Source organism: Schistocerca nitens, chromosome 11 (genome assembly GCF_023898315.1).
Source record: "Schistocerca nitens isolate TAMUIC-IGC-003100 chromosome 11, iqSchNite1.1, whole genome shotgun sequence".
Classification (NCBI taxonomy): domain Eukaryota; kingdom Metazoa; phylum Arthropoda; class Insecta; order Orthoptera; family Acrididae; genus Schistocerca; species Schistocerca nitens.
The window spans coordinates 61,315,228-61,459,406 of NC_064624.1; the positions used below are offsets into that span (position 1 = coordinate 61,315,228).

Here is a 144,179-nt window from a genome sequence, read left to right on the forward strand (position 1 = left end):
TAAATTAGGTTGAAGGCCCAAACAATCTCACGCCTTAAGGGCAAAACAACTTTAATTTAAAGTCGGCTAGAAGCCATACATAAACAAACAACAACGACAAATAAGAAAAAATAGCACATCAAACGGCGCTCAGAAGTTTCCAGGGGTCGGCCTGGAACTCAACCACTAATGCTAACTTACGTGAGACAGGCAGTCGGCCCAACAATTCTCAATCCGACGGCAATCCAAGTGCAGGCAGTCAATGGACCAAGCGAAAGGATAACTTCCGCTCCACCCGACCAACACACAATGGGGAGTTCAATGGAACACGCAGAAGGTATCGGCGCCCGCAACGAATTACAACTTCAACTGTCAAACTACACGCCATGCTGGACAGCCACAACATGACGAGGAAAATACACTGTCTGAGTTTACATCAACGGCCAGGGCAGGTAACAGGGGCGTTATCGGCCACAAGGTAGAAGATTCCGCTGGTGCACTTCAATTCGAAAATAATCGATTTAAGTTAAACTACACAGGAGGGAGGCTAGAATTTCGCCAACTTGAAAACACACGTTGTTGCTTGCGGGAATGTCCCAACAGCCCAATACGACATCAAAGACACAATGTGAACAGGTGAGGCTGGCTGGTAGATTAAATGAAGACTCAACTTTCGTGCCTGGGATCGGTGAACCACGGACCCTATATCAATGGGAACTGCCCATCACATTCCGACTGCATGTGGACTGCACCAGCAGGCCCAGCCGGACACGCGCCACAGAGATTTCCTCGCTGCTCCACGCAAACCAACCAATGGCCCGCATGGCACAGCCTTAAACTATAAGCGTGAGGCCAAAGATACTACAAGGATGTAAATATCGATACACGCTGCTGCTGCCACTTGCAGAGAGAGAGGATAGCAGCATGATCGTGATAACTCCAGGACACTGAGCACAGAATAGCAACCAACCTTATGCAGGGCAACCCTATGCAACCTTATGCAAGGCATAAGACGAACCAGCAACGGCGCAATTACACTACTGGCCATTAAAATTGCTACACCAAGAAGAAATGCAGATGATAAACGGGTATTCATTGGACAAATATAATATACTAGAACTGACATGTGATTAGATTTTCACGCAATTTGGGTGCATAGATCCTGAGAAATCAGTACCCAGAACAACCACCTCTGGCCGTAATAACGGCCTTGATACGCCTGGGCATTGAGTCAAACAGAGCTTGCATGGCTGCCAATTAAGTTATCTGATTTGGTGAAGACTGCCAGTCTCGCTAGCTGGATGAAAGCAGAGCTCACCATCTGCAGCATCGTCGACAGGACTGACTGCGGACCTTTGGTACAGAGCCGAGTGGAGGGTCTGAATCAGAGGCTGAGACGGTTCTGCGACCATGTGGGCTGCAGATTCCTCGACTTGCGCCATAGGGTGGTGGGGTTTCGGGTTCCGCTGGATAGGTCAGGAGTCCACTACACGCAACAAGCGGCTACACGGGTAGCAGGGGTTGTGTGGCGTGGGCTGGGCGGTTTTTTAGGTTAGATGGCCTTGGCCAAGTACAGAAAGGGCAACAGCCTCAACGGGTGCGGGGCAAAGTCAGGACATGCGGGGACCAAGCAGCAATCGGTATTGTAATTGTCAACTGTCGAAGCTGCGTTGGTAAAGTACCGGAACTTCAAGCGCTGATAGAAAGCACCGAAGCTGAAATCGTTATAGGTACAGAAAGCTGGCTTAAGCCAGAGATAAATTCTGCCGAAATTTTTACAAAGGTACAGACGGTGTTTAGGAAGGATAGACTGCATGCAACCGGTGGTGGAGTGTTCGTCGCTGTTAGTAGTAGTTTATCCTGTAGTGAAGTAGAAGTGGGTAGTTCCTGTGAATTACACTCCTGGAAATTGAAATACGAACATCGTGAATTCATTGTCCCAGGAAGGGGAAACTTTATTGACACATTCCTGGGGTCAGATACATCACATGATCACACTGACAGAACCACAGGCACATAGACACAGGCAACAGAGCATGCACAATGTCGGCACTAGTACAGCGTATATCCACCTTTCGCAGCAATGCAGGCTGCTATTCTCCCATGGAGACGATCGTAGAGATGTTGGATGTAGTCCTGTGGAACGGCTTGCCATGCCATTTCCACCTGGCGCCTCAGTTGGACCAGCGTTCGAGCTGGACGTGCAGACCGCGTGAGACGACGCTTCATCCAGTCCCAAACATACTCAATGGGGGACAGATCCGGAGATCTTGCTGGCCAGGGTAGTTGACTTACACCTTCTAGAGCACGTTGGGTGGCACGGGATACATGCGGACGTGCATTGTCCTGTTGGAACAGCAAGTTCCCTTGCCGGTCTAGGAATGGTAGAACGATGGGTTCGATGACGGTTTGGATGTACCGTGCACTATTCAGTGTCCCCTCGACGATCACCAGTGGTGTACGGCCAGTGTAGGAGATCGCTCCCCACACCATGATGCCAGGTGTTGGCCCTGTGTGCCTCGGTCGTATGCAGTCCTGATTGTGGCGCTCACCTGCACGGCGCCAAACACGCATACGACCATCATTGGCACCAAGGCAGAAGCGACTCTCATCGCTGAAGACGACACGTCTCCATTCGTCCCTCCATTCACGTCTGTCGCGACACCACTGGAGGCGGGCTGCACGATGTTGGGGCGTGAGCGGAAGACGGCCTAACGGTGTGCGGGACCGTAGCCCAGCTTCATGGAGACGGTTGCGAATGGTCGTCGCCGATACCCCAGGAGCAACAGTGTCCCTAATTTGCTGGGAAGTGGCGGTGCGGTCCCCTACGGCACTGCGTAGGATCCTACGGTCTTGGCGTGCATCCGTGCGTCGCTGCGGTCCGATCCCAGGTCGACGGGCACGTGCACCTTCCGCCGACCACTGGCGACAACATCGATGTACTGTGGAGACCTCACGCCCCACGTGTTGAGCAATTCGGCGGTACGACCACCCGGCCTCCCGCATGCCCACTATACGCCCTCGCTCAAAGTCCGTCAACTGCACATACGGTTCACGTCCACGCTGTCGCGGCATGCTACCAGTGTTAAAGACTGCGATGGAGCTCCGTATGCCACGGCAAACTGGCTGACACTGACGGCGGCGGTGCACAAATGCTGCGCAGCTAGCGCCATTCGACGGCCAACACCGCGGTTCCTGGTGTGTCCGCTGTGCCGTGCGTGTGATCATTGCTTGTACAGCCCTCTCGCAGTGTCCGGAGCAAGTATGGTGGGTCTGACACACCGGTGTCAATGTGTTCTTTTTTCCATTTCCAGGAGTGTATTATGGGTGGAGGTTACACTCAACAACCGAGCTGGGTTAATAATTGGCTCCTTTTACCGACCTCCCGACTCAGCAGCGTTAGTGGCAGAACAACTGAGAGAAAATTTGGAATACATTTCACATAAATTTTCTCAGCATGTTATAGTCTTAGGTGGAGATTTCAATTTACCAGATATAGACTGGGACACTCAGATGTTTAGGACGGGTGGTAGGGACAGAGCATCGAGTGACATTATACTGAGTGCACTATCCGAAAATTACCTCGAGCAATTAAACAGAGAACCGACTCGTGGGGATAACATCTTGGACCTACTGATAACAAACAGACCCGAACTTTTCGACTCTGTAAGTGCAGAACAGGGAATCAGTGATCATAAGGCCGTTGCAGCATCCTTGAATATGGAAGTTAATAGGAATATAAAAAAAGGGAGGAAGGTTTATCTGTTTAGCAAGAGTAATAGAAGGCAGGTTTCAGACTACCTAACAGATCAAAACGAAAATTTCTGTTCCGACACTGACAATGTTGAGTGTTTATGGAAAAAGTTCAAGGCAATCGTAAAATGCGTTTTAGACAGGTACGTGCCGAGTAAAACTGTGAGGGACGGGAAAAACCCACCGTGGTACAACAACAAAGTTAGGAAACTACTGCGAAAGCAAAGAGAGCTTCACTCCAAGTTTAAACGCAGCCAAAACCTCTCAGACAAACAGAAGCTAAGTGATGTCAAAGTTAGCGTAAGGAGGGCTATGCGAGAAGCGTTCAGTGAATTCGAAAGTAAAATCCTATGTACCGACCTGACAGAAAATCCTAGGAAGTTCTGGTCTTACGTTAAATCAGTAAGTGGCTCGAAACAGCATATCCAGACACTCCGGGATGATGGCATTGAAACAGAGGATGACACGCGTAAAGCTGAAATACTAAACACCTTTTTCCAAAGCTGTTTCACAGAGGAAGACCGCACTGCAGTTCCTTCTCTAAATCGTCGCACAAACGAAAAAATGGCTGACATCGAAATAAGTGTCCAAGGAATAGAAAAGCAACAGGAATCACTCCACAGAGGAAAGTCCACTGGACCTGACGGGATACCAATTCGATTCTACACAGAGTACGCGAAAGAACTTGCCCCCCTTCTAACAGCCGTGTACCGCAAGTCTCTAGAGCAACGGTAGGTTCCAAATGATTGGAAAAGAGCATAGGTAGTCCCAGTCTTCAAGAAGGGTCGTCAAGCAGATGCGCAAAACTATAGACCTATATCTCTGACGTCGATCTGTTGTAGAATTTTAGAACATGTTTTTTGCTCGAGTATCATGTCGTTTTTGGAAACCCAGAATCTACTATGTAGGAATCAACATGGATTCCGGAAACAGCGATCGTGTGAGACCCAATTCGTGTTATTTGTTCATGAGACCCAGAAAATATTAGATACAGGCTCCCAGGTATATGCTATTTTTCTTGACTTCCGGAAGGCGTTCGATACAGTTCCGCACTGTCGCCTGATAAACAAAGTAAGAGCCTACGGAATATCAGACCAGCTGTGTGGCTGGATTGAAGAGTTTTTAGCAAACAGAACACAACATGTTGTTATCAATGGAGAGACTTCTACAGACGTTAAAGTAACTTCTGGCGTGCCACAGGGGAGTGTTATGGGACCATTGCTTTTCACAATATATATAAATGACCTAGTAGATAGTGTCGGAAGTTCCATGCGGCTTTTCGCGGATGATGCTGTAGTATACAGAGAAGTTGCAGCATTAGAAAATTGTAGCGAAATGCAGGAAGATCTGCAGCGGATAGGCACTTGGTGCGGGGAGTGGCAACTGTCCCTTAACATAGACAAATGTAATGTATTGCGAATACATAGAAAGAAGGATCCTTTATTGTATGATTATATGATAGCGGAACAAACACTGGTAGCAGTTACTTCTGTAAAATATCTGGGAGTATGCGTGCGGAACGATTTGAAGTGGAATGATCATATAAAATTAATTGTTGGTAAGGCGGGTACCAGGTTGAGATTCATTGGGAGAGTGCTTAGAAAATGTAGTCCATCAACAAAGGAGGTGGCTTACAAAACACTCGTTCGACCTATACTTGAGGATTGCTCATCAGTGTGGGATCCGTACCAGATCGGGTTGACGGAGGAGATAGAGAAGATCCAAAGAAGAGCCGCGCGTTTCGTCACAGGGTTATTTGGTAACCGTGATAGCGTTACGGAGTTGTTTAATAAACTCAAGTGGCAGACTCTGCAAGAGAGGCGCTCTGCATCGTGGTGTAGCTTGCTCGCAAGGTTTCGAGAGGGTGCGTTTCTGGATGAGGTATCGAGTATATTGCTTCCCCCTAGTTATACCTCCCGAGGAGATCACGAATGTAAAATTAGAGAGATTAGAGCGCGCACGGAGGCTTTCAGACAGTCGTTCTTCCCGCGAACAATACGCGACTGGAACAGGAAAGGGAGGTAATGACAGTGGCACGTAAAGTGCCCTCCGCCACACACCGTTGTGTGGCTTGCGGAGTATGAATGTAGATGTAGATGTAGAACACGATACCACAGTTCATCAAGAGTAGTGACTGGCGTATTGTGACGAGCCAGCTGCTCGGCCATCACTGAACAGAAGTTTTCAGTTGGTGAGAGATCTGGAGAATGTGCTGGCCGAGGCAGCAGTCGAACATTTTCTGTATCCAGAAAGGCCCGTACAGGACCTAAAACATTCGGTCGTGCATTATCCTGCTGAAATGCAGGGTTTCACAGGGATCGAATGAAGGGTAGACCCACGGGTCGTAACACATCTGAAATGTAACATCCACTGTTCAAAGTGCCGTCAATGCGAACAAGAGGAGACCGAGACGTGTAACCAATGGCTCCCCATATCATCACGCCAGGTGATACGTGAGTATGCCGGCCGCGGTGGTCTCGCGGTTCTAGGCGCGCAGTCGGGAACCACACGACTGCTACGGTCGCAGGTTCGAATCCTGCCTCAGGCATGGATGTGTGTGACGTCCTTAGGTTAGTTAGGTTTAAGTAGTTCTAAGTTCTAGGGGACTGATGACCTAAGATGTTAAGTCACATAGTGCTCAGAGCCATTTGACCATTTTTTTTATATATACGTGAGTATGGCGATGACGAATACACACTTCCAATGTGCGTTCATCACGATGTCGCCAAACACAGATGCGACCATCATGATGCTGTGAACAGAACCTGGATTCATCCGAAAAAAATGACGTTTTGGCAAACGTGTACCCAGGTTCAACCTTGAGTACACCATCGCAGGCACTCCTGTCTGTGATGCAGCGTCAAGGGTAACGGCAGCTATAGTCTCTGAGCTGATAGTCCATGCTGCTGCAAACGTCGTCGAACTGTTCGTGCAGATGGTAGTTGTCATGCAAACGTCCCCATCTGCTGACTCAGGGATCGAGATGTGGCTGCACGATCCGTTACAGTCAAGTGGATAAGATGCCTGGCATCTTGACTGCTAGTGATACGAGGCTGTTGGGATCCAGCACGGCGTTCGGTATTACCCTCCTGAACCCACCGATTCCATATTCTGCTAACAGTCATTGCATCTCTACCAACGCGAGCACCAATGTCGCGATACGATAAACTGCAATCGCGGCAGGCTACAATACGACCTTTATCACAGACGGAAACGTGATGGTACGCATTTCTCCTCCTTACACGAGGCAATACAACAACGTTTCAGCAGACAGCGCCGGTCAACTGCTGTTTGTGTATGAGAAATCGGTTGGAAACTTTCCTCATGTCTGCACGTTGCAGGTTTCGCTACCAGCGCCAACCTTGTGTGAACGCTCTGAAAAGCTAATCATTTGCATATCACAGCATCTTCTTCCTGTCGGTTAAATTTCGCGTCTGTAGCACGTAATCTTCATGGTGTAGAAATTTTAATGGCCAGTAGTGTACATTGAGTCTAAATGCATTTGCCAGTAAGAGGGGCCAATTCTAAAGTAGTATTGCACACCTGATAATCAGCAGCATGACAGAGTTGAAAATATATGATTTACGCACTGTTTCTTGTCACTCTTACAGCGAGTATTGTGGATTGGGAGGAATGGGACGTGCACTGAAAGTTTTATGTTGATACATACTTTGCGATATTTTTAAGCTTTCATACAAATTTATGTTGCCATAAGAGATTTATGACGATGATGACACTGATGACAATAATGAAAGTTTTTAAAATCTTAACGAATTATTTACTTTTGAATACATTATGGGAGAGGCAGTGATCAATGTCTTACAAATATTCACTATTAAAAACAGTCTTGATCACGATTAATTTATCAAGGTGACCGGTTTCGACCACTACTGTTGTCATCTTCGGACCGACAAGTTGTATACAAATCTTTAATTAGAGGGCTACATACATTAAAAAAATACATAAAGTTATAAAGCTATAAAACCATGAGTTACCATTGAGAACGGAACTCTTTCTGTTGGAGAATCACTACTGGGGAAACCAGTGCACGTCTTACTATATATAATGGAGGTTCTGCCCCCTTCTGACAGCATGATGTCATTACTAACCAATGAGTTATAAGTCAAAATACAATTTAAAATTTATTAATCAAAAGAATATTGTGAAGAATTAAAAATAAATACACACTAAACTTAGCTTATTAAACAGCTATTGTCAATTAAGAAGCGTTAAAAATATTTAAACATGTAGGATAAATGAACTTCGGTTTGGCAGTACATGAGTTGCCCTCTCAAGGCCTGTTAGTGAACCATTTGGAACCACTGGTTGCCATGGTGAAGTTGGACGCCGTTCCAAAGATGAGATAGCAGGCTTCTTTCCACTGAAGTTGTAAAATCGATAGGCGAGCTTGTGGTTGCCATGGTGAGGACAAATGCCAGTGCAAAGATGTGGCAGCAGGCTTCTTTCCAATGAAGCTGTTGCGAAAGTGGAATGGCGAAGACTGTCACGTCAAACGATGTATTATTCAGCAGCAAAATGTCTTTGTTGAAACGATTTTCAATGAGTAGGCTGCAATAATCTTTAGCTGACATGTATACTACATGCTGCACAAATATGATACGAAGTATCATATATATGAAACATTGTCAACGAAGTTGGTATGTAAATTACATGTGACAATTTTTAAAAGGCATTGCTATTCATTAAGTTATATGCACAGTCTTATAAACAAATAAAAATAATGAAAATGGAAGGAATTTAAAATTATAATATTATGAGCCACAGTGTCAAAAATAAAAGGATGTGAATTAGCAATATACAGTCTAAAAGCATATAAGCAAAAATTCTAAAACAGATCGTCAGTCATAAAATATTGTTTGGTGAAATAAAATTACAATGTAAAGATAAAATATTTCCTAAAAGTCTTAATAACCTTAAAAAACGAAGGACAGAAGAGTAAACAGACTAAAGGCAGATCACTGAAAAGCTCAAAGAAATGTTTGTCTTTGAACTGAAGTTGTTCCTTTAAAACATATAATGGATTACTTTTGTGAAGTGAAAAGATTTCAATTTCTTCTAAAGTATTTAGCAGTGGTCCTTTTGGCACACTATGTAATATTTTCAAATTGTTAGAAATACAACCCTCAGAATGATTGTATCCATCAAGATGTTGACCAAATATTGATTTGGTACGTGCAGTACCAGTAGTATGTTCTTTGAAACGTGTTGGAAAGTTATGGCCAGTTTGGCCAATATACTGTTTCTCACAGTCATTACATATTATTTTGTAAACGCCTGACGACTGGTATATATTTGAGTCCCCAACTGTGTGTTTCAGTTTCATCTGCAGGGAGTTATTAGTTTTAAATGCTATTGTCACGCTTTGGTTCTTAAATAATTTATTTATTTTATCTGAACAGGTCCCATGTATGTCATTTTTGTAAATCTCTTCTTCGAATTTATAACAGCATCATTTGTTTCTTGTAATTTTAGATATACCAGATCAACCTGATGTGAATTATAATTGTTAGCAACTGCTATCTGTTTTAATGTATCAATTTCCTCCTGGACTGCATCAGGTTGAAGAGGTAATTTCAGTATCCTATGTATCATAGTTTTAAAAAATGCCATTTTGTATCTTAATGGATGGCATGATGTAGCATTTATTGTTATTTCGGTTGATGTGGGTTTTCTATAAATAGAAATATTATGTTTTCCATTCTTGTTTGTAATTGTGAAGTCCAGTAAATTAATACTATTGTTACTTTCGTGTTCTACTGTAAATACAAGTTTTGGGTGTAAAGTATTTAAGTTGTTAGCGGAAGCATCAATTTCTTCCTTAGAATGGTTATATAATAGCAATGTATCATCAACGCATCTTTTATAGTATATAATTTAATTTGTTATTTCTGGATTATTTTTGAAAAATTGAATTTCAACATAATTGACGAAAATATCTGCTATAGTGCTAGCCAGTGAATTCCCCATTGCAAGTCCATCTTCCTGTGTGTATATTGTATATTTTATTATTATATGAAAAATAATTAAAATCTAGAGTAATTCTTAACAGTTCAATGAATTCTACTATTTCTTTGGAGCTCATGATTTTGTGATACGTTAAGTTAATATAGTATCTTGAATAGGTGTATTCGTGTACGGATTTGTGATGTCCAACGATGCAAACCTTGCGTTTTTTGGAATATCCACATCATAAATTAATTTTGTTAATTCAAAACTGTTTAATACTATAATTTTCTTCAGAAATGTAGAAGAATTTTAAGATCTGATTAAGCTTTTTGTTCAGGTTATAAGAGGGACTGTTGGTATTATTAACAATTGGATGAATTGGTAAATTTGGTTTGTGTAATTGGATTTGTGATCTCAACTTAGGTAAGGTGGGGTTCATAACTTTAAGTGTTATTTTATCTTTAGGTGAAAGTAAAGAGTCACTATCATCAATCAGCTTTTTAATATTTGTTTGAAATCTTGAAGTCAGGTCTATATTAACCTCAGTTATTCCATTAGAGCCAAAAAACTGTAAAGTCTTAAAAACATAATCATCTTCACTAACAATGACAAGAGTATTCCCTTTATCTGCCCTGATTGCAATAGCTTTATTAGTTATTAACTTCTGGTTGATTTTTTTTATAAGTTTTAATTCATTATTATGTTTATTTTTATCTTTTTCATTAGTAACGACATTTTTAGTTCTACGTGCAATGTCACATATTTCAGACCTACTAAATTGTGCATGTTTTGCAGCAACCTTTACGTCAGCAATCACAAGTTTAATATTTGAATTGCTCAATTCTGGAGCTAAATTATATTTTAGGCCTTTGTTTAAATGTGTTGTCTCTGCAGGAGTAAAAGTAATTTTGGTTAGATTGCTTACTCTTGGATAAAAGTTATGTACATTTGGTGAAACATCTTATGAACACACATTTTGGTGACTAACAAGGGCTGCAATTTTCGTGTCTGGAACCGCGCGGCCGCTACGGTCGCAGGTTCGAATCCTGCCTCGGGCATGGATGTGTGTGGTGTCCTTAGGTTAGTTAGGTTTAAGTAGTTCTAAGTTCTAGGGGACTGATGACCTTAGAAGTCAAGTCCCATAGTGCTCAGAGCCATTTGAACCATTTTTTTGCAATTTTCGTATTATGCTTATTAAAAATAATTTCTCGTACTGCATTAATTTTGTCATCTGTAAAGTTAAGTAACTGTGAAAATATTAATGGTGACAACTGACTGCTAATTATTAAATGTAAATTGTACATTTCAACATTTAACGCATTTTTTTCTTTATATGCATGTTTAATTTCAGATCTAATCCATAAAATGCTACTCTTCTGTCATAAAACTTTTTTATGTTTGATCTGGTATTAAAACTAATTGTTACATAATTAGGAATCACATGATTCATTAGGCATTGTTTGTTAAAAGAAATTTTGGAATTAAGTTTCATAATTTTAGTGCATAACCCTTTAAACTTCTTGCAATCTCCCAATAGCTGACTTTGCAATAAATTAATTACTTTTGAATACATTATGAGAGAGGCAGTGATCAATGTCTTACAAATATCTACTATTAAAAACAGTCTTGATCACGATTTATTTATCAAGGTGACCGGTTTCGACCACTATTGTGGTCATCTTCAGACCTACAAGTTGTATACAAAGCTTTAATTAGAGGGCTACATACATTAAAGAAAATACCTAAAGTTATTAAGCTATAAAACGATGCCTCCATTATATATAGTAATACGTGCATTGGTTTCTCCAGTAGTGATTCTCCAACAGAAAGAGGTTCCTACTCAATGGTATTATAGCTTTATAACTTTCTGTATTTTCTTTAATGCATGTAGCCCTCTAATTAAAGCTTTGTATACAACTTGTAGGCCTGAAGATGACCACAGTAGTGGACGAAACCGGTCGCCTTGATAAATAAATCATAATCAAGACAGTTTTTAATAGTAAAATTGTGTTACAGATGTTAAGACGAGTATAATGAATTTTATGATCATTAGATAGAAGTATATCTTACATTGGTACCTCACACAGGCCAGTGAAGTCAAACTTCAAATGATTAATGACAATTGCTTCATAAATTTTCATCCATATTTATGTGCAATTACACACACACACACACACACACACACACACCAGAGGTGTGGTGTTATGCTGGTCTTGAAACTCCTAACTCATATTGCACTTCCACATATCTAGCTAGCTGGAATAAGCAGAAGATGTGCTTTGTTGATGCTGCACATTTTTCTATATTTAGACTGATTAGCACATGCTGCAATGTTCTTCTGTAGCACGCTGGGTAGAAGTTGGCACAGAAACAGCTAACTTAAAAACCTGTGCAGTTAGCATGTTTGTTTATATGTAAAAGTAGACTTCGGAATTTTCCTTTGTGTGAGACTGAAGTGCCGAGTTGAAATTCTAGATTCACATATTTTACTGATCACGTCAGTTAAGCATAATCTATTATTACTTGTATTAATATCCGTTTGTATTTTAGTCTATTGTGAAATTCGAACATTCGCGAATGTCACAATGAACGACTACTGTTATTGTTAATTCTAGGCTTAAACTCAATATTGCTCTTATAAGAATTTTCTGAAGAGTAGGTCTATCCTTTTGAAAACAATCTTTCTCTAATTGCATTGTATAATTACTTGAGAAATACTTTACTTGTGAGAAATTTCAGTCGCTTACAAAACTATATTTTCGCAAGTTACCTGTGCGAGTGTTTTTGGATAACTTATTTTGTAGAAAATCAATGTTTGTTATTCACAGTTACTGCCAAAGAGTAGATCACCCCAAATGTCACCGTATATCGACGCAAATAAATGCGCATTTTTGAGAATTTTCAGAAGCTACTTGTCCTGTGCATTATCTAACTTGTTGTAAATCAACGTTTGTGATTTAGATACTGTAGCAGACATATAATTTTCCATTAAAGAACGTACATATTACCTACATTTTTCATAAATTAACTCCATTTTCAAATTTACAAGTAGCTATAACCAACCTTAAAAAGTTTCCTCTAGTCTTAATAGAAATATCGCTTTCTATATTTGCTTCAGTTCTTATGGGAATTAGTAGGTTTTTAGCTCAATGGACATAAAAGACAACCAGCAGGCTTAATTTGAAGTTTTTTATTCACTTTCCTGCAATACATTGCGACAGCCAAAATTGAGCCCTGGAGTGAATGCAGTTCTCAAAAATAGGATGAGCTGGTTGACTTTTGTAGGCAGCTGGAAATCGCCTTCACTACTGTCAAAGGACTGTCAGCTGCTGCTAATCAGTGTGGTGAAGAGTTCCCGAGAGTCATGTACATGTGGTACCAGTATCAATAGTGACTAAAGTACTGTCCACTCCTGCGGACCCTGTCTCCTCTGAAGAGAGTACGGAATCTCTCATTACTCGTGCACTAGACTGTAACTGGCGTTTCAGTGGTAGATCCAGGCATCCTCCACAGTGTCAACAGGGACCATGGAGGCTTAGCGTGCTGTACTGATACCCTAAATATCAATTTCTAGGTGTTGTCATTCACTGAAATTGAAACTGAAACTAAGCCAGTGGGACCCTTCTCACCTGTTTTTGGGAAACCTGTTTTGTCCAGTGTCAGTAGAAGGTAAACGCAAAAAGGCAGAGGTGTATTAACTGTTGGCGGTTCAATTGCACAGGGAATGATGGTTCCTCTTAGGGTAATGGCAGCAAGGACAGGAAAGGGCATGAGGAGCACCCTGTGTGTATATCTGGGGGCCTCATTCAACATGTTGAAGAGGCTATTCCAACAACCATTGAGGGAATGAGGTGCAAGCAACCATGTTGGAATAAATGAAGCCTGTTATCTGGGCTCTGAGGTCATACTGGGATCATTCCAGCAACTGATAGAGAAGGCTGAGAACACCAGCCTTGTGTCCAGTTTCAGCAGACCTCACAATTTGCAGCATTGTCTCCAGAACTGATTGTGGATCATTGGTTCTGCGCTGAGTGGAAGCACTGAACCAGAGACTTCAAAAGTTCTGTGACAAGCTAGACTGCTACTTCCTGGACTTGCACCATTTTGCTGAGAACTGTAGGGTGCCTCTAGATGGGTCAGGTGTGCACTACACATCAGATGCTGCTGTACAGGTAGCTGATTGTATGTGGGAGCAAACAAAAGTTTTTTTAGACTAGGCAACCTACTATGCAATCCTGGGAACAAGAGTTGTAGTAAATCCAGAAGTAGTATCGGTGTAAGATCGAAACAAATGCCTCCCACAGGTGAGAGCATTAAAATCCTAGCGGTTAACTGCTGAAGCATTCGCAACAAAGTGCCAGAATTCAAAGCACTTGTGAAAAGCCATTAAGCCTCCATTATACTGAAAGCCATTTGAAACCTGAAATTGATAGCAATGAGGTTTTGGGGGAAAATTTAAGTGTACATCGAAAGGATAGGCTAATGGGAAATGTAAGCAATGTATTTGTCACAGTACACAAAAACTGAAATCCATTGAGATAGAAACTGAAGCTGGATGAGAGACTGATTGGGCAAGACTCTGTATCAGTGGTGGACACGAAATGGTAATTGGATCCTCTACTGCCTTCCAAACTCATCTCCAGATGTAACCAGAATCTTCAGAGACATTCTGTGGACTTGAAGTACTCAAAGTAGATGTCTATGATGCAGTTTGATGTTACAGCAACGGAAATAATGGCAGAACTGAAGTGATGAATAGAGCTGGTATAGATCCTGATGTGTTTAAAACCAAAGCTTTTTACACCATCGACGAGAGCTGGGTCAAGAAAGCTAATGGATCAATGTCTGACCTGCAAATATGGGCCTGGGAAATGTAAAGAGAGAAGAGAAATTAGGAGAATGTATCAGTATGGACGATTTAAAAACTGAGGTAAGCTTATTACATGTAGAAGAATGGGCAGACAATTTTTGAACGTCATTTTCTCTGTTTTAGGTTTCTCACGTTATTATAACCATTCAAATTTCTGGCAAAATAATATTCCTGCATATTTTATAATATTTTTCCGTTAAAACGCAGCTCCTTTTTTTACACATGCAAGATTTTAGATTTGTACATTAATAAATATGGCTGTAAAAATTTTTTAAATAAATGTTTACATTTTCCATTATATCTCCCCTAACGTACAGTAAGTATTTTAGAGCCCATGTCTCCTACGCAGTTTTTCTTGTTATGGTATGTACTACTGCCTCTCAAAATATGGAATACTGGTTTCTAAAACACTGTACACATTTGTTTCTGAATTTGTCCCCTTTACTGTATTTTCTTCTTTCATTTCATTCTCTTGTGGACTAAGAACTGGCTAATAAATTTTCAAATTTCTACCATTTTTAAACATATTCTCATTTTTGCACAGTATCAGTCTACTCATGGTAAATGTATTGGCACTTTATACTTCTAGTAAATTTTGATACACACAGTTAAAATAATTATTGCTTACCACATTTATCCTCAGTATCAACACAGCCTTGTTGTGTTATTATTACTACAGTATTTCTCAAAACTCCTTCCATTACGATTGTCCAAGTGTTTCCAATATTTTCTTTTTTTGAGCATGTTACTTCAACAGTTCTGCCAGATATGGAATATGACAACAACTACCCTGGGTCACCTAATGGTCAGCAAACCTTTTCTTATGGATAGAGTTTTTTTTATTCCGTTACTGTAATATAAACCAAACTCAGATCTGAACAAATTCTGCTGCCCTGCAATTTTATGTCCCTAACAATATCCCTTCACCTATACCCTGGCCTATTCAAAAGGGTGAAAGGTTAAGAATGTACAACTCGGTGTGGCAGTCCAAACAAGGATCCCTAGATATTAACAATTTTTGTCTTTTCTTTTTTCATTACAGTTCTACCTTCTGTGCTCAATCATAGCTCAGTGCATATGCTATTACAGTGGAGTTGATTTAGTCTGATATGCTTGTGAGTCTTTTTTCCATTAACCTGTGCTAAAGCAGACATGGTTAGTCCATCTACAACAGCCTCACTTGTGTTTTATCTCTGTCACAGAGCAGGCAACCCATCCCTGTTGCTATCGAGACTGGCAACTTCATCTTTCCTGGAGGGCCCAATATATACTAGCACTGCAATAACTGCAGACTTCTTTGACTATATTCATGACTCTTAATTGGCCCTCAAACAATCACGCAACCATCAGCTCTATCTAGCCCACAATCCACCTGGTGTTCTGCACTGCAGCAGCTCCTATATTCACAAAAATGATGCTGCCAGGATTTCATTTGTTTCTCTTTTTGTTTAAGCACAGCTCTTAGCTGCTACTATCAATCATCCTTTTAGTGTCAGCTAAATTTTCATACACTGAGTACTAATATTTTCCACCATATCCTTACTTTCCCTGTTCTTGTCAGAAGGAATATCAAACTGTGTTTCTATTAAGTAGGTTGTGCATCTTCGTGCCTGCAAAATGATGAGAGTTAATGCTATGATTGTGGCATTCCATCTAGTTAACCATAAAAAGGATGCAGTGCTGGGTTTGGTTCGTTGCTAATATCACTGTACCAAAAGCTGTCTTGTCATCTTTCCTCCACTAACATATGAATAATCTTTTCTCTGGACATTAAAAACGAATGATACAGTTTTTTCTTACTGTTACTTTTATTACATATTTATTTGTCATTTCAAAAGTACCGAAATGTCAAAAATATATATAAGTGTTGACATAATTTTACACAAAAAGAGGACAAAAAACTGGACACTTCAAGTGCATTTGGTGTATCTCTCATGAGGTCTTGCATGGTGCAGGTGGTTGGTTATGAGGAACACAGCAGATTTGTCTTGCATCTCGTGTGTGACCGCAATCTATTGAGAGACCTCCATATTGACCACTCCTCCGAATATCCAGGAGAAAGTTCTTCTTTTGGAGCGATCCATTGTCCCAAATACCGACATTTCTCCCGCCATCGCGAGATCCTTGCCACATATGGATTCTCGATGAGAGCCTCAGTAGTTGTCAAGAAGCTCTTTCTTGATTTCTGCCTCATATAGTGGATGGGCGTTCTTCGTTGTGGCCTTACTTTTCTCATATCTCGCAGCTACCTGACGTCTCATTTCAGGAGGATCTTTGCCAGCGAGGTAATGGAGTTTGTCCACAGGAATAGATCTTAAGCAACCCGCGATAATCTGGCAAGACTCATTTAGAGCCTCATCTGCGTTCCTGGCATAACTGGACTTGTACCATACTGAACATGCATATTCAGCAGTGGAACAACATAGAGCAGGTGCACTTGAGCTCACAGTGCATGGATTAGCGCACACATGACGTATGTGTCAATTGTCGCACTGTTTTATTTCTGGCTGCCACTTTCTCTTCGGTGTTTAGGCAATGCTAACTATATGTTAGCATGCGATCCAGTGTTACTACAAGATATTTGGGAGTAGGATTATGTTCGAGTACGATACCTCCCAAGGATATATTTAAGGATCTATTTGCCTGTTTATTCTTGAGGTGGAAAGCGCAGATATGAGTCTTGGCAGGATTAGGTATCAAGTAATTCCCATAATAGTAAACAGTGAATTCTTCCAAAGATTTTGATGGCGTATCTTCTACAGTCTCGAAACAGTCAGCCTGAGTAGTGATAGTGCAGTAATCAGCATAAATAAAGCTTCGAGCTCCTTCAGGGATAGGTTGATCGTTGGTATAGATGTTGAATAATAGCAGTGCAAGCACATTGCCTTGTGGCAGCCCATTTTTCTGGGTTCTCCACCTACTTTTCTTACCTTCAAATTCCAAAAAAAAAAAGTTGGAATTCTGGGGAAGGTTTCTAATATTGCACATGCATGTGAAAGCTTTAGTTATGTCATAAACTTTATTCAGAAGGAGCCGATGGATGATCGCATGACAAGCTGTGGATAGACGGATAAATACAGCACCAGTAATGTGCTATTTCTCATATCCATCTTCGATATGTTGTGTTAAGTTTAATATCTGAGATGTGCAGCTCTTCCCTTCTCTGAAAGCTGTTTGCTGTGGTATTAGAAGAGGATCTGCCTTTTTAATCATTCTCTGAAGAAAGAGCCTCTCCAGTATTTTGTGGAGGTGACAGAGTAAAGAGATTGGTCTATAATTTTTGGGATCTTTCCTACCCTTTCCATGTTTCGGTATGGCAATTACTCTTGATTTTTCGCCATACTTTAGGGATCTTGCACTGTCGAATACAGTTGCCCATAAATTGCAGTAACCAAAGCATTTTAGCGGAACCAAAATTCTTGATTTGTTCTGCTCTAATGTCATCCAGTCCTGCTGCTTTTCCCTATTTACATTTATTCAGGGCTGAATTCAATTCTTCAACAGAGAAACAAGGAGATAAGATACTATTCTCTTGGTCTGTTTGCCTGAATAATTGTTTCCTCTCTATATTTCTGGATTTAGTTGATCTGCCATTAATGGGGAGTTGTTGAGCAATTTGGTCTGGTTTAATATTATGTGTTGACCTGAGTGTTATCATTACTCAGGCGATGTAATAGCCTCCAGGCCTTTTGACTACTTTTACTCATGTCACAGTGCCATTAATTGTATCCATTCTTCTCTGTTTGCCTCAGATATTGAAGAGAGGGCATTCTGTTCATGAATTGATGTGGCTGCACTAAAAGGATCTTCTTCAAACTTTCTGTAGTACTCTTAAACAAGAGTGGTCGTTTCAGGTGTTATACCCTTGATATAGTTCATTCTGCATCCCCTTAGAATTGATGCTCAGGAGGAGGCATTAACGACGTTAACAAAATTTTTATATTGATCTATCACAGGAGCTATAGTTACAATTTTCTCATGTAATAACTTTCATAATTTCTGCCATTCAGCCGTTTTGAAGTTGTACCTTCATCTGAAAGTGATTTCTTGAGGGCTTACTTGTGGGAGAACTTGACACATAATATGTCGATGTGTATTCGGTATGGGCTTACAGACGGATTTAGTGCAGGTATGAAAAATACTTTCACTGACAAAAAGCAGATATGGATTATAGCCAGCATCCACTGAAGAAAGAATGACGTAGTTTGCTGTCATGAAGGAGTGAGAGATGGAAAGTTTCATCCCACAGGAGGACAGCCTCACCATTTTGATCCTCTTGAGTGTACCCCCAAACGTGGCTGTGAATGTTGAAATCACATACCACAATAGAAGCTTTCCCTGTAATAAAATGTTCAGTAGGGGTGAAGAAAAAATCTGTTGCTGGAGGTTTATATGCTGATGTGACTACTGTTACTCAACAATAATAATTTCAATATTGTTATCATCTGACTGATGAACACTACAGGCTTAAGGGCAGGTCTTATAAGAATGGCGCTTCCATACTGTGCATGTTGTGTTTCAGCAACCAGTTTTATTCCAGGAACTGGAGAACGTCTCTGCTGGGTGTATGTGTGTATTTCTTGAGCACACAAAATATCACAGTGCTTAGTGCGGCACGTCTTGCAAAGGTTGTTGCTTGCAGCAGGGAGGTATTCCGTCAATATTCATGGATATTATAGTCAACACTGGCCCAAAAACGACCACTGATTTAATGTCTCTAATACTTCAGATGTGGAAGTATCAGTCTACTCATAATTGTTCATAGTAATGCAAATACCTACGAAATGTCCCATAACATGCTTTATGGCAATATTTGTTGAAAATCAACTAACCTGAGTATAACTGAATAGAGTTAACTAATGCAACCACCACAGGGGGATACTGGTGTATCTCAATCTGTTCTTTATGAGACAATGTACGAATTACATATATCTCATGTGCCATGCACTGTAACCTAAGATATGAAACTATGTCGATGTGCAACTGCATAGCTACAACTTTTACGAATTTATGGGTATAAAAATGTATGAGAGAGTTACACCTGCAGTCGCATGTGGCACACTAGTTAACTTGCCCTTAGTAAATGTAGCCACATTAAACTTAAACAATAAAAAATTTTAATAGCACAAATACTTACACACACAAATCCAAATAAGTAGCATCAACCTGCAAACTATTTCCACAATTTTAGTAGCTTTTTTTAGCGTTATATGAAAGCTGTATCGTCTTCGGACAACCTCCATTCACTCAAGTAATTTCAAACAAAAAGTATTCTAATTCTTCTTATAACAATATTTAGAATCATACTTTGATTTATGATTCAGTTCGGCCTCAAGTGAACACTAATGTTGGTCTTTTTTGACAGATGTCTAACGGTATAGGTTTTGAAAAGAACCATTTTGGACAGAAGTAGAAGGTAACAATTATCGTATCTACTGATTTTCCTTAGAACTTTTTGGTTGGCCAATGCCACCCATATTAGCCTGAAGTGAATGGTAATATAATGGCGTGTGACGAGGACCTCCCATCAGGTAGACTGCTCACCTGGTGCAAGTCTTTCGATTTGACGTTACTTCAGTGACTTGCGCGTTGATGGGTATGAAATGATGATGATTAAGACAACACAACACCCAGTCCCTGAGCAGGGAAAATCTCTGACCCAGCAGGGAATCGAACTCAGGCCCTTAGGATTGACAGTCTGTTGCGCTGACCACTCAGCTACTGGGGGCAGAGCAATGGTGATAATGTGAAGATAGTCCTTGCAGCCTTTATGGCATTTACCAGATGTATTTCAGTACAAAACGTCTAAAAGTGGTCAGGAACATCATATGATGATGGCAGTAATAACCAGTTACTAAAAATGACATTTGTTTCGGTGTTATCATATAAATACCACATTATAACAATTAATGGCACTTGTCAAAATAAAGTACTATTGTCAATATCTCTCATTCCCTTTGTCATTTGAAATCCGATTTTAACATATCACTGTGGGTTACTTTACTTAATTTCTGTACAGAATGTTCAGAATCAACAAGTTTATTTTCAGTGATGAGACTATTAAAATAGGACAGTTTCGAGTCAGGATTTAAGCTTCATGAGAGTAGCAGTATTGTTTGTGAATTCAGAGTTCTGTTCTTACTTGAATAATAACAGTAATGATTTTTGTCTCAGCAAGCGTTACTGAGAGAACAAAATATAGTCTGTTATGATTAAAGTAAACCATCCACAAACAGCGCAGTACCAACAGGAACTGTAGTAGAAATATGTAACTAAGTAGCTGGGCAGAATAGAGTAACAACATTACTATAAGGAGAATGACACAATTTAAAATCCATGCAATTTCATTCCAAGTCACAACCAAAATACCTCATCAAGTGTGTGAAGAATGGGAGCCCACAAACTGCATCTAGATCAGCATTCCCTAAATATTTAAAAGCCACTGCAGTACTATAGCCCAGATAGCAGCACACTATTATGTTGCAAGAACCATCATGACAGATACATTCTCATTTCGGTAAAAAGCCACACAGCTTAAAGTGTTGCAAAACTCAAAAATGCCTATCACTTAAAAGCAACTGTCTGAAGTTATTAAAAGTATGACAAAACTTAATAAACAAACTACCTTACACCAATAAGAAATTGGTAGTAAATCGATAAAAACTGACCAAAAACAAACATTATGAAGTATAAGGCCAAGCATTAGTAAAGATTTCTGAAAACCTCACATTTACTCCGGGAAATTATGTAAAATACACACTATGAAATCATGTTTAAAGCAGATAAAAGACAAATAAAAAATCAAATTAAAAAAAGCAATTATAAAGAAAGTACATTTGGTAAATTAACTTATTACAATAAAAATTATGCATCTGGATTAAATTCATAACCTAGAAATCACACTGAGCTCTTTCAACTGTCCTTGTGTTTCTATAAACAACTGGAATTATAATCTGATGTTTGTACAGTAGTTACATGACATTTAAAAACAGAAAAATAATTAAAAGATTTCAACATAAAATTAATCTTCATTAACTCAGAATTATGTACAGAGCTTTGTAATACAAAAATTTTTCACAAGAAATACGGCACTTTAACTGGCAATAGTGTACTGACATAAAATTTAACAAATCAGAAAAATTGAATTACTACACAATTTATCAAAAGACCCTTTTTGTGAAGATACACTGTTGATCCAAATCATTATACCCACTTATGTAGGAGGAGTGTTTGCTACCCAGCGGCATTGTGGTTATGTCACGTAGTAATGAAACTATACAACCAGAAATGAGTGGTTATCATTCTAATGACAGTATGTGAAAAAATGGCATAAATAACTTTGCCAAAGAGCAGATGCTTTTGCCTGGTGCTGGGTAGTGCATCTCAGAAGCAGCGAACATGGTTGGCTGTGCAGATGCTTCTATTGTGAGCCTCTATGGAACATAGTTGAAAGATGGTGAAACCACAAGTTGACAAAGGTTGTAGGATGCCCATTCAATATCAAGAACAAGGAGATCAGAACCTAGCTGCTCTGTAAAGTGGGATAGATGGCAATCTGTGGAGGCAGGAGAAAATTCTTGAGCAGGCTCTAGAGTTTCAAGCTATTAAGCAGACACTGTTGAACATGAAAGGATATTGCGGAGACATGGCTTAGCCACAGCCTGGGGGATGTTTACAGAATGAGATTTTCACTCTGCAGCGGAGTGTGCGCTCATATGAAACTTCCTGGCAGATTAAAACTGTGTGCCCGACCGAGACTCGAACTCGGACATTCCGCTGCAGAGTGAAAATCTCATTCTGGAAACATCCCCCAAGCTGTGGCTAAGCCATGTCTCCGCAATATCCTTTCTTTCAGGAGTGCTAGTTATGCAACGTTCGCAGGAGAGCTTCTGTAAAGTTTGGAAGGTAGGAGACGAGGTACTGGCAGAAGTAAAGCTGTGAGTACCGGGCGTGAGTCGTGCTTCGGTAGCTCAGATGGTAGAGCACTTGCCCGCGAAAGGCAAAGGTCCCGAGTTCGAGTCTCGGTCGGGCACACAGTTTTAATCTGCCAGGAAGTTTCATATCAGCGCACACTCCACTGCAGAGTGAAAATCTCATTCTGGAGTAAAAGATATCTCTCAATGCACAAATTTCGGGTAGCCCGATCAGTAAAGCATGGACCATTTGCAACAAAAAAAACACAATTGTGCGCTTCGTATGTTGTATTTAGTATCTAACTTCTTCGAATGTGAAGCTGCGGAAATGGATTTGTCATTTTTTGTGACCTCTCTGTGGCACATGTCAGCAATTTTCATAAAACACGTGTGGTCTTCTAGTTACATGTGTAGGTCTACAGACCTCAACAATACTTTGAGTGGACTCTATGTAGTGTGTATTAATTTGTGTTTCCTGTGACTGCTCCGATGAGTAAAAGATTTTCCACAAATACTACATTTGTAAGGTCTCTTTCCACTGTGTATTAACTTGTGGGCCTTGAGATAACTCAATACATTAAATAATTTACCACAAGTATCACATTTGTGAGGTCTCTCTCCTGTGTGTCTTAATTTGTGGATCTCAAGACTGCCCGAGTGAGTAAATGATTTTGCACAGACATCGCATTTGTGTGGTCTCTGTCCAGTGTGTATTATTTCATGTCTCTTGAGATTGCCCGACAGAGTAAATGATTTTCCACAGACATCGCATTTGTGTGGTCTCTCTCCAGTGTGTATTAATTCATGTTTCTTGAGACTGCCCCTTTCAGTAAACGATTTTGCACACACAACGCATTTGTGTGGTCTCTTTCCTGTGTGTATTAAAATGTGGGTCTTGAGACTGCCCAACTGAGTAAATGATTTTCCACAGACATCGCAATTGTGTGGTCTCTGTCCAGTGTGTAACAATTCGTGTTTCTTGAGATTGCCCGACTGAGTAAATGATTTTCCACAGACATCGCATTTGTGTGGTCTCTGTCCAGTGTGTATTAATTTATGTTTCTTGAGACTGCCCCTTTCAATAAACGATTTTGCACACACATCGCATTTGTGTGGTCTCTTTCCTGTGTGTGTAAAAATATGGGTCTTGAGACTGCTCGAGTGAGTAAATGATTTTCCACAGACACCGCATTTGTGTGGTCTCTGTCCAGTGTGTATTAAGCGATGTTTCTTGAGATTGCCCCTTTCAGTAAACGATTTTCCACAAACATCGCATTCGTGGGGTCTCTCTCCAGTGTGTATTAAACAGTGTTTCTTAAGATTGCATAACTGAGTAAACATTTTACCACAAACATCACATTTGTAATGTCTCTTTGCACTTAGCACAGTGTGGACATGAACATGGTCACTTTTACATAAAATTCCACAGTCATTACATCTTTCAAGTTTCTCTTCAGCTCCTTTCACAGTATGTGTATTACCTTTGTCTTTAAAAGATTTTTTAAAAGTTTTCCAGGGTACCTTGCACGAAGGGTGCTCCTCAGTCTGTTCCACAATTCCTTCTTGTACACACTCGAAGGACATATTGTTTTCATGATCACTGCATTCAAGTTTCTCACTGTTGGTAGCAGACAATGCTTGGTCACGCTCCCTCATTCTCAAATGTTCTTTCAAGCAGTCATCAGTGGGAAATACCTCACCACATGACTTACACACAAATGCAGGTGCCTGCACACCGTCAATGTGGATGAAAATATGCATTATGAGTCGGTATTTTGAAGGGAAGCTCTGTAGGCAGAAACTACAGTTAAACTTATGGAATTCCTTTTCCATGATGCTACAACTTAATCTTGTACCACATAAGCCGTCTTCTTGTGAAGTCTGTATTTTGGTATAGTTGTGAGACACACTGAAATCTGTTAACTTCTCTGCATATATCTCCAGCTTATCGTTGACTACTCCTTGATGCAATGTTTCTTGATATGAAATGTCACAGCTGTCACCAGCACTTTGAATGAAACTGAGGAAGGAGGAAAGACGTGTGAAATGTTGATTTACACAATACAAAATAATATTTCACCATCCACAAAATTGGGGCTTATAAACCAAAAGATAAAAATGTATGGCCATCACAGATAACTTATTCAGTAAATGTAAGTGATTTAAAATTGTCATGATGTTCTACCAGAATGATAGAATTTTCCTAATATGGAACATTTTTATAAAGCAAATGATCACAGGAAATTGAATAATGCCCAGTCTCATTCAGTGCTGACTAGGTTCCCTTAATCTCTAGTAGATTCTATTATTAAAAGTCTTGCAGTATTTTGAAAGTACTGTTGTACAATCTTTTACACCAAATTATTACATTTATTAGAAATAATATCCTCTAGCTTTTGACAAAAATATCCACCAAAAGATAAAGGGAAACAAAAAATAAGAGTAATCTATGATATTAAAATAAAAACCAATCACTCTTTCCATGTGGATTTTTCTTTGTTTTGGAGGACAGTTTAGGCTTTGGGTAGAAATTCTTAAAACCACCAATGATCAATCAATTTCTGAAAGCAATAAAGCATGACATTTTATTTGACTCCAAATTAAACCCCAACTACCACCAACATCACACTTCTTATTGGCTAGGTGGTATGGCCATCAACCATGTGGACAACACCTGTACTTATATAAGAAATAATGTAAGGTCAATAAATGAAGGAACACATACATAAATTTACAGACTGATGAACAAATGTGAATGACACACACAAATTATTACAACATTACATATGTATTGTTAGCAGCACATCTTACATGCCGCCCTTTGTAATTGACATACTGTCTGGCAGGGAGAATGCCAATGCAGTTACAGCCTCCCATTCAAAATTATCTTTACAACTACTCAATATCTGGTCCCCTGGAGTTCCAAAACATCCTCGACTGAATCAAACAAATGTATCAATGGTGACATCAGCACGAATCATGTACATCAAATCCTACCATAGTCTTCTGAGAGCAAGTAATTGCAGTAGGTGCATGGTCCATCCATGTGATATCTGGGTCCAATCATTCTACCTGCAGGTACCCCACTCCATCACAATGAAAATGGACATCTTTGAGGTTCCCAATGAGGTCATTTGAGTGTGGATATGGCTGTGGGTGGGTAGGAGCATGCTCATACTTCTGTGCTATTATTCTATCCTGATTGCTGCTTTTGACTGTTTTGCTTTTTGATGGATATATGGTTTCAAGTAACCAATGACAGTGAGAAATTACAGTTTCCTTTCATCAAAAACTGTAACTTTGCTGCAGAAGATGTCTGTGCAAAGAAACATACTATGAAATATTTCAGTCATCAGTTCGGTCATACAGGTTAGCCTTAAAAGCTCTGAACAAAATGATCATGATCTCAATTGTGCTGCAGATTGTTGATTGCTGTTTTCTCAGATATACTGCAGATCACATAGTTGTGGTAAGGTTAGGACACGAGTTTGTTTCAATGCTACAAAACCTGTCATCTGACACATTGTAGTCATAGGTCACTTAAAATCAGCTGTGTTTGTGTGTTGCCTATAACCAAGCAATGTAGCTGGTAGTGGATGTAGCAATATTGCAGTGGCAAGTGATACACATCAGCTATCAAGTAGTTTTAATCAGACTACAGTAAAAGCTATTTTCTATGTGATTAATAAAAACCTTTGCAGTTTCACTACATTGCGTAGAACAGTTATACCCTGTGTCAATAATGCCATACACCAGAAAACGTTCTTTAAGAGAAACTCTCAGTAAAATGGGCTTCTGTCTAAAATCTCCAGACACTAAGTTAATGTAGAATATTATATCCCACTGACTACAGTACTGTATGCTGAATTTAAAAAAAAAACACCTTTTCGGTATGCCCTATGTAAGTATATTATTTACACAGTTGCTTCCACATAGGCCATATTATAAGATTAGATGCCCGGTGTGCCCATTATCAAAGTGGCTGGAAACACCTCCCACTTTCAAAGCTTACAGATGACATAGATGGCAGGCACTGCCTTTGCCCAAACACTCCTATCAACACATATACAAGGAGGACACAGCCACAATTACACGCTGTTCCAACATATTATCTGATTAGGGAAAAGCAGCGTATTCCAGCCATTCACTTTCTCAGGATGGAGCAATATCCTTCACATGTACACTGGATGTGAGTGCTCAGTTTCTTGGATTCTACAGACCAGGTATGGCACATACTGATCCAATTTTTCTTGTCATTTGGCTTACTGTTTGTGAGGGCCACCTTACAGTAATTATTGTGCAATGTATCATTTTCCCCTGGGTTCAGTAGAAGAGGCACGATTGCTTTCTCACATAAAGCTGAAATTTTCCTACTAGTTCAGCTGTTATGTAGCACTACTTGAAAATAATAAGTCATATCTAGGTTTCTTGTGGCATTACATCAACACTGTCTGAGCTACCTCCTTTTCTCCCCTCTACTGTTTAGGTTTGTTCCTGCCTGATACAGTTTTATGGGCTATTACAACAATAATAAATCCTCCTCATTGCTACTCATATTTTTGTTGACCCAGATCACAAAAGAAACGATGTAGACAGCTGTTCTGTGCTAAATATTCACTGTAGACTAGCAACATTGGAACTATCACCAATCTTTGCAGATGGTGAATACTGTGGGTTGACACTCACTTCCACAACAGGGCAAGTGCGTGAATCTACCTTACAATAATCATAGTCTGGCAAGATGTAAGCATTTTTGAATATCAGCAGATGGTAAAACAATCCTCTGTTTGCTCTATGTGGTACCCACCTCAGTGACCTCCTTTTGACATGCGTATGTGTGTAGGTTACAGTTACAATTAAGCAGGATTAGAGATTAGTTGTGAGAAAACAAATAACTGTGCTGAAGTAAATTCTAGCACTTGTATTTAGAAGACATAGCTCATCTCACAACCCACCACGAGATGCTGGCATTACACCTGCATATTACTGACATTAATATCTCCTACAAATGAAATGGCTGGCAAAATTTTAGGATAATATTAGCAATGCCTCTTGCAAAGAGGATCTTGGCAAATCAAAACAAAATCTAATGTTATCACTGAGTAACTCCCCTAAGAATTCATACAGCTAGTGTCTGATCTCAGTCCTCACTTAGCCTCACTTATGCCTCACACACAGCAAAAACACAGGTTTCCATTCAGCAATCCTTACCCACAGTGGCAACCAGTCAGATACTGTGCCCTGACAGCATGGGAGTATTGAAACATTTACAGTGTACCTCACGTGAAATACTGTGACCATCTACAAATATAAAGTTTCATTTACTTCACATGTTCCATTGCAGTACAGGAGTAATTAAATCAATGATAAGCTTTTGTGTCATTACTACAATTGATTAGGGAGATGACAATTTTAGGGTTTTCACTGTGGAACTTGGTGGTTCCAACACAAAACCATCAATGTTTGCATCTAGGAGCTGAGTCCACTTGTGATTCATGGGATAGGGTATTTGTACCTGATGCTCTCGAAGCATTAAGTGTCATTATTTTGACAGTTGTTATTTCAATTATGTTTTTTCTCCAATGAGTATGGTGGTGGATTTAGGTTTCAAGTATTTTCTATCTTGTTCTGTTGGGATAGAGTAGAACATCAAGAAACAATCCTATCAGCTGCAACAACCCCCAAGTCACCATCAAATGTGTTCTTGAAGACTTTGCTAGTGAAAGTTCCAACACTGAATATACCAAGATGTCTCATTGGAACCACCTTCCCATAACAAAAGTGAGTGACACGCAGATATCCTAGTCTATTGCTGTACAGTCATGGTTCAAGTTGGTACAACTGTTGCAACACTTATGTTGCTGATTCATATGCAGCTTTCTGGTATTTCTCATGGAGTTCTTGTCCCTTAAATGACACAGTACAACAAAGCTTGTGATATTTGGGACTTATGGCATCATCTCAAAGCTGATTACATGAGCAGTTACACATACTGTTAACCCTTATGAACTTGAGTTTAATATTATATATTTTAACTGCAGCTTACCATTTTAGTTATTCATAATTTTCCTCAAGTATGTGTTGCCTCATTTCTACCAGCCAATCCTAATTCCTGTGTAACTTACAAACAATAACTTATGATAACCAATAACTTACTAAAGTATGTAGTGATAATATATGATATTAAGTGTACAATTAAGAAGTCTATGAGCATCTCCACGGCACAATGTCATGATTTCCTAATTTTGTGACGTTTTGGTAATAGGTAAATTATTTCACATGTTTCAGTTGTGTGGCACCCACTTACCATATGAAACATTTATCTTAGCAAAGTGAAGTGACATGCATGCCTTAAAAAAACAGACAGACACATAAAGTACATAAAACTGCAATGGAAGGATATCTAGGGAGGGTCCACACACTAACATGTGGTTAATGAAGATGGATGGCAGGTCTTACTAGTAGTGAAGGTACCAGCCACCCTCATACCATATGCTAGCTTGCAGAGTATCTATGTAGATGTAAATGCAGAATGGTTTGGATGATTATACAATTTGGTTTTGTACCATTAGCCAACATGACCTTGCTATGTTAGTACTGTGAACAGCTAAAAGCAAGGGGAACTACACCTGTTATAACCACATGCTGCTCTGCTGTATAGTTTTATTATCATGACATCCAATTGGGTAAAATATTCCAGAAGCAATATAGCCTCCCAATAAGATCTCTTGGAGGGGGCTACACTCGTGGATATCATCAGGTGAAATAAACAATATCGCTACAAGTCAGAGTGTGGCATGTGAAGTCCCTTGATTGACTCGGTGAGTCAGAGAACATGAAATGAGAAATGGATAAGTTGAAGTTTGATATGGTGGGAATTCGTGTGGTGCATGGGAAGAAAAACAACATTTCTGGTCAGGTGAATAGGGAGAAAAGAAGGGTAATGCACCAGTAGAAGTTATAATAAATAAGAATATAGAAATGTAGGTAAACTATAATGAACAGTATTTTTGATTCAGTTTCATAGCCAAGACAGATAAAATGCAAAACTATCCACAACTGTACAGGCACATATAATTACTAGCTCTGTCAATTATAAAGAACTTAAAAGAATGCATCAGCCTTTACCTAGATAAAATTTTGAAGTGGTGCAAGGACTGCCCACTAGCTTCAAACATTACGACTAAAAATAGTGTATTTCACAAAAAGGAGAAATGTAGTATCCTATCACTACTCTCATATATTCTTGAGTGTAGCAATATGTGGAGATACCAAATGGAATCATCACATTGGTTCAATTGTATGTACAGCACTTGGTCCATTGCTACGATACCAGAGAATCCATTGCTAGGATACCGCAGAAATCCAATGCTTTCAAAACAACTATGTGACTCACCTCAGAACATTGCTGAAGGGTGGGTGATGCTTATCATATAGGCCTAACCAGAGATATTAATCTCTTATTTCACAGTGCTCCGCAAGCAACAGGTTTAGATCTAGACACAGCAGTCACTCTCATCTGTGAGCATTTACTAGGTGAAAACTGGTATATGTTTACCATGGATATACACAGTAAATGCAGAAAAGAATTTTTTCCTAAAAATGATTTTGCAACCTCATCAGTCCAGCCTTCCTACACAACAGGTCAAGTGGCTACTACAGTTCAAACACAAAAAGGCATAGCTACAATTTGGGATGAGAACATCTAGTGACAGGAAAAAAGAGCTTTACTGAGCACAAAGGAAGATCTGATTCTGCACTACAGACAGTATAGCAGAATATTTCACTATCACAGTCTGTTGTCTTCTGAAGTAGGTAGAGCTCTCTCTACCTTGCAGAAGATAATCAAGTCCAAGGAGTTATTCCTGTCTTGCTCTTACTTCCAGTCAGTATTGTGGTGGTTTACAGAATAAGAATACTAGGAAAATTATTAACACAAAGTTTAACTGTCCATCCACACTGTGCCCCTTATATACCTACTGATAACATTTGTCCTGTAATTTCCTTCTAATTCTGTGATGACAATAGTTTCCTCCAATGATCTGAGCACAACTGATCAATATTCATTTTACTGTCATGGTCAGATAAATCACTATCAGTTTTGCTCCCAAATCAGCCAAATTTGCAATGTGTCCACTAAGTGCTTTTGGGGAATTGTACTGCATTAGATTTCCTGTATTCAGACATAGGGGATGCTAGGTGTCCTTGGTTAGTAGCTTATCACAAAAGATGACTCACCAGTTAAGTCTTCATGGCCTTACTAAAGCTGACTACAGCTGCTTTATGAAATTTAAGAACATGATGGTGGCCTGTAAACTGTGAATACAACAAGCTTGTTTCCCAATCCACATTGCTGACACAGTAATCAAAGAGTTGTTCACCCCAACTTTCATTAATCTGAAGGGGCTGAAACTTGACTCCAGGTTTTGGATATATAACCACTCACCCTTTCCTCTTACTTGTTCTACATGGTAGGACATTAGCCTGTACCCATCACATTGAATTTGTATGACTTCCATGTCATATTCAATTAGAATAGTTAGCACTGTACAGCTGCTGACACCTCATCTGCACTTTTGTATAAAAGAAGTACACTCTTTTATTAAAGAACAGACACACAAACCAGCTGTTTTATAGAATGTGTTACTAATGCTTTGTAATATTTTTACTTATCAATAATAATGAACCATCATGTATATTTCAAACATCAGGCTTAACATGAACTCACTTAAGGTGAACACTTGGTTAACACCAGCAGAATATCAGTATTGGCAGTGATGTACATGATATTGTACAATGTTTTACTGGTTAATAAATTTCAGTCAGCATGAATTACAAACTGTGTTTTAGTCTGTAGCACCATTACATTTTTCATTAAACCAGAATTGTCAATGTTTTTCTATTTTCCTAATGTTTCTCTAGCTGACCTTTGTGCATAACATTGCTCAACAATCACCATCAACAAGGAAAACAATTGTGACACAAACAGCGTGAAAAACTAGATTCTGTCAACAAGTGCAATTCCATTGTGAGATGTGCTTTTATATTCTTTAAATAGAGCCAGTAGTAGTAACACTGAGTTTCAAGAAGTGAAAGGGTTGTCACGCTGTAGGAAGCACAAAGCATAGATAAGCAAGTGAAACTAAAAATTCTGCAGGAAGCAGAATATGGTGTATTGAAAAACAGCACAATTGGAAGAAGGTTTAGACTCAGCAAACCTACATTATCTACACTACTTAAATGAAATGTTCTTAATTCTGCTGCTCTGTGTTCCAGGTGCATGCTGAAGTGACTTCACAGTGTTATATATGAAGATGCTGAACTTATACTTTTACAATGCTTCAGCTATATGTGCACCTCCAATATACCTATAAGTGGAAATATAATTCAGTGAACAACAAATGAGACTGCAGAAAATTTAGACATTCAAAACAGACTTCAATTGTTTTGTTTGTTGGCTGTTTAAGTTCCAAAATAGAGGCCTAATTTCATGCTCAGTGATAGGCAATGAAATGAATAAAGTTGACGAAGAAGGGGCAAGCATTGGTTGCATGAATTTGACCAAGTGAGAGAAAAGTTTGCCGTGTCTTATGCCAGCAATGTGGACAAAACTAGTATTTGTTTACAACGTCTGCCAAGTCCAACACACAAAACAAAAGGTGACATGTGGCATCGTGGGGCCCGCAGTAAACAACATTCTTGGGTGATCAGCAAATCTGAGAAACTGATATGTTTTAAGAACATAAAATTAATACTTCACCCTGCATCTACTCTCATTATTGGAAAGCTTGGATTGACAATCATAAATGGCTTTTTTGTTCTGTTTGTGCAGTTATTGCAAACCACTGTTATAAATGGGACTGCTATACCTCGTAATATTTTAAAGCATCTTTTTAATCTTCTGCAATAACAGAATAGTAGATATAGTAGTGTTTCCTGTGATAACATGCATAATGTTGCTGTAGTCAGTATATACTGTATGTATATACTGCAAATGGTTGATATATAGAAAAAATACAACTCCAAAATTAGAACTTTTTAAAAATAACTTATGGCATTTTGGTCCCTGGGGGTTATTGTTTGTTTTCCTTTCACATGGAGTAACTAAAAATTTATACTGCTCAAAAAATTCTGCAGTGTATAATAAAAACGTACCTTGAACTATCAGATGCTTTTCTTATTGAGGCTGCCACCTGAAATAGTACAAAGAATTACTGGTGATTTAAAACTGATGAAACAGTAAATAAATAAAATTGTATTAACACCCACTAACATCTGAACGTTCCAAACAATACTAGGAAATAGTATTATCAAAAAGAGAGACTATATAAATGTAGCAGTTATTGAAGAAAATTATAGGTAAAAATTAACACTTCATTTCAGCACTTTGTTTTTAGCTGTGTAAGTAACTATAGAAACATTGATTTATTTGAAAACAAATTTCCTACTTGATACTTCAAAATTAAATGCCTGAAGTACCTTTCACCTCTTGGGCACATACAGTTAGGCAAACTACCAGAGAAAAATGTAAAAAATCGTCCGATTTTTACTGATGAAACTGGCAAAGGTAAGAACTGAAGAAATATCTATCTGAACTGCTATTAAATGTATTTTTTTCACAACTGCAGCATTCAATATTATGCCATTCTCTTGAGATAGCTCACTGCATGGAACATCAAAGTCATTACATGTCCCATCAGTTTCATCTACAGAGGGAATTCAGGAGTACAGCTTGACATGAAAGCTATAGGAATTATTACATGAAGTGGTTTTATTTTATAGGCATATAAATGACAAAGATTTGTGTAGTATCATAAATGGGAAATAAACAACATGGTCAACGTGAGGACAGTGTTCTCTCCAAATGAAAGAATGTGGTTTCATACATTTCACAGCAGGGGAGGGATTAATACAACTGCAGATAAATTCAGGTGGCCAGTTATAAACAGCCAGTATACAATGAATAAATATGAAGAAGCAATCAGAATGTGGACAGCTACAATAGCACTCAAACAAGTTTGTTACTGGAGCCTGGCAGAAAACCTTTGACATAAAAGATAATCCAGAAATTCAGTCAGCAAACCCGAAGATGATCACCTAATGAGAAACGTGTCAGATTCAACAAACTATAGTTCATAGTCAGTATTACTTACATTGCCACTTCAGACACTCATATCATTTCAATACTATTTGTCATATTAAAATTGTTGTTTCTTAGGTAACTATGATGTATGTGGGGAAACCCTGGTCCACTGCAAAAGAGAACCTGATGGCCCTTGTCAGAATAGGATAAATAAATAAATATGTCTTGGTGATTGGATGACCTCACCTGGATATTTAATGTATGTATCTTGTGACACTTCCTCATACCAAGTTATAATGGAGAGATTATCTGTAGGCTTCCTGTCCATTACTGAGCTTTCTCACAGATGATTTGTAGACTAGTCTTCTTTGACATTTTGTGAAGCTTCTCCAGGACAAGTTTGGATTCTATATAGTATCTTATATAGTATCTTAGAATAGTGAGTGTCTACGAAAGCCATACACCTCATGTTAATGCTCTGCTCTTTTTTAATTTCGATTTGGATTCCCTTATCTCCTTCCCCTACGTCTTCATAACTTTTTCCGAATTATTTTATATTGGAGTGGATCATGGATCTCTGGTTGCACACTGTTGTGCATTTCAAATGCTTCTGAAATTTCCCCAATCAGTTTAATGTCTAGTGTTGTACCCATTTATGTCTATTGGATAACTGCCACTGTTTTCCTGTCAATTTTGAATTCCTCTGACATACTGAATCAAGTCTTTTTCTGTCAAATCATAAGCCTTTCTGACACTTGGCATACATTGCCACAGTATTTACACATCGTAATCTTTGCAAAATTGACTTTGGTTCCAATATCTGTTCTCTACACGATTGCATTTGCAAAATCGTGCCTTATACTCTCCTATTAATAGGCCTACTTGTTCATCGAGTTGCCTTCACAGGGCTTTTTAAGGACTTTTGGACATAACTGGATGCAGTGAAATTCCCTGTAATTATTCAGACTGGTTTTATCTCATTTTATGAAGAGGTTCACATTTCCACTCTTCAATAGTTTTTTTCACTTTTACAAATGTTTAACATAATTCTGCCAGTTGTTTGTGTGAGATTACTGTTGCTCAGTATCCATATCTCCATACTACTTCTATGAGTTTCTGTCTTCTGCACATGACTTGTTATTTTGCAAAGTACTGATTTCCTTCAGTTCCTTAACACATGATTTTTAATCAGAATTGTTTTGCTTCCAAAACTAATTATTCTTTCAGAGGCACACAGTCGAGAACTGAGCGAAAGTAGTAGACAAAAATTGTTATTTTTATGTTTACACTTTTTTATAGCCTTGAACATTCGTTTGTATACTTTCAAGAATTCCTGCCATTTTCTGGGTTTGTTACCATTTAAAGTTTCCAATGCTTTTTCCCTCGTAACAACTAGACCCTGATCATAGGCAATGTTCCACTACCTGTGTTCTCTCTTCCTTTGTGGTTAGCATAATCTGGTTTTCGGTATGTCTGCAAGTTTCTTCCAATTCATGGTATATGAATGAATAATTTGTTGAGAAATTGATTAATGATGAGTGATTTATTCATGTGTGTTTCTTTCCTGACAGGTTGAAATCTAATGTTTATATGCAAGAGACGTTGAAATGACTAAAAAATTCCTCTCTTGTTCTTACACTGAGAATTTTTGTATCCTTACTGGTTGTAACAACAGGGTCTATCTGAAACTCACGTAAAGCGAAGTTCAGAAAATTCGATTTTTGTAGCTTCTTTGCAGGTTTAAATTGTGTAGTAGTGATTTTGATCTCATTTTCCCACCTTTATCTCACCGTTTTCATATATCCTCCTCTGAACTCCGGTTTTCCAAAATTTTTTTGTTGGAACATACGCATGCTTGACAATGTGACATCCCACCAGTCAGACATTGAAGCAATTAAGTGGCATGCTTCTAGATTTGCTACTATTATCTTTGATTAGCACACACATGTTATGGATATGGTTCAGATACTGAAACAGGAATCCTTGGAGGGCAGATGCCTTTTTTTTTAGTCAATGTTGAGAAAATTTAGGGAACTGGCATTTGAGGCATACTGCAGATGTGAATGTTGATCAGTGTGTATTGTAAAGGAAACATAATGAAAGTTTGTGTGTCTGATTTGTACACTAATATTTGCCTATAATATAATGCATCAAACTTCGTGTATCCTCCGTAACTGTCAGAGATAGACAGAGCTTTATTTTTCTGTTTACTGTTTTTTCATCTAGTATCTTTGGTTACTTCTGAAATCATCTGTTTGTGTATACTGAAACAGGAAACTATTAATAGGATTTAGTGATTGTAATATTCTAGAAGTCTGAGTTTATATGTGTACCAATAAATTGTGAGTTTTGACATAACAATGGGAGGAGATCAATTATGCAAGGTTGCTGTTGGGTAGTATACAGTCATGGATGGTGAACTTGTAAACATAGACAAATACTTTTTCGTAGTGCACTGTGGATTGTAAAGATAGTGGACGAAATGGAATTAAAATTTATGCGTTCCAGATTAATTTTCCCCACAATAGCACGAAGGCAGCAACATGGAAATGATGCAGAGGCACGTTCACTAATGGAAGATTTTATCAAGCACAATGCCAACAACTGAGTTAATAGTCCAAGGTGTCGATCTACCTCTTATTGTGAACTGATGTAATGTGGGAAAATATCAGAGCAGTGACAGTAAAGGAACACATTTGCTAATTTCAATACTGAACACATTCTCCAAAGTGAATACCATATGCAAAAACTATTATGCCTGTGCCCCATAGAAAATTATTATTACACCATGCATATACAACAGAATGAAGCCTAACAAACAAATGCTTAATTTGGGAAGAGAAAATGTGAAGCAGGAACCAGTTATGCCAGATTCACTCTTTTTTTATATACCATATGCACTGTCCCTAGCACGATAATTTTTTTTCCTTGACTGGAATGCTTGCACTATCACCAGATATCAATGTGCCTGAGGGTCCTTTACAGACACCACGAAGACAAGAGAAATTAGGGCTTGTATGGAGGCAACAGACAGTTGCCTTTCCATCGCTCTGCTTGTAAGCGGGAAAGGGAAGGAAATGACTAACAGTGGTGGAACATACCCACCGCCATGCACGGTACAGTGTCTTGCATAGTAAGTCTTTGGATTTAGGTTTTTCAGTACTCTACCTTATATTCCCCAATATTAGTTATGTCTTATTCCTGTGACAAGTTTATGAATCTAACTATCCACTTTCTCTTAGGCAAAGTGGACAAAATTAATACCACAACATTTTATTTTACTGGATTGAATTTTATGCTTTATACAAGCAGACCTTATCAAAGCTGTAGGTTGCGCCAAGAAGATAATTTATTTGGATCTGCTATGACAACTACGGTGAGGTAATACACGGATTTATCTGCACAGGTTCTAGAGTTTTTCTGTGACTGACAAATCTATAAGTAATTCAACACGTACGATTGAGGTAGCCATACTGTAACAATTCTAAGATCAAAGTAGCAAGGGTAATCTATCACATACAAATAGTATCACACTTCATATCTTTGGCACCTTTGAAAATTTTTGGTTCAAACTGACCAATTTCAATGATTCACTGAAAATATGAATCATGTACAATGTATTCTTCTGCAATCCATGAATCATAAGTTACTGAAAGGAAGAATATTTTTCAAATGATCTGCACTCTCGTGGTTTAAACTTATACAAAATGTTTAACATCCAGAAGGGCCACTGAAAATATGGTTAAAAACATTGTTACAACTTCTGTTCAGATTCTATTCAGAACAATAATCAAACAACAGTTGCTAACCAACATCAAGTGGAATAGCACAACAGTAGTGTAAAATTATTAATTGCATTTATCTGAAGAAAACTCATAACCTGTGCCTGTCTCACAGTAATGCATTCCTTACATTAAGCCATTACACAAATACATTTTTACCACCCTACACACAATAAATCAGAGATGCAAATGCTTACAGTATTCTCAGTTTTACACACCTCCAAATTTAGTTCAGGATCCTCCTTGATAAAATCATTTGGATGAGAGATTACCAAGTTATCTTCATGACACTGAAAGAAAGAAACAACTCTCAGTTAAAAATGCTTATACCCTTCTGTACTTATGACATAGCTCTCAATACTTCTTTTTTTATAAATATGACACAAGTTTTCAGAGATTTGTATCATGTATACACAAAAAATTTTAGAAAATATATTTTAATGAGCAGCTATTCTGCCAACATGCATCTCCATAATTTCACACTGTGCCATACTGCACTAATTTTACACAATCAGTCATTACATAGGGTACTTCCCGGTACTTACTGAGCCCTATCCTTCCTTTGGTAACCTGACAGTTTGCCCGTAGCAAGAAGAGAGAGTGTGCTTACTCTCTGTGCATTAACATAGTAGGATTGGAAAGGCGGCAAGCCCGAGAACTACAATGAAATGAATACCCCTAGCTCCATACAGGCATTGATATAAGTCAATGGGGACAGCTGAAAATATGTGCCCCGATCAGGACTTGAACCTAGGATCTCCAGCATACATGGCAGATGCTCTATCCATCTGTGCCACCAAGGACACAGATGATAGTGTGACTGCAGGGACTTATCTCTGGCATGCCTACCATGAGACCCACATTCCCAACCTAATGTCCCGCACTATATTCATAGTGCCCCTACCCACTATACTCATTACTCGGCTTTTTGCCAATCCCCGTAAGAGTTTGGGCACTGCTTGTGCATTCACATAGAAGACATGTCTGAAAGAACAGGTACCATCTTCATATACCAAAGAACTACGAGTAGAACTGTCACCTGAGACTCAAGCTAACATGTAATTGGGTGGCATTTGTTGCTTCTGTTTGTTTACGGACTTGTGAGTCAATGGTTAACTGTTGAAGGCTGTGATTATAAAGAGGTATTGAGAGTTATAGTTACTGATACTTATATAAGAAAACGAACAAAATATGTCCACGTTTTTCGATCCAGTGAACCGATGTGGCTGAAGAGAAACTAAAGGTAAATATTTTGTAGTTCTCCAAAAATTTTCAAAATGGTTGACAGCAATTCCTCAGAAAGACAATCTGACTCCGAGTTGTTTTGTGTGTGAACAACAAATGCTTATCGTCAGTAAATAAGTTGAAATTGTAAGACAAGGGCGGTCTTTTAAAACCAGAGCAGCTCAGTGGTTCCTCGTGTATTTCCCAGTTTACTGAAATATCTGCCGAAAATATTACACAAAAGAAAATCGTCCATCAAGCACTCGCTAAAGGGAAGCTGTGGAAGGAAGACAGTAAACAAGCTGCAGTTCAATGTCTGGCAGAGCTTCTTCTGCTAAAGGAAAATGTAGGGTGCAGATCAGTACTGAACGGAGTAGTAATCACATGCAAACAATGTTGATGTGCCAGGAACTGGAAATTGTCCGATTACGAGATAAATTAAGGACAGCAAATGCCAAAATCAATCTCTTCCAGTACCAAGTCTCAGATGAAAACCATAAGATGGCTCAGTCGAATGTTCTACATCATTGTACACACAGTAAAAACAGAAAATCATAATTGCCACTATGTTAAAGAAAGGCCAATTTAAAAACAGCAAGAGAATGCACTATGTGATGTGACAATGAATTTACTCTGGATAGCATGCCCTTGAAAATTAGAAGCTCAAAGGATATAGACATGGTTTGAGGCACGCATTGTGCAACAACCTTCTGAAACATCTCGAAAAGTAAATAATCTCAAATGCTCATGTGAAATTAACCAAGAGGCTGTAGAACAATTAAGAATTATTTTCGGAAACGACAAAATGAAAACAAAGACATGCTGATTTTTGATGACGCAAAGCACAAGAAAAGCTACATTTCAGTAACACTTTGCTGAAAGTTTGTTTAGTCAATTTATGGATATATACTTCAGACAATTGTAGTAATAACTTTGCCTATCAATGCTATGGTGTTCCTATCTGTTGCTCTGATGCATAATCGTATTCACCCTATTTTAGTGGGGGGGAGGGGAAGCGTGAAGGTGTTTCGTCTCTTTTCCACTTGTGTTTTCATTAATAATGGTAATAAAAGTAACATATGGACAAACATATGGACCAACAACTATAACAAAGTTCTTCCTTAATAAATTGAAAATAACTCCACTGTACAAACATGAAATCAGTGAAGTTATTTTGTCTACTCACGCAAGAGAACTAGACAAAGCTGGGGAGGTATAGTCTGTAAATTGAAAAGCAAGCAGCACTCATGCTGATGGAATTTCCACTTCCCACAAGAAGGCTACAACTTTCATACAGGACGACAGAATCAATTTGACAGCATAGAACAGTCTGGGAAGATTTTCAGAGACTCTGTGTGTGTTTCTTGTGTTAATGTCATTAGTAACTGATATCAGCTTTTCATTAAGTCTTCACGCATTTTGTGGGAAATAAATGGCCTGCAGGCATGTCTGCAGACTGTGGTACTGCGCTCTTCATAGGCATATTGTGGACAGCTGTAATAACTTTGTGAGACATCCTTTGGTGGCTTCTTGTGACGTAGTGGGGTAGATGGAATGGGGAATCACCACCTTTATCTTCAGTTTGCAGACCTGTGAAGGAAGGAAGAGCATGAACATAATCTGGCTATCTATCTGTCCTTTGCTTCTACTCCCAATACCTCACCATCATCCTGTTGTGCTCCCAGAATAGGATTTATCCTGTAATATGGCTGTACTACACTTACATGTGGTACACAAATTTGTTTTTAAACCCTCCATTTAAAGATAATTTCGTATAGTTAAAGCAATATTGTTAATAATCTTGTTTTTCTATTCCCTGAAATGCGGAAGCTATTACTCATAGATGCATGAAGAACTTTTTAGCCAATTTCATGTAGTTTGATTCTGTATGGGGAAACATTTTCAGTCGAAACTCAATTTTTCAGTTACTCAAAATAAATCGTAAAATGTGACCTTTAAACATCACTGCCCCATCCCAAGACACACACCCCACCACTCAGGATTTTTAGCGTATTGATCAGGACACTCCATCTTGGCACTGTGCAAACATTAGTGGCTACACGATTTTTTTCCCCTAATGGAACATCTTTGGGCTTCACAGACAGTGCTATGAAAAGATAGAGTTCAGTAGTCATTAGACAAATGAGCACAGCATGCCTTAGTGTATCACCATAATTTACAGAATTTCGTACTGGAGATACACCTTCACAAAATAAAAAAAATAAAAAAACCAGAATCAATGTTAAATGAAAAGATTTCGCAAGCCACAGCTATTTCTATAATTTTAAATATCTGTTCTGAAGTTATTTCCTGTATGTGTCAATTGTTTAGTAATTAAATCTTTAGCACTATGAAAAATGCATCTTTAACCAAACCATGTACAAAAACGTCTGTGAAGTGTTAACAAACATGTGTTTGTTAAGGTGTCTCTTGAATGGAATTATTTGCTTGAAAACGATGCAGGAAACAACTTATGCCGTTACTAAAACGTTAAAATCGCTTTTCTTGGATTATTTGATAAGTGTACACTGTTCATCTTTACCACTATTTCGCACATATTTTCAACATCTGACTTAAGAATTTGGAACCTAACATCAAACCTTTTTGTGACAGGATTATGCATTTCCCCTCATTGAACAGAACAAATAAAGCATGTATTAAGATGAGTTACACCTGAAGATGGACCACAGGATCCGAAATGCAGCGTGTACTGAATAAAACACGAGTGTAGGAATTTCTGATTTCTTTGTTGCTTGAGGGTTCTTATCTACTACAAATAGAACATACACTCCTGGAAATTGAAATAAGAACACCGTGAATTCATTGTCCCAGGAAGAGGAAACTTTATTGACACATTCCTGGGGTCAGATACATCGCATGATCACACTGATAGAACCACAGGCACATAGACACAGGCAACAGAGCATGCACAATGTCGGCACTAGTACAGTGTACTAGTGTACTAGTACAGTGCTTTCGCAGCAATGCAGGCTGCTATTCTCCCATGGAGACGATCGTAGAGATGCTGGATGTAGTCCTGTGGAACGGCTTGCCATGCCATTTCCACCTGGCGCCTCAGTTGGACCAGCGTTCGTGCTGGACGTGCAGACCGCGTGAGACGACGCTTCATCCAGTCCCAAACATGCTCAATGGGGGACAGATCCGGAGATCTTGCTGGCCAGGGTAGTTGACTTACACCTTCTAGAGCACGTTGGGTGGCACGGGATACATGCGGACGTGCATTGTCCTGTTGGAACAGCAAGTTCCCTTGCCGGTCTAGGAATGGTAGAACGATGGGTTCGATGACGGTTTGGATGTACCGTGCACTATTCAGTGTCCCCTCGACGATCACCAGTGGTTTACGGCCAGTGTAGGAGATCGCTCCCCACATCATGATGCCGGGTGTTGGCCCTGTGTGCCTCGGTCGTATGCAGTCCTGATTGTGGCGCTCACCTGCACGGCGCCAAACACGCATACGACCATCATTGGCACCAAGGCAGAAGCGACTCTCATCGCTGAAGACGCCATGTCTCCATTCGTCCCTCCATTCACGCCTGTCGCGACACCACTGGAGGCGGACTGCACGATGTTGGGGCGTGAGCGGAAGACGGCCTAACGGTGTGGGGGACCGTAGCCCAGCTTCATGGAGGCGGTTGCGAATGGTCGTCGCTGATACCCCAGGAGCAACAGTGTCCCTAATTTGCTGGGAAGTGGCGGTGCGGTCCCCTACGGCACTGCGTAGGATCCTACGGTCTTGGCGTGCATCCGTGCGTCGCTGCGGTCCGGTCCCAGGTCGACGGGCACGTGCACCTTCCGCCGACCACTGGCGACAACATCGATGTACTGTGGAGACCTCACGCCCCACGTGTTGAGCAATTCGGCGGTACGTCCACCCGGCCTCCCGCATGCCCACTATACGCCCTCGCTCAAAGTCCGTCAGCTGCACATACGGTTCACGTCCACGCTGTCGCGGCATGCTACCAGTGTTAAAGACTGCGATGGAGCTCCGTATGCCACAGCAAACTGGCTGACACTGACGGCGGTGGTGCACAAATGCTGCGCAGCTAGCGCCATTCGACGGCCAACACCGCGGTTCCTGGTGTGTCCGCTGTGCCGTGCGTGTGATCATTGCTTGTACAGCCCTCTCGCAGTGTCCGGAGCAAGTATGGTGGGTCTGACACACCGGTGTCAATGTGTTCTTTTTTCCATTTCCAGGAGTGTAGTTTAGATTTTGTCAATCTGTACAAGAAAAGTGCTGTGCAAGTAGTCACATCTTCATCAGATTTCGTAGTGCTAAGATCGGCAACTTGCAGTAAATTTTCAGAATATAACACTTTACACTTCACAAAAAATGTAGGATCCCACTACTACAGTATCAATGGGTCACAGCTGGAAATGGTCCACTCAAACAATTATATGGATGTAGCAACTTTTAGGAATTTGAAATTCAACAATTATACAGGCTGAGCTATAGGTAAAGCCAATGGCAGACATCAGTTCAGTGGCGGACTACATGGAAAACACTGAGCCTCAAAGGAAATCGCTTACTAACACTTACAACCCATCCTAGTACAAATCTGAAGCATGCAGCACTTGTATGGAATAGGACTAACAGGAGATATTGAACATACACTATGAAAAGCAGCTCAAATGGACACTGATTAATTTGAGCCATGTGACAGCATTATGGACATGCTAACAACTAGTCCTTGACCAATGGTGCAGCAAGCAAGTAGCTTAAGTGCTTCTACATCTAAATCTGCATCTACATGATACGTCTGCAATTCACGTAAGTGTTTGACAAAAGTTCATAGAACCACTTCCAGAATATTTTTCTACTCTTCTACTCTCAACAACGATGTGCAAGTTCTTTATTCTCTTATCATACTTTGGAATTTGGAAGAGGAAGTTGGTGATTGAAATAATAGGAAGAGATCATGCTACAAATAAAAACTGTTTTGTTTTGATTGCCACCCCAGCTAACATATAATTTCCAGCTCCCATACTTTGTGATAAAACAAAGCTTGCTGCCATTCCTTGAGCGTTCCCATAATGAGGACAATGTAAGTAGTCCTCCACAAATGTTGCTCCTCCTAAATCTCTGCCAATGAAATGTGATCTATGGTTTGCCTTCTTCCCAACACTTTGCATATTATGGTTATAATGCATATAATGCATATAGTGCACACATATTTTGTCAAGCTGTAAGTCTTTAAATTTGGGCGAATTTCGTGCAGTCATAATTTGAGTTTTTTTAGTACTCATGTAAGGGACCACACTTTTTTATTGTTTAGGTAATTTTCTATTTTTCCACCATCTACATCTACATGACTACTCTGCAATTCACATTTAAGTGCTTGGCAGAGGGTTCATCGAACCACAATCATACTATCTCTCTACCATTCCACTCCCGAACAGCGCGTGGGAAAAAGGAACACCTAAACCTTTCTGTTCGAGCTGTGATTTCTCTTATATTATTTTGATGATCATTCCTACTTATGTAGGTTGGGCTCAACAATATATTTTCGCATTCGGAAGAGAAAGTTGGCGACTGAAATTTCGTAAATAGATCTCGCCGTGACGAAAAACGTCTTTGCTTTAATGACTTCCATCCCAACTCGCGTATCATATCTGCCACACTCTCTCCCCTATTACGTGGTAATACAAAACGAGCTCCCCTTTTTTGCACCCTTTCGATGTCCTCCGTCAGTCCCACCTGGTAAGGATCCCACACCGCGCAGGAATATTCTAACAGAGGGCAAACGAGTGTAGTGTAAGCTGTCTCCTTAGTGGACTTGTTGCATCTTCTAAGTGTTCTGCAAATGAAACGCAACCTTTGGCTCGCCTTCCCCACAATATTATGTATGTGGTCTTTCCAAATGAAGTTGTTCGTAATTTTAACACCCAGGTACTTAATTGAATGGACAGCCTTGAGAATTGTACTATTTATCGAGTAATCGAATCCTAACGGATTTCTTTTGGAAATGATGTGGATCATCTCAGACTTTTCGTTATTTAGCGTCAACTGACACCTGCCACACCATACAGCAATCTCTTCTAAATCGCTTCGCAACTGATACTGGTCTTCGGATGACCTTACTAGACGGTAAATTACAGCATCATCTGCGAACAACCTAAGAGAACTGCTCAGATTGTCACCCAGGTCATTTATATAGACCAGGAACAGCAGAGGTCCCAGGACGCTTCCCTGGGGAACACCTGATATCACTGCAGTTTTACTGGATTTGCCGTCTATTACTATGAACTGCGACCTTCCTGACAGGAAATCACGAATCCAGTCGCACAACTGAGACGATACTCCATAGGCCCGCAGCTCGATTAGGAGTCGCTTCTGAGGAACGGTGTCAAAAGCTTTCCGGAAATCTAGAAATACTGAATCAACTTGAGATCCCCTGTCGATAGCGGCCATTACTTCGTGCGAAAAAAGAGCAAGCTGCGTTGCACAAGAACGATGTTTTCTGAAACCATGCTGATTACGTATCAATAGATCGTTCCCTTCGAGGTGATTCATAATGTTTGAATACAGTATGTGTTCCAAAACTCTACTGCAAACCGACGTCAATGATATAGATCTGTAGTTCGATGGATTACTCCTACTACCCATCTTAAACACTGGTGCGACCTGCGCAATTTTCCAATCTGTAGGTACAGATCTATCGGTGAGCGAGCGGTTGTATATGGTTGCTAAGTAGGGAGCTATTGTATCAGCGTAATCTGAAAGCAACCTAATCGGTATACAATCTGGACCTGAAGACTTGCCCGTATCAAGCTATTGGAGTTGTTTCGTAACCCCTAAGAAACCCATGCTAGCAGCTGTTCGTGTTTCAAATTCTGGAATATTCCATTCGTCTTCCCTGGTGAAGGAATTTCGGAAAACTGCGTTCAAGAACTCCGCTTTAGCGGCACAATCGTCGGTAACAGTAACATCGGCACTGCACAGCGAAGGTATTGACTGCGTCTTGCCGCTTGTGTACTTTACATACGACCAGAATTTCTTCGGATTTTCTACCGAATTTCGAGACTATGTTTTGTTGTGGAACCTATTAAAGGCATCTCGCATTGAAGTCTGTGCCAAATTTAGCGCGTCTGTAAATTTTAGCCAATCTTCGGGATTTTGCGTTGTTCTGAACTTCGCATGCTTTTTCCGTTTCCTCTGCAACAGCATTCGGACCTGTATTGTGTACCATTGGGAATCAGTTCCATCTCTTACCAATTTATGAGGTATGAGTCTCTGAATTGCTGTTGCTACTATATCTTTGAATTTGAGCCACATCTCGTCTACATTTGCATAGTCAGATCGGAAGGAATGGAGATTGTCTCTTAGGAAGGCTTCTAGTGACACTTTATCCGCTTTTTTAAATAAAATTATTTTGAGTTTGTTTCTGGTGGATTTGGAAGAAACGGTATTGAGCCTAGCTACAACGACCTTGTGATCACTAATCCCTGTATCAGTCATGATGCTCTCTATCAGCTCTGGATTGTTTGTGGCTAAGAGATCAAGTGTGTTTTCGCAACCATTTACAATTCACGTCGGTTCGTAGACTAACTGCCCGAAATAATTTTCGGAGAAAGCATTTAGAACAATCTCGGAAGATGTTTCCTGCCTACCACCGGTTTTGAACAAGTATTTTTGCCAACTTATCGAGGGAAGGTTGAAGTCCCCACCAACTATAATCGTATGAGTGGGGTATTTATTTGTTACGAGACTCAAATTTTCTCTGAACTGTTCAGCAACCGTATCATCAGACTGGGGGTCGGTAGAAGGAGCCAATTATTAACTTAGTTCGGCTGTTAAGTATAACCTCCACCAATACCAATTCACACGGAGTATCTACTTCGACTTCACTACAAGGTAAACCACTACTGACGGACACAAACACTCGACCACCAATTCTGTCTTATCTACGAGGGCTATTCCAAAAGTAAGGTCCGATCGGTCACGAAATGGAAACGACTATGAAAATCCGATAAAGCTTTGCACAGATGTGTTGGGTAGTGTCTCTAGTATAACCCCAGTTAGCATCACGTCGCTCTTCTCATTTCTGAGCTCGCAGTGAGTGCGTAAAGATGTCTAGAAAATAGTGTCTGCCGCCAAGTACGAGGGCCTGGTGAGAAATTTCCCCTGAAGCTATGCAGCTAACATTACATAACTGTCGTGCTGTTTCGTCTTCAAGACAATTCTCAGCCGCATTCTGCAGGGGCAATGAAGATGCTCCTGCATCGTTTTCAAATGGAAATGTGAGATTACCCACAATACAGCCCGTAATTGTCTCCCTCTCAGTTTCAGCTCTGGTCACATGAACCGCTGTCTTTGAAGACAACATTTCGGCACAAGACAACGAGCCGTAGGCCAGCGTAGAGAATTGGCGGAGAGCACTGGCGGCTGCCTTCTATAGCGAGGGTATTGGAAAGTTGGTACAACGCTACGATACACGTCTAAGTCGGGTCGGCGACTATGGAGATAAGTAGCTGCAAGGTGTATCTAACTGTTGCAAATAAAACATTTTTGATTTTTACCGTGGTTTCCATTTCGCGAGCTATCGGACCTTACTTTCGGAATAGCTCTCGTATCTTTCCTGAACAAAGTCTGAGACTTCGTAAAAATTTCTGCAGAACTTATTTCAGGCTTTAGCCAGCTTTCTGTACCTATAACGATTTTAGCTTCTGTGCTTTCTACTAGCGCTTGAAGCTCAGGGACTTTCCCAGCACTACTACAACAATGTACAACTACAATTCCGACTGTTCCTTGATCCAAGCACGTCCTGTATTTGCCATGCACCCTTTGAGATTGAAACCCACCCCGTACTTTCCCGAGGCCTTCTAACCTAAAAAACAGCCCAGTCCACGGCACACAGCCTCCGCTACCCGTGTAGCCGCCAGCTGAGTGTAGTGAACTCCTGATCTATTCAGCGGAACCCGAAACCCCACCACCCTATGCTGCAAGTCAAGGAATCTGCAGCCAACACGGTCGCAAAACCGTCTGAGCCTCTGATTCAGACCCTCTACCTGGCTCTGCACCAAAGGTCCACAGTCGGTTCTGTCAACGATGCTCCAGATGCTGTGCTCTGCCTTCATCTCGTAAGCAAGACCGGCAGCCTCCACCAAATCAGATAGCCGCTGGAATCCAGAGAGAATTTCCTCAGATCCGAAGCGACACAAGTCATTAGTGCCGACATGTGCCACCACCTGCAGCTGGCTGCACCCTGTGCTCTTCATTGCATCCGGAAGGACCCTGTCCACATCAGGAATTACTCCACCCGGAATGCACACGGAGTGCACACTGGATTTCTTCCCCTGCTTAGTCGCCATATCCCTAAGGGGCCCCATTACACGCGTAACATTGGAGCTCCCAACCACCAATAAGCCCACCCTTGAAGGCTGAGAATCATCCTCTGAAACAGGGCAGGCAGCTGCATCTGGCTCAGCCAGAGACAGTGCCTGAAACCTGTTTGTCAGACGCACCGGGGAGGCTTTCTGATCAGCCTCCGGGGACGTCTTTCGCTGCCTGTCACGCCTTGGAACGACCTCCCCATCAACCACAGGCGAGGGCTCAGCTGGGGACAGATGGGACGAGGTTGACATCCCAGTGATACCCAAGTCTGGCTCTCCACAGTGGTGCCCATTGGCAACAGCCTCAAGCTGCGCGATCGAAGTCAGCGCCCCTTGCAGCTGTGAGCGAAGGGATGCCAACTCAGCCCTCATCCGAACACAGCAATCACAGTCCCTGTCCATTCTAATCGATGTTGAACAACAGTTACTGAAACACGAGTCCGTGCCTAGATACCGCAAGGGAAACACACAAAGAATGTATTAACTAACCTGTATAAATTCCTAACGACTGCGCTACAATCTGCCTGAATTTACGATTACAGTAACTAAATCTCGAAATTGCACCTCCTATACGAAACTCACACGCAATTTAAGTAAGAACCTACGAAATAAACACTAAAGCGCGATGCTACAACTCTCAAATACTATAATACGCCCGAAATTTATGAATTAAACAATGCAAGCACCCAAAAACACGCAAAGAAATTAAGAATTAAACTATGTAACAAATAAGTAAGCTAGGGGGTATACGACTTGCTGCTGCAGCTGCTTATCCAACGGCGGCAGTTAGCACACCATATAGATATCTTGTCTAAATCATTTTGAATTTGTCTTCATCTGATGAGTTTACCAGAAAAACATCTGTAAACAAAGACAGCTACTCAGATTGTATCCCATATCGTTTATGTAAATTAGGAACGAAAGATGCCCTATAACACTTCCTTGGGGAACCAACTAATTACTTCAGTTCCATTACAAGACTTCTATCAGTTACTATGAATTGTGACCTTACTGACAGAAAATCAGGAATCTAGTGCCATGACTGTGACAACAATGAAGGCACATAATTTGACTGGAACCTACTTATGACAAATGACGTTAACAGCCGTCTAAAAATCTAAAATTATGGTATCAACTTGAGATACGCTATCACTAGCATTCATCACTACCTGTGAATATGAAACCAGTCATGTTTCACAAAAACATTCAGAATCTCCGCTGATTATGTGTCAATAGATCATTTTCTTTAAAGTATTTCATAATGTAGGAACTCACTATTTGTTCCAGTAGTTGGGTCCCACATTTCGCATATAGTGACAAAACGTGGGCTGTGATATGAACATGACCTCATGCTTGTGAGGAACTACCTAAGAGGCGAAGACTTTTACAGAGACTCCAGCTGCATGGCATCAAAACAAAAGTAAAGATACACTATGTGATCAGAAGTATCCAGAGACCTTGCTGAAAACGACGTACAAGTTCATGGCGCTCTCCATCAATAATGCTGGAATTCAATATGGTGTTCACTTACCCTTAGCCATGATAACACCTTCCACTCTCGTAGGCATACATTCAATCAGGTGCTGGAATGTTTCTTGGGGAATGGCAGCTCATTCTTCATGGAGTGCTGAACTGAGGAGAGGTATCAATGTCGATTGGTGATGCCTGGCTCATAGTCTGTGTTCGAAAACAACCCGGATTCAGGTCAGGACTCTGTGCAGGCCAGTCCATTACACGGATGTTATTGTTGTGTAACCACTCCGCCACAGGCCGTGCATTATGAACAGGTGCTCGATCGTGTCGAAAGATGAAATCGTCATTCCCGAATTGCTCTTCAACAGTGGGAAGCAAGAAGGTGCTTAAATCATCAATGTAGGTCCGTGCTGTGATAGCGCCACGCAAAACAAGTGGTGCAAGCCCCCTCCATGAAAAACACGACCACAACACAACACTACCACCTGCGAGTGTTACTGTTGGCACTACACACTCTGGCAGATGGCATTCACTGGGCATTCGTTGTACCTCCCCCCCCCCCCCCCCCCATCGGATCGCCGTATCGTGAGTCGTCACTCCACACAACGTTTTCCACTGTTCAATCGTCCGATGTTTACGCTCCTTACACCATGCGAGGTGGCGTTTGGCATTCACTGGCATGATATGTGGCTTATCTATATCTACGTGATTACTCTGCTATTCACAATGAAGTGCCTGGCAGAAGGTCCAATGAACCACCTTCAAGCTGTCTCTCTACAGTTCCATTCTCGAGTGGCACGCGGAAAAAACGAGCACTTAAATTTTTCTGTGCGAGCCCTCATTTCTCTTATTATATCGTCATGATCATTTCTCCCTATGTAGGTGGGTGCCAACAGAATTTCGAAATTGGAGAAGAAAACTGGTTATTGAAATTTCATGAGAATATCCCGTCGCAACGAAAAACGGCTTTGTTTTAATGACTGCCACTCCAATTCGCATATCATGTCTGTGGCACTATCTCTCCCATTTTGCGATAATACAGAATGAACTGCCCTTCTTTGTAGTTTTTCGATGTCATCCGTCAGTCCCACCTGATGCAGATCCCATACCGCACAGCAATACTCCAGAAACGGATGGACAAGCGTGGTGTAAGCAGTCTCTTTAGTAGACCTGCTGTACCTTCTAAGTGTTCCGCCAATGAATCACAGTCTCTGGTTTGCTCTACCCACAATACTATCTGTGTGTTCGTTCCAATGTAGCTTAGTGGTAATTGTAATCCTTAAGTATTTAGTTGAATTTACAGCCTTCAGATTTGTGTGACTTATCGCATAATCGAAATTTAGCTTATTTCTGTGAATAAATCCACACTTTTCATTCTTCAGGGTCAATTGAGACTTTTCGCACCATACAAATATCTTACCTAAATCATTTTGCAAGTTGTTTTGATCATCTGATGGCTTAACAAGACGGTAAATGACAGCATTATATGCAAACAATCTAAGACAGCTACCCAGATTGCCTCCTATGTCATTAATATAGATCAGGAACAATAGAGGGCTGTAACACTTCCTTGGGGAACGCCAATGACTTTCCATCTATTACTACGAACTTTGACTTTTCTGACAGGATATCACGAATCCAGTCGCACAACTGAGGTGATACTCCGTAGGCATGCAGTTTGGCTAGAAGACGCTTGTGAGGAACGGTGTCGAAAACCTTACAGAAATCTGAAAATATGGAATCAATTTGACATCCCCTGTCGATAGCACTTATTACTTCACGAGTATAAAGAGCTAGTTGTGTTTCACAAGAACGATATTTTCTGAAACCGTGCTGTGTGTCAATAAATCGTTTTCTTCGAGGTACTTCATAGTGTCTGAATACAGTATATGTTCCAAAACCCTACTGCAAATCAACATTAGTGATATAGGACTGTAATTCAACAGATTGCTTCTACTTCCTTTTTTGGGTATTGGTGTGACTTTAGCAATTTTCCAGTCTTTAGGTACAGATTTCTGTGAGCAAACGGTTGTATATAGTTGCTAGATATGGAGCTATTTTATCAGCATACTCTGGGAGGAACCTGACTGGTATGCAATCAGGACCAGAGGCCTTGCCCTTATTAAGTGATTTAAGCTGTTTTGCTACACCGAGGATATCTACTATGTTTCTCATCTGGGCAGTTGTTCATGATTGGAATTCAGGAATATTTACTTCATCTTCTTTGGTGAAGGAGTTTCGGAAAACAGTGTTTAGTAAGTCTGCTTTAGTGGCACTGTCATCAGTGACTTCACCGTTGTTATCGCGCAATGAAGGTATTGATTGCGTCTTGCCACTAGTATGCTTTATGTATGACCAGAATCTCTTTGGGTTCTCTGCCAGATTTCGAGACAAAATTTAGTTGTGGAAATTATTAAAAGCATCTCACATTGAAGTATGCGCAATATATCGAACTTTTGTAAAACTTCGCCAGTCTTAGGGATTTTGCGTTCTTTTTAATTTGGCATGCTTTATTCACTGCTTCTGCAACAACTATCTGACCTGTTTTGTGTACCATGGGGGATCAGTACCATCACTTATTAATTTATGTGGTGTATATCTCTTAATTGCTCTCCATACTATATCTTTGAAAACATTTCACAACTTATCTACACTTACATGATCAGATCGGAAGGAGTGAACTGTCTCTTAGAAAGGTGTTAAGAGTATTTTCATCAGCTTTTTTAAATATATATACTTTGCGTTTCTTTTTGATAGTTGTAAGTGTTATGATATTCAGCCTAGCAGCAACTGCCTTGTGGTCGCTAATTCCTGTATTCGACACAATACTCACTATTTGTCGACGATTATTTGTTGCTAAAGGTCAAGTATGCTTTCGCAACCATTTACGCTTCGAGTGGGCTGACGAATTCATTGTTCAAAATAATTTTCTGAGAATGTCTTCAGTACAATTTCGGTTGAAGTTTGATGCCTGCCAATGGCTTTAAACATAAGATTTTTCCAGCATATTGAGGGTAGATTAAAGTCACCACCGACTATAATTTTATGAACGGGGCACTTATTTGAAATGAGACTGAAGTTTTCTTTGAACTACCCAATACCTATATCTTCTGAGTCGAGGGTCGGTAAAACGATCCAATTGATAGTTTAGTCCGATTGTCAGGTATAACCTCTACCCATACTATTTCACATGAACTATCTACTTCAATTTCGCTACAAGGTAAACTACCTCTGACAGCAATAAATACTCCACCACCAACTATATTTAATCTATCCTTCCTCAACACTGTTGCATCATTTGAAAAAATTTCGGCTGAACTTATTTCCGGCTTTAGTACCTACAACTATGCTTTCTATTAGGGCTTGGAGCTCTGGTTCTTTCCCAACACAGCTACGACAATTTACAACTACAATACCAATCGTTTCTACAACTACCTCACTTTGTTTTACCTGCCCACTTTTAGATGGACGTCCCTTCTGTGGTTCCCTGATACCCTCTAACCTAAAAAACCGCCCAGTCCTTTCCAGACACCCCCAATACCCGTGCAGCCCCTTCCTGTGTGTACTGCACTCCTGACCTATTAAGCGGAACCCGGAAACCCACCACCCGATGGTTCAAGTCAAGGAATCTGCAGCGTACAGTCACAGAACCGCCTGAGCCTCTGTTTCAGACCCTCCACTCGGCTCTGCACCGTAGGAACACAGTCGGTTCCGTCGACAACGATGTGGATGGTGAGCTCCGCCTTAATGGTTCAAATGGCTCTGAGCACTATGGGACTCAACTGCTTAGGTTATTAGTCCCCTAGAACTTAGAACTAGTTAAACCTAACTAACCTAAGGACATCACAAACATCCATGCCCGAGGCAGGATTCGAACCTGCGACCGTAGCGATCTTGCGGTTCCAGACTGCAGCGCCTTTAACCGCACGGCCACTTCGGCCGGCTCCGCCTTAATATCGAAAGCAAGACACAGTCTTCACCATTTCCGCTAGCTGCCTGAAACCAGACAGAATCTGCTCCGATCCAAAGAGACAAATGTCATTGGTACCAACATGAGCAGTTGGCTGCACCCTGTACTCTTCATGGCATCCAGAAGCACCCTTCCCACATCCGGAATGACTCCCCCTCGAATGCACACTGTCTTCCTTCCCCTCCTTGGCAGCCATGTTCCTAAGGGGCCCCATTATGCGCATAACGTTGGAGCTCCCAAATACCAGCAAACCCGCCCTCTGTGAATGTCCAGGCCTTGCAGACTGAGAAGCTTCCTCTGGAACAGGATGGACAACAGCGTCCGGCTCAGAGACATCATCTGCCACAGATAACGCCCAAAACCTGTTTGTGAAACGAACCAGGGAGGCGCTACAATCGGCTCCTCGGAAAGTTTTTTGCTGCTTGCCAGACTTTGGAATGATCTCCCACTCGACTACAGGTGAGGGGTCAACTGCATAGTACCTGGGGCGGGCACAGCAGTGGACCAATCAGAGGACTTGTGGGACGTGCTCGACATCCCTTGCAACCCCACATTCGATCCCCCACAGTGGCACCCCTTGGCAGCAGCCACAAGCTGTGTGTGGAAATCTCATGTAAAGATGTATGACACAAGTGACACTATTACCTGACAAGGTTCGAAGTCCACGAGTTCCGCTGAGCACCCCATTCTGCTCTCTCACGATGTCTAATGACTACTGAGGTCACTGTTATGGAGTACCTGGCAGCACAAAGCACCTGATATGGGAAATGTATGTTTTGTGGGTCTCAGGATATTTTTGATCACATAGTGTACATGTGGAGTAGTCCAATATTTAATCAGTGGCCAAAAACATAAAGCTGTGAAATAAAATTTTTGTTGTTCACAACCACATTTGCTAGTATTTCGTTTCAGGGCGTAAAAACAACAAGGTTTATACGCGTCCATGTAAAAACTGTGAAACATGGAGAAAAAGAGGAGATAAAAATTACCACATATCAATCCTAATCGACTGAAGAGAAGACAGCTAAAAACGGATACATAGAGAAATGTCTACAAAATACAATATAGAGAAACAGAGGTCCATAACTAAAAATTAAATGGCTTTTGCCATATTGCTATGATGAATAAAAAGTATAATGCAGTCGACAGCCAGCACGTCATTCACTAAGAAAAAAATGGCCAATAACTGACAGCAAATCCAAGCAGGTACATAAAAAGGGCATTCTCTCAGGAAATGGCAGACAATTACAAGTTGGGCGGAATGTGCACAAAGTGGTGGGGGAGCGCCACTTATCAAATGCTGATGGCTAAAACGACAGCGCCCAATACACAACATAGTTAAAATGACCGCTTTGTGGCGGGAGGGTCGAGAGGAGGTTGTTTAAGGCGATGCTTAAAAACCTGGAGCTTAGTCCCATGAAAGGAGGACGTGTGACAAAGCTGAAGTGACACCACCTCCTGCCAGACAGAAACACACAGATCATCAGAGGGAATGTAAGAACTAGTGGGCTGAGGTATGAGGGATGCAGCCTTGGCAGCAGCATCAGCAGACATGTTTCCTGTCATACCGACATGACCAGGAACCCACATAAACGTCACAGTGGCTCCATCAAGAGTGTACAAGGGACAGTATTCCTAGACCCACTGCATGATGCGATTGGCGGTGTACGGTGCACAGAGGCTTTGAAGGGCACTGACAGAGTGAGCAGATGATAACTGTAAAGGCTGTGTCACCAGATGTACTCCAGCGTTGATACAGGGCACGGAACTCTGCTGTAGCTACTGAGCACTGTGCTGGAAGCCGATTCTGAAAAACATCGCCAATGATGAAGTCATACCGACTATGGTCAGTCTGAGAAACGTCAGTGTACACAAAGGTACTATCATGACGTTCCATATGAATGTCATGAAACTGAATGAAATAGAGCAAGGCTGGAGTAGTGTCCCTAGAAAGCAAATGAAGGCCAAGGTGAACGTGGGCCGCCAAACGAATCCAAGATTGTCAAGGGTTCACACCAACCAGGAAAGTTGCAGGTAGTGTAAAGTTAAGCTGCTGGAGTAAGAGCCGAAAGTGCAGATGCATGAACAAAGCAATGGTAGTCTAATTTCGAACATACAAGGGATCAGTACAAACCGAGGATGGTGGCGTACCATTGAGGACGTGCGGAACATAGAGGGATCACATACAGTGGGCTGCAGGTGAGACATGGGAGGTTCAAGAAACTTTCCTACCGAGCAAGAGACCCAGGTATTTCACCGTTTCAATGAACAGATGAGCAACAAGGCTAAGATGTAAAGACAGTGGAAGGAATCAACTGCATGCCAGAAATTCATACCAACTGTTCAGTGAGCGGAAAAGCGAAAGCCACTGTCGAAGCCCCATGGGAAAAGACGATCGAGACATCGCTGAATATGCTACTCAATGAAACAGGCCCATGATAAATACAATGGATGGAAAAATAAAGAGAGCTGGAGGTGCCTGGAGGGAGACAGGCCATTATAGGGTTAATGGCAATAGCAAGGAGGGCGATGCTCAGGACGGAATCGTGAGTCACACCATTTTCCTGGATAAAAGTGTCCCACAAGGCAGAACCCACACATACCTTGAAAACTCTGTCTTTTAAAAATTCTTCACGGAAATCGGACAAGTGGCCACGGAAGCCCCACATGTAGAGAATGCAGATTATAAGAGTCCTCCAGCATGCGACGTAGGTTTTCGCCAAATCGAGAAAGACAGCTGCAGCCTGGGATTTCTGCAGAAAACCATTCGTGACATTGGTGGGCAAAATGACGAGATGGTTAACTGCAGAACGGCACACTCTAAATCCATACTGTGCAGTCATAAGCAAACTGCAGGAGACTAGCCACCATACCAGCCGGCCATGAATCGTATGTTACATCACCTTGCAAACACAGCTGATGAGAAAGATGAGGTGGTAGCTAGAAGGAAGGTGATTGTCCTTACCAGGCTTAGGAATAGGTATGACTGGCTTCACAGCACTGCCTGGGAAACGTGTCCTCTGCCCAGATGCGGTTGTACATATTAAGCAGAAAGTGTTTGCTTGCAAGACAAGGTGCTACAACATCTGAATGTGAACAGATCTGACGCTGAGGTGGAGGATCGGGATGAAGTGAGAGCATGAACTCGCTCCTTCATAGTACAGGCGGCATTGTAGCACACTCGATTTTGAGAAGAGTAGGATATTGCCCGTGCTGCCTCTGCTCGTTTCCAGTGGAGGAAAGGAGAGCGACAGTGAGAAAAGCTCGAAATTTCCGCAAAATGACGGCCCAAGGCGTTACGAGATCACAGTAGAGTCCACAATAGCCTCATCTGCTACCGTCAGACCAGAAACTGGGGAATGGATCTTGGCTGCAGAGAGCCGTCAGAAGTTGGTCCACATGACAGTGGGAGTGGAACTGTTAAAAGAACTTGTAAATGAAATCCAACAAGCTTTTTGCTATTCCGAAAAACATGACGACACTGTGCATGCACCGCTGTAGGATGCCTTCGTAGGATGGTGGTTGAAAACGTGTAGAGTACATCTCTACATGCTAATTGCATTGTGACATGCCTCTGTCCACCAAGAGACTGGGACATGGCGTGGTGAAGGAGAAGCGTGAGGAATGGAACATTCTGCAGGAGTAAGATAACGTTTGTGAGATATTCCACCTGGTCATCAGAACTGGGGAAATCTTGTTCGTCGAAGGCCCCCAGTCAGCCTTAGTAAGCTGCCATTTAGGTGTGAATGCAGGTGGGGTAGGAGTCAGCATATGGATAGCACACAGGAAATGGTCGCTCAAGTAGGTGTCAGAAGGAATGGACCGCTAGAGACCATGGGCAAGCTGGGCAATGCAGAAGTATATGTCCAAATGGGAATAGTTTTGTGAGGAGTCGGAAAGGAATATGGGTGCTCCTGTGTTAAGATAGAAGAGGTTAAGTTGGTTACAGTCAGCCAAGTGGGCACCTCTCTGACAATATCTGGGAGAACGCCAAAAGGGATGGTTAGTTGGTTAAAAAGGGGGGGGGGGGGAAGGGACCAAACTGCAAGGTCATTGGTAAAAGAATTACACAATGGAAAGAAGGAAACAAAGGAGGCATACAGCACAATGGCAGGAGAAAGGAAGAACCAAAATAACTACAGCAGGACAACAAACACTACTATGGACGAAGCAGGAAAAGAAAACCACAGAGAGAAGCAAGAAACAGGTAGAAACAAGAGAGGAAATGACTGACTGGCTGCCAGACCACGAAAATAAAAAGGAAAAGGCAGCCATTCTGTGACACATTAAAACATCCACCGTAAAAGCATTAGAGTGGAGAAGACAAAGGGACAAAGGACATTCACTAGTACTTATATAGAATGATAAAACCCACAGTCATGTATAAAATGTACAACTAAATTGGTTAATGAGGTGTCAGCTATAATTAATGAAAATGAGTTGTAACTGAAGAGTCCGTCACAGGGCACCCAAAGGAGAACAGCTCACCAAGACATGGGCCACTGCTAGCTGGAGGCTGCACTGACACTGAGGTGGGTCATCATCATGGCACAAGATGTAGGCATGTATCACTCAAGTGTGGCCTATGTGGAGCTGAAAAAACTACAGAGTCCCTGTGAGAGGCCTGCATGGAGGACTGCCACACATTCTAATTCTCCTTAATGGCACGCAGTTTGTTGTGCATGCTGACGTTATGACATTTCATCTCCCAAAGCTGTAAAACCTTGCGGCATAGTATTGAATGCAATTCAGTTGCAGAGAAGCCCATCTCCATAAAAGGTTTACACGTAGCCTGTTCGGCCAGCCTGTCTGCAAGTTCGTTGCCAGGGATTATGATATGACCTGGGGTCCAGACAAACACCACTGAATGACTGGACTATTCCAGGGCATAGATGGACTCCTGGACGGTCGCTACCAAAGGATGGTGAGGGTAGCACTGGTCAACAGCTTGTAGGCTGCTCAAGGAATCAGTACACAGAAGAAACGACTCCCAGGGCATGAACAGATGTGCTCAAGATTGGCTGGTTTAGAAGATGGGGAAAGTGACAAAATTACGAGGTCATCAGTCCCTTGTTTGTAATAAGACAATGCCACATGTGTGAGAATAAAACAGTCAAGACGTAAAACAAAACACAAAGAAAGGAAAGACCACAAGAATGAAGGAAAGGCAATGAACACCAAAAGTAACAAAAGAGACAAGAAAACAGAGATGCAAGAAACAGAAGATAGTAAAGCAAGGAAGCAGATTACAGTGGCTGGCCGACCACGAAAATAAAAAGGAAAAGCCAGCCACTCTGCAACACATTGAAACCTCCACCCTAAAAAGCACTATGGTGAAGGACAGAAAAGGACATGGGCTAAAACTCAGATCGAATGATAAAACCCACCCGCATGGATGAAATGTAAAACCAAATCTGTTGATGAGGCGTCATCTGCTAAAATCAATGATAAGTCCACCAACTGAAGATGAAGACACAGGGCAGCCAAAGGAGGACAAAGCAGAAGAATATGGGCCACTGTCAACCGGGCGCCACACCGACACTGAGGTGGGTCTTCACAGCGCATGGTGTAGCGGTGAGCCGCCCAGGCATGGCCGATGTGGAGCCAGCAGAGAACCACCAAGTCCCTGCAAGGGGCCCTCATCGAGGACTTCCACACATTCATGGTCCCCTTAATCGCTCGCAGTTTGTTGTGCATTCTGAGATTTTGTCATTCCGTCTCCCAAAGCTGAAAAACCTCGCGACATGATAAAGAACGCAAGTCAGTTGCGGGGATGTCGATCTACAGAAGTGGTTTCCATGTAGCCTGTTTGGCCAGCCTGTCACTAAGTTCATTTCCTGGGATTCTGACATGACCAGGGGTCCAGATAAAAACCACTGAACGAATGGACCATTCCTGAGCATAGATAGAATCCTGGATAGATGCTACCAATGGATGACGAGGGTAGCACTGTCGATAGTTTTCACAGTGCTCAAGGAGTCAGTACGTAAAAGAAATGACTCTTCAGAGCATGAACAGAGATACTGAAGTGCATGAGAAATGGCCACCAGCTCTGCAGAGCCAACACGACCATCAGCCATCGAGCCATTGGTGTAAACCACTTCACAGCCCCAGAACATGTCAATAATTGAGAAGTAGTGACAGCAGAAAGCTGCAGGGTTAACAGAGTCCTTAGGGCCATGTGAAAGGTCCAGCCAAAGCTGCGGCTGAGGTGTACACCATGGAGGTGTATGTGAACAGACCATAAGTAGAGGTGGTAAAGGGAAGGATTCCAGTTCAGGGAGAATGGACCGCACACAAACCGCAATCAATAGCCCTGACCTGGGTCACCGATGTGGGAGATGAACTGCCATAGGTGGGAAAAGGTGACACTGATTCAGATGTGCAGGAGAACTACTAATGTGCACAACGTAACTGGCCGGCAGTTGTGCATGCTTAATCTGCAATGGAGGTACTAAGGCCTCCACAAAGGCATTGGTCACTGGGCTCGTCCTAAAAGCTGCTGTCGCTAGGCGTAGGCCACAGTGGAGCGCCGGGTCAAGTAAACACAACACTGCACACGCCGCCGAACAATAAACCAGACCTCCATAGTCAGAGTGGGATTGGAGGAGGGCTCTGTAGAGCGGCAGCAGCAGTATAGAGCGATGAGCACCCCAGTTGGTGTTGATCAGGCAGCGGACAGCACTGGAGTGCTGCCAGCACTTCCCCTTAAGCTGACAAACGTGATGATGCCAAGTCAATCATGTGTTGAAAACCAGTCCTAAGAATCGATATGTCTCCACTACAGTTATTGGATCGTCATGGAGGTAAAGTTCTGGTTCCGGATGAAGGGTACAACGCTGACAGAAGTGCATGACACATGACTTAGCGGCCAAAAACTGAAAACTGTGGGCTTGAGCCCATGACTGCACCTTGTCAATGGCTCCCTGTAGGTGTCGTTCAGCAACACCAGTACTGGTGGAGCAGTACGAAATGCAGAAGTCGTCTGAATACAGAGAAGGTGAGACGGACGACCCTACAGCTGCTGCTAGACCATTAATACCCACTAAAAACAAAGAGAGACTCAACACAGAGCCCTGTGGGATCCCATTCTCCTGGATATGGAGCAAACTATGGCAGGCACCAACTTTGACACGGAAAGTGCGAAGTGACAGGAAATTCTGGATCAAAATCGAGAGCATGCCTTGGAAACCCCACTCATATAATGTGGCAAGGATATGATGTTGCCAGGTTGTGTCATATGCTTTTCGGGAATCAAAAAAAGTTGACAACCAGGTATTGGCAGCTGGACGAGTCTGTTTGGATGGTAGACTGGAGGGACAAGATTATCAGTGGTAGAGCGACCCTAGTGGAAGCTGCCCTGACATGAAGCCAGTAGGCCACTTGACTCCAGGACCCAACCCAACTGCAGACACACCATACATTCCGGAAGCATAGAAATAACGTTGGTGAGGCTGATGGGGCGACAGCTATCCACATCAAGTGGGTTTTTACTGGGTTTGAGCACTGGAATGATGGTGCTCTCCCGTCATTGCAATATAAAGATGCCATCGCACCAGATTCTGTTGAAGACAAGGAGATGACGCTTGTAGTCAGCCGCAGCCTTGGCCGCAGCATCAGCAGCCTCATTCTCAGGCACTCCTACATGGCCTGGAACCCACATAAAGCTAACAGGAGAGCCATCATCAGCAAATGAATGGAGGGATTGCTGGATCCGTTGCACCAAGGGATGGACCGAATATGGAGCTCCAAGGCTCTGAAAAGCACTGAGTGAATCAGAGTACATACAGAGAATGGCGGTGGTGGCAGACATACTGAACGGCCTGAGAGAGAGCAAAAAGCTTGTATGTAAAGCTGGAACACTGGTCGAGGAGCCGGTATTTAAAGGGGATGTCCCCAACGACAAAGGCACAGCCGACACCATCGTCAGTTTTGGAGCCATCAGTGTAAATAAAGGTGTTATTGGCGAGTCGTGCACGAAGTTCGACAAACCATAAGCAATACACTGCATCCGAAGTAGCCTCCTTCGGGAGCGAGCAGAGTTTAAGATGAATGTGAACCGGAGCCTAGAGCCAAGGTGGTGTCGGGCTCTCAGCTTCTCTGAAGGTGGTAGGGAGGGCAAAATCCAATTGTCGAAGCAGGGGACGAAAGCGAACTCCAGGGGGCAGCAGGGCAGACACATACAACCCATACTGATGGTCGAGAGAATCGTCGAAGGAGGACTGATAAGAGGGTGGTCGAGCATTGACAACAGCCGGCAGGCATACCGAAAAAGCAGTACGTGGCGCCAGCAGGTCAATGGTAACTCGGCAGCTTCAGCATAAAGACTCTCGACAGGGCTGGTATAGAATGCTCCGGTTGCAAGACATAACCCCGATGATGGATGGAGTTGAGACGGCGTAAGAGGGATGGCCGAGCAGACGAGTAGACGAGGCTCCCATAATCTAGCTTTCATCGGACTATGGAACAATATAAGCAAAGCAGGACAGTGCAATCCGCTCCCCAAGATGAACCACTAAGAACACGGAAGACATTAAGAGAAAGTGTACAACGGGCAGCCAAATAAGAGACATGCGGAGACCAACAAAGTTTCCTGTCCACTGTGAGCCCTAAAAACTCTGTTGTCTCCTTGAAGGGGAGAACAATGGGACTGAGTGGTGGAGGGAATGCATTATATCGCCAAAAGTTGATGCAAACCGTCTTCTCTTCAGAGAACCGGAAGCCATTAGCAACACTCCATGAGTATAGGCTGTCAAGACAACGCTGAAGGCAGCGCTCTGGGAGGCATGTTCTCTGGGCACTGCAGTAGATCGCAAAGTCATAGACGAAAAGAGAGCCGGAGATGTAAGGTGGAATGCAATCCATAACGGGATTGATCGCTATGGCGAAAAGGGCTACGCTCAAAACGGAGCCCTGAGGCACTCCGTTCTCCTGGAGGAAGACGTCGGACAATACGGAACCCACATGTACCCTGAACATTAGCTCTGTTAAAAATAAATAAAAAAAAAGGGGCAGGCGACCACGTAGGCCCCACCTGTGCATAGTACAGAGGATACCTCCTCCCCAACAGGTATCATAAGCCTTCTCCAAATCGAAGAACACAGCTACCGTTTGGCGCTTTCGCAAAAAGTTGTTCATGATGAATGTCGACAAGGTCACAAGGTGGTCAACAGCGGAGCAGTGTCGACGAATGCCACATTGAACATTAGTAAGTAGCTGTCGAGATTCAAGAATCCAATCCAATCGAGCGTTAACCATGTGCTCCATAACCTTACAGACACAGTTTTTAAGAGAAATGGGGCAGTAACTAGAAGGAAGGTGTCTATCCTTCCCGGGTTTGGGTATGGGAACAACGACGGCCTCACACCAACGCGTGGGGACCCGACCTTCGTTCCAGACGTGATTATAGGTATGAAGAAGAAAGCATTTAACCTCCAGGAGAAACGTGTGTCAGCATCTGAACGTGAATGCATCTGGCCCTGGAGCAGAGGGCCGGGACAGTGCAAGTGCACGTTCAAGTTCCCGCATAGTAAAGGGGGCATTATAATCTTCCAGATATGCAAGCCTCATTCCACCATGGACTGAAACTCGGCGTGAGGAAGAGGTAGTACGAGGAATGGAACGTTTGGCAGCATTGATAAGAGCCGTGAGGTATTCGACCTGACTGTCACAGCTGAGAAAATCTTGGTCCAGAAAGGTCGCCAGGGAGGAGTAAAGTCCCCAGTCAGCTATCGGTATGTTCCAGCTCGAGGGATGTGGGGATGGGGTCTGGTGCAGGAGATGAACGACACAGGGGAAATGATCGCTCGAATAGGTGTCAGATAGGACATACCACTCGAACCGATGGGCAAGATTGGTAGAACAGATCAAGAGGTCCAAGTGGGAGTAGGTATGAGTAGAGTCCAAGATGAAAGTCGGGGCGCCAGTATTGAGGCAGACAAGATTGAGATGGTGGAAAACATCCACCAAGAGGGAGCCTCTCTAATAGGATGCAGGAGAACCCCAAAGGGGATGATGGGCATTGAAGTCGCCAAACAATAAAAACGACGGAGGAAGCTGAGCAAACAGATGCATCATGTCAGCCTGACTAACTGCGGAGGACGATGGAGTGTAGACAGCACAAACAGAAAAAGTAAAGGCAGAAAGAGTAATACGGACAGCTATTGCTTCTAGTGGGGTGGTCAATGAGATGGGATGGTAATAGACATCGTCCCGAACAAGCAACATGGCCCCACCATGAGCTGGAATACCGTCCACAGGGGTTAGGTCAGATCACTTGGAGGTATAGTGGGTAAAAGCAATACGAGCAGTTTGGCGTAACTTCGTTTCCCGGAGACCAATGACGAGCAGACAGTGCAGATGGAGGAGCAGTTGTAATTCCTCCCAATTAGATCGAATACCTCTTATGTTCCAATGTAATAGAGCCATCGCGAGTCAGAGAAAGGGGAAAGAACTAGTCACCTCAATGGCCGCGAAGGGCCAGGTTTCGGGGAAACATAGCTACAATTGTCGGGAGGTGGATCCTGTTCCATCGAGTCATCACCACCAGCTGCGGCCACATTCCTGGGTTGGACAGGAGAGGCAGCATTGTCCGCTGGCGACAGGCCTGCGGAGCGCCTGGCAGCAGAGCGTCTCGGCGAAACTTACTTGGTTGGTTGGTTGGTTGGTTGGTTGGTTGAGGTTTAAGGGACCAAACAGCAAGGTCATCAGTCCCTTGTTTCAAATGTGGTCCATTCCGCTAATACGACATCTCAGGAAAGTCAGAACAATAAAAGGGAAAAGGCGAAAAACGTAAAGGGGCAGTCATGTTGTCAATGATAAAAACAGAATGAGGGAAGTCAGCAAGAGAACGAACCCAACGCTACGCTGAAGCAGCATAGGCAAGACCACCTGTGACTTTAAAGGTGCAACCGCTAGAATGTTGAAGTACGTAAGGGGAAAGGAGACTAACCAATCCTTAAAAAAGAAGGGTAAAAACAGAGTAAAAGGAGAAGAAAAGAGGATCTCGGTTAGGGAGGTGAGTCGGGAATCTCCAAACACGGCTTACAGTGGGAGACACCCACACACTCACCGCCCTGCCCCAACACCAGAGCGAGATTAAAAACCTTAAAACTGAGAATAAAAAGCACTTTCCCGGAGGAAACCGAGAACCAGAGAGACCATCTGGGAATTGTCAGCCAACATCAAAGGTAGAGTGTGGGGGAATCTGTACTTAGCACGCAGAGCCAAAAGAAGGAGACAGTCAACCAAAATGTAGGTTACTGACTGGAAGGCTCCACAACCACAAAGTGGGGGTGGCTCATCACGCAAAAGAAAACCATGGGTCAGCCTGGTATAGCCAATGCGGAGATGACACAGTGTGGTCGAGTCCCTTCGGGAGAGGCGAAAGGAAGAACGCCACGGGCCTGGTGTCACCTTAATCGCACGAAGTTTAATAGACAGGGGAGTAGCCTCCCAGGAACTGGCCCATGACTGTGCGAAGTGGGATTTGATGTGAAGCCATAAATCTGCTGCAGTAGGGGTTACAGAAAACGGGGGGTACGTGACTGCTCCCCCAGCCAAACGATCAGCGAGCTCATTACCCAGGATACCCACATGGCCAGGGACCCAAAGGAAGTCAATGGAACAAGCAGCACGGTGAATATCAGCGAGATGGTCATGGATGGCAGAGACCAAGGGATCGCGCGAAAAACACCGGTCAATAGCAAGAAGGCCACTCATCGAGTCCATACATAACAAAACGCGGTTGTGTTGGGACTGTTTAATAAAGGTAAGGGCCTGGGATATTGCAATCAATTCCGCAGTAAACACCCCACATGTAGGTGGCAGCAGATGATTTTCCGTTCCAACAGAGGACGTGAAGGCATACCCCACATGATCAGCAGATTTAGAGCCATCAGTGTAAAAACCAACAACATCCCGAAACTCCCATAAAATTTGGCGGAAAAAGGAACAGAACACCATCGGGGGGATGGAATCTTTCGGACCTCGGCGGAGATCGATCCGAATTCGAAGCCAAGGAACTAACCAGGGGTGGGGGGGTGGAGGGGGGGAGCGAGGGAGACAGGACAAAGAAGGAAGCTGAAAATCATGGCAAAGAGACTAGGCGGAACCCAACCGGTAAATCTGCCCGAGGGTGGGAGTTGGGTGGGCGACATCCATGGTCTGGAAACAGGATAGAATAGGAAGGATGAGTGGGAAAGGAATGGATAGCGAGTGCATATGACACCAGAAGCTGGGACCGCCGAAAAGATGGGGGGTGGGGGGGGGGATCCCAGCTTCATCCAGGAGACTATCAACAGGGCTCGTAGGGAAGGCACCGGTGGCCAAATGGATACCACGATGGTGGACTGGATCCAGCACGTACAGTGTGGAAGGAGCAGCTGAACCATAAACTTGACAACCATAGTCCAAGCGAGACAAAACTAGAGCACGATAAAGACGAAGAAGAAGGGAACCGTCTGCACCCCAAGAGGAGTGGGCAAGGAAGCGAAGGACATTGAGTTTACGGAAACACTACCTTCAGAAGTCTGATATGGGGCAGCCAAGTGAGCTTGTTGTCGAAAAGAAGACCCAGGAAACGAAACTGTGGGACCACAGGCAATCGTTGTCATCGAGATAGAGCTCTGGATCAGGGTGGATCGTAGTACGGCGACAGAAGTGGACTACCTGCGATTTTGAAGGAGAGAGTTGAAACCCGTGTGAGAGGGTCCGTGCAGAGGCACGCCATATAGTTCCCTGGAGCTGCCGTTCTGTAGATTACATCGAAGAGGAACCAACCCAAATGCAGAAATCATCCACATACAGGACAGGGGCAACCAAAGGACCGACAGAGGCCACAAGTCCATCGATAGCAATGAGGAAAAGGACACTAAAGGCAGAACCCTGTGGGATGCCCATCTCCTGGGTCCGTGGAGAACTAAAAACAGTACCAACTTGAACTCTGAATGACCGATGGAACAGGAACTGGCGCATAAAAATCGGGAGTGGGCCCCGAAGGCCCCACTGGCCTTGCGAAGGTCAAAAAACACTGCAACCAAATGGCGGCGCTGGGAAAAAGCCTGCCGAACTGCAGATTCCAAGCGAAGTAAATGAGCGATTGGAGACCGTCCCTCTCGAAAGCCACACTGGTAAGACGACAATAGATCCAGAGATTCGAGGACCCAATTGAGCCGACAGGCTACCATCCGTTCAAGTAACTTATGACATTGGTCAAACTAATTGGCCGATAGCTGTCAACAGATAGGGGGTTCTTACCAGGCTTAAGGACAGGAACCACGATGCTATCCCTTCACTGAGAAGGGAAGTCACCCTGGAGCCAGATATGGTTAAACACCCGAAGATGATGTTGCTGTTGTAGAGCACTGAGATGTTCAAGCAGTTGGTTATGAATGGAATCTGGGCCAGGGGCTGTATCATGAGAAGAAGATAGAGCAGAAAGAAATTCCCATTCAGTAATAGGTTCGTTGTAAGATTCTGACTCACAAGGGGTAAAACACGAGGTGGAAGCTACAGCCCGCTGTTTCTGGTGAAGGAAAGCAGCTGGATAGGAGGCTGATGCTGATGCCACTGCAAAATGGGTCGCAAGATGTTCTGCAAGAACTAATGGGTCCGTACAAAGGCCACCTGCGAGGTGAAGGCCTGGGAGGGTGGACTGCCGATGGCAACCTTGGAGAGAGCGAAGTGTAGCCCATAACCATGACAGAGGGACAGTAGAACCAAGGGAAGAAACGAATTGTTCCCAACAAATCCGCTTGCTCTGTTCGTTTAAATAACGGGCTTTAGCGCAGAGGCGTTTAAAGGTAGCAAGGCTGGCTATGGATGGGTGCCTCTTAAAGTGTTTCAAAGCTCGACAGCGATCACAGGTGGCAATGGCAATGGCCGTACTCCACCACGGGACTTGGCAGCGACGAAATGGTCCAGATGAGCGCGGGACAGCAAGGCTAGCGGCGCGAACAATCGCGTCAGACACGTCACGTAGGACGTCATCAATACAACCCAACAAAGACGGAGAAAACACGACATGTGCAGTGTATAGAGGCCAATCGGCGCGTTGGAAAGACCAACGAGGCAACCTGTCCATCAGGGAGCGGGAAGGGAGCGAGATAATCAACAGGAAATGGACACTATCACAAAGGTCGTCGTGTGGCAACCAGTGTAATGAAGGGAGGAGAGAGGGAGAAGAAAGAGAAAGATCAATGGCAGAAAAGGTACCATGACCAGCTCTGAAATGAGTAGAGGAGTATTCATTAAGAAGGCACAAGTCGTGGTCTGCAATAAACTAGCCTATGAGAAGACCTCATCTAGATGGAAAGGCACTGCCCCACAAGGGATGATGAGCATTAAAACCCCAAGGAGGAGGAAGGGAGGAGGAAGTTGCTGAAGAAGGGCAGTTAAGGCAGCAGGTGTAAGAGTCCTGTCAGGAGGGAGATAAAGATTGCAAACCGTGACCTCAGAGTCTTGTGGAATTTAACAGCAACCGCTTCCAATGTAGTTTGAAGAGGAATCCCGTGCTAGCAATGTATGTACGGACCAACGTACAAACGCCACCAGAAGCCTGCAGGGGTCCAACCCGATTTCGACCTGGGGACCGACAGACCGCAGCTCTCGCGGTCGTTGCGTGGCAGCAGACCTTTGGCCTGGAAGGTGCCGGGAAGGGGCATCCTGGGAGAGGCGCCCTTGACTGGCAGACGCCGAATAAGTGGGACACTTCTCCGACTGGGGAGGGGAGCAGTGCCCAGAGGAGAAGGTGTGGGAGCCGCATGGGAGGGAGGGAGAGGTGAGGGGTCCGGAATGGGGGTAAGGAAGGGGGAGGAGAGGGGTGAAGATGTAACCAAAGCGTAACTAGATGTCATGGACACAGGGTGAAGACGTGTATACTTCTTATGGGCCTCTGTGTACGTTAAACGATCGAGGGACTTATATTCCCATATCATATATATAATCTGGTGAACGTGGAGAATGACTGCCATGACAATTTACACACACAGGAGGGGGAACACAGGGACTCTCCTCATGGAGCGGACGTCCACAGTCACCACAGAGAGGGGCCTGTGAACAGCAAGCACTTAAAACACCTCATAGGAGGTGGGATCTACGGATTCACATCACATTGATAAACCATAATCTTAACTTTCTCAGGGAGGGTATCCCCTTCGAAGGCCAGGATAAAGGCACCAGTATCAATGCAATTGTCTTTAGGACCCTTCTGAACACGCCGGACAAAGTGAACACCCCGCCATCCGAGACTGTCCCGAAGTTCCTCATCAGTTTGAAGGATGAGACCCCTGTGAAAAATCACACCTTCAACCATATTTAGAGACTGGTGGGGGTAATGGACACAGGAATTGTGCAAAGATGGGTACAGGCACGAAGGGCCACAGATTGGGCAGCTGAAGCAGTTTTGATCAGCAACGAACCCATCCGCATCTTGCTCAGGGAGTCCACTTCGCCAAACTTGTCTTCAATGTGTTCCACAAAGAATAAAAGTTTGGTATTGGTAAAAGTATCTCCATCAGTCCTGGTGCAAACTAGATAACGGGGGAAAGGTTTCGCCCCTAGCCGACGGGCCTGACCCTCTTCCAAGGGGGTAGCCATGGACGGGAAGGCCGAAGGGGCAAGAGAAGCAGCACTTTAATCAGGTCCATGCAGAGAGACAGCCGCAGAAGAATGGCCAGAGTTCTGGACCTGTATGCGTTTCATTTGCATAGCGTACACCCTGATACCACCCACTCCGATCAGGGGCTCTCCTCACGGGCACCACCCAGTCACAGCAAGGACCATCTGGCATGGCGGCCATTGCCGGGAGTTCCGATGCTCCAGGATGACAAGCAACCACTCCAAGGCATGCATAAGGAGGCCACAGCTCAGGTATCAGAAATGTGATCCCTGCGTGTTCAGGGGGTTCAACCAAAAGGGTACATAGCGACCCCACCACATGGGCTGGCTACCGTGCTGGCTATGCACCCTAGCATTAGACAAGGATGTGAAAGAAAAGGTGGAATTTACTAGGAGGGCACACGTCAGAGACACTAGGTAAGGTGCTCTTCCCCAAATGGCACACACTACAGAGGAGAAATTTTGTAATGGAGGTCAAACACCAGAGGGGGACCAGGGAATGCCAAAAGGAGGAGATGATTACACAACAAAGCCGAATTGTAAAACCAACAAAACCAGGAGGATAGTGGGGGCCAACATAAGCAAGGACACCAAGAGAGGGAGAGGAGAGGGCGAGGGGAAAGGAGTAAGAAGGGGAAAGGAGGGGAATGGGGAGGAAATGAAGCCCTGGAGAGAAAGAAGGCTGCAATAGCTCGGGGCCCTGTGCTCGCCATGCACGTATCCACAAAGAAGTTGTGGACCCCCCTGGGGTGTTAGAAGCTGGGATCCGTAACGTTTCCCTGATGGATGCCTGAGAAGAGGATCACTTCTCAGGCGACGGAGGAGGAGAAGGAGGAGGAGAAGGAGGAGGAGGAGGAAGGTTGGCCCCTGAGGCAGATGGGGCAGGGGCCACGAAGAAGGATTTGGAAGGGAGGGAGTTGGGAGGCGGAGGCATAGACCCTGGATGGGGTGAGGAGATGGAGTGGGGACGGGATAGGGGTGAGGATACTGCGGAAGGAGTGGACACGACCGAAGCAAACGATGTTGCCAACATCACGGTATGGAGGCGGTCATATTTCTTCCTTTCCTCAGAGTAAGATAGATGGTCCCAGGTTTTCAATTCCTGTATCTTCTTCTCCTTCTAATAGACAGGGCAGTCGAAAGATCTAGGCGAGTGGAGGTCAGGACAATTGACGCACCGAGGTGATGGGGTGCATGTATGTCCCTCACAAAGATGACGTCCACAATCGCCACAAAGGGGTTCAGCTTCGCACCTTGACAACATATGCCCGAAGTGCAAACATCGAAAGCATCACATAGGAGGTGGGATGTAAGGTCGCACATCGCACTGGTAGCACATCACCTTTACCTTCTCCGGGAGATCATCGCCCTCGAATGCGAGGATAAAGGCCCCAGTGTTGACGCTATGATCTTTGGGGCCGCACTGGACTCGCCGGACGAAATGCACGCCACGGCGCACCAGGTTGGCCTTGAGCTCTTCAGATTGCAGCAGGAGGTCCCAATGTAAAATAATCCCCTGCATCCTATTGAGAGCCAGATGTGGGACAATGGACACTGGGATGTCCCCTAGTCAGTCGCATGCCTGGAGCGACATCAACTGTGTAGCGGAGGTGGTCTTTATGAGAATGGACCCCGAACGCATTTTACTAAGAGCCTCGATTTCTCCGAAGATATCCTCGATATGCTGTACAAAGAACATGGGCTTGGAGGTGGCGAACGTCCCCCATTGGTCAGAGAACAGACTAAATAGTGGGGGAAGTATTTCGCCCCAAGCCGGTGGTCCTGTCCTTCCTCCCAGGGAGTGGCCAAAGGGGAAAGTCTCCGTCTTTTGGTTCTGGTCCTTCTGGAGATGGAGACAGAACCTTTCTTCTTAGAAGGCGCAGCCGCAGAGCGACCTGATGCATGCTGACGCTTCATCTGCAAAACGGCCGCCCCGATACCACCCACTCTGATCAGGGGCTCTCCCCACAGGTGCCACCCAGCCTCAGCAAGGGCCACCTGGCAGGATGACCATTGCTGGGAGTCCTGATGCCCCAGGTACACAGGCATCTACTCCTTGGCTTACGTGGAGAGGGTGCAGCTCAGGTATTGGCAGTACGATCCCTGTGTTGTCAGGGGGCTACAACCTAGAGGGTACATGACTACCCCACCACAAGGGGCTGGCTACCATGCTGGATTTCGGGTGCCATGGAAAGTCCATCATGATCGAAGGTGCAGATGGGGACGCACTATGGACGTAACCTATGCCACCCATCAGGTGTTTAGGCCCAAATTGATGAACAGTGGGTGCAGTTACAACACCGTTACGATGATGAGTGTCAAGGTCTCAGTGCACTGAGGACCGGTGATACACCACGTAAGGTGTCCTTCCCCAAAAGGCTCGTACTTCTGTAGAATTTTAAAAATGGAGGTCAAACCCCAATGGGGACCATCACACTGAAGGCCAAAATGGTTGAAACTCCTTTTACTCGCCTCTTACAACAGGCAGGAATACCTCGGGCCTATTCTTACCGTGGACCCGCAGGGGGCTATTTGTTGGAGACAGCATGTGTTGGCATATGACTGAAAATATGGGTTAAGAAAGCTGAATTTAAGTCTTATACTGGTTAATGGCTGTAAAATTAATACAAAAAACAAATGACGCATAATGTCCCTAGTAAGTTGTTCCTTAAATTTATTGCAAATTAAACGCACCAGTGGCAAGCTGTACATATAACGTTTATGGTGCAACAAAATTATCTTACTGATTTTCCTATCACGACATGCACTGAAGCTATCATCCAGTGTGACAGTACAGGAAGTGTAGAGGAAAAGAGAAGGAAAATTCATTGTGTAGTAGGATCTAAACCACAAACCTCATCTGCTCTACTAAACGAGGAGTGATCTTTTAGATAGATTTAAATTTGTCGATACATGTGGAACAAATGCCACCATGACAAATGGTTTTTGGGTGGGATACCCAGCACTTTAAATAACAGCAGCCTCATTCTGTTTTCCTATCCCCTTGTCTGACTGACTGCTAGCTATGCAGTCCATTTCTCTTCAACATAAGCTGTTAACCTCTAGCAAAGTTGGTACTTTTTTGCATTGTTCATAAGCTCACAGAATTTCTGCCATACAACACATTAATCACATTTCCCGGGCATTTATACTGTGTACATGTTGCTACTTTTCACCTGGCATAGATATTCCAATTCTATTCATCTCAGTATTACATACTTCTTGCCGCAACTTGCAAACAGAAAATTGGACATTCAATATTTGTTGCGTGTCTCCTTTCATCCTCTGCCTCGGCAATGTCATTGCTTTCTCATCAACAAAAAAATTTAATTTTGTTAACAAGTTTCGACCAGCCCATAGCATTGAGCACAACATTAACTGGAACATGGCTGTGTCTAGTCATAAGAAATAGTTGATTCCTACTACTGCTTGGTATGTGTTTCACATTGCTGACTAATACATTATTTTTCAAGGTGGTAGTTGAAGTACTATGGCTACATGACACTATAAGTAGACAGATATGTCATTCTGCCTGCAAAGCAGCTCATAGGTGGACTGCACACCATGAGGAGAAGTTGAGGGGCAGAGAGAAAGGGCAAGGACGAGACAGGCAGAGAAAGTGGGTGAGAAGATGGTAAAACGGTGGGTGAGTAGGAGACAGAAGAGTGACAGAGGGAGATGGAATGAATGTGGTAGGAGAAGATGGACTAACAGATTGGAATATATACTTACCCTGGCAATACCATGAAAGCTGGTTACTAATATACTGCTGATCTCTAGAAAATTCATGATCTATGATTATTTCAATTAGCCAGTGACTGTTCTCATTCTACATGCAATATTAGTGATGTGAATGCTGGAAATGTTATCCAGATCATCCCACGCCAAACTTAGTCTGGGATCCTCACTGATACAATCTGTGTGGCAAAATACTCCCAACAGACCTTCAAGAAAATAACAAAGAATATTCGATTTAATACAGCTTGTGCAAATCTGTCCATACAAAGACATAATTTGCTGATCAGCTTTTCTAACTCACATTCCCATGATTCCACCATGTGGTACATATCACTGTGCTCTTTGCAGACACACTGACAGCTCTCTCCTACACTGTATACTTTACAGCACAGCACTTACTGACCCTGACCATCATCTGGTGACCTAGAAATTTGCCTCGAGTTGCAATGTTGTGCTTCTCCCATCCACACACCATTTATCACTCGTCTTCAGCCTTCACCTGTCTATTGTTGCCTGCATTTATCCACTTATCTTGTTCTCACACTCACAGCTTTAGCTCAAATGAGTTTAGGCATTTGACACCCGTTACTGGACAATGTATTGTTTTGACTTCTCCTCTCCGATCATCAACAGTGTCTTGCGCTGGACCAAAGATAATGTCCAAGATTTTCAGCCTGCAAAATTTGTTTTGCATTGCCTGCCTGTTTCACAATCAAGGACCTGGTTCTAGAAAGCAACAGGGTAATTTAATTAAACTCTATACAGAATTACTTTAGGACTGGCAGCTAGATATGAAATAGTGTGGACACATTCAAAGACTGCAGATCATACATTCACTCTATCCCAAGGGATACACCTTCACCACACTGCCAATATACTATGCAAGTGTAGTACAGTTCAGTTTTAGGCAGCTTGCTGTCCTATGGAATCGCTCACTGCACTATGAGTTTCTGTTTGCGTTCATTTTGTACACTTATAGGATTGAAATTTTACCTGTCATTACTGTTATCAGTTCTGGAGTGTGCAGTGCTTAAGAATGTTAAAAGCAACTTCAGCAAATGTTATTCACTGGATATATCGATATCACTCTTGTTCTAGGCATTGCTATATAAAACCAAAAGCAGTTGAGATAAATGGTTTGTGCATAATCTGCCTACATCATCAACATCTGTTGTTGATAGTGCTCCCAAATGTTCTGTTGTTGATGAGAACCTTATGCTAAAATAAAAGGAGGAAATTATTGGCTTCAGCATCTTTAAGAGGAAGTAAGTAAAACATTTAAAAATATGGAGCATATAAATCCAATACCTCTCCATAAACCACAGTTGCCCACATACAAAAACTGACAGGTTGACAAAAACATACAGGCATAAAATAATTAGGCTGACAAGTTATCACTGGCACGTCAACCCAACAGAATTGATATGGATCTAAATTGACAATTATGTCGCAAAAAAGTGACGAAACAAGTAAAAAAGGTACACTGTCCACAGTTGGGGAACGCAGTAATGAAGCTGTTAGGAAAATTACCAGGGAATGTGTGGTGTATTTACGTGCAGAGCAGATTGTATGTTCATAAATTTTAATTGTTACTAAGAATGCTGTTACTGGAAACTACAGTCAAATGAAGTGCACCTCAGGAATTCAGCACTAATGACACTAACAAAATCTTCATTGTTTCCATCATAATAGTTGCAATTGGAAGGTAGTGAATGATGTTATCACTACTCTTCTTACTTTCATACTTAAATTTCCATACCTCTACCAAAATGGGTACCTTTCTTGCTACAAAGATTTGTAATGTTTGATCAGAAAATGTAATGTCATGTTAACCGTAAATGTTGTGCTGTGTTTCTCTCAACAAAACAGATGACTGATACCTTATCACATGAGCAGAGCATCACACACAATGTTTAATTTAAATTAATCTTATGTTAGACATCTCTGACAGTTTAGAGCTGTTGAAAATAAGATTTATTCTAAATATTTTGTTAACATAATTTGGACATTTACACTTAGTAACAAAGTTTCCCTGTAAGTCAAATTTCCAGGAACATTGAACAATGCCTTTTCGAAAATATTCTGCATATAAAATTAAAAATTTATTGCCACAAACACATCTCAAATGGGAATGTAGTGAAACTCTTCCAGAATCTATTGATCCCACTTCCACCTTTGTACACTGATTAGTATGCAAATTTGAGTGTGTTCAATGAAATGTCACATCATGCGAACAGTCGGGGAAGAATGAAGCAACTTCGTTTTGCATCTCCAAGTGTTCCTGCTCTAGTGTCAATCCCAAAGTAATTGTGAGGAGATTATACATCACATGCCTCAGTTTTAATTTTACTGGAGATTGTGATTTTACACTATCATTTTCACAATTTCAAAGTTACTGATGTACTAATGCTATAGTGCTTTACATTCAGCTGTCGCTTGTACCCATGTGTCAAAAGTTCTCAATGGTGGCAAACATGAAATTCAGTATGAAGTGGCACACACTGCATTACTCCGAAAGGAAGAACCACCACATCTGTTTCCTTGGATAATGCCCTACAGACTAACTTTCATACATGCTACAGACAACCTTCTTAGCTCTGGAATTTGCCGTGACTGTGCCAAGCACACATTCTCCCATTCAATATATCACAGTTATTTCTCAAGTATTATGTTGAATGCACTTGGACAACGACAACGATGTTTTTCAACACACTCCCAGTGCTGTGCAATCATTGTCTGTGAGTACTGTGATCTTTAAGAAATGGATTCCTTATTCTCTCATAATCTCTCCCAAATGTGTCTCACAATAAATGTGTGATTATAGTCCATATCACTGCCTATTAATATCTGATTCTTTGTACACCTACATCTACACTAGACTAGTGACCTAATGGTGCATGCCAGAGGGTACTTCTGATACCACTGCATCCATTGCTTTACCATTTCCTATTCTATTTGAAGGTGGTGTTTGGGGAGAACAATTGCCAGGAAGCATCTATATTAGCTCTAATGCCTCCTATTTTGTTAGCACAATTTTTTTGCAAGATATACCCATCAGAAAAGCACTTCTTTATCTACTAGTTTAGAGTTGCCAATGCTTGATGAGGTTCCACAATTGACTACATAACAAGATTAACTACACTCCATTTAAAGTTCCTATATGATATGTGTAATAGCAGCATTTTTCCCAAAGTGAGAAGGAAACACATCTGACTAGTTCACTACCTCATGTCTTAACACTTATCCTATCGTCCTGTCCCTTCTTTTCGTCAGCATTTTCCGTACATTTCTTTCCTCGACTGTTCTGCTGAGGACTACATATTCCCTCTAAGTTCACTTAATTTTCAGCAGCATTCTCTAATCCCACATCTGAAATGTGAGACTTCTGTTCTTTTTCATTTTCCAATCACGTCTACCCAGTAAAAATTCTAATACTCACCACAACTGATCTTAGTCCACAGAGCTGGATACCATTACAAAACACAGATTTCTATTAAGTATTACAAATTTTTATAAATAGCATTAAATTTAACTGTAGGTTTTCCCGGCGTAAACTGTTGATGAAGGTATCTCGGGTCTCCAGTCGGGTGGTAGCATTGATATCTTGCAATGTTTTAGACAAATAAGGAGATGAATGACACCATAGCCATGGTCAATTTGACTGGAAAAGAACTGGCTGCTGCCACGATCGCAGTCCTCAAGAAAGGACTGAATTTTGCCCCCATCCCCAGAAAAAACTCGAAATGAGACATTATCAGTGGCATGGAAGAAGCAGTACAAAGGCTACCCAAGGAGGAAGCAGAGGAAGTCACATGGGAAACTTCCAGAATAATCGACAGATTTCAATTGCCTAAAAATAACATATCTGCAGAACAACGTGCAGCTCTTTGGTCCATTAGAGATGACCGTGAAATAACGATCCTACCAGCAGACAAAGGGAATGCTACAGTGCTATTAAGCACTGCCGAATACCAGCAGAAAACCTGCTGCAACAAGATGAGGCCTACAAGAGGCTGAAGACGGATCCAACCCTGACGGTAAGTAGAAAGACGATAGCTCTGCTTAAGAAATCTTACTTACCTGAGCCACTGAAGAAGCACCTGTACCCCAGAGCACCAGCAATACCAAGCCTCTATGGACTCCCTAAGACCCATAAGGAAGGGGTACCTCTGGACCAATTGTAGACTCCAACCTCACTGTTACGGACTTGCTAAAATCTTAGAAACACTGCTCAAACACCTTGTGGGGGACTGCAGCCACCATGTGAGAAACTCAGCCAAATTCGTAAAAATACTCAGGGACATGTGACTACAAATGGAGGACCTAGTCGTGAGCTTCAACGTGACGTCACTTTTCACAAAAAAGCCCCTTCAACACTCCTTGGCAGTTTTAGCCCAGCACTTTGACCCACAAACAGTCAGGCTCTTCAAACATGCACTAACAACCACCTACTTTCAGTGCCATGGGGAATTCTTCGAACAGATCGATGGTGTGGCCATGGGCTCCCCACAGGCTCCTGTGATTGCAAACCTCTATATGGAACATGTCGAGGTGGTGGCCCTTCAAACTGCCAGACAGAAACCAAAGCACTTCTTCAGCTATGTCGATGACACTTCTGTCATATGCAGACATGGCAAACAAGTGCTAGCATATGACACCAAATTTACAATGGAAATGGAGGATAATGGCTGGCTCCCCATCCTTGATATTTTAATTAAGAGGAAGGCAGATGGTTCACTAGGCCATGCAGTACATAGGAAGAAGACACACAGACCTATCTATACCTTCGTGCAACAAGCTGCCACCATCCAGCACAAAGACAAACAGTACTGACCATCCTGGTACATAGTGTGCATGCCATCTGTGACAAAGACAGCCTACCATCCGAGCATTAACACCTGAGGGAAGTCTTTCACCAAAATGGCTACAGTCAAACACAGATCAACAGAGCACTTCAAAGGAAGAAGGAAGCAGTGAGAACCCCAGAAAAATATGATGAAGAAGGAGACCGTCTCGCATTCCTTCCGTACACGGTTCCGCTCCCGGTCAAAATAGCATGACATTTGGGCAAATACAATATCAAAAGCATTCTCCAACCACCATCAAAGAGCATGGAGCTCCTAGGTTCTACCAAAGATCCGCTGAACCTTAACACACCAGGAGTATATATAGCATACCATGCGAATGCGGAAAACAATATAATGGGCAAACACAGCACTGTATATCTAAATGCTGCGGAGATCTTATCGGATGTGTGCAACCAGGCCACACAGAAAAATCAGCCACAGAAGAACACACCTTTAACTTCGAAAACACGAAAGCACTGTGCTGAACATCTGGCTTCTGGGAAAGCATTATCAAACAATCCTTAGAAATAAGGATTCACGACAATCTGGTCCACAGATATGATGGATAGCAAATCAGCGCACCATGGAACCCTGCGATAGCGGCAATCCATCTGGAGCACGACCGTCAACGCCGTCCGCTGTGGACACAGACATAATGCTTACACCAATAACCGAATGTGGCCACCATCCCAACCACTGCAGCCACCCGAGGTCTAGTGGAGGCGGGTGCTGGCACATATAAATAGCCCACTCCCCACGAATCTCGACACTACGCCAGAAGATGGGTAACATGACTTCCTGAAACATCGCATGATATCAATGCTATCATGTGGCGGGAGATCTGACAAACCTTCGTCAGCATTAAATTTAGTACACTATGATGATAGTTAATCAAACTAATATGGAATTTCACAGACTATCAGCATAATGTACTAAATTTAATGCTGTTTACAAAAATTCTTGCTATCACGTTTTCTCTTTGCAAGCAGTTTGGGATAAGCAATGTTCCATTACACTGTAAATTTATGCCATACATACTGGATAAACCCATTGCCTTTAGACAGAGCAAACACAATTCCAGCAATGCAGTTTGTTTTTCATTAAATACTTCAGCGAAAAGAAATAGTATGACAAACACAATACTTATCTGATAACATACTGCTTGCAGTTGATTGCTTTACCTCTTACATCTTACATCTTTTCTATTATAGAACTCTGACAGAGACAAATAAATTGATAGCTGCTGCAAGGAAGTCATCTTTGGTACATTTGTTCTAAGAACGAATTTGAGGCATTCATTATTTACATGTACAATAAAATTACCGTGGGTTACAGTTAATAAACTTATGTTTCCTACAAGTTTCATTTCAATACCATTACACACAACCGAACAATATACCGACAGTCAATTGAAATGCTATAAACATTCTGGAGGAGTGCTAATATCCTAGGTTTTAAGGTTTCTTCATTTATGATCACTGAAATATACTGCACCCAATGCATTTCATTTCATGATATTCATACAGTACTTCATGCACAATACATCACTGATGTGAAAACTTACATCACGCTCAATGCCATCCTCCTGTTTCAGTTCTAAGTCTTGCTTTATATGGAGACTAGGCATTCCAATCTTTAGCGGACCTTCAAGAAACTGAAAAAAGAAAGAATGGCATATTTAAAGCTTCTGTCCCTTGCACTTGATTGGTGGTTACACATCTTGTGGGGCTAAATACCTGTTAATAGTATTTGAAGAGAGGCAGTGAAACACTGCTCTACACCCCAATACAAGAACCTCTTGTAAGCAGCAGAAGAACACGAAGATACGACTATGCAGACAATACCACTCACCAAAACCAGGATTGTATATGAGATAAAATTAATAAAATTTCAAAATCAAAGTTGCACATGTGTTCTGTATACACACATATATGATTATATTTCATTAACAGAATTGTCAACATGTATCAAAAGCATGCTGTGGAGTAAAGGCCATCCACAAAATGATTAGTTTGTATGTTAATGGCAGGGCAGATGGTTAACAACTGTGCATTGTCTATGATGTAATATCCTCCCATTGGCTGCCAACGAACTGGTCCTGAGACATGACAGAAATATCTACTTTCTACCATAAACTAGTGCAGTACGTGGAGCACTGTTTGTGAAGTTTAGCTAATAAACCTGTCCACACGAGTAGTTGACTTGAGGAACTATGTTATTAATGGGGGCACATAAAAGCTATTTCAAGGTAACGTATGTCCATCTAAAGTACCTGCACTTATCAGGTCTCCATGGCAAGGACTGAGGGATGACAGAAGCCCCAGGTTCCAGTCGAGATGCCACAGGCTCATAAGCTTTCCAGTGTTCTTGACTTTGCTGGTTTGTCTTCAGTCAAAATGAAAGGGAGGGTACTGGCTCCATGATGTGCAGAGTACTGTTGATTGGACACCCAAACCAATGCAACTCGCTTATTTGGGCCTGAAGAATGCCTCACTGCAGCATCCAACCAAGCAGTAAGGGGTTGCTCTTCACTGTGAAATTCAGTGTCAGAAGAGTGAGACTCAGACACACAGCAGCCTTGTGTAGTGATACACACCACTATGAAGAAATGTGGTGACACATACCACTGTGGAGAAGTTGATGCATATCCGTACATCATCTTTCCAACAAATGATACTAGCAACTCTTGAGTTATTTATGTAACATGATTAGAAAAATAAAATAATGTTTTGAGTATAAAAGTACAGGGAATAAGACGCATGTCAACATCTTGTGTTCGCCAAAGTTCCATCTAAGATGTGGTATTCCAATGGTGAATTTGAGTAATGTATAGTACAATTACTGGAATTTCTGATCCACCTGTTACGGAAACTTTATAAATGCCCAAAAATGATTCGGCATTTTTCTGCCATCATCAGTGAGTACTTTTATTCGGCTACATGTTTCAAGTAATAATGAGCCTAACAAAATTAGATCTCGTAACAGTTTATGTCTTTTCACTATTACCTAATTTTTCTACATTTCTAGTTTATATATGATCCTCTATATCTTTCTACGTACTGACAGATTATCATCTGCAACTAAATTATGTTCCTGTGAGTAAGGTTGGCTAATCACCAAATCCCTACCTATGAAGCAATTTTGTTGCACCACAAAATTTTATGTCCACTTCGTAAAACTCCACTCAAGCTGTAATTCTTTTCTTTACTGAGAACAATGTTTATATTCCTGTGTCAATCACTATTTATGATCACTTGGGTTTGACACTAAGTTGGAACTTCTCTCTCTCCTCTGCCTGTGCCACAGTGAAGGCTCCAATAAGAATATTTTTTGATTTTATGATGATCTCAGCTCCCTATTTTCTGACCTGTGTTATTCAGTGGAAGATGATAGGGTACCTCTGCAAAGCCCATGAAGGCATTATGGTCAAGAAGGAACTAAACAAGTATCAGGTTATATGCAGAATGCATTTTTTAGATTATAAAACCACCTGTAAAGACAATAAGCAGGTAAATGCTGATCTAATTGTGGGTCACCTAATTTTGGTACTCAGGAAAATACATCTCAAATGTCACAAAAACTAATGCAAACCCAATCTAAAAGTGAAGCTTTCAACAACTTGGAGGTAGTTGTGTGAATGGATTGAAGAGTTCCTAGATAGCAGAACGCATCACGTCATTCTCAACGGAGAGAAGTCTTCCGAAGTAAGAGCGATTTTAGGTGTGCCACAGGGGAGTGTTTTAGGACTGTTGCTGTTCACAATATACATAAATGACCTTGTGGATAACATGGGAAGATCACTGAGGCTTTTTGCGGCTGATGCTGTAGTATATCGAGAGGTTGTAACAATGGAAAATTGTACTGAAATGCAAGAGGATCTGCAACGAATTGATGCATGGTGCAGGGAATGGCAACTGAATCTCAATGTAGACAAGTGAAATGTGCTGCGAATACATAGAAGATCCTTTATCATTTAGCTACAATATAGCAGGTCAGCAACTGGAAGCAGTTAATTACATAAATTATCTGGTAGTAGGCATTAGGAGTGATTTAAAATGGAATGACCAGATAAAATTGATCGTCGGTAAAGCAGATGCCAGACCGATTCATTGGAAGAATCCTAAGGAAATGCAGTCTGAAAACAAAGTAAGAAGGTTACAACACACTTGTTCGCCCACTGCTTGAATACTGCTCACCGGCATGGGATCCGTACCAGATAGAGTTGATAGAAGAGATAGAGAAGTTCCAACGGAGAGCAGCACGCTTCATTACAGGATCATTTAGTAATCACGCAAGCGTTACGGAGATGATAGATAAACTTCAGTGGAAGACTCTGCAAGAGAGATGCTCAGTAGCTCGGTATGGGCTTTTGTTGATGTTTCAAGAACGTATCTTCAGGAGGAGTCAAACAGTAAGTTGCTTCCTCCTACGTATATCTCGTGAAGAGACCATGAGGATAATATTAGAGAGATTAGAGTCCACACCAAGGCACACCGACAATCTTTCTTTCCACGAACAATACGAGACTGGAATAGAAAGGAGAACTGATAGTGGTACTCAAAGTACCCTCCGCCACACACCATCAGGTGGATTGCGGAGTATGGATGTAGAAGTAGTTATTAACACCTTAGTGCTCTATTAAGCATTGTCTTACTGGATGTGGTATGCCACTGGCTTCCTCCAACTTCTGAACTCACTGACATAGTAAGTTACATGAAGACCTAGAGCTTCACACTGGAATGGAAACTATCATTTTCCACATAGAAAAAGTGACAGATGATGCTTGGGACTGAACCCAAAACACTTGAATTTGTAGCCTCACACCCACTCAAGAAGCAATCCTCTTACTCTTAGAAAAGTGTGTAAGCACTCAAGACCAGATCGAGAGTTTCATTAACTAACAGTGGCATTATACACACAATACTGGAAGGAAAACTAGAAATGATTAGCTACAAAATCTGATATTCCATACAGAGGTCCCACTAGAAAGATGCACCACAGAACACAGGCAGTAATACATTTATTATCTTGAAAAATCAGTACTGTACAATGAGATAAATCTGCATTTATCTCATTGCATGTTACTGAAATTTGAAACCTGCATGCAGATAAGTATCAAATGAGAGGAAAAAATAACTTTAAAGTGTCAAATGTGATGTGGAAAAAAAAAACCATTTCGAGTTACAACATCCACCCATCATAGTAGATTAATGTTTAAGATATACTCTGGTAAATATTGTATACAAATCGAATTTCTCCATCATACTGCAGAGACAGGAAATATATATATATATATATGTCAGCTACATAACTGAAGATGCATGCCTTCAGATGGGGAGAAAGATGAGAGGAAAATTACATCAATAAAGTACAACATGACATGAGGTTGAGCAAATATAAGCAACATTAGCCATGCCATTTTATCAGGAGCTGTCCATCCATTTCCTTGAAGAGATTTCAAGAATCCATGGAAAACATAGATCTAAATTTCCAGAGGACAATCTGAACTCATTCATCTCAAAATCACATCCTGTGGCATTAGCACAGCTGTGAACAAAAATTCCTGTGAAAATCTATAAAACATGTTTTCCAAAAATTAGCCTGTGTAACACACACAACAGGAAAATATTTATTGTGTTAGCAATAAACATGCCCAAAATAATAAGTTCTCTAAATACAGAGATTGGAACATGAGCACTGGCCTACTAAAGCATTACAGATTGCTACTGTTAAAAACAAATTCTGAAAGATAGGAACATACTTCTGCCTAACAAACCTGGTAAGGTGATCAAACATCATGTAACAGCCAATACACCCAGCATGGGGAATGTTGTGGAATACAGTGAGGACCCGCAAATGTTAACAACATTACATAGTTACATGACAGGAGAGATCTGTACAGCAAATACAAATGAAGCTAAATCCCCTGAATCCCCATGGCCAACCAGAAGTTGAACATATCATAACCACCAAGACAGCTTAAATAAGAAGCCTTCCATTAATTTATAAGTAACATCATATCTTGCAAAACATGAAACAAAAAACGAAGACCTCAGAACTTCTGAACAAAAACGTTAGAAAAAGGATCAAAGACATCTCTACAGTTGATAGTTGACAATGATGCAGATGGTAGCAGAACAGAAGACAGTAACACAAAAGTCAATTACAATGCTTTGCCTTACAAAGTTTCTCCACTAAAGAGCATAAAAATGCATTTCACATTTTTGGCTGCAGCACGGATACTAAAATGACAGATACATAATTGACTAAGGTGGGGGCAGGAGGGAGAAGGAAAAACCAAACTTTTTCTACACAGCAGACCACTAGACCTGAAGTGGCAGCCATCAGATTAAATAAAACAAGTGGATCTTGCAGAACAACCTCTGGCAATTGAAGTTTTAACTTTATGGAACAGTGGCTTTTCATGGGAACATAAAAATGCACAGGTCATTTCAGTTTGTAAGAAGAGGCACAGGAAACATGTTTGGAGCGAAAGACCTGACCAGCAGATAATTTTATTCTCCTATATGATTTTGGAAAGAAAACAGTTCCTCTGCAAGAGTGAAAATGGATCCTACAGTCATTGATAATAAAAATCAATTGCTCTATTCACTCACAATTCTGCTGCAATGCCGTCAGCCAACACAACTTTGAATACCAGATGATTTAAGCTGATCAGAAACATTCACAATTTGATCCAATGACTGCCTAATATTAGAGAATCATCTATGTAACAGCAGATGTAAAAATTAATTTTGGCTGCACTGATGAGTTAAACCTGATTTCTTGCATTTTATGGGCTATCACCTCAACCATTATGGGCACACCCCTGCAAGAATAAGAACTTGACTGAAAAGGGTATCTTTAATTTCCTTCAGATTTAGAGTATTTGGAGTTGTGCTGGAACATCAATTCCCTAAACCAGCACTTTGCAGATACCAAACAACTACAAAAATTTGACATTGAAGATCAGAAGATTTCTGAGTGCTGTCAACTACAAAATATTTCCTAATCATTGACACAACTGCTGGTAATTGAGACTATAGCACAAAAGTACCTTATTGAAAAAGCTGCTGGTTCAAATCTTCTAGTAAGAACTACTAATTTTTGGAAACTTCCATGTCTACTAACAACTCGCAAATTTAACAAATACTGAATTGTAACAGTTTAGTAAAAATTACATTTTTTGTCAACATTCGACATATTAAAACAAAAATTTTGATACATCTCTGCGAGATTTCTTTATTTTCAATTTGATGCTCTCCATTTTTGTACCAAATTGTAGTTTTTCAACAATACTTGCATTTTATGTAACTTATAATTAAAAATAACTTTTTAATAAAGTGTGGTTCAGCATGAATTAAAATTACCATTTGTTTTACATATGGAATGTAAATAAAACAAGAACTGGTAGCAATCAGTGTTATCCGAACCACCAATTTTATGATTATTATATTGTTATCATATGCACTGATCTACAGACAACTGTATAATAATTTTTTTTATATTTACCAGCACTCACAAATCACCCAACTGCCAAATGCATTTCTTGTTGCTACTTCTATGGAGAACTGTGTCATACTGCTTTACAAAATTATTGGCTGGTCGCTGACTTTAAAATCCTGAACCTAAAATGAAAATCTATGAGGACACACAAGTGACATCCCCTTGGCAGCCCTGGAGGCATGCTTGGTTAGGGTAATTGTTAAAGTAACTGATCCTGAAACCAGGAGTTACAGCCTCAAATCTGAGACATAGCAACAGTTTTCATCTGTTTGTTTGTATGTGTACCAATACAGTATCACAGAATTGTTATTTATGTTCAAACAGATAACTAAGTAATTCTACAAATATACATGCTAAAACTATTTCTTCTGCTCCAAGACAGCACTTTAAACAATAGTGCACAGCCCCCACACCAAATGAACCACGGCACTGACAAGGTAGGGTTGCTGGCATGTGAGCGATACTGAAAACAGTAAGTGCAAACACAAATACATATTATCTGAGGAGAAATCAAGCTAACACATGGTTCCTCAAGAGAGGCAAAAGCCTTTTCAGCAGTTGCAGGAGCAATGGTCTGTATGATCAACTGACCTAGCCTTGTAGCATTAACCAACTTCCTGTGCCAATACTGCAAGTGGATGAAAGCAAAGAGAAACTGCAGCTGTGTTTGTTTTTTCTTCCCAAGAGCAAGCAGCTCTACTGTACAAAATTATCTTAGGCAAAATACTCTGGAGGTAAAATAATCCCCCATCCAGATCTCCAGGCAGAGGCTACAGAGGAGGATGTTGTCAGGAAAAGCAGGACAGGCAGTCTATATGTCTGAGTGTGGAGTATTACATACCTTAGTAGGATAAGTATATATCACTATGGGGTAAGATAGTTACTGCCTACAGGAAAATTAGAGAGACCTTTAGAGAAAAGAGAAGCACTTGGATGAATATCAAGAGCTCAGACAGAAAACCAGTTCTAAGCAAAGAAGAGAAAGCAGAAATGTGGAAGGATTATATAGTGTGTCTACAGAAGGGCGATGTACTGGAGGGCAATATATGGAAATAGAGCAGGATGTAGATGAAATGGGAGAAAAGATACTGTGTGACAAGTTTGACAAAGCCATGAAAGACCCCGAGTCGAAACAAGGCCCTGCAAGTATACAACATTCCATTAGAACTACTGATAGCCTTCGAAGAGCCAGACCTGACAGAACTCTACCATGTGGTGAGTAGGATGTAGGAGATAGGTGAAATACCCTCAGACTTCAAAAATAATATAATAATTCCAATCCCAAAGAAGGAAGGTGTTGACAGACGTAAAAATTACCAAACTAGACATGAAAATTACCAAACTATCAGTTTGGTAAGTCATGGCTGCAAAATATTAACACAAATACATTACAGATGAATGGAAAAACTGGTAGAAGCTGACCTTGGGAAAAACCATAGGATTCCATAGAAACGTTTGAAAACTTAAGGCAATACTGAACCTACAACTTGTCTTAGAATACAGATTAAGGAAAGGCAAACTTATATTTCTAGCATTTGTAGGCTTAGGGAAACCTTTTTATAATGTTGACTTTAATACTCTCTCTCAAATTATGAAGGTTGCAGAGGTCAAACCCAGGGAACAAAAGGCTATTTACAATTTGTACAGTAACCTGATGGCAGTTATAAGAGTCAAGGGGCATGAAAGGGAAAGAGCGGTTGGGAAGGGAGTGAGACAGTGTTGTAGCCTATCCCTGATGGTATTGTATCTGTATACTGAGCAAGCAGTTCAGAAAACAAAAGAAAAATTTGAAGCAGAAATTAAAATCCATGGAGAAGAAATAAAAACTTTGAGGTTCGCCGATGACATTGTAATTTTGTCAGAGACAGTGTCTTGAAAGGAAAATAAAAGATGAACATCAACAAAAGCAAAATGAGGATAATGGAATGTGGTTGAGTTAAATCAGTGATGCTGAGGGATTTAGATTAGAAAATGAGACACAAAGTAGTACATGAGTTTTCCTATTTGGGGAGCAAAATAGCTGATAATGATCAAAGTAGACAGGATTATAAAATGTAGGGTGGCAATGGCAAGTAAAGCTTTTCTTGAGAAGACAAATTTGTTAACATCAAGTATAGATTTAAGTGTCAGGAAGTCTTTTCTGAAAGTATTTGTATGGAGTGTAGTCTTGTATGGAAGTGGACGACACAGACAACTAACAGTTTAACAAGAATAGCATAGAAGCAAACATCAAACAATGTAAAACCCAGGATGGAATGTAACAATACCAGAGAAGGAAAGATGCTACGCACCATATAGCGGAGATGCTGAGTCGCAATAGGCACAATAAAAAAGATTCACACAATTAAGGCTTTCGGCCATTAAGGCCTTTGTCAGCAGTAGACACGTGCACCCTCGCATGATTGCAGTCTCAGAGAGCTGAGACCACAGCTTGGCAGTGTGGTCTTAGCTCTCTGCGTGTGTGTGTGTGTGTGTGTGTGTGTGTGTGTGTGTGTAAGAGAAAGAAGCTTTTGAAATGTGGTGCTAAAGAAGAATGCTGAAGATTAGATGGGTAGATCATGTAACTAATGAGGAGGTACTGAATAGAATCGGGGAGATGATGAATTTGTGGCACAACTTGACTAGAAGAAGGGGTCGGTTGGTAGGACATGTTCTGAGGCATCAATGGATCCCCAATTTAGTATACGAGGGCAGTGTTGAGGGTAAAAGTCAAAGAGGGAGACCAAGAGACGAATACACTAAGCAGATTCAGAAGGATGTAGACTGCAGTACATACTTTGAGATGAAGAAACTTGCACAGGATAGGGTAGGGTAGTATGGAGAGTGGCACGAAACCAGTTGGGCGCTGATGACCACGCTGTTTAGCGCCCGAAAACCTCAAACCCCCTTCCCCCCCCTCCCCCCCCCTCCCACACACACACACACACACACACACACACACACACACACACACACACAGTCTCTGGACTGAAGACAACAACAACAGCCTAGGAAGGTTAGAGACTTTAAGTAGCAAAAATGGATAGGTTGTATTCAGTTGTAGTACGAACCGAAGTGCAACGGCAGAAAGGACAGGAGTTCTGGTCAGATCAGTACAGGATTATCAACAAAAAATCAAATAGGAATCATGCAGGGAGAGCCCTAGTAGTGAGCAAGAAAATAGGAACTTGAGTACGCTATTATCAACAGCAATGTCACTGAATTACCATAGCTGAAATAGGCATGAAGAAAATACAACAATGGTAGAAATGGCAACCAGACCAGCAGAATAATGGAATAGGAAAAAGTTTGATGAGTAATTATTCAATATCTAAGGAAGATGAAAACCAATTCTAGAAGGTAATGAAATTCAGTAGTAGGAACAGGATGCAAAATAGTTAAGAGAACCTCCAATGGCACAAATGACAAAGGGGGAAGCCACCTGGTACAATTTTGTACATTGCATGAATTAGTCACTGCAAACACTTTTTTCAAGTATCGTGAAAGAAGCTTGTGTATGTGGAATAACATGGAGAAACCAAAAGGTTTCAAACAGATTATGTAATGTCAAAAACAAAGATTTCAAAACAGGATTCTAAACTACAAAACATTTCCAGTGATAGATGTGGACTCTGGCTAGAGTTGTTTTTATTAACTGCAGAGTAATTTGGAAGAAATGGTAAAAGTAGAATTTAAGTACAAGGCATTTGGATAAACTTGAATGAACCAAAACTCATTGATGGTTTGAAAATGAGCATTAGGCAAAAAGTGATAGAGGGTAAGTATACACTGGGTAATGAATAGGCAGCTTTGAGATGAAACAGTGGAGGCAGGAGGAAACATAGGTAAAAAGTAAGGCCTAGTACGAATACCTTCACAACTCATGAGATACTGAATTTAATTGATGCGAAGAGCAAATACAAACATGTAGCTATTTAAGCAGACAAAAGGGAATACAAACATTACTGGAATGATGTTGACAGAAGATGCAATATGGCTAAACAAGAATGGTTGTAGGGCAAAGGGGAACAAACTTGCTCCAAAATGGGAAAAGGAAGTAGTTGCAGACAAGACTGGAGATATCATAACATGACCAGAATTTGATACAGCACTGAAGGAGCGAAGTAGTAGCAAGGCCATTGCAGTTGGTGACATTCCCTCAGAATTATTGGGATACATGGGAAAGTCATCCATGACAAAATTATTCAACTTTTGTGCAAGATATGAGATAGTTGATGTACAGTCATTCATCAATCAGAATGCAATAATTCAAATTTGAAGAAAGGCAGGTGCTAACAGGTGAGAATACTATCAGATTAATATGACAGGCTTGCAAGAATGGAAAAGCTTTTAGAGGGTTAACCTTACATAAGATCACTTTGGGTACCAGAAACATTTAACAAGGCAATACTGATACTATGGCTTACCTTACAAGATGCGTTCAATGAAAACAAAATAGTGTTTACAGCTTTTGCAGATTTACTGAAATGCTTTTGAGAATGTGGAGTTGACTGCACCCTTTGGACTTTGGGCAGCAGCAGAATAAATAGACAGGAAGCAAAAGTTTGCTTGCAACTTTCACAGAAACCAGGCACCAGTTGTAAGACTTTAAAGACATGGAAGGGAAGCATTGAGTAGGAAATGAGACAGGCTTGTAGCCTACATCTGATATGCACTCTGTACGACTAAGACACGAAGGAAATCTGGAAAAAAGTAAAGCAAACTGTGTGTTTACAAATGACAATGTAATTCTATCAAACAAAACAGGCATCTTGAAACTGTCAATGAAGGGATGTGTGGGAGGTAAAACTCTGAAGAGTAAAATTGGATATCATCACTGAAGGAGATTATATGACAAACATCAATAAAAGCAATGGAATCTGGCTGAAATAAATCAGGCAATGTTGAGTTTCGACTACAAAATGAGACACTAAAAGTAGTAGACAACTTTTGCTTTTTGGGCATCAAAGTAACTTATGATGGCCAAAGTACGAAAGAAATAAAGTGAAGACTAGCAATATCAATGAACATGTGCTTAATAAAGAGGACTGTTCACATATAATATAAATTTAAGTGTTAGGAAGTCTTTTCTGAAGATATTTGCAGTGCAGCCCTGTATGGAAGTCAAACATAAATGATAGGCAATTCAGACAAGATGAGAATGGAAGCATCTGAAATGTGATACAGTAGAAGGCTGAAGATTTGATGGGTAAACGAAACAAAAAATGAGGGAGGAACATAGGGACCAATTTCACTAACACAAGGAACCTGTTAATAGCACAAATTCTGAGGCTTTTAGGGATAATCAAGTTGGTAATGGAGGAATATGTGAAGGTAAAAAGTGTAGATACTATGGCTTGAAGACAAGAAGCAAGTTCAAACGGATGTAGGAGGTGAAAGTCATCAGAGATTAAGAGGTTAGTGGAGGGTATTCTAGCATGGGCAAGTGCACCAAGCCAATCTATATTATATTCACCAAAATTGAGTCATAACATAACACTGCTTAATTTCATACAGTCACACAAATTCTAGAATTACCTGTTGGTTCACTTGCTCATCCATTTAAAAAATCTGCCAGGAGTTCTTTTAAGAAGACAATTTTCGATATATTACAAAAATTATCACATATTTTAAGTCTATGATACTTCCAAAGAATAAATGACCCATTCTTTTCAGAGTGGCCTTCTCAGTGACAGTCAGTAAGGTGCATTTCAATTGTAGTGATCTAAAAGTTACATAAATGATCAGTGACAAGAAATTTGAAAATTTATTAACATCTTGCACTTCATTTTCCTATACTGCTACTTTGAATCATATTTCCTACACCCATAATCTTTATTTACTTATCGGTAACTATTTTATACGAAATGCGCTTCATCATATAAAAAAAACCAGGAGTGTAGTGAAATCAGTGGGTACAAGCAGAATCTTTAATATTGAAATCAACAATACCCACACCATACAACTAATTGTAAAAAATGGTTCAAATGGCTCCGAGCACTATGGGACTTAACATCTATGGTCATCAGTCCCCTGGAACTTAGAACTACTTAAACCTAACTAACCCAAGGACATCACACACATCCATGCCCGAGGCAGGATTCGAACCTGCAACCGTAGCAGTCGCGCGGCTCCGGACTGAGCGTCTAGAACCGCTAGACCACTGCGGCTGGCTCAACTAATTGTAACATGGATTTTCTATTAGCCAATCACACAGTTTTATTTTGAAATTTTAAAATGATGTGGATGATGCAGGGGGGGGGGGAATAATAAATAAAACTTTTGAGGTCATTCACTTTGTGAGAGTTTCCTGTTCTTGCTAGCCCATGCCTTGGGATGTGGATGTTTGCATTACTTACAGTATCTTGTTTGTAAACTGTGTTCTGGCAACACATTCCTTACCATTCTTCCTGATGCCAACAGCAGAGTCATAGAGATATCAAAAACTGCTAGTATTCTAAGCCTGCTAAACAAATACAGGCAGCACTATACGTTCTGCCTAGCATATTCCATGGATTTCTTTTTTTTTATGTCACCGATATCAGCGGAGTAAGCATTTATCTGACAAAGGAACCAAAATATGACATACAGAGTGTGTTACGACCAAACACTACTCTCAGTTTACACATAAGGTTTTCTTCCAGATTTGGTTGTTGTGTTTTTCTCAGTTAACTTTCCCATCAACATGAAATTTGGCACGTTTACTTTCTATACTGACTCACAAACATGTACAATGAAAGAGTGTTAAAAATTGAGATTCTGGACAAAGCTCTTCTTCTGAAATAGAAAACACACACACACACACACACACACTCTCTCTCTCTCTCTCTCTCTCTCTCTCTCTCTCTCTCTCTCTCTCTGTCTCCAAGAACTGAGACATGACCATCTGCTTTTGGCATGAGCAACAATCTGTTAGGGTGGGTTGTGAGGTATGAGGCGACACAGGGCAAGGAGAGAGGGATAGCAATGTAAAGGTGGGACGAGGGGTGGGGGGAAGATAATGTGTTCTCTGTGACACCACGCAAGGATGTGGCAGAGACAGTATGGGTTGCTAATGGCAGTTTTAGGAAGCTGTACTGTGGGAGGGGAAGGGGAGGAGAGAAACAGAGGAAGGGAAAATAATAAGTGCACAGTGCACTGGGAGTGTGTGTGTGTGTGTGTGTGTGTTTTGGTTTTTAATTGTATTTTCGTGTTAGTGGTCATGTTTACATAGGCGCCACATTGGAGTCTTAGTGTATGGTTGCTTCTGCCATATTTGTGACGTCATGGAACAAAGTAGATGGGTGGAATTGGACACTTCTGTATTTGTGACTGACAAGACAAAGCATGGGAGATCTGTTTCTGGGAAAATGCTCGAAAGGAAATTTTAGGCTGTGCAGGCCTCGGTGTGACCATTAGTATATTCCTTGCAACCACATTGTTTCCCAATATTCTTAGCTGGTGGAGTCTCCTTACATTTCCTTTCCCCATTACACACTGTATCAGAATAAAATCTACCTTGCACTCCTTCAAATTATTTCATCACCACCACTACTAGCACCACTAGTGGTATCAACTGCAGTAGTAGAAGTACTACCAGTGTTAACTTTTAGTTCATAGTATTATTCACTGACATTGCTAATTGAAACACCCCAATCATTGTAATACTATTTGTCATATTAAAACTTAGTTTCGGGAAAATATGATATAAAAAGGGTACAGTATTTGTGAAACCATAGTCCAGTTTAATAGAGGGCCTGATGGACCTAATCAGATCAGGTTCAATAAACAAACCAATAAGATCATAAAAATGTCATCAACGAATCTTGATCTGGTGAAGGGTTTGTGATTCTTGGTGGTTAGAAAGGAATCCTCTAGGTGGCATATGAATGAACTCGCAGAACAGGGTGCCATACAAATGCCCTTTGATGTGCTGTAGATTTGTTTGTAGCCAGTGCCTTCAATGGAGAATTGTGGGTTAGAATCTAATTGGTCATGGCGACCAGGAAAGGGCTGTAGGTTAGGAGAGAGTCAGACACTGGGAAAGGTACTGTTCAGTAACAGAAAGCCATGGGTGTTCGGGATGCCATCATAGAGGGTGATAGCACTGCCAATGATGAGCAGGGTGACAAATGGTAAAGGAGCAGGAACTGTGGAGCTCAGTGAAGGAAATGATTGGTGTCTTTTGTGGCAGGGTAGGTTGAAGATGAGCAAAGATTCCATCTTTGGGAGCACATTAAAAAAACACACACACATAACAAGCTTTTCTAAATTGTGCAAATGGAAACTCTTCGTACAACATATCAGTCATCCCCATAAGCCTCAACATTCACTAGTCTGTATGCTGCACCCCACCTATTCCCTACCCTGCTCTCATTCTAGCACTGCACACACCTATCCCGCAACTCTGGCCCCCCCACCCCCCGCCCCACACAGCCTCCTAACACTGCACCTAGCAGCCCTATTCTGTCCCCCCCCCCATGTCCTTGACAAATACCACAGGCAGCACAGCATCACCTCCACCCCTACCCTGCTATCCCTCACTTCCCACCCCACAGCACCTCTTTACCTCTCACTCCAACAGATTTCTACTCACATTAGATGTGTTCATGGCCTAGTGTTGTTCCGTATTTCATATGAATTACTTTGTCCAAAAGCTTAAATATTTAGCAGTCAATTCATTCTACCTACCTGCAACCTAAGGTCTCCTCAATGTGTTGAGTTGGAATGCATGCTTTGTATATCATTACTCTATCCTGTCATTTCCAAAGTTTGATTTTAATTTCTCAGTTCGTTGGAAAACACAACTAAGGCAATTGAGTTTTGCTTGTCACCATTGGACCAGTTCAGATACAACCTCACATGAAAAGCTTGAACAGTAATTGCTCAGTTACACAGCTTTGAGCTAATGGAAAAACAGATACATTTACAATACAGATGTAACACATGATATGAAGGTGCAATATAGTCCTCACTTCCGTAGGTGTTCCAAAAAGAAGAGATAAGAGGATTGGTACAGCAAAGGCATGTGTGCTATGTCTACAACTACTTGCCTTTACCAACTGCTGACATTTTGATATCAATGCACGAACTACAATACCACTAGAAGAATGAACACCCTGAATATGAGCACGATACTACATACACCAAGTTCATAGAAAGAAAGGTAAGTGAGAAATTCAAAGCACAAAGGTTTTCTTCTTTTGGGGGGGGGGGGGGGAGGAAGGTCCTACTTGATGCAGACTTTGGCAGCTGACACTAACAAAAACCTGACAATGCTACTTTTACAACATGACATTGTCTAGTGCGAGTGTACATTTGTGTTTTCACTGCTACTAGAGAAACTCTCAAGATGAACGATTCAGAGCAAATGACATCTTTACAGTGTCACAGGAGTGTTTTGATCTAGCTACATAAAACAAATTACAGTGCCTTGATGAAGAAAGAAATGAAGGATATATTTTCAAAACAAGCTCGATGAGGAGTGAGTTTTCCATAAAATGTTGATGGCCACACACTGGAAAATTCAAAATCCTGCTAATCTCAGAAAAACTGAATCAAGGAGTAAGCTCTAACAGTAACTTCAGCATGTTTTAATTTGCCTGAAGCTGACAGTGACATTCTGCTATAATTACTTCTTTTATGATCACCAACCCTGTAAGCGTATGTTGTATGTTACAGGCGTGTCATACTTGAGCCCGCACAGTTTAACTCTGAGATTATATTAACATTTAAGTAATTTATTTGATACTAAATATTTAGAGTGGTAATGTGAAGAACTACTGGTTAAAGAGCACTGCAAACATTCCAACATTCTGCAGTTGAAACTGTAACACTCCATTTTTTCCTTTTAGTATCAGCATTACCACCATTTCCTTTTTAGGGTTGTACATTACACTACCAACTGCTCTTTCATTTAATAGTATTTAAGCTCCTCAAAGGATTTCATCAACAACTCTTGGTCCCCTGCCACTTCCTGATATTTAATAGATTCTGAATACCTACTGACAAAACAAAAACAGATCAAGTACGGTAATATTGCTAACAATAACTTCGAGGATATAAAACCAATTAGATGAACAATAGCAAAAATTTTACACCAGGAAAGAAATATTGTAGGTCATGAGTTTAGATTTCTCCATCAGGGACCATGACGAATAGACTGCCAAATATTGTCTTTGCAATAAATCCACATATATATATCCCTCTTGTCTCAGAAAGCGACTTTGGTCAACTTAAAAATTGACCACAAATATAGTATATGATCAATTTGTCCAGTGAACCATACAACTGATCTACAGTAGTAGCTAAATCATCTGCACTCTAGGAAGTGGGGTCCACTCATATATTACTTTATCATATCCATTAATAATACCTCTTTCTATAAAAGGAACAAATCTAGACATTAACAACACACCGAACTAAATCTCAAAGCAGGAAATTAATTTGTAACAAGTGATTGCTAACGTCACAACTCAAGAGCATTTGACAATTTCCTAGTAGACAGCAAACATGTGATCATTGACTACTGGGATGCCAAGATCACACTAACAATAAGCTGCAGAAAATTTGAAACATATTAAATATTACAGAGCAGCATCATATACTACAAGACACCATCCATTGCAAATATGTTGCACAGCCAACAGTCACAACTTTTTTTTGGTCAAGAAGCAAAACCAACAGCCAATACCAAATTTTTCATCTGACATACAACAGGACATGTAATATGCTTGTTTACACACCCCGCTGCACAAAGAAATTAATGGAACAATGGTAAAAAATACAAGAAGCTATTTACCAAGGATTCTGGTTCAGCACATATTTCATTCTTCTCTTTTTTCACCCAACTAGTTCCCTTGCAGTCCATGATTGCCCTCCTAAGCCACTGAAAATCAAGAAAGCAAAAGTGATATGTTTACAGTGTCATTATTCGACATAGTGCACAGGCAGTATTTTCTGGCTGCAGCAAATGAGTCGATGCATATGAAAAATTTTAAAATGGCTGAGGGACAAAGAACCTGACAAAATGAACTAATTTACAACTTGCTGGTTATGAGGACTCTGAAGCCTCAGTATCATTAATGGAAAACAAAACTCAATTTGAGAGAAAACAAAAACCCCCACACAATGGAAACAAATGACTTTCAGATACTGCTGTTACTTAGTAGCATTTGCTTGTGGTAATCAGTCTTTTTCTGAATATGGTAGCTGACTTTCTTTTTCCACATAAATTTCTAACTGTCATGTGAAGCAACTAAGATAAAGTGAGTTTACCAGACAAATCTATTCACTGTAGACAATTTTACGTATGAAGAATAAAAGATTAAAATGAGTCTCGGGCTATATTGAAGCCTGTCAATGTATCCTGCAAATTCCTTAATATATAGAATAAAGTAAGAGGTTTACAATTATGTTCTTAGCAACGTATGCAAGAACAGAAAAGAATTATTTCTCAATCATACTGGCTGCATTTTCAATCAATCTATAAACCCATATTTGCTCATGGTATTCAGAAAAGCAGAACATGAAAATCCATCCATACAGACAGAACTTTCTTTTTTTCAGTCAGTTTAGTATGTATTTTTAACAACTCTTTCCTTATACAGTCATCTATATTCAACATTATCAACTCAATATAGAGCAATGCTGCAATCGTTACAAAGTCCCTAAAAACACACACTGCTGCCTGCACGTTGAATAGAAAAATAAATGATTCTTGACTGTCAAGCTTTAACAACAAGACTTAGTGAAATTACTTTCTCATAAGTGTCCCATGACAATGGTCTGTGTTTCGCGATGCTTTTGTCAGTGGCAATTACACATACCCATTAGGCCTTACAGAGTCAATTACATTTCCCATATCCTTCCATAGATTGAAACGTGCACATTACTACAAACAGCAGTTAACACTATTTACTGAACTATGGAGCACATAGGCACATTGAAAATCCATGGAAAACGCTACACAATGAATTCCCTCTACAGCATTATCTTTCATACCTACATAAGAATCCCTGATGCTCTGTATTAACGTGTGCTAACGAATCTGATGTACTACAACGGTTTGCGCTACAACCCGGGCGAACTACAGATCAGATTACAGTAAACTCTTACTGTCCCCATTCCTTCCTTCACAAATATTGTTACCGAACTTCGCATGCACAACGCAAGTAAATATAACAATATGAATGCAGCGTGAGTGTGAACTTCATGAGGGCCTTTTTTCGTCCATAACATAGTATTTCACACTGACCTTCACTTTCTCTAACCACCACAGCATATAGACACTTTTCCGGTAATTACAGACAACACATCAAAATATCTGGCGGTTCTTTTGCTAAATCACGGGAAACATTCAGCAATTTTATCGGAACGAACGAAAACGGCAAGCATATTACATACCCACGCGTCGATCTGGTATTCTTCGTAATTGCCGAACAGAACATGTACGTAATGTGCGCTAATACGTTTGTCTAAACACTAGCCACCTCCTGCTCACAATGCGGAAACACAAGCTCACTGAAAATAACAAGTGTTTGGTTCTGATACACATAACCTGAAATAATTACGTACGAAATTCTAAGGCTATCTCAAACCATAACCACAAGCGCCAAGGATGATACAAGAATTAAATGTGGAACAAACGTATCGTTCAAATGTGCCCAATAAATGAAACTAAACTAATATAATAATTGTACGAACAGTTACTATAGCACCATTACAATGCATTGACAAACTACTTCATTCGAGGAAGTTAGCTGTAATGATAATAAAAATTAACTATTGACTTAGTACCACACTCAATATACGTGTTTCCGTGATTTCCTGTCTCCACCATCAAATCACTTACACATTACACAAAAAACACAACACAATACCGTACGAACGCATGACACGAACTACACAGCCGTCTGCTGCTCTGGTCAAAGTCAATAAATGCGGAAGAAAGAACCTACCACGGAGGTCGTTCTAACATTCTTGGAATCAGAGCTGCATATCTGCTAGGAAAAAAATTAAAGTCGTTTGTTGGTTAATTTTGGGGAGGGGACCAAACAGTTAGGTCATCGGTCCCGTTGCTGAAGGAAGTCGGCCGTGCCTTTTCAAAAGAAATGTCCTGGCATTTGCGTGAAGCGATTTAGGGAAGTCACTGAAAACCCAATCAGGAAGCCTGGACTCGGGTTTGAACCGTGGTCCTCCGGAATGCGAGTTCATTGTGCTATAACTGCGCCACCTCGCTGTTTCATGAAAGTCGTATGGGAAACTATGTGTTTTTTATTAATTTTTTCATAGTTGCAAGTATGGTTTCGAAATCTACAAATAATTCTACAGTATTTATGGATCCTATGGTCACATAAATAAATAAAAAAAAACATTATTCACCCAATCGGCTATATAACAAAGCTTCAACTAAAACAATATTGCGAAAAATATATACTGTATATCTAAATTTTAAAAATAATACTACTAATGGAAACAGAGACTCTCAAGGCTTGAAGTGTAATGTGGAATGTATCATATGTCAGCTTAATACTGTCTTAAGGAACTATCTACCAGATTTTAAACAAATTTAAATAAAGCAATGCTTTATACAACATTAGCATTCAGAGAATCCCTCATCCCTAACTTCAGAGCATATCAACATGAACAAAAGTGCATGTCTCAGAGTTTTTTTAAGTTAATAGTGCTGTACGTGAAATACTTTGTAGTAAATCTTCGTTCATGATTTAAGCCGAGTGCACATGTGCAACTAATATGACACCCCAGATGATGGAATACTGGAGTGACACCACAGTTAAATGTGTAAAGACACAGTTTTCGGTTGCATGACAAAAATGAAGCAACATTTGTCTTGCGACCTAAAGTTCAACTCCATTCTACTTTGTGACTCCACTTACCAATCCCACCAGTGAATTGCGTCATTTGGCTGCGTCCTTTTGACTGAATTTCAAAGCACCATCGCTGTAATTTGGTTTCCATTTCATAAATTTGTCTTGTGTGTGATGCGTGTTCTGGAGTACCAAAAACGTTTAAAGACCTGTTGTTAGCAACATTATTACAGATCCTTAGCTGTAGGGAACGTTCTTTTTCTGGAAGTACAAGAGCCATCACCAAAAATAGAGAACTTTAGACATAAAGGTTGCTTAAATTATAGATGGCTGAGCCTGAAAATAATGACAGTGAGATATCTGGGGAAAATTTAAGAGTATATCGAAAGAATAGGCTAATGAGAAATTCGTTGCAATAGACAAAAAACTCAAAGCCACCATGATGGCTACTGAAGCTGCATGTGAGAATGTTTTGCTTGAACGAAAGTTTCCAAATCATACTGTACTCATTGGGGGAACTTTAGTAATTCAACAATCAATTGGGAAAATTACGGTTTTGTTAGTGATGGGTGTGGTAAGACACCCTGTGAGACATTACTAAATGGCTTCTCTGAAAACTACCTAGAACAGACAGTTAGGAACGTCTCTCATGATGAAAATATATTGTTTCTAATGACAACAACAAACAGACCTGATCTCTTTGAGGATGTCCACATCAGTGAACATGATATGGTTGTGACAGCAATTACTTTTTTTATTTATTGTTATTTTTTAATTTATCTGTTGTTCCAGTGATCCATGTTGTGACACTATCACAGGACATGGAATGTGTCAATTTTATAAGCTTTTGGCCAGAATTTATGGTAATACATAAAACAAAACAAAAACAGTAAACAGTAACTTAGGTCCCACTACAAAAAATACATTTTAGAGGTAGACAGAAATTACAAAACAAAAACAGTAAACAGTAACTTAAGTCCCACTACAAAAAAATACATTTTAGATACAGATAAAGATTATAAAATAATAAGTGTTACAGAGAAATAGATATTACAAAATATATGTTTGCAATAAAAATATTCGGTGTTACAAATACAAATTTGGGCATACATTTGCAATTTACAATACAAGAAATGTTAAACATTGTAGTTCAAGGACTCATCTATTGTATAAAATGATCCTTGCAATACGAAATGCCTTAAGGTTTTTTGAACAAGAGATCATCATCTACCAAACACTTAATTCTTCAAGGGAGGGCATTAAAAACCTTACAGCAACTGTAATGGACTCCTTTCAGCACCATACTCAGATTTAGCTGTTCATAGTGGATATCATGTTTCCTTCTAGTATTGTGACTGTGATATGAACTATTCAGCTTAACAGAGTACTAACAGAGTGCAAAGAATAACTGAAACAAGCATATATATATATATATATATATATATATATATATATATATATATATATATATATATATGTGTGTGTGTGTGTGTGTGTGTGTGTGTGTGTGTGTGTGTGTGTGTTCAGTAAACTAGATAAAAAATCAATAGTGTCATATCTCAATGACGAACTGAAAGTTTAAGCACAGGGCAGCAGCATGTAGAGGAACACTGGCCCAAGTTTAAAAGAATAGTTGAGCATGCACTGGATATATATGTACCCAATAGAACAGTTCATAATAGGAGGCACTCTCTACAGTATACAGTTACTGTAAAGAAACTGCTAAACAAACAGAGACTACTGCGTAATAGATGTAAAACAAAGCATAGAGCTGTAGCTAGAGAATTGCTGAATAAAACGCAGTTTTCTGTCAAGAGATCAATTTGTGAGGCTTTCAATGGCTGCCGTAGCAGAGCATTGTCAAGTGTTCTGTCAGCTGCCCACGTCAAATATCGATGCTGTGACTCTGAAGTGGAGCTGTGAAGGAATAAACATAGCTGAACCTAGACCAGGCAGACCTCACGTACTGATGGGCAGGAATTGCCGGGCATTGTTGTCAAATAATATTACACAAAACCCAAAGCAATTCTGGTGGTATGTAAAGGCTGTTAGTGGCACAAAAGTTAGTGTCCAGTCGCTAGCGAATGAAACAGGAACTGAAACAGAGAGTAGCAAACCAAATTCTGAAATGTTTAACTTTGTTTTCAGATTTTCCATTGCAAAGAAAAACCCAGGAGAAATGCCCCAATTTACTCCTCATAACACTGGAAAGATGAGGGAATAAGTACTAGTGTCAGTGGTGCTGATAAACAACTGAAATAGTTATACTTTAATAAAGCTCGAGGGCCCAACGGAATCCCTGCCTGATTCTATACCGAATTTACAGCTGCGTTAGCCCCATTTCTAACTAAAATCTGTTGCAGATGCCTCAAACAAAACATGGTGCTTAGTAGTTGGAAGAAAGCACAGGACACACCCATCTGTAAGAGAATGGTAGAAGTGAACCACAAAATTACAGTCTCCAGTATCCTTGGCATGGATTTGTTGTAGTATCTTAGAACATATTCTGAGCTCAAATAGGATGAGGTATCTCGAACAGAATTACCTCCTCCATGCCAGCCAGCAACGATTCCGAAAATATCAGTCATGTGAAACCCAACTCATTCTTTTCTCACATGACATACTGAAATCTTTGAATCAAGGCAGTCAGGTAGATGCAGTATTTATTGATTTTCAAAAAGCATCTGACTCAGTACCGCACCTGTGCTTGTTATCAAAAGTACGTTTGTATGGGGTATTAACTGAATTTTGCAACTGGATTGAGGAATTTTTGGTACGGAGCGTGCAGCATGTTTTTTGGATAGAGAGTCGTCGTTATGTGTAGTAATAACTTCACATGTGCCCCAGGGAAGTCTGTTAGGATCTTCCTGTTCATAGCGTATATCAACGACCTTACAGACAATATTAACAGTAACTTCAGACTTTTTGCAGATGATGCAGTTATCCATAATGAAGTACTGCCTGAAAGAAGCTGTGTAAATTTTCAGTCAGATCGTCATAAGATTCCAAAGGCATGTAATAACTGACGACTTGCTTTAAATGATCAGAAACATAAAACTGTGCACTTCAACATGAAGAAGCGTAATATCCTATGACTATAATACCAATGAGTCACAGTTAGAATAGGCAAACCATAAAAATACCTGGGTGTAACACTTTGTAGCGATATGAGATGGCTTAGTCGTTGGGAAACCAGAGGGTAGACTACAGTTTATTGGTAGAATACTGGGGAAGTGCTACCAGTCTACAAAGGAAATTGCTTACAAATCAGTCATGTGATTGGTTCTAGCATATTGGCAAGTGTGTGGTACACATACCAGATAGGACTAACAGGGGATATTGAAAGTACACAGAAAACGTCAGCACAAATGGTCACAGGTTTGTTTGATCTTTGTGAGAGTTTCACAGAAATACTGAAGAAGCTGAACTGCACAATTTGGAGATAGACATAAACTATCCTGAGAAAGGCTACTAACAAAGTGTCATGAACTGACTTTGAATGATGACTCTGCAAATATATTACAGCTCCTTATGCATAGCTCACATAGGTATACCGAGGGCAAGATTACAATAATTACAGCACATGCAGAGGCGTTCAAACAGTCATGCTTCCCATGTTCCATGGGAATGAAATGGGAAGAAACACTAATAACTGGTATTTGGACATACCCTGTGCCATTGACTTCAGGATGCCTTACAGAGCATAGATGTAGATGTAGGTACACAGGAACTGTCTGCAGTTGTCATTTAGTTGTGCCAAAAGTAAAATAAGAATTAATCACTGTGTCTAAATCAATGAACATAACAAACTGTTAAAATCTTAGAAGAGTGGCATGTGTACAGATTTTCTGAAAATGTTTGGCACTACATGAAAAAAAATTATACTTTAGAAACCTGTTATTTTATTTTATGTGTGCTTACAAAAGCTGCTCACGGAGATTGACAATGGCTGGGAGAATGATGTATTCACCATATGCCCCTCCATTTCCGCATCTGATGATGCCTAAGGACTGAGGATGACACGGCGGCCAGTCAGTCCTATTGAACCTTCAAGGCCTGTTTGGATGGTGTTTGTTTGTTCTTTGTGTTAGAAAAACAATCTGTATTTTCTTTAAAATACACTCCTGGAAATGGAAAAAAGAACACATTGACACCGGTGTGTCAGACCCACCATACTTGCTCCGGACGCTGCGAAAGGGCTGTACAAGCAATGATCACACGCACGGCACAGCGGACACACCAGGAACCGCGGTGTTGGCCGTCGAATGGCGCTAGCTGCGCAGCATTTGTGCACCGCCGCCGTCAGTGTCAGCCAGTTTGCCGTGGCATACGGAGCTCCATCGCAGTCTTTAACACTGGTAGCATGCCGCGACAGCGTGGACGTGAACCGTATGTGCAGTTGACGGACTTTGAGCGAGGGCGTATAGTGGGCATGCGGGAGGCCGGGTGGACGTACCGCCGATTTGCTCAACACGTGGGGCGTGAGGTCTCCACAGTACATCGATGTTGTCGCCAGTGGTCGGCGGAAGGTGCACGTGCCCGTCGACCTGGGACCGGACCGCAACGACGCACGGATGCACGCCAAGACCTTAGGATCCTACCCAGTGCCGTAGGGGACCGCACCGCCACTTCCCAGCAAATTAGGGACACTGTTGCTCCTGGGATGTCAGCGAGGACCATTCGCAACCGTCTCCATGAAGCTGGGCTACGGTCCCGCACACCGTTAGGTCGTCTTCCGCTCAGCCCCAACATCGTGCAGCCCGCCTCCAGTGGTGTCGCGACAGGCGTGAATGGAGGGACGAATGGAGACGTGTCGTCTTCAGCGATGAGAGTCGCTTCTGCCTTGGTGCCAATGATGGTCGTATCCGTGTTTGGCGCCGTGCAGGTGAGCGCCACAATCAGGACTGCATACGACCGAGGCACACAGGGCCAACACCCGGCATCATGGTGTGGGGAGCGATCTCCTACACTGGCCGTACACCACTGGTGATCGTCGAGGGGACACTGAATAGTGCACGGTACATCCAAACCGTCATCGAACCCATCGTTCTACCATTCCTAGACCGGCAAGGGAACTTGCTGTTCCAACAGGACAATGCAAGTCCGCATGTATCCCGTGCCACCCAACGTGCTCTAGAAGGTGTAAGTCAACTACCCTGGCCAGCAAGATCTCCGGATCTGTCCCCCATTGAGCAAGTTTGGGACTGGATGAAGCGTCGTCTCACGCGGTCTGCACGTCCAGCACGAACGCTGGTCCATCTGAGGCGCCAGGTGGAAATGGCATGGCAAGCCGTTCCACAGGACTACATCCAGCATCTCTACGATCGTCTCCATGGGAGAATAGCAGCCTGCATTGCTGCGAAAGGTGGATATACACTGTACTAGTGCCGACATTGTGCATGCTCTGTTGCCTGTGTCTATGTGCCTGTGGTTTTGTCAGTGTGATCATGTGGTGTATCTGACCCCAGGAATGTGTCAATAAAGTTTCCCCTTCCTGGGACAATGAATTCACGGTGTTCTTATTTCAATTTCCAGGAGTGTATGTTGTGATAATTTGCGAAAGTTGGATAGAAATACTGTTGTTACTCTGCTTAGCCTGTGTGACAACAAGAAGATATGAAGTGTGGTATCATTCTGTAGGTTGGGTACAAGGTGAGTACGCAGCAATTCTTACAACATGATCTGTGTGTTTTTAGTTAAATTATTTCAATAGAAGCATATATCAATTTCCTACTTTCGAAGCTGTTCATAGGCAAAGTTTTTGAGATAGCAGATATGAGCACAAGTGGTTAATATATGTGGACGAAATGTATCGTATCCGTGCTATCTGGTACATGGGTAGGTTCTTGTTGTGTGTAAGCATGTGTAATTGAGTAATTAGTGGAAGGCGATTTGTAGTTACACTGCAGCTCATTGAATTCTACAAATGTTGAAAATCAATGCAATATTGGAAAATGTATTCAGTACTGGCGACATACATTTGAGCATCTGTCCAGTGAATTTCAGAAAGGAAGTAACAAAGGTTACTGATGGCAAACTGCCTATTGGCTTCTGTCTCGATTTCTTCGGCCGACGTTCATCTAATGATTTTTCTGACGTTTTCAACAAGTGGCCACGAAAGCCTTAACAATTTTGTGTTACTGATGGCAATATACTTTCAACTTGACTCTAGCTTTTAATACAGTAACATGGATATTCAATGTTCGATTATATTATAGGGCACTTAAACAAAGCATAACTCCAAAATTTATCATAGAGTAACATTAATGTTTTGTCATTTTTAACTGACATTGGGTGCAAGGATGAAAAACTATTAGCTCTCAAATGTGTCTTCTGGTCATAGTAAACAGCATCCAACAGAACATGCCAGAATTCAAAAATTTGTATTTGGGGACATGATATAAATATTGGGGAGATGACAGGTAAATGCCACATGTGAAATATCGAAGTGTCATTTGCAGTTTCACTCGAACTTATAATGCATCTTTAATATGAGTATCTGATTTTTAAATGGTGTCCAATATGTAGCTCTACAACTATGCAACATTTGTTCTTGTTATTCGAAATTGGTTCACAGACAGAAATTTTATTATGATTGCTACGTCTGAAAACTGCATCCTTCATCTCATATAAGTACCCTAAAACTGTATTTTTGAGGACACTGTAGATGCACTATAACGCTGACATGCCAGTATCTATCACCTGCAGCTTCAGGCAAACTGGGTTTGCATCTAAAGTTTGTGTTCCTCATCCTTAAATGGAGCTTGATACGTGATTCAAGAAGTACTCAAAATTTGTTTTTGTAGTTCAGAAATGATTTATAAAACAGTTTTCATGTTTGAATGGTAATACTTTTAAAGGTGAATTTGTAATTTGCATTTAATTCCTGTCTGAAATCCGTTTTGGTATCCTTTGCATATTATTTCATGTGTAATTAATTCTTGACTCAATCAATTCGAATGCCACGCTCTGTACTACTACATAATACCTGCCTAAATAATTTCAGTTGACACTGATGCTATATAGAAAACTGTGTAACCATGCAGAAATTGTAGCACCCAGATTACTGTGGCATCACTCAAGTGAAGCCACTTTTAACTATGTCATAAAAGACAAAGTCGTTTTAACTATTTGTCACTACTTTCCTTCACCCACACTAATTAGTGTCAGAAGTAAATCGAGCAATTGCCACTATGGTATCAGTGATTCTGAAGCTAGTATGCAGTATTGGTGGGTTTGATATTTATACCAGTGTATTAGGATAATATGCAGATTCAGTTTTACACCATACCAAAGATCTCTACAAAAAGTGTCGGTTTTAGTACTGTTTGTTGTGCTACAGCCACAGGAAGTGGTGTGTCTGCCAGTCCAACTGGCACTTATAAAGACTGATTTCTAAACATTATGTTGCAACTGTATAGTTGCAAATAAGTTATATTATTGCCTACTTAAAGAAAGTACTAGTTAATTTTATGTGCATTTAGAAAAATATCCAACATATTCTTTGAAATGCAGCGAGATAGTTGTGAAAGTTTGATCACAATAATAATGTTACTGTACTTAAGTAAAAAAAGAAAAAGAGATGTAGAGCATGATTTCATTATTGGTGAGTACAAAACAGCATGTGCCCTGACTGTGACTATATGGTGTGTATTTTAACAGCAATATAATATTAACTTTCTACATTTGGGGTTGCTAGCAATGAAACGTTTGGCCACTGCAGTTGTGGGCATGTCATTGTTAATTTACACTGTTTATGATGTTCCATTATATGATGCACAGTTAAGATTTCTGTCTGAGTAGGTAAGTATTATTGTATAATTAATGGAATGTGATTTGTAGTTGCACATTAGCGCACTCATTTCTACAAATGGTGAAACTAAATACAGAACTGGCAGTATATTCGGATTTTAGGTTTGGCTGCTTCAATGCTCTCAATCCTTCCAATGGCCAGTGGCGCTCGATATTCCAAATATTGCTTTTATATTCCAAATATTGCTTATTGCTCTTACATGCGCCATTCTCGAACCTCCCATTAAGGGAAGTCTGTGTCAACTCAGTGTCGAACTATAGCTATAATGTTGAGAGAAAAGTTGTAATTACCATGTTCAAGTAAGTAGGTGTGAAATGGCTAGTTCTTCATATACATTCCTTTCTGAGGTAGAGATTGCAGAGCTTTTACAGAAATCTTAAAGTTAAAACTAGAACAACAACGATTTTCATGATAATAGTCTATATAATGACAGTGATTCATCTGTGAACAATTCGAGTAAAATGATAATGGAAACAGACAACCCTGAAGAGATTGAAAAAAATCACACAATGAAAAGTTTAGGGGTGCAATGCTTATGTAAATATGCTTGCAAGAAAGTGCACTTCTTGTTTTAATGTATATCCTAATTGTTGGTCAGTGACCTTATTGTTTCCACAAAGAGTGAAATTCTCTGTGGCACACTCGCCACCAGGTGATGGCGATTTAAATATGAGTGTACACAGATGCCCTATGTTTCCATTCCAGAGTACAAAGCGTTAGACACTGACCTAGTGGATTTGAGGAAGGAAGTAAGAAGGTTTCTGGTGACAGTATAACTTCAGATGGTGGTGGTGGTGGTGGTGGTGGTTAGTGTTTAACCTCCCGTCGACAACGAGGTCATTAGAGACGGAGCGCAAGCTGGGGATAGGGAAGGATTGTGAAGGAAATCGGCCGTGCCCTTTCAAAGGAACCATCCCGGCCTTTGCCTGAAACGGTTTAGGGAAATCACGGAAAACCTAAATCATGATGGCTGGAGACGGGATTGAACCGTCGTCCTCCCGAATGCGAGTCCAGTGTGCTAACCACTGCACCACCTCACTCGGTTATAACTTCAGATCAAGTATACTTTTTAATAAAGGAAATGAACGATATTAGAGAGATTAAGTGTAGTTTTTGACAATGCAAATGAATTGTATTAGAGAGTCTTTAAGTGCACCTGCACAAAGCATAATTCCAAATTCGTTATAGAGTAACTTTAATATTTGCTCTTATTTAACTGCTGTGGGGTGCAGGAGTGACTTGCAACCAATGTGATGCCACAGCAAGTGGAATAACAGAAACTGTTTGCAGTTTCATCTGTTGGTAATTATTATTATTCTTGGACTGATTTAATTTTCCTTGAGGAGGCGATTAACAGCATTCAAAATATAATTACTTCATGTAAACCTTTTCTTAAAAATTGTTACAAGTAATGTACGTATTTACATTGGAAAGTCACATGGAACTGCGATCCTCAGGAAAAAAATAAGAAGACAAATGAAGCTTAAATGTCCTCTTTTAAAAAGGTGCTAACAATGACAGAAAACGTTAGTATGTTGAAAGAAAATAATTGTGTTGAAGAAATGTGTAAAGTGCATTAGATGAATATTTAACTGCCCATTTTCACATTTTTAATTCAATTTAGTTTAGAAATAAAGTCCGGGAAGGAATCCAGAATGTAAAGTCACACTCTGTTTGTGCTTTGTTCCTCTCTGAGTCCGTGTGTTTTGTTAACTTGTGCATTTACTGTAACTGGTAGAAGAAAGTCTATGGCGAAAGTTCATCAATCACTTTTTATTCTAATTTGCTAATGTCAATTAAGAAGACTCCACTTTCAAATGTTTCCTTATATTGAAAAGGTACTACAGCCAGTTATCGATTTCTACGTAAATACATATCAAGCAGATGTACAAAATTTTTGTTTTGTTTGTTCACAAAATTTGTTTTCTGATGACACTTTTGTGATACTTCACCCCATATTTCCAGGAACCTGCTCATTATACATCTGTTCCCTAAGCTTAAACTGGCACATAACTTCTATGAAGTTTCCTATAATGAGAAATGGGAATCATAGATCTCTACGTACTTTAAAGAAATAGTCTATAGGCAAGACTTCGATCTACACTGTTTTTTATTTACCAGTTTCAATAGCTAAGTTTGTCACCTTCAGATCATTAAAAACTTGTTTGGGTCTACATCATGTTCCATTGTGCATTCATCACTCATGAGATATTCACATTTGAGTGGAGATCGGTTTGCACATTCCACACAGGCTTGACAAAAAGTTCATTGCAGATAGATTTACCACAAGTAAAAACATACACAACTAAAATGCACCTTGTGGAACTTGTCTACACAGCACTCTTTGGCTGCTAATCAGTTGTTAAAATCCATAACGTTTAGCAAAAGTGCACATTTATGCCACTGTTTACATTTACGTAAACAGTGAAGGACATGTAGGAACCTTTTGACTCGAAATTCATAGATCTGTTTAGCATCTCTGGCTGCTTGTGGTAAACATGTCACAACAAGTTCACTTGGTCTCTGCCACATGCCACTCAGAGAAACACGTCTTTCTCCGCAAATGCACTTTAGAAAAATGAAAGAATAAAAATGTGTTAGTCTCTTCATATTAGCTTGAGCTGCTCAAAGTAATTAGCAGTACCCTAAGGTTGTCTAGTTCTCGAGTACATCATTTACTGGTGTCATGCTGCTCGTGACTAGTACTCAAGTGAAATTTTTCAGTGTCAGATATACACATCATCTGCTATGTATTTACTGGTGGTGGTGGTGGTTAGTGTTTAACGTCCCGTCGACAACGAGGTCATTAGAGACGGAGCGCAAGCTCGGGTTAGGGAAGGATTGGGAAGGAAATCGGCCGTGCCCTTTCAAAGGAACCATCCCGGCATTTGCCTGAAACGATTTAGGGAAATCACGGAAAACCTAAATCAGGATGGCTGGAGACGGGATTGAACCGTCGTCCTCCCGAATGCGAGTCCAGTGTGCTAACCACTGCCGGCCGCGGTGGCCGTGCGGTTCTGGCGCTGCATTCCGGAACCGCGGGACTGCTACGGTCGCAGGTTCGAATCCTGCCTCGGGCATGGGTGTGTGTGATGTCCTTAGGCTAGTTAGGTTTAAGTAGTTCTAAGTTCTAGGGGACTTATGACCTAAGATGTTGAGTCCCATAGTGCTCAGAGCCATTTGAACCATTTTTTTTTTTTGCTAACCACTGCGCCACCTCGCTCGGTATGTATTTACTATCACATAGGAATACAGAGAAATTTTTATCACTGTGCAGCACATAAGCCCAATCCTTTTTTTAAATTGGTTTCTCACGTTATTTCATGTCAGTCTTTGGAAGAGTTCAGTGCATTTCTCATCCTTCTGAAGAACTGGAAACTGAATTTTCTATTTTATGCCATAATGTTATGTTCTTTATGCTTCTAAATCTGTCCAAGGCCGTTTTTCTGTCCAAGCCAGTTTTACATTGTCAGGGACCATATTAGTCCTTCCTTTCAACTCTTCCAAATTAAGTGGCAATGGAAGCAGGAATGTGGTGATCTTTGACTTAACCCCATAAGAAGAAATCAAATTAAGCTAAGAGAGGTGACCCTGGGGGCCACTGGAGAAGAGGGTCACGATGGGAACCATGTGCATTTCGACACTGAGGCAGTTCGGCATCGAGATAACCATAAATGTCCGAAAGAAAGTTAGGTGGACATTGTCTAGTTGCAAAATGAACTCTTCACTTGCTTGCTGTATTTATGGCATAAGCCACAGCTGCAGTGTGTATAGGTACACGAAACCAGTCACAGTTTTCTCCGGGAAGAAAAGTAGTCTGTAAACTTTTGAAGAGGACATGGATCAAAAGACGTTAATGTTAGGTGAACCACGAAATTCTTCTATAATGTCGTTTGGATGATTCACCTTTCGAGACACACAAAATGTGGCTTCATCACTGTAAACCAACATTATCAAAAACTGTCTTCCACTTGTAGTCCCTTGAAGTCGTCGCTTGTAGGTGGTATGGTTTTAAGCCTGTATTACATGATGTACCTAATGTGTAGTACTAAGCCTATGCAGCAGAGCCCCAAGCGTACATGTTTGGAACTGCACATTGGTTAACGTCCCTTAATTACATGATGCAGACAGAATAGTCCTAGTGTAAGTCCAGGCACTCACACTAGATGGTAATTACGTGCAAATCTTGAGGTGGGCTGTCTGATTTCTTGTAAAGGTGTTCATTCAAATTAAAAATGTTTGAGAACTCGAAGTTCCTATTTATTAAGTAATTGTCTGCATTTCTTGTTATTATTATTTATTAAGTAATTGTTGTTCTCTTATGAACTATCATGGAACTATATTATTTCTGTTCTGAATTATGAGGTTAACTGTTTGTTTTAAGTTATGATATATGGCATCACAAGAATATGTTTGTCTGAACTGCTCTGTTACAGCATTATGCACATGGAGGATGCAGTTGTTTTTCGAGCTACTGGACAGGCAGTGTTGGTCACTCTTAGGATTAGGGGAGTATAATGAAGAGCACAAGCCAGATATTGTTGGGTTCAAACCAGGCTGGGAAAAAAGGAGGAAGGTGATGGCATGTATTCCTATTGATGAAGGAACTGACGCACATTTGCAGGAATTCTGGAACTTCGTGAGAATGGGGTGGCTTATTTCGACAAGCGGCTGTCGATGAAGGAAGTAATTCACTCAACTGATACAGTAATGTTAGAGACACTTTCATCTAGACAGAAGTAAGACTTAAACCAGTAAATCATTTTTTACTCTTTTTGTAATCGGGCACTGTCACCTACTCTTGGCAGTTTCTCCTTCCTGGCATGTTGACATATACCAAAAGATGAAATCAAATCAAACGTGACCTTTCAGCAATTATGGCACTACATATAGAAATCTAAAGTACAGATATAATGTTATACACTTAATTACTCAGAACTAAACGTTTGCCGACGACTTTAATATGATACAGTGGGTTGTGATGACCATACAGACACGATTCTTCACCAAACACATGATTTATACCGCCAAATGCTTGTTTATTTCTTTCTATCTGTAGGATACGAAACAATCAGTACAAAGACTGATTTCGTGTAACAATTTGTCTAAAAGAAAGTTTGTTGGCAAAATATCGCTTTTGTTTAATTATTACATTTATGAAAATTTAATCACTGAAAACTGTGGTAAATTTACACTATGGAAACCTGAAGTTTAAGTGCGTTTAAAATAAGTGGTGACTCTCTACACTTCACTACAGAGCGAGTGGAGGGAAGTGCAGTTTACGAGTGTGTGATGGGCGGGTTTGCAGGTGACCACAGTGTAATACCAGTACAGACCTACTCGGCGCAGAACCAGTCAGGCTCGCTTAACTGCCGCTCAAGCCGGCCAATCTGCGATCTTTCGGAAACGATTTTAAAGAAACTATTCGGTAGTAAATGCTCATTCTCGCGCATCTTATAGCTTAATTCGCCAGCTTCATGATGGACCATCCAGCATTTCATTAATGCTTATATTTATTGTGATATTTCGCTAGTAGGTAAACTATTCAAGAAATTCTTAGTTTGCAGTGAAAAATAGGTACCGCTATGAATCTGTGTTTGGTTCATGTCAGATTACATGTTGCTGTGTATTAAATGTAGATAATATATTGACTCATTCTTTAAACTGGGAAGTATGTCGCTGTCTGTTTTCAATCTCGAGATAATAAAATGTATGTAAAGCGCTCCATCACGAACTCGTGTGTCAGTGAAAAACTAGAACGACATATTCAAAATTTCCTCGTACGTCATTAATGGTCTGAGATATCGAAACAAGATTTTAGCAAATGATAGCACGAGAGTGTTTTGGCATATGATTAATATGTAAAATTCAATGTCTGCCTCGATATTCAAGCGACTCCAGGCTTTTTGAATGAAATAATGTAATTATTGAGAACCATAGATGTTTTGTGAAATGAGAACTGCTGTAGGTTTTGTAACAGTACATGTAAAGAATTTATTACTCGGTCACAATGCATCCGACTCAGAATTTCACTACTAGCAAAATGACGGAGCATTAAATTTTGCATCGAATTATTACGTAAATGCCAATATCGGTGTAGCCATCTGGCTGCAGTAAGTTGTCAAAGTTCATTCATTTTTAGCAACTTGTCTAAAAAATCGTCTTCAACTTCTGTAAATCAAAAATTCCTACTCCAAATGTAAAACGTAATCAAAGTTGTAGAACATGAAGTTTCATGTTACGAACGCATATAGTTTTTCAGTTTTAGGCACTATAAATTGTTCATACTATTGAAACCAAAGGTATCTATTTTTATTTTTACAAGCAAAGTTATTCAATAAAATGAATTTCCAGTGGAAAGACGGCTCTCTAATGAGCACATATGTGTTTCTATGTACATCTTTTCATGTTTCTTCATTCGTGTGTATTTTTATTCATTTTTATGCATCGCTTTATTGGTGATAGTGGATCGCTAAAATGAAAACCAAGTGCATAGTAATGGCCAGTATGAGTTTACGTACGAGTAATACACAAGTATGTACAAATCGCAACGTAACCTTCCAGTACTGGTGGTTGTATAAGTCCACCTAAGTAGGTAGATTACCGTCGCTTTTGACATGTCCTACCGCTCCTGCAAGCTACCGTCTGCAGTAAATGGTTTCTTAAATTCGTGTTGTCCACGAAATTACTGGCCCCTGCGAGTTATTGCTGGGTATTAATAATTTCTAGCGCAAGGTTTTAACGAACCGGTAGAAATTTGAACGCAACGGTTAACGCGTTTTTTGAACCACTACAGAAGGCACCTATACAGGGATTAATAGGCATTATATAGCTTTTATTTGCTTTCATGACCCAGAATTCGACTGTGGTAGTGACTGCCACCTATTCTTTATGATGGAAGGAGTAAATAATCAGCCGAGGGTAGAGATTAATTGATATTTATTGAGTACCGGTGGTATTTCAACAACTAGTCGTGTTTCTCTTGCAATGTACATCATCATAACCGGTCTCAAGCTAACATGGTTCAGTTTCGCCACGTAAATATGGAATGGGACAGAGGAGCGCAGACCTGCCTCCAATGTAGTTCTATACAACCGCACAATTATACCTATACCCTTGGTTATTACATTCAGTTACTATAGATTACTCAGAACAAGTTCCGCAAAGACAATGCAAGCAAAACTAGGTCAGGGTGGAAGAGTATTTCGCAAATCTTTATCGAATCAGTGGGAATTAAAATCCGATACTTTTCCTAGTGGTACGTGTATTTTACTTAACGCACAACATCGCCAACAAATCAACTCGTTATTGGGGTGCACAAGAAACATCACTTCAGTGTTGTTCAACCCACACGGCCAAGTTTCAGTAGCCAACAGAAACCCAGAAAAATATGGACCCACACGATTATTCCTTCCCTATTTTACACTCGCTCACTATCGTATGATTATTCATCGTGTACAACATATTCTCATACGAAACTATAATTTATCACTGCGGCGGTTGCTCCAACCGACCACGTGGCGCGAAACCAAGTTCACAAAGAAAACATATGGAAAATAAATAAAAATCCCCAAAATATTACTGTAAATGGAGGAGCTGATTAAAATACATTGAATGAATGAATTTGCGTTAAGCACAGAGCAATAACGTGACCGTGAGCTTAAGGCACATGGTGCGTTGCCTGAACAAGACACTAACGCAAGGTCTACTGAAATTCGAGTGAATTAAGAAAATCCATTCCCTTATGGAATTCAGTAGTAATTTCGCACCTGATTTCGACATCTGGACTTCATTACAGAGCAGATTTCGGACAATCTAATACCTATGTTAACATTACCAAGACGTGAGCTGCGTCTCCATGTCTGTCCAGCACCACGACCTAGGAACAAGTGCTCTTCCAACCGAATTCGCCTATCCCTCATGCAGTGTTACAATCTGTGCCTAAAGTTTTCTGCTAGTTCACCCACTCACTCATTTATACCATCCAGGCCGCACAAGGGAAAGGAAAATTGGAAACGTGGTACACAACAGAAAAATTTCAATAAATAACCCTGTTTAGTCCATTCTCTCCTTTTGTACACCAGCTGAGGTATTACCTGCAAGAGAAAAAACTCTTGCTAATAATTTCTGCGTGCTAGCAATTTAATAAAACATTGGAACGGTTCAACAAGTTCCGTTTCAACATTATCGTGTTGGAATTTGAATTTGGCGCAATTTTCTAGTGGAGGTAGTCCTGTAATAATAACTAATAATAATAATAAATGATAATGAATGGTAATAAATGACAGTGAATGTTAATGAATGTTAATAAATGATAATGAATAATAATGAATAGTAATAAACAAAAGTAAGGTTTTGCTGCCATTATCATGTTGGAATTTGAATTTGGAGGGAATTTTCTAGTGGAGGCAGGTCAATAATAATAAATAATAATAAATGACAATAAATGATAATAAATGACAATGAATGATAATAAATGATAATGAATGATAATAAATGATAATGAATAATAATCAATAATAATGAATAATAATGAAGACAAGTACGGTTTTGTGTGCATTTTCCTGTTGGAATTTGAATTTGGGGCCTATTTTTTCTGGGGGCTTAAGTTAGTGGACGTAGCACAATTGGTCTATTTAAATGACAATAAATGATAATGAATGTTAACAAATAATAATCAATAATAATCAATAATAGTAATAAAGAGAAGTACAGTTTTGAGCGCATTATCCTTTTGGAACTCAAATTTGCCGCCATTTTTTCTTCTGGAGGCTTAGGTTAGTGGACATAGCACAATTGGTCTATTTTCCCGCCAAAATTCAAAATTCCTGCCATTTTTTTCTGTAGGTTAGGTTAGTGGACAGCACAATTGGCCTATTTTCCCACCAAAATCTGCCATCTTGGATGACGTCATGGGCTGTTGCCAAGTCTACATGCCGCCATATTGGATGACGTCAGCGCCGCCATCTTGAATAAATTTGGCAACAATGGAGAGTGGGCTGCAACGAACCTTGCCCTGATGAGGTTCCACATAAGGGGATGATAAAAAGTATTATCAACGTGCGTTAAAGCGTTGGCAGCTGCTTTATTGAGCGACCGAAATTACGCTCTTTGTGGCAAGAAGAGTGAGGCGATCGCTGGTGTAGGAACAAAACTTTAGGCGTTTAGGGATGGCCAGAATACATCTGATCGAGTAAGGCCCCATCCGTACCGCTGTGCCCAGAGTCACGGGACGCTGTGTCGCCGGCCACTGCTGACGTGCGGCAGCCTCTGCCGCCGAGTGAGTGGGTGGCTGTGGTCGTAGCTTCCGGTTTCCTGAACAGTTTCTCACACACCGCGTGGACTCGAAGAATACAGACGTGGAATATTAATAACGTTTGTTTCATTTACAGACTTTTAACAACTTCTACAAAAAAAAAAAAAAAATCGCAGGCATTACTTTACAGCGCGCCCCTGTAGATGAATCTGAGCCAGAGAGACAAAAATACGGAGACATGAAGTCCTCTTGCTATCCTCTTACATACCTATGGCACAAGAATAATACTATACGGAAACAAACACACGTCATCTATTTCTCCTGGCCAGAATCCAACTTTATGACATATATTTACAGTTTTAACTACACCGCCTCACATCTCAAAGTAGGTCAACTACAAGAATTTAATAAGGTACCCGCTGAAAGTTTCCATGTTCATATTGAGGCACCAGTGTGGACAATAAAACAAACACAACGTTTACATGATCCACAAAACTATCAAGGTGAAAATTTTTATAAAGTTGTTAGATGCGCATGGATTTTTTTATATTGGTGTTACTTTTACACCCTTGGTCTCTGAATGACATTTACCCTGGTTGAATCGAACTTTGCAGTAATGTCATAATAATTTTTTTTGAGAGTAGGACAACAGTGGAATCTTACGGAGGTGGAGCATACGGCACAAGAGGGGTGTCCAAAACTCAAAAATACATCAGTCTATGCGTTCGAAGCCGCCTTATTAACCCCCACAGCACCACCGCACCCTGATTACGAGCGTTCTGTACATAAATGAACTGGTCACTGTTGGAAGATTATTCGACGCAAGGTTTCCGAGTCGATGAATCGCTGCAAAACCTCCGACTGAGGAGAGGCACATAAACACTCCTGTACATTCGGCTGGCATCTGCGATGTCACCAGCCACCAGATGCGTACGAGAGCCTCTGCCACTGAGTGAGGCGTTGGCGCCCGCATCTCATGGTCGTGCGGTAGCGTTCTCGCTTCCCACGGGCGGGTTCCCGGGTTCGATTCCCGGCGGGGTCAGGGATTTTCTCTGCCTCGTGATGGCTGGGTGTTGTGTGCTGTCCTTAGGTTAGTTAGGTTTAAGTAGTTCTAGGTTCTAGGGGACTGAAGACCATAGATGTTAAGTCCCATAGTGCTCAGAGCCATTTGAACCATATTTGAGGCGTTGGCTGCGGTCGCGGCAGGTTAGAAATTAGCCAGCGGTGGACGACTCGGAACAGCCACGTGTCAGATCGATTTCTGTGGTGCAGCAAAAATATAATTTCAGTATCTTCCTAATATATAAAAATTAAGTGCAATATTTTCAGTTAAATGCAATAAATACGAGAGTTGGAACTCAAATTGAGGCAACTATTTATTCACAACCGATACAAAAGAGTTACATGCTTTCACCTGTTACTGTCCTTCAAAATAGTCACCAGCCTTGTGTAGAACCCGTTGCCAGCATTGTGCAAGGCGTAGCAGAGCCTATTCTGTTGATGGTACAAATGGAGCGGACTGAAGATATGGTGATTCTCGTGTTCGACTGTGACGGTGTTATCCTAACGCATTACATTCCTCCACGGCAGACCGTCAACGCACGGTATTACTGTTCGCTTTTGGAGCATCATCTGCGACCAGCTTTGCGAAAAAAGCGGCGACACTTTCTGCGCAACCCACACATCATTTTGCACGACAATGCACAGGCGCATACAGCGCAAGCTGTGGCTGCTCTGTTCGGTCGATGGGACTGGGAAGTACTGTATCATCCACCATACTCCTTGTGACTTTGATTTGATACCGAAGATGAAGGATGAAGGAACCACTTCGTGGCATTCGCTTCAGAACTGTTCCAGAGATTCGACAGGCAGTAGACCGCTCCATTCGCACCATCAACAGAAGAGGCTCTGCTGACGGTATACTACGCCTTCCACATCGCTGGCAACGGGTTCTACACAAGGCTGGTGACTACTTTGAAGGACAATAACAGATGCAAACATGTAACTCTTTTGTATCGTTTGTGAATAACCAGTTGCCGCTATTTAACTTCCAACCCTCGTAACTTCTCGCCTGTTGCAGTAGTCATACATCTTCACACCGCATCAAATAACTTTGTCCACATTAACCAACATTTTTGGAAGCAAGAGGGAACGTGACAATGTGAGCATTTCTTGACGCGGTTGAGCGTCTCCGTGCGAGCAAATAACCGCATTTCCAGAATCGATATAATAGTGTCAACATGACCAACCAGTAGCTGTTTAGTGAGATAGATTTACGGAATCCGCCTTTGATGACCCGTCGTAGGACGCACTGAACAAATCGTACTGTGCGTCATTCACAGAAACGATTTCTGGATTACATACACTTAGGTACGTGAGTGTCTTCCTGAGAAGTTAAGGATTCAAAGGATAACAAATAATTCTAGCATAAGAGACGTGTTTGGCTCTTACTGGGGCATGGTTTTGAAATAATTGCAGATACCTCTTTCTGTTATGGCTTTGTGCTATCGACTGTCAAACGCGATAGAGAATCGACGTTATAATTGACAAGAGATTATAATAATGATAACTTTTCTTGTTTCCGAATGTCAACAAGGCGTGTTTGGGTCCGTTGCTACATACGACAGGACTGTTGAAGAGATCACAGCACCATTTCCGTACAGGAAATTTAAATGTCACAGCAGTTCAAAAAAATGGCTCTGAGGACTATGGGACTTAACATCTGAGGTCATCAGTCCCCTAGAACTTAGAACTACTTAAACCTAGCTAACCGAAGGACATCACACACATCCATGCTCGAGGCAGGATTCGAACCTGCGACCGTAACAGTCGCGGGGTTCCGGACTGAAGCGCCTAGAACCGCACGGCCACCGTGGCCGGCTGTCACAGCAGTGTAAACACGTCGTCTAAAGGGCTCGCGTGATCCTTTTGCTGAATCATAAGACATGGCGATTGATAATTGTATAGTTGGCAGCTGTAACCAGGAGAGTTGAAACCGATCGGGCCCGCGGCATTAGGCGAGCGGTCTCAGGCGGTGCAGTCATGGACTGGGCGGCTGGCCCCAGTGGAGGTTCGAGTCCTTCCTCGGGGATGGATGTGGGTGCTAGTCCTTAGGATAATTTAGGTTAAGTAGTGTATAAGCTGAGGGACTGATGACCTTAGCAGTTAAGTCCGATATGTTTTCACACACATTTGAACATTTTTTAACAAAATCGATCGGAAAGATTTCCGCCGTTTGCTTTTTCTAGATGTATCAGGGCCTACATTAGAACAAAAATGAGACACACTGGAAAGTAAAATTAAAAAAAAAAGTTTTTCCATAAACGCACGGAACTTTCAGAGTAGTCATTGTATTACTTTAAGGAGCAGAATGTCAGGGCAGACACACTCGATTACGGGGGTAGCATATGCGCCAGTGCAGGATCGTTAATAATGAATGAGTCGCGAGTGTCGATGTTATGACGTCATCATAGTGTATACGTCCCCCGAGACCAGAATATACGTAACGGAACTGAAGCGAAGGGAACAGTTAATCCTGGGAGGCGCGCCATATTTCCAACATTTTCTGTCGTTTTCTACTTGGCTTATCTAAGTATAATATTTCAAACCAGTGTTTTAATCGGAAATATTTACAGTACTGTTATCAACGCAAAACCGAGGGATACAGATATTTTATTATATCAGAAAGAGGCTTTACATTTTCTGTCATCTGGGAGTCCTCACGGATCATGTTTCGCAACAATAAATTCAATCTGGACAGCGGCTATTGTCTTAACGTCGGGTGACCATAGAGCAACTGGCAGAATTTATTTGGTATCCACGTGGGGAAACAGCGCCGCAGACATCGACACCTTACGTGGTAGCAAGGTACCACTGATAGGGTCCCGGAAAATAAGGCGATGATCATTTTTGAAATCATCTCGATTTGTTACTCTAGTTTGGGGGCAAGAATACGGATAATGTCTGACGCAAGAAAGCCGTCGCGAACAACTCCGTTCCCGGTTGTAACGGAACTTTCGGCCTACAGCTGTTTTCGCGGCAATTTATAAACACCGCGTCATTTTAATTTCCGGTCTCTTTGATGCTGACGAATTACAGAGCAGTGAACTGGAAAGAAACGTGATGGTGATGAGATGGAGGCCATTTCTTAGCTATAGTTTATTGTCTTTTCTGTGCATTAAGGGAGGCAACACTATGCACTTCCAGTCTGTTCCCCTAAGCAATGAACATCTACATCTACATCCATACTCCGCAAGCCACCTGACGGTGTGTGGCGGAGGGTACCTTGAGTACCTCTATCGGGTCTTCCTTCTATTCCAGTCTCGTATTGTTCGTGGAAAGGAGGATTGTCGGTATGCCTCTGTGTGGGCTCTAATCTCTCTGATTTTAACCTCAAGGTCTCTTCGCGAGATATACGTAGGACGGAGCAATATACTGCTTGACTATTCGGTGAAGGTATGTTCTCGAAACTTCAACAAAAGCCCGTACCGAGCTACTGAGCGTCTCTCCTGCAGAGTCTTCCACTGGAGTTTATCTATCATCTCCGTAACACTTTCGCGATTACTAAATGATCCTGTAACGAAGCGCGCAGCTCCCTGTTGGATCTTCTCTATCTCTTCTATCAACCCTATCTGGTACGGATCCCACGCTGCTGAGCAGTATTCAAGCAGCGGGCGAACAAGCGTACTGTAACCTACTTCCTTTGTTTTCGGATTGTATTTCCTTAGGATTCTTCCAATGAAACTAAGTCGGGCATCTGCTTTACCGACGATCAACTTTATACACTCCTGGAAATTGAAATAAGAACACCGTGAATTCATTGTCCCAGGAAGGGGAAACTTTATTGACACATTCCTGGGGTCAGATACATCACATGATCACACTGACAGAACCACAGGCACATAGACACAGGCAACAGAGCATGCACAATGTCGGCACTAGTACAGTGTATATCCACCTTTCGCAGCAATGCAGGCTGCTATTCTCCCATGGAGACGATCGTAGAGATGCTGGATGTAGTCCTGTGGAACGGCTTGCCATGTCATTTCCACCTGGCGCCTCAGTTGGACCAGCGTTCGTGCTGGACGTGCAGACAGCGTGAGACGACGCTTCATCCAGTCCGAAACATGCTCAATGGGGGACAGATCCGGAGAACTTGCTGGCCAGGGTAGTTGACTTACACCTTCTAGAGCACGTTGGGTGGCACGGGATACATGCGGACGTGCATTGTCCTGTTGGAACAGCAAGTTCCCTTGCCGGTCTAGGAATGGTAGAACGGTGGGTTCGATGACGGTTTGGATGTACCGTGCACTATTCAGTGTCCCCTCGACGATCACCAGTGGTGTACGGCCAGTGTAGGAGATCGCTCCACACACCATGATGTCGGGTGTTGGCCCTGTGTGCCTCGGTCGTATGCAGTCCTGATTGTGGCGCTCACCTACACGGCGCCAAACACGCATACGACCATCATTGGCACCAAGGCAGAAGCGACTCTCATCGCTGAAGACGACACGTCTCCATTCGTCCCTCCATTCACGCCTGTCACGACACCACTGGAGGCGGGCTGCACGATGTTGGGGCGTGAGCGGAAGACGGCCTAACGGTGTGCGGGACCGTAGCCCAGCTTCATGGAGACGGTTGCGAATGGTCCTCGCCGATACCCCAGGAGCAACAGTGTCCCTAATTTGCTGGGAAGTGGCGGTGCGGTCCCCTACGGCACTGCGTAGGATCCTACAGTCTTGGTGTGCATCCGTGCGTCGCTGCAGTCCGGTCCCAGGTCGACGGGCACGTGCACCTTCCGCCGACCACTGGCGACAACATCGATGTACTGTGGAGACCTCACGCCCCACGTGTTGAGCAATTCGGCGGTACGTCCACCCGGCCTCCCACATGTACACTATACGCCCTCGCTCAAAGTCCGTCAACTGCACATACGGTTCACGTCCACGCTGTCGCGGCATGCTACCAGTGTTAAAGACTGCGATGGAGCTCCGTATGCCACGGCAAACTGGCTGATACTGACGGCGGCGGTGCACAAATGCTGCGCAGCTAGCGCCATTCGACGGCCAACACCGCGGTTCCTGGTGTGTCCGCTGTGCCGTGCGTGTGATCATTGCTTGTACAGCCCTCTCGCAGTGTCCGGAGCAAGTATGGTGGGTCTGACACACCGGTGTCAATGTGTTCTTTTTTCCATTTCCAGGAGTGTACGATCATTCCATTTTAAATCAGTCCTAATGCGTTGTTGTTGTTGTGGTCTTCAGTCCTCTCCATGCTACTCTATCCTGTGCAAGCTTCTTCATCTCCCAGTACCTACTGCAACGTACATCCTTCTGAATCTGTTTAGTGTATTCATCTCTTGGTCCCCCTCTACGATTTTTACCCTCCACGCTGCCCTCCAATATTAAATTGGTGATCCCTTGATGCCTCAGAACATGTCCTACCAACCGATCCCTTCTTCTCGTCAAACTTCTCTTCTCCCCAATCCTATTCAATACCTCCTCATTAGTTATGTGATCCACCCATCTAATCTTCAGCATTCTTCTGTAGCAACACATTTCGAAAGCTTCTATTCTCTTCTTGTCCAAACTATTTATCGTCCATGTTTCACTTCCATACATGGCTACACTCCATACAAATACTTTCAGAAATGACTTCCTGACACTTAAATCTATACTCGATGTTAACAAATTTCTTTTCTTCAGAAACGCTTTCCTTGCCATTGCCAGTCTACATTTTATATCCACTCTAATTCGATCATCATCAGTTATTTTGCTCCCCAAATAGAAAACTCCTTTACTACTTTAACTGTCTCATTTCCTAATCTAATTCCTTCAGCATCACCCGACTTAATTCGACTACATTCCATTATCCTCGTTTTGCTTTTGTTGATGTTCATCTTATACCCTCCTTTCAAGACGCTATCCATTCCATTCAACTGCTCTTCCAAGTCCTTTGCTGTCTCTGACAGAATTACAATGTCATCGGCGAACCTCAAAGTTTTTATTTCTTCTCCATGGATTTTAATACCTACTCTGAATTTTTCTTTTGTTTCCTTTACTGATTGCTCAATATACAGATTGAATAACATCGGGGAGAGGCTACAACCCTGTCTCACTCCCTTCCCAACGACTGCTGCCCTTTCATACCCCTCTACTCTTATAACTGCCATCTGGTTTCTGTACAAATTGTAAATAGCCTTTCGTTCCCTGTATTTTACCCCTGACACCTTTAGAATTTGAAAGAGAGTATTCTAGTCAACATTGTCAAAAGCTTTCTCTAAGTCTACAAATGCTAGAAACGTAGGTTTGCCTTTCCTTAATCTTTCTTCTAAGACAAGTCGTAAGGTCAGTATTGCCTCACGTGTTCCAGTATTTCTACGGAATCCGAACTGATCTTCCCCGAGGTCGGCTTCTACTAGTATTTCCATTCGTCTGTATAGAATTCGTGTTAGTATTTTGCAGCTGTGGCTTATTAAACTGATTGTTCGGTAATTTTCATATCTGTCAACACCTGCTTTCTTTGGGATTGGTATTATAATATTCTTCTTGAAGTCTGAGAGTATTTCGCCTGTCTCATACATCTTCCTCACCAGATGGTAGAGTTTTGTCAGGACTGGCTCTACCAAGGCCGTCAGTAGTTCCAATGGAATGTTGTCTACTCCGGGGGCCTTGTTTCGACTCAGGTCTTTCAGTGCTCTGTCAAACTCTTCACGCAGTATCGTATCTCCCATTTCATCTTCATCTACATCCTCTTCCATTTCCATAATATTGTCCTCAAGTACATCGCCATTGTATAGACCCTCTGTATACTCCTTCCACCTTTCTGCTTTCCCGTCTTTGCATAGAACTGGGTTTCCATCTGAGCTCTTGATGTTCATACAAGTGGTTCTCTTTTCTCCAAAGGTCTCTTTAATTTTCCTGTAGGCAGTATCTATCTTACCCCTGGTGAGACAAGCCTCTACATCCTTACATTTGCCCACTAGCCATCCCTGCTTAGCCATTTTGCACTTCTGTCGATCTCATTTTTGAGACGTTTGTATTCGTTTTTGCCTGCTTCATTTACTGCATTGTTATATTTTCTCCTTTCATCAATTAAATTCCTAATGCGTACTCCCAGATAATTTGTGGCATTAACTGCTTCCATTTGCTGACCTGCTATATTGTAGCGAAATGATAAGGGATCTTCCTTTCTACGTATTCGCAGCACATTACACTTGTCTACATTGAGATTCAATTGACATTCCCTGCACCATGAGTCAATTCGCTGCAGATCCTCCTGCATTTCAGTACAATTTTCCATTGCTACTACCTATCGATATACCACAGCATCATCCGCAAAAAGCCTCAGTGAACTTCCGATGTCATCCACAAGGTTATTTATGTATATTGTGAATAGCAACGGTCCTACAACACTCCCCTGCGACACACCTGAAATCACTCTTACTTCGGAGGACTTCTCTCCATTGAGAATGACATGCTGCATTCTGTTATCTAGGAACTCTTCAATACAATCATACAATTGGTCTGATAGTCCATATGCTTTTACTTTGTTCATTAAACGACTGTGGGGAACTGTATCGAACGCCTTGTCGAAGTGCCCGCATCTCGTGGTCGTGCGGTAGCGTTCTCGCTTCCCGTTCGATTCCCGGCGGGGTCAGGGATTTTCTCTGCCTCGTGATGGCTGGGTGTTGTGTGATGTCCTTAGGTTAGTTAGGTTTAAGTAGTTCTAAGTTCTAGGGGACTGATGACCATAGATGTTAAGACCCATAGTGCTCAGAGCCATTTGAACCATTTTGAACCTTGCGGAAGTCAAGAAACACGGAATCTACCTGTGAACCCGTGTCTATGGCTCTCTGAGTCTCGTGGACGAATAGCGCGAGCTGGGTTTCACACGACCGTCTTTTTCGAAACCCATGCTGATTCCTACAGAGTAGATTTTTAGTCTCCAGAAAAGTCATTATATTTGAACCTAATACGTGTTCCAAAATTCTGCAACTGATCGACGTTATAGATATAGGTCTATAGTTCTGCACATCTGTTCGATGTCCCTTCTTGAAAACGGGGATGACCTGTGCCCTTTTCCAAACCTTTGAAACACTACGCTCTTCTAGAGACCTACGGTACACTGCTGCAAGAAGGGGACCAAGTTCCTTCGCGTACTCTGTGTAAAATCGAACTGGTATCCCATCAGGTCCAGCGGCCTTTCCTCTTTAGAGCGATTTTAATTGTTTCTCTATCCCTCTGTCGTCTATTTCGATATCTACCATTTTGTCAACTTTGCGACAATCTAGAGAAGGAACTACAGTGCAGTCTTCCTCTGTGAAACAGCTTTGGAAAAAGACATTTTGTATTTCGGCCTTTAGTTTGTCATCCTCTGTTTCAGTACCATTTTGGTCGCAAAGTGTCTGGACATTTTGTTTTGATCCACCTACCGCTTTGACATAAGACCAAAATTTCTTAGGATTTTCTGCCGAGTCAGTACCTAGAACTTTACTTTCAAATTCACTGAACGCCTCTTGCATAGCCCTCCTCACACTACATTTCGCTTCGCGTAATTTTTGTTTGTCTGCAAGGCTTTGGCTATGTTTATGTTTGCTGTGAAGTTCCCTTTGCTTCTGCGGCAGTTTTCTAACTCGGTTGTTGTACCACGGTGGCTCTTTCCCATCTTACGATCTTGCTTGGAACATACTCATCTAACGCATATTGTACGATGGTTTTGAACTTTGTCCACTGATCCTCAACACTATCTGTACTTGAGACAAAACTTTTCTGTTGAGCCGTCAGGTACCCTGATATCTGCTTTTTGTCACTTTTGATAAACAGAAAAATCTTCCTACCTTTTTTAATATTTCTATTTACGGCTGAAATCATCGATGCAGTAACCACTTTATGATGAATGAAAGTGAAACGCAGAACATTTGTCGAGTTGGTGGAATCACTTCATCGCCTCGCAAGTAAGGGCGGCCCGGTTTGATAGCGTCTCTGGTTTGGAAAGAGAGATTCAGTCGTGGGCAAAAGTCTGCGGCCATTACCAACTAGAGACGCGCCCTTACTTCCCAGATACAGCAATACACACAGCGAGAGCTGAATAACGTACACAATAATAAATGTGACGAAGTTACTACAATGATTCTATCATTTTTTTCCTGGTCTCAATGTATATCTACGGCACAACAGTAACGTAATTTCGATGACGTTGTGGTCTACGTGGAGAAAAGGTTGAACATAATCTGTCAGAACAAATGGGTGCTCAGTTCCTTACGATGTTATAACAACGTAGCGTCATTTGTTACCAATACTGTCTCCAAACCAGCAGCTGCAAGATTCGATATTCACATCGAAGCATCGGTCTAAACGAAACAAAAGTAGAATGCGTCGTTCACAGAAATATTCTGAGTACCGGAGAGGCTTTCCTACGTAAAGTCAGTCTACTAGAGAGAAATTAAAGACGCCAGTAGTACACAGTACCTTTAGCTTAGCAACTTCGTTTGCCCTAATTGTGAATTGGTTTCCAAAGATTAGGTACATAGTCGATTCGCTCAAATTTCAAATACAGATTTTCTCTATAGACTATTCAGACACGTCGGAGAGCGGACGCCAAATTTCGCACGAGCAGCTACTAGTGACAAATCGCTTCTCTGTCATTATCAAGGCAACTATGATACCAGTTTGATACTTGTCCGGAATGTGTAAAAAATCACAGCACTACTTCTTACAGGATGATGGAACTACAACGTTAAAGTCTCCACTTTCATGGCTTAATAGGACGCGAAACACAACAGTTCCACCACCCGAATATCAGTGTCAGCGAAGTTCATTCACATAAAAGGACTGTACGTGCCGGTCACAACAAAATCTTGTTGGCGGCACTTTCACAGTCCGGTTTATTTGCCCCTAAAGCTCGCTAGTGGTGAAATAACGTACCCCAGTGGTAAAGCGAATTGTCATTCTCATAGTTCGGTATCAGTGCCTATACAATTTCGGGTTCCTTTCATAAAAACATAGTATCATTTTCCCGCGCACGCTTCACAAACGCATCGTCCACCATACCTTCTAGTACAAATCCTCTGTTTGACTATCGATATCACTATCGCTATTCCCTGACTACAGATATTTTATCATCATCATAAGTCACATAAATCTTTATAAATGTTCTTGACTGCATTTTTCATTATTAATAATGTACCAAAAAAGAAATTTACAAACTTTTCCACAGTCACAAACCAAGAAGCATATTTATTCATTGGCAAACGAAATAATCACAATTACGTCTTCACATCTAAAACCCACAGTAGTGCGTTCCATCATCATAATTACATATGCTGATAGGAACAAAAGAAAATAATAAAAAACGAAAGAAAATCATGGCAAAAATTTTATATGCGTAATTAGCAATGCGTTCACAAAGGGAACCAAACTAAGTCACATGTGCGTTCAGAGTGTAACAAACAGGGCTTTTGTTTGTAGGGAACCTAAGTCCTATGCACACCACTCCCCTCGCCCCCCGAACATTTAAAGACTCTTTAACAAAACGTATTGGTACATTTCTGTCTAGTCGAGCAAATACAGCTTCACTTCATCGATCACCTGGCGTCAACACACTGTTCACAACAGATGGAGAAGATTTCGAGTCACCTCCCATTTAAATCGACCAGCTGAATCAGTTTCCCTTTGTCGGCAAATTGGAATTAAGCAGCAGAATCGAAACATTACGCCACTAAAACTTTGTAAATTGTTTGTGCTTTATTTGGTGAAATTTTACACATGGTTCAAATGGCTCTGAGCACTATGGGACTTAACATCTATGGTCATCAGTCCCCTAGAACTTAGATCTACTTAAACCTAACTAACCTAAGGACAGCACACAAATTTTAAACATGTTGGCTGTACAGTTAAGGTGGATACTTGTAATCGCTGCTTTTGTCTGATGTGATAATGATGCCTCTCACTTTTCTTGAGTGCGTGATTTTTGTTCAGTTTCAATTCCAAATTCGTGTGTCTTTGGTGATTTGATTTTGAATTCCTAAATAAAGTTTGTAGATTTAAAGAAGGCAAAGAAAATATTGGACTGTACTGGTAATCTTTACACCTGAACAGAAATAATTTGACAGTACATACTTCAGCGTTCTTATTTTCTGTTCTAATAAGCATGTTGACTGGTGTTTGGCGGTGATTTAGGTTGCTGTTTTGTATGTCTCATTGGTTTTGATGGCTGAAAAGTATAACTAACGACCGTAAATCCACCCAGACTTCGAAAGCTGTGAAAGTTAATGATTCGAAAGTTAAACTGTGGCTGGGGAACGCCAACTATGTCATGTGGAAAGGTAAACACGAATTATAAATGTACATGATGATTTCTAGTTAAATATTTATTTCTGATCTCATAATACAAAAGGCTCTCTCTCTCTCTCTCTCATTGCTTATCATGAATGCCCTTCCAAAGCAAAGAGCCTCCACACCTCCACTCAGCTCCATTGGTCAGTGATCTACCCCCACAGATCAACCCCTCTTCCACATTAGATTGGAACACTGGAGGGTGTGGTGTGAATCGTGCGGTAGCGTTCTCGCTTCCCACGCCCGGGTTCCCGGGTTCGATTCCCGGCGGGTCAGGGATTTTCTCTGCCTCGTGATGGCTGGGTGTTCTGTGCTGTCCTTAGGTTAGTTAGGTTTAAGTAGTTCTAAGTTCTAGGGGACTGATGACCAATGCAGTTGAGTCCCCTAGTGCTCAGAGCCATTTTTTGTGGTGTGAAGTTGCCTTTGGGAGGCATGAAGGTTGTTAATTGGCGTCAGTGACTGTTCGACATATGTTGCATACATGTGGTATGGGGAAAATCGTGATGGAAGGCCGTACAGGCGACCACAGAGGGAGGGGAGTAGGCTGGCACTGGTTTTTGCACTCTTTGCAATAGAGTCTTCTGTACCTGGCGATTGTTAGGGGTGTGTAACTTGGGTCAGTCAGCTCCTTGGTGTGGTAACTGGCAGAGTGGTAGTTCACCTCCCAGGAAAGTTGTGAAGACACCACCACAAAATCCTCTGTTGTCGGTAGGCAGAAGATCCTAATGAGGGAAGTGGCAATCACCTTGCTAGTGATGTCTGATGTTGCGTGAGTTATTTCCCACTGGTTAGAGCAGGACTACATCTGGTAGAAAGTCTCGTATGTCGACCGTGAGTATTTCTCCATCAGTGTGTCATGATCCAGGCCTATGAGTGGTGAACAGACTGCTGTTGTCCATGTCAGTTTGTCTGTTAAAGAGGACCATTGTAGGGTTGCTGTTGACATCAGTATCGAGAGTGAGGCTGCCGCATTTTATCACTCAGGATGGTCCATTGTAGAGAGGCTAGAAAGCTGCTGCATGGTGTCATTACAGACCATCATGTATGTGCAGACCACGAGTCTCTCATGTATGAACGGTTTTACAGGCGAGTGTGCTGATTACTCAGCTGGCAGTGTGAGCATCTTGCCATAAAAAATTCTCCATGAGTGAGGCTTGTAAGTGATCTTTAAATGCCTTGTGGATGCTTAGCAGCACCCAAAGAAGGAACTCACTCCAATCCCTCTGTGGCACATGAGAGTCTTCATCATGTGGTGCCATTGTTCCATGAGACCATTATTCTGGGGACAGTAAGCTATGTGTGACGCCAGGAGAAGCCTCAGATGCTGCAGAGGGTGATGAATAGTGCTAATTCGAATTAGCGCCCCTGATGTGTGGTGATGGTATCTGGTAAGCAAAGCATGGTATCCAAGTTGGTATGAAAGCCTTGCCCATGGATTTCTTGGTGACATCTGGGCCATGGATTTACTTTCAAAATCTTTTCTTAAAGAATTTACTTTATTTACTAGCGATTCATCAAGAACATTAACACATTTAATCACACTATGTGAGCGTGGAAGTAGTTGCCAGTGGGTAACGGAAGAAAACAAATTTCTTTCAACAAAAGGAAATTTTATTCCTAAAAACCGTTTCATTAAAAAAAAAAACAGATTTAAAAATTATAATCAGAAAGCACCCTCCAAATATCAAGTTACAATTTATTCATAGGCAGAAATAACAATTTTTTTGTTGACAGTATGAACTTTCGGCCGTAGTCATGACCGCTCACAACAACCTCTGAAAGACTACAGTGGTCCAAATCTACAGCACACCAAATTACTTTAAACTAAAAACTTTCACAACTCACACAAACAAGTAAACTATGCACAACGTAGGAGGGATGGAAATGGTACAAAACACTCACATTAAAAAAAATTACTCGCCACCGAAAGTGCAACTTGTTTTTAAAAGAAAACTCTTACGATGGAAGGGTGACAACTTTACATACTAAAATGACAATTTAAATAAAAAAACCATGAAATGCAGTCTTACATAAAATGTAGAAACATGCTCTACATTATACATATACCGCCTCTCAAGATGATAGGCGAGATAAAAACATATTTCACGAATTCCGCCTTTACACCTTAAGCAATAAAGTCGTTGGCACCGAATCCGACAAACATGACAGAGGCAGCTATTAACGTATGGCAGATCGACAGGGGGATTACTGAACATCCCGAACCGCAGATTGCTCTAACCCGCCCCTATTCCACAAGCGAAAAACGGACCACCCAATTCATAAACAACCACCTTCCCGCAGGTGGGCAAATGGAGAAGAATGGTGTGACGACCCCAAAACAAAGCAGCTGGTGACATCACCAAGAAAACAAGTAGAATTTAACAAGTAAATGAAACAACATATCTCCAATCACTTAACTTCTAATGAACTACGATTTCTGACGAAGACCTGACGCAGCACCCCCAACGCTCTTCCGAACCGTCCGCTGCCAGCCGCTTCAACGTACGCAGGAAGGCGCGCCGATCTCCCGTCTCACGGCGTCGCAGCCCGCACCGGCCAGACTGATGTCGTGGGTTGACTCCTGTTGCTCTCGTGTCGACTGCGAAGCCACTACCCCTCGCTATACGGCGCGGCCCACTTGACTCACGTGGGGACCTCACATGCGCCGACACTCAAGGCGGACAAGTTATCTCGTGTCTCAGTGCGCGACCGACCAACCGATCGATCAAACCGCCAATGACCGCTGCCCGAGCCACTCGATCAGACTGGCGGCGTAATGCGCAGACTCAGATGCAGGAACTCAGCCCCGACCGAGCGACCACTAGCTGAGTTCTGTTACTAGCGGAGTGGCAAGAATCTCATTTTCTGGCTTTAAGTTTGATCCAAACGACAGACATACTAGCACTCCGACGACAGACAGACACTAACTGCCGCGCAAATGCGAGCGATAGACAGACCAGCAACTGGTGACGCGAGACTGGCCCAGCCTCACTCCGACTGACCAACTGCCCAGACCCCCCTGGTGAGCTCATAGCGCCCCTTAAATGCACTTGAACAGGCAACCTTTCCCCTTTTCCACTAGAGGGAGACACCTAAGCTTCGATTGCCACAGCGGCGCCATCGCCCGAAACGGAGGGCGACTGCTTCACACTACGCTCTTCAAAACAGCAATTTTTACCACGGCTCAACATCTATGACGGGAACTGCTATTAAAAAATGCATAACCTAGTTAAATGTGTAGAGACGGTATTGCAGCCTTCCAACTCAGGCAGAGGTTTCATGAGTCTCATTGTATATGACAGAAGGTGCATACATTGCATTTCAAAATTGCCACAGCACGTCTGCATGTGTCAGCCCACCTTGGTTTGCTGACAACCGAGGCAGACGAGTGTCCACTCACAGCAGTTGCACCTGACACTCAACTGAACAACGCATTTAAGAACTAGCAGGGTTATTGGTCAAGCAGATAGGTCCATGAGCTTGTGTAGACTTTTGACGATAGTGGATCACATAGACATGGGTAGGATCAGTCGGATCTCCTGTTCTGACACAATGTAAGGGACCACCAACTTCTGAACCTAGGCTCAATTGTTATTCGATTTTGAGGTCGGAAGAATAGTATGTGAGTAAAGCTCAAACTGTTGGGTCCCACTGCAAGGGACACCTCATGTATTCACCAACACGAGTCATCGTTGGCACAGCATAGTTGCTGTGAATCGACACAAGTCTGGTAGAGTAGTTCTCGTGTCGCGTTGATGATTTCTATGGTTATAACACACTGTTGTAGAAGTAGACTGCAGTCGGCGAAGGCTGTGATGTAGGTCACAGATCGGAGTAAGCAATTGTGGTGCAGTTGGGGCAAAAAGACCTGGGACGGATTTTAATGTGGCATCGTGGAATAAAGCACCATGGTAGAGGCCTGCTTAGAGGTTGAACTTGTGAAGGATGTCGACCACTACTACGGGTTCAGCAATGTCAGCTATGTAAAAGCTACAAATGCAATATAGGTCGTCCATAAGTTGTATGGCTAGCTGCACAGTGCCATGTACATGGACGCTGGCTCTGTTAACCATGAGTAGTGGAAGTCATGGGATTTCAGCATGAAGTTAAAACATTAGACGAGGCACTCTGCATACATTCGTCCCAGAGTTGATATGAAAAAACATGTCTGTGTAGTGGTCATCTATATATAGACACCCTTCATGAGAAGCCACTGTGGCAGAGCAGAGACGGTTTGGTGTTGTGGTGCAAGCTGGTCCACCCACCACATTCCGCAATATTTGTTCGGCTACGAGCAGTGGTATACAGCTGCTCTGTGCTGCACGTGATACGAGCTGTGTTGTAACCTGGGTGAGTCGAGATAAGGTGGTGTACAGTTACCTGTGCACAATGCGGTGCCATGTTCAGTCCACTATTCAGCACTTGTACAGGGACCTGTGACATCAGCTTTGTGTGAGGTTAGGGCATCGACGTTGTTCGGATTGCATGCTGTCCGACTGGGCGGTGGCGCCAGGGGTGGCCAGTTTGAAGTGCTGCCTTTTGTGTACCATAGAATGCAATCTGTCCACTAGGGCAAGTTTTTGTCTTATAGTTCTACCTAATACTCAATCATTGCAAGCCCTAGCTGAGGTGAGAGTCTGATGATCCACAATGTCCAGAGGATCGGGCATGGATGTGGTGTCCACTAGTGAACATAATGGACTCTATAACTGCGAAGGAGAAACCGCAGTGTGCTGCTCCTCGTATATCGCCTGTCCCACTTGCTGCTGAGCTGTGAGCAGTTGAGACGCCCTGCCAAACCTGCAGAACAGGACAAGTTGTAGGAATTATGGAAGGGGCCCAGAGTGAGCGGCTGTCAGTTACACTCCAAATATAACACTTTATTTAGTTGTCCAAACATTACGGCGCAACTTCTATGCTTGACTATCAACAGAAAACGTCTTTAATTCTAAAACAGCTAAACTGCTATAAATATTTCATTTTATTTATTTATTTATTTTGAGACAGAAGAGTCTAGACTTTAACCTTAAATAGTATTTAAGCCCAAATGATGTAAGACTTGATAAGTAAGAATCCAAAATTTTAAAGCAGCTGAACGCCCATAATTTTAAGAACAATACAACTATGACAAATTTTCAACAGGCAGAAGGCCCACAGCTTTGTCTTGAAAAAATGTAATGCTTGATAAGTAAGAACTTTAAAACTTAAAGCGGATGAGGGCCCAGTGCTTTAAAAAAAAATATACAACTACATGAAATTTTCAACAGGCAGAAAGCCCACAGCTTTATCTTTCGAAAGGTAATACTTGATAAGTAAGATCCTTAAAACTTAAGCAGCTGAATGCATATGCTTTCAAACAATACAATAAATTGTCAACAGGCAGAAGGCCCAAATTTTATCTTTAGACAATGCAAGACTTGCCCAATTCAGAAAAATTTACTTTTAAACGGCTGAAGGCCATTGATTTTAAAAACACAATTACAGGCTTAGAAATTCCAACCATCGGCTATGAGCCATTAAAAATACACAAGTAAACGCCAACAAGAAAGGCAGTATAGGCAACGGCGCTCAGAAGTTTCCAGGGGGCCCGGTCTGCCCTTGAGATCTTAACATTTACTTCGGTGAGACAAGAAGTCGGCCCAACTATACTCGATCCCCCAGCAACACTACCGAGAGACGGTCAGGGACCCACTGACAAGACAACTTGCTAACCACCGACCAGTATACGAGAATTGCAAAGCCAAAACGTTACAGACATAACCACCCACTACCAAAAATACATTAAGCTGTCAAAAACCACACACCATGTTGGACAGCGACTACAGATGAGGAAAGGACACTGCCTAAATTTACGTCAGCGTCCAGGGCAGGTAACTGGAACACTAACGGCCAGAAGGCAGAAAATTCCGCTGGTGCCTCTACATTTCAAACCGACAAATATAGTTAATCCCACCACAGGTGGCTAAATCTTCACCAACTCGCACACTTGCTGTTGCACCCGGCAATACCACCAAGAGTGAACCACCAACCAAGGGGACAACGTAAACAGACATGGCTTCGGTGATTAAATCACCGTCCGCAGCTCGTGGTCGTGTGGTAGCGTTCTCGCTTCCCACGCCCGGGTTGCCGGGTTCGATCCCCGGCGGGGTCAGGGATTTTCTCTGCCTCGTGATGACTGGGTTAGTTAGGTTTAAGTAGTTCTAAGTTCTAGGGGACTGATGACCATAGATGTTAAGTCCCATAGTGCTCAGAGCCATTTGAACCATTTGATTACATCACCACTCAACTTTCATCTCCTGGGTCAATGAGCCACGAACCTCTTAGCATTCGGAACTGCCCCCACACGCTCCGACACTGCATAGAGACCGCCAGCGGGCCCGGCCGACTGCAGCGAGTGGAGACTTGCTTGATGATATGCTCCAACCGACCGACGCACTACCAGTATGCAAATGGCTCTCAGCACTGTGGGACTTAACATCTGAAGTCATGGGTCCCTACAACTTAGTAGTACTTAAATCTAACTAACCTAAGGACATCACACACATCCATGCCAGAGGCAGGATTCGAACCTGCGACCGTAGCTGTCGTGCGGTTCCAGACTGAAGGGCCTAGAACTGCTCGGCCACATTGGCTGGCTGCCAGTATGCCGACAACATGTAAAAGAAGTTGTCAGTGGAAATGACACCAACTACACACACAGTTTGAAAAACACTTGCACGAGGACTTGAACAACACTCAGCAGTGGCTGTCCAATCACAAAGACAAATCGGGAGTTGATACACACACACACACACACAGCCAACACATAAACGATCGGCGAGCCAATCCACGTCGTCCAGTAGGACGACCGACCGACGATCCACGAAGACCGTCCCCGGCTCAAGTGATGCATGGCGGCAATGGACACCCAGGCCTCACTGCTGTTCCAACCCGACTGAACTAGTGCCGCTTTCCAACTCCACAACTGGCAGGTCCGAACTGTCCTCCTGGCACGTTCCACCTCACTCCACGATAGACAACAACTGGGAAGTAATAGTAGTGCTCCAAAGATAACACCGGAGGGCTATATCGATAGGCGCTGCAGCTGCTGCTGACAGCCAGACAAAGCAGCAACTCAGTGACAACAGAAATTGAAACTAACATAACGAGGTGGCAACACGATAAAAACAGGATGTAAATCAAGAGATGGCACGAGCGCGAGCCACGCACGGCTCAGCAGTTAGTTGTGGTGACGCTGATTTTGCTGCATACTACTTATTGTGTGGCAGCAGGGATAAGACAGTGTCACTGCCTATATCCATGTACTCTGCGAGATGGCAGAGCCTTAAAAATTTTTATTTGTCATGTGAAATGCCTAACTAAACGAATACACACTCGGCAGTGGCGAAACATAACGTCACTTGATCAGGAGCAAAGGTGGGAGTTTTTTATGTAGTGTAGCTTTTCATCGTGCCGTGAAGCCTGAGAACGGTTGCACCGCCAGAGCCTAATAGCGGGGCACAGCCGGTGCTGTAGCCACTATCTGCGGCGTGGGTGGAGCTCATAACATGGCGCCAGTGTTGTCCAGCAGGTTTGGGTATTAAGTGGCAGCGTCGAATGTCGGCGACCTCGGCACGCGCAGAAGACTCTGTTGGCGCCATATCCGTTTGCACGAAAACCGAAGCTTGTCGGTGTGGGTTTGGCATGTAAATTCAAGAGATAAAGGCCTTGATGGCGGTCATAGTGTGTCTTGTGAGGTGACGTTCGTGCAAGCTTTTTGTTCCGTATTAGACACTGTTCGTCCGCGAAAGCAATGAGAACACTGGGCCGTAGCCACTGTCGATGGATTCGAAGCAGTGGAGCTGCGAGAATCAGTGGATCAAGTGAATTTCATGTCCATTGTTCATGCGCAATAAAGGGATGCCAAACAGTATTTCGCGAATAAATCGGTGTCCCTTGCAGTCGTGGTCACCAATGTAGATGCTTTCAAACACGACAAGGAATTTACTGTTTCAGAAAAACTAAGCAATGTCTTTAAGGAATTTTAGACTCAAGTGGCTTTTCGAACAAATAACAAACCCGGGAAGCTCCTACGTCATAGCCTAGATGTGCCGCTGGACCCACAGGACCAGATAGGAATCTACAAAATTAAATGTTCATCTTGCGATAACTTCTGCATTTGCCAAACTCGGAGAAAGTTTAAGATACGATTCAGTAGGTATGTAAGTAACAATAGTAATTTGAAAGAAGGGAACCAAAAACTCACGACAGTTGAAAAGAGCCTATCTGTATCACATTCGAACAAAAGGTTATATTTTACGTAGTCTAAAGGAGCTTGAAATCAATACCATAGTCGGCTATCTCCCAACCTTATAATTAATGAGTAAGCCTCTATTAGTCAGAAGAGATTTTTAGGGTATTTGACGAACTGCATGTGAATAAAAGGGAAATAGATAAAGAAGCTGTGTTAATGAACATCTACTTCTCTCAGTCTCTATGTACATACTCGTCTGCTAAAATTATTTACTTGCGTGTTTCACTTTTTCTTCTTATGTTATTGTAATAGAGTATAGTTATAGAGAAATACTAGCCCTGTTATTTTATATGAATCACATTATGTGTAGTTTTCATTTATACAAAAAATTAAACTGTAGAATTTCCTTTTAGGTGTAGTTGCCTTGGCTAATGGGTTAGCATGAATAGCTATTCAAATTTATAAACAATTAAATTATTTCATTCATCAGTTTTAACACAAACTTTTATTAGGGACAAATACGTAACTAATGATAACGATAAAATAATGCCGAAAAGCAGCTCCGCTGTAGTCATGCCACCTGTTGACAGATTGTTTATCCTGCAGACACAGTAGGCCGTTCCTGTCATTCCGCTCTAAGTTTTGTCTGTGTTAGGTCATCGTATCTAGTTGCTGCTGCTATTTCGTTTAGCTCCATCGTTTTCCTGATGATTTTTTATGTACTTCTCAAAGTTATTTTTAACGCTAATTGCTAATGATAAATTTTTCGTGAAATCCGAAGAAAAATGTTCAAATGTATGTAAATAATGTATAAATGTGTAAATAATTGTTGTGCAAATATATTGTAGCTACATTTCTTATTTAAGACACCTGTTTTCTATGTACACCCTACAACTTCATATTCTTACTGTATTTTTACCAAGTCACCTGATGATGCGCAGGGCCTGAAACGCATTTTGAGGAATGAAATGAAGCCGTCTAAAAAACATATGGTATCTGTTTCTCCACGATCACGCAAAGTATTTAGATTCCTTAGAGCAGGGCTTCCCAACGTGTGGTCCGCGGAACCCTTAGGGGCCCGCCGGCTCTTTCTAGGGGGTCCGCAGCCACCTTTCACCAAATCGTCTAAAATAATGAGTAAAATTATTGAATAAAAATGTGAAAATCAAATTCATCACTTTTTTTTTCGTGTGATAAACATGTGTACTTTTAGTTCAGGTCGTATCCCCAAGCAGCCTTCGCGGCTCCTAAGTGAGAACGAATACACAGTTTAGTGCGAGGGAATGTGGCTTCTCTGATCGACTGTTTCGCAACGATAGGGGGGTCGTTTGTGCGCCGGCTCGCGGCGCTAGATGCGACGAAAACCTTTTACGCATGCGCGGTTTGTCGACCAATCACAGCGGTCGCTGGCGCGTATGGGGCCCCAGGCATCATAAAATGTTAAACTTGCTTTGTCAGTGCACTACCTATTTCATAAGTCGATTTTTGACCAGTTTACTACTTCTAACATGGATCAGTGGCTGAAGTCAGGATCATTGAAGAAGGGTTCAGTTTCTCCATCGCCTTCACAACAAGGGAAGTATCCAGTTGAAATGAATGAGGAGGGAGGACGATCAAAGGAAGACTTTACATACATTTGAACATTTTTCTTCGGATTTCACGAAAAACCACACACACACACACACACACACACACACACACATACACAGCTGTTACGAAATATGCATGCTCCTTACACAGCAGTAGCCAAATAGTGGAAGTGAACAGACCACAAGCGGCAACTTGTCAACAGCGAACAGTTTGGACGTGACGTTGATTGCTCTTGGAGGAAGACAGCTCCATCGTGTGAAATTTTAATTACCAAGTAATTTTAATCAGGCTGTAGTGTTTTGAACAAAGTGAGTAAATCCACTAGTAAGTCTCTAGATACAGTGGAAATTCAAATTGTATTGTTAATTTCAAGTTTTTTCATTCATCTTCATACTTCGGAGGGGGGGGGGGGGAGATCATTGGTAACATTGCACTTGCATTAAGAAGCTTTCAGTTCTCATGGGTTTTGCTCTGAAATTTAAGGTTACTGTGCTCTTGATTGACTAGGGGTCCACCGTGGATTTTCGACTGAAGAAGGGTTCGCCAGCTGAAAAGGTTGGGAAACCCTGCCTTAGAGTGTTTGGGATTATAATAGTTCACACACCTCTACAAAGACTTTCAGCCATATTCACAACAAATGTTTTCCTCCTTCTAGTGGAAGAGAATCCATACATACACATACACACACACACACACACACACACACGCACGCACGCACACACACACACACACACACACACACACACACACACTCACTCACACAGAACGAATAGTAACACTGTTATTTTACAAAAAAAAATGGTTCAAATGGCTCTGAGCAGTATGGGACTCAACTGCTGAGGTTATTAGTCCCCTAGAACTCAGAACTAGATAAACCTAACTAACCTAAGGACATCACAAACATCCATGCCTGAGGCAGGATTCGAACCTGCGACCGTAGCGGTCTTGCGGTTCCAGACTGCAGCGCCTTTAACCGCACGGCCACTTCGGCCGGCTGTTATTTTACATTCAATAATTCATCACGCATGTTATACAACCTTAAGTTTAGCACATGGTTACTTTAAATATTCAAAATGTTCACCGTTGGTGGCTATACAGATAACAGGACGACTCGCAGTCGCCGCAACTACTTCAGTCAGCGTTCCAGTGGAGATCGCTGCACATGTCGCTGTAATCGCCTGGCGCAGTTCCTCCAGCGTGCGTGGCTTACGTCGATAGACGCTGTCTTTCACAGTTCCCCAAATGTAAAAATCCATAGGTGTTAAATCTGCTGACTGTGGAGGGAACTCTTAGTCCCATCCAATGCCCCAGATAGTTGTCATCCACGAAAGCCCGTACGGCTAGGTGACGGTGTGGTGGCACCCCATCCTGTTCGTAAAAGACCCTTCGTCAGCTCCACAAAGCGAACGTATGCCTGGGAAATTGATGTGCGTAACATTTCTAGGTACATTTCTCCAGTGACAGTAGCATTAAAGAAAAAGCGTCCTACTAAGCCCCTAGATGATGGTCCACACCAGCCATGATCCCCTGGTAGATTGACCGCTTCATCCACATAAACATGCGGATTTTCCGGTGGCCAGTACACACTGCTATACCGATTCACGGTTACATTAAGATATAATTGTGCCTCGTCACTCCACACTACCTTCGTCACAAATTGTTCGTCATTATTTACCATTTGCTGATACCATTCGCAAAATTGCATTCGGCGATCAGGATCGCCATCATTAATCACGTGCAATAATCGTGGAATGTAAACTTTCCACTTTGTAGCTTTCAGAATTCTTCCTACACTTGTACTGATAACCCCCACATCACATGCATATTGCGTAGCAGACTTCTGTGGAGAATTAACAAACATTTCCAACACGGGAACCGACGAAGCAGGACTTGTAGCTGTACGCTGGCTTTCTGATATTCCTTTGTGAATATCACAAATCGTTCCATGCAACTCCAACTTGTGAATGATGCGTTCAATTGCTAGGTAGGTTGGCGGTTCTGTTTAAGACTCCCACTTCCACTGAATGGCATTGTCAAACTTGAAACACCACTTCACAATACCTTTTCGTTGCTCGATTGTCAAGCGTGCTCCAGCCATGTTGTTTTCTCAGTATAAAGATGAAAGTACTACTGTTGAGCCAAAGTGCATACTACTACACACTCGTAACTCTAAATTAGTCGTAACTCCAATTGAACGATAATACACATATCTCTATAGAGCTTGACATAGAGTGTATACATTTTTTGTGGCGGACTCTATATATACACTCCTGGGCATTAAAATTGCTACACCATGAAGATGACGTGTTACAGACGCGAAATTTAACCGACAGGAAGTAAATGCTGTGATATGCAAATGATTAGCTTTTCAGAGCATTCACACGAGGTTGGCGCCGGTGGCGACACCTACAACGTGCTGACATGAGGAAAGTTTCCAACCCATTTCTCATACACAAGCAGCAGTTGACCGGCGTCGCCTAGTGAAACTGTTGTGATGCTCGTCTTAGGAGGAGAAATTCTTACCATCACGTTTCCGACTTTGATAAAGGTCGGATTGTAGCCTGTCACGATTGCGGTTTATCGTATCGCGACATTACTGCTCGCGTTGGTCGAGATCCAATGACTATTAGAAGAATATGGAATCGGTGGGTTCAGGAGGGTAATACGGAACGCCGTGCTGGATCCCAACGGCCTCGTTTCACTAGCAGTCGAGATGACAGGCATCTATCCGCATGGCTGTAACGCATCGTGCAGCCACGTCTCGATCCCTGAGTCAACAGATGGGGACGTTTGCAAGACAACAACCATCTGCACGAACAGTTGGACAACGTATCCAGCAGCACGAATTATCAGCTTGGAGACCGTGGCTGCAGTTACCCTTGACGCTGCATCTCAGACAGGATCGCTTGCGATGGTGTACCCGACGACGAACCTGGGTGCACGAATGGCAAAACGGCATTTATTCAGATGAATCCAGGTTCTGTTTACAGCATCACGATGGTCGCATCCCCCGCGAAACCCTACATTTCAGCAGGATAATGCACGACCGCATGTTGCAGGTCCTGTATGGCCTTTCTGGATACAGAAATGTTCGACTGCGGCCCTGGCCAGCACATTCTCCAGATCTCTCACCAACTGAAAACGTCTGGTCAATGGAGGCCGAGCAACTGGCTCATCACAATACGCCAGTCACTAGTCTTGATGAACTGTGGTACCGTGTTGAAGCTGCATGGACAGCTGTACCTGTACACGCCATCCAAGCTCTGTTTGACTCAATGCCCAGGCGTATCAAGGCCGTTATTACGGCCAGAGGTGGTTGTTGTGGGTACTGATTTCTCAGGATCTATGCACCCAAATAGCGTGAAAATCTAATCACATGTCAATTCTAGTATAATATATTTCTCCAATGAATACCCATTTATCATCTGCATTTCTTCTTGGTTTAGCAATTATAATGGCCAGTAGTATATACCGATCTCAAGCAAACTTCATACGCATATATCTTAACCTCTGGCGACAGTCACTGTGCAGGTAGGAACCACCTAACTTTCAAAGGGGTAGGGGTGGGGAAGATAACGAAGCGCAGCTCGTGATATGTGAATTCCCTGACTTTATTCATCCAGAACCTGACAATGAGAACACTTAGCGACTTTGAACAAACTGTAAACATAATTTCAAACCTGTACAAACCATTTTTTCTCGTTCGAAAACCCTACAAAACGATGAAAGGCAAAATGTTTATCGCATACCACTTTTCTGGTATTCATGCAGTGAAAGTACTGCTTGAGGAATGTCGCCATATTTTATTACTTCTTCACTACTAACTGTGTTCGGGATACAAGTTGCAGATAGTATACACATACACCACTGAATGTAGCTGAAAAATTGCGTCATTGTACGACACATAGTTCAGGAAATATGACGTCATAAACAATGAGATGTGTGAAAAACTGCCACGTCATGCATGAAGTTTAAATTTATCACTTCGTTGGTACTAACTCCGTTAGTAACACATTTCGCAGAAAGTTTCCGAACATGCCGATGAATATAATGACATAATTATACCATCGTTCGGGACATTGTTCAGGGGATATGACGTCACGTGCGTGGATGGAGCTATAAGTAAGTACCTCGGCAACGGCGAGTTTCTGTGACAGTACGCCAGTAACAACTGTACGTGACTATTACGAGTATAAGTTTTATACCCGATTGCACAGTACGACATCCTTCCTCTTTGTCTCATCTCTCAACAGGAACTTCGTGTACAAAGCGCACAGGTCTCCACTCAGCTGCATTGTCCAGCGATCTTCTTCGCCTCGATCACCCCATATGGTGATGCAAAAGAAAATCACACCAAAGAGCTTCCAACTGCGTGTAACAATCGGACGGAAGGCATTCCAGAAAACTGGGATTTGGAGAAAAGTCAGAAATTTTGCAGAAAGTATGAACAGTTGGTGTAAATAAAAGAAGAACTGGCTGCAAAATTTGTGAAGGAATTGGCGACTACGAAACTGCAAGCACATCAAGAACTGAAAATAAATCTCAGCAAATGCTTTCTACCCTCTAAAGTGTGTTCAAACGTAAAGAGACTTCAGCTGAACAGGCTGTGCATGAAACACTGAAAATCACAAAATACGAGACTTTGGAAACTGCTTGGACTAAGGCTCTCGAAAAAGAAAAGAAAATATTGGCCAATGTATTTCGAACAGCACAGAAAATAGTTAATAAAAAACCACCTTTTCGCATTTCGGAACTGAAATTGTTGAACGGCGTTAATGTGGGCGGCTTTTTTCATTCAGCTAACGCATACGTAAATATTGCGTCTCATATCGCCATAGACAGTGCAAGAAAACAGTAAAATTGCCCTACTTATAGGGATGGATGCAGTACCACACTCAGCTGTCATCACTGATAGTGTACTTGGCGACAGCACTTCCAGATATGTATCAGCTGATGGCTTACACTGAAGCACCAAAGGAACTGGTATAGGCATGCGTAATCAAATACAGAGATGTATGTAAGCAGGCATAATACAGTCCTGCGGTTGGCAATGCCTATATAAGACAACAAGTGTTTGGCGCTGTTGTTAGATCACTAGCTTATCAAGATTTAAGTGAGTTTGAACGTGCTGTTATAGTCGACGCTCGAGCGATGGGACACAGTATGTCCTAGGTACTGATGAAGTGGGGAATTTCCCGTACGACTATTTCACGAGTGTACCATGAACATAAGGATTCAGGTAAAACATCAGATCTCTGACGTCGCTGCGCAGGGAAACGATACTGCAAGAAACGGACCATCGACGACTGAAGAGAATCGTACGGAAGTGCAATCTTTCCGCAAATAGCTGCAGATTTCAATGTGATCGTGCGAACCATTCATCGAAACATTATCAATATGGGCTTTCGGAGCCGAAGGTCCACTCATGTACCCGTGATGACAGCATGACACAAAGATTAACGCCTCACCTGGGCCCATCAACACTGATATTGGACTATTGATGACTGGAAACATGTTGCCTGGTCGGACGAGTCTCGTTTCAAATTGTATCGAGTAGATGCACACGAACCCATGGATCCTGCATGTCAGCAGGGGACTGTTCAAGCTGGTTGAGCCTTACGTCTAGATACGACCCTGATGGGTTACACGTACATAAGCATCCTGTCTTATCACCTGCATCCATTCATGTCCATTGTGGATTCTGGCGGACTTGGCCAATTCCAGCAGGACAATGTGGCATCCCAAACTCCCAGAATTGCTACATAACGGCTCCTGAAACACTCTTCTGAATTTAAAAGCCAAACTCCCCGCACATGAACATTATTGAGTATATCTGGGATATCTTTCAACGTTCTGTTCAGAAGAGATCTCCACACCCTCGTACTCTTACGGATTTATGGACAGCCCTGCAGGATTCATGGTGTCAGTTCCCTCCAGCACTACTTCAGACATTTGTCAAATCCATGCCACGTCATGTTGCGGCACTTCTACGTGCTCGCGGGGTCCCTACATGACATTATGCACGTGTACCAATTTCGTTGGCTCTTCAGTGTATTTGGGAGCACTGGCGTTCAGTGACAAGTTACTGACACAG

At 41.9% G+C, this 144,179-nt stretch overlaps 1 protein-coding gene across 1 annotated transcript; it reads right to left on the reverse strand.

Moving 5' to 3' along the window:
- Window positions 1–22,688: 22,688 nt before the first annotated feature.
- Window positions 22,689–97,550, reverse strand: LOC126212625 (zinc finger protein 99-like). The gene is made up of 6 exons (XM_049940053.1): window positions 97,438–97,550; window positions 95,834–95,920; window positions 79,133–79,222; window positions 37,566–37,637; window positions 32,638–32,675; window positions 22,689–24,502 (listed from the first exon to the last, which is right to left on the reverse strand). The coding sequence occupies exons 2-6, from the start codon at window positions 95,900–95,902 to the stop codon at window positions 22,930–22,932; spliced, it is 1,842 nt and encodes a 613-aa protein (XP_049796010.1). The 5' UTR covers window positions 95,903–95,920; window positions 97,438–97,550; the 3' UTR covers window positions 22,689–22,929.
- Between the last annotated feature and the right edge of the window lie 46,629 nt (window positions 97,551–144,179).

Bases quoted from the DNA above. Each gene is read 5' to 3' on its own strand.
- LOC126212625 (XM_049940053.1), bottom strand. From the start codon at position 95,902: ATGGACTGCAAGGGAACTAGTTGGGTGAAAAAAGAGAAGAATGAAATA. The intron at 37,638-79,132 runs GTAAGTTTTCAC...TCTTTCTTTCAG, and splicing joins AGGATGGCATTGAGCGTGAT to TGTCATGAAGATAACTTGGT. The intron at 32,676-37,565 runs GTGTGTAAAACT...GTACTATTTCAG, and splicing joins ATCCTGAACTAAATTTGGAG to GTGGCAGCCTCAATAAGAAA.